We start from the raw sequence: 124,645 nt of genomic DNA on the forward strand, positions 1-124,645 counted from the left end.
AGGTTGCCCTGGGGCACCCCAGGTGCTCAGAAATGTGTCCCGTGCATGGGCTAAAATTCTCAGGGAGACACTGGTTTTACAGCCAGAGAGCTAAGAAGAAAGACCCCTGGGAGCCAGAGAGTCTCAGGGAAATTCCAAGGATGAGAAAATTCGAGAAGGAAACCCCTGAGGTTTGTATATGAACTACTACCAGTTTCAGATTCACCCCTGCATTAGGCATGCGCAGAACAGACCCCAACAAGAATAGAGATGGCTTTGAGGACTAAACAAGGATAGAAATCACTGCCCGTGTAACAGATTAACACCTGAATGGTGCATGGTAGGCGGGCACTCACAGCACAGCAGAAGCTTTGAAAACTGAGCTGACATTGGAAGCACCACTCTCAGAAGGCAAGACCCAACTGGAGGGATGAGCTGAGCCAGGTACGCTGCCTGCTAGAACAAACAATGACTGTACAAATTAATGTTCTCCAGAGGATTTTAAGAGGGCCCAGAGTCTCGCAACATAATATTCAAAATTCCAGGATACAACTCAAAATTACTTCTCTATAGAGAAACAAAAAAACAAAAGGAAAGAGAAAATCTGCTCAATTTTCAAAAGGAAGGCAATCAACAGATGCCAAACCCAAGATGACCCAAGTGTTGGAATTATAAAGATTTTATTTAAAAAAATGTCTACGTTTATTTATTTATTTTGAGGTGGGGGGAGGGGCAGAGAGAGATAAGGAGAGGCAGAATGCCAAGTGGGCTCCACGCCGTCAGCACAGAGCCCAACGCAGCGCTCAATATCACGAACCATGAGATCATGACCTGAGCCAAAATCAAGGTTTGGACACTTAACCAACAGAGCCACCCAAGCGCCCCAGAATTGTAAAGATTTTAAAGTGACTATTACAACACATGCTTTGTGAAGTAAAGGTAGACACTCTTCAAAGGAATGGAAATACAGATGTTCTCCACCAAAAACTAAAAACTATAAAAAATAATAAGGTGGAGGGGCGCCTGGGTGGCTCAGTCGGTTGAGTGTCCGACTTAGGCTCAGGTCATCATCTCACAGCTCGTGAGTTCAAGCCCCGCGTCGGGCTCTGTGCTGACAGCTCGGAGCCTGGAGCCTGCTTTGGATTCTGTGTCTCCCCCTCTCTCTGCTTCTAGCCCACTCATATTCTGTCTCTGTCTCTCTCAAAAATAAATAAACATTTAAAAAAATTTTAAAAAAAGAATAAGGTGGAAACTTCAGATCTTAAAAATACAGTTTTTGAAATAAAGAGAAATTCATTGGCTGGGCTTAATAACACAAACAAAAATTAACATTCTCCAGAGAATGTAATAAGACCCTGAATCAATAGAGAGTCCAGAAATAGACTCATGCAAATATGGTCAATTGTTTTTCTTTGACAAAATGCAAAGGGACGTCAATGGAAAAAGAACAGTCATTTTAGCAAATAGTGCTAATACAGTTAGACATCCATACCCACAAAAAAGTGAACCTCAACATATACCTCACACATTATACAAAAATAAACTCAACAAGGATAGTATGCCTGAATATAAACTGTAAGCCTATCAAACATTTAAAAGAAAACATAGGAGAAAATCTTGTTACTTTGAGTAGCAATCTCGGATACAACTCCAAAAGCATGATCCATGATAGATAAACTAATTAAGTAAGACTCCATCAAGATGAAAAATGTATGTTCATAAAAAGGCTCTAAAACTATTTTTTAAGTGAAAAGACCAGCCACAGGCTGGGCAAAACTATCTGCAAATTATATATCTGCAAATTATATATATACAAAGTACCTGTATGTTCCATATATAAAGAATTCTCAAAACTGAACAATTAAAAAAAATCCAGTTCTGTTTAATTTATTTTTGTTGTTATTTATTTTTTAAAGTAATATCTACACCCAATGTGGGCTTGAACTCATGACCCTGAGATCAAGAGTCGCATGCTATACTGACTGAGCTAGCCAGGCACCCCAGAACATTCTGATTTTTTTTAAGTGGGCAAAAGATTTGAAAAGTCAGTTTACTATAGAAGATACATGTATGCATGGCACACAAAAATATTCTCAACATCATCGTTCATTGAAGAAGTGCAAATTTAAACCATATTAAAATACCACTATTATGAAAAAGAAAACCAAAGCTAAAGGCATCACAATTCTGGACTTCAAACTATATTACAAAGCCATAATCATCAAGGCAGTATGGTTCTGGCACAAAAACAGACACTTAGATCAATGGAACAGAATAGAGAACCCAGAAACGAACCCACAAATGTATGGCCAATTAATCCTTGACAAAGCAGGAAAGAATACCCAACGGGGGAAAAAAAGACAGCCTCTTCAGCAAATAGTGTTGGGAAAACTGGACAGCATCATGCAGAAGAATGAAACCGAACCAGTTTCTTCTTTATATAACTCAAAATGGATGAAAGACCTACATGTAAGACTGGAAACCATCAAAATCCTAGAGAAAACAGGCAGCAACATCTTTGACCTGAGCCATAGCAACTTCTTACTAGACATGTCTCTGGAGGCAAGGGAAACAAAAGCAAAAATGAACTATTGGGACCTCATCAAGATAAAAAGCTTCTGTACAGTGAAGGAAACAACATAACTAAAAGGCAACCGACAAAATGGGAGAAGAGACTTGCAAATGACATATCGGATAAAGGGTTAATATCCAAAATCTATAAAGAACTTCTCAAACTCAACACCCAAAAAACAAATAATCCAGTGAAGAAATGGGCAGAAGACATGAATAGATGCTTTTCCAAAGAAGACATCCAGATGGCTAACAGACACATGAAAAGATGCTCAACATTGTTCATCAGCAGGGAAATACAATTCAAAACCACAATGAGATACCACCTCACACTTGTCAGAATGGCTAAAATTAACTCAAGCAATAACAGATGTTGCGGTAGATGTGGAGAAAGGAGAACACTTTTGCACTGTTGGTGGAAATGCAAACTGGTGCAACTACTCTGGAAAACAGTATGTAGGCTCTTCAAAAAATTAAAACTAGAACTACCCTATGATTCAGCAATTACACTACTAGGTATTTATCCAAAGGATACAAAAATGCTGTATTGAACGGGCACACACACCCCAATGTTTATCACAGCACTATCAACAATAGTCAAATTATGGAAAGAGCCTAAATGTCCACTGACTGATGAATGGATAAAGAAGATGTGATACACACACACATACACGTTCATGTGCGCGCGCATGCACACACACACACACACATACACACACAGTGGAATATTACTCAGTGCTCAAAAAGAATGAAATGTAGATGGACCTAGAGTCTACTATGCTAAGTGAAAAAAACTTCTCAGTTTTGGAAATTTCTCTTGACATATCCTTATGTTCACTGATTCTTTCCCCAGTTGTGTCCAGTCTACTAATGAACCCACCAAAGGCATTCTTTATTTCTATTATAGTATATTTGATTTCTTGTTCATTTTTTCTTAGAATTTCTATCTCTCTGCTTTCATTATCTATCTGTTCTTGCATATTGTTTACTTTTTCCATTAAAGCTGTTAGCATATTTGCCATAATTATTTTAAATTCCTGGACAGATATTCCAATATCCTGGCCATATATGACTCTTTAAAATCTCTCATTTTTTAAATAATTTTTTTAAAGTTTATTTATTTTGAGAGAGAGAGAGAGAGAGAGAGAGAGAGAGAACACAAGCAGGGAAGGGCAGAGAGAGAAGGAGAAAGAGAATCCCAAGCAGGCTTCATGCTCAGCAAAGACCCTATGCAGGGTTTGATCTCACAACTGTGAGATCATGACCTGAGCTGAAATCAAGAGTTGGCTGCCCAACCAACCTGAGCCACCCAGGTGCCCCCAAACTCTCTTTTTTGCCTATTGATGTGTCTTCTAACTTTTTGTTTAAAGCTGAATGTGATATACTGGGCAAAGGAAACCCAGTACTGGTTTACACGGACATTTCTATTCCAGTAAATTGTGATTCTCTGTATCCACTTGACAGTCTCTCCAATTTGGGGGGCAGCAGTTTGTCCTGTGATCTTGATTCCCTAATAGATCTAAGAAAAGATGTTGATTGTCAGTTTGTTCAGCTTTTTACTTGTCATTAGAATGAAGTGATGATTTCCAAACTCCTTACATGCTCTACTAGAAACCAGAAGTCCCTCCAATATTCTTCAGCGCATGAATGGATGGACACTCTGCTAAATCTATACAATGGAATGTTATTCGGCAACAAAAAAGAACAAACCATGGATGAGTCAACAACATGGATGAATCTCAAATACACTCTGCAAAGTGAAGGAAACTTAATTTCAAGAGCTGGATACTTTCTTTAAAAAAAAGCTACATATGGCAATTCCATTTATATGATATACTCAAATAGGCAAAACTATAGGGATAGAGAACAGATGAGTGATTGCCAGCGGTTAGCGATGGAGGTGGGCTTGACTACAAAGGGGAAGTACAAAAGAATTCTGTGTCTTCATTGTGGTAGTGGTTATGTGAGTCTATGCATTTTCCAGAATTCATAAAACTGTATAATAAAAAGTTTATAGATTTTAGAGATTTTTTTTTAATTTGCCATCATAACACCCCATCTGAGTTATTTCCAAACTCTACTTGAAGATTTCCGGCGGTGAGGAATTTACTCTTTTCAGAGACCACTAATGCTATTATGACAAAGCCTCCCATCCACTCTGCTGTGAATGGGTTAGAGATTCAAAGATATTAAATATCTCACCCTTGGGCATCAGTAGTCATCTGACTGCTCTTATCCATAGTGGGGCTGTGAGATTCTTTCATTTTCTATTATTGCCATAAAGTGAAAAAGGACGTACTATGTTATTAGATAGCTCAAAGATTTTCTAATACATTGAAACAATATCAGCCTATCTGCAATGTCTACATTTATTGGTCCTAGTTTTTCCCTTTCTCAGGACAAATTTATTCCTTCTTTATATATATGACTGTTCATCAGATATTTGAAGAGTTGCTATCCATATTCATAGTCCCACCATCACCAACTCTTCCCCGAAAATGTGTCTGGTTCCTTGAGCTGTTCCTCACATGGCATGTTTTTAAGATTTTTTTTTTTTATGAAACATGATCTTTACGTTCAATATTTCTTCCCAATCTCCAGAATAGAACATTATATTTAATTTTCAGCTAGCGCAGGATCTACAAAGAAAACATTTTTATTGAAACGGGTCCCATGATTTCTGCCTTCACATATCCAACAGTGAACACATAATTCAAGCTTTCTTTGAAGACTGAAAATATTACAGGCTCTCATGCTCGTTCGTTTCTGTGGTCTAACTGAACTGCCTCTATACCCTCTGAGAGTTCTTGGAGCACTTTCAAATTCTAGTGTTTGGGGACAACCCACTAGAAGGAATTCATAGACTTAAAATATCACCAAACCAGTCAACAATAACTACAACACAACCACCAACACCATATCTCAGCATCTATAAAAGGATCCACATCTATAAAAAGATCTGCAGTTGTCATACCGTATACTTGGCCCCCTTCAGCACTATGTCATTCTGTGACTCGAGATCCTTATTGCCCTGACCACATTCTTTCGAATGCTCCTGAGGCCACGTCCTCCCATCTTCCAGGAAATAGGAGACCTTTCTTAGGTGCCAGCAGATCTCAGGAAATTGTTCCTCACCCACTACTCCTGCTCACTCACCCACTACTCCAGGGGACATCTCACCCACTACTTCCAGGGGACAGACATTGCTATAACATTTACGTATACTCAGTAAGAAATGAATTTTATCTCCTGTGGGTTTATGGAATAGTCACTGAAATCTTTTGGTCTATGACCCCAGATGTGGCAAAAACTGAGTTAAGAAATCGGGTTAAAGTCTGCCAACCCCAAGACATCCCCTCGATGGATATTTGCAACACATGTTGCAAGTTATAACTCAAATTTGGTCGCGGATGGTTTTTCTAACTTCTATTTCTATTAATTCCTAAGGAAATGCAAGTCAAACAAAGCCTGTTTCTCTAGGTTATAAAGAAATTTCCGCTAAAACAATGTAAAAGTCGAATTTTGTTTGAGTGTGTCTATTCAGAATGAGAATAACAGTTCTGTGAAAGACCCTGAGAGAATGGGAAGAGGAACCACAGACGGGGAGAAAATATTTGCAAAAGGCATCTGATAAAGGACTGTTGTCCAAAATGTACAAAGAACTCGTAAAACAATAAGACAATGAATAATTCAATTAGTAGTGTTAGATGCTAAAACGAAATGAGCTATCAAGCTATGAAAAGAGCTGGAGGAAACTGAACTGCATCTTACTAAGTGAAAGAAGGCAATCATGAAAGGCTACATACCGTACGATTCTAACTGTATGACACTCCGCAAGAGGCAAAACTGTGAGGACAATAAAAAAAAAAAAAATCAGTGGTTTCCAGAGGTTAAGAGACAAGGGGGGATGAACAGACAGAGCGCAGAGAATTTTTAGGCCCCTGAACCTACTCTGTATGATACTTTGACGGTGGATACGGGTCATGATACATCTGTCAAAACTCAGAGGATGTAAGACACCAACGGTGAACCCTAAGGTAAACTATGGAATTTGGTTGATAATGATGTGGCAGTGTAGGTTCATTGATTGTAACACATGTACCCCTCTGGGACAGGACACTGATATTGGGGGAGGCTGTGCATGTGCGGGGGGAGGGGGTACATGGGAACTCTCTGTACCATCCGCTCAGTTTTGCTCAGAACCTAAAGTGGATTTTTAAATTTTTTTTTTCTTTTTTTTCAACGTTTTTATTTTTGGGACAGAGAGAGACAAAGCATGAACGGGGGAGGGGCAGAGCGAGAGGGAGACACAGAATCGGAAACAGGCTCCAGGCTCCGAGCCATCAGCCCAGAGCCCGATGCGGGGCTCAAACTCACGGACCGCGAGATCGTGACCTGGCTGAAGTCGGACGCTTAACCGACTGCGCCACCCAGGCGCCCCCTAAAGTGGATTTTTAAAAAATAAAGCCTCTTTTTGAAAAATGGGTAGAACAGCATTTCAGAATATTTGGGCTCTCAGGTTTCTTGTTGTACAAAAGGAACCTGTCACAGCATCTAGCAGGAGCTATACAGCTGCGCTCACCGTCTTAGGACTTCCAATTCTCTCTGTAACGGTGACATATTATAGACTGCCTTCCCTAAAGGCTTGCGTTTAAAATTCAACATCCAAGTACCTTCTCCTTCGTCTGCAAACCATTTTCATGTATGACTGGACCATTTTATTCTCTCCTCCGTCTTTATAAACCCAAGATTAGATCAACTCATCTTTCCGAGGTCTTTTTCTTCGTCTGATGCACAGTCTTTCAACTCTAAAGGGGTAGAATCCCGACGCTTTGGCAGGAAGGAGTTTTTTTTTATTAGTTGTTTTTGCTTTTAGTTTTGCTTTTTTCCTCCTGTGTCAGGAAATATTTTGAATTAAAATATTTTGAATTATTGGGGTACCTGGGTGGCGCAGTCGGTTAAGCGTCTGACTTCAGCCGGGTCACGATCTCGCGGTCCGTGAGTTCGAGCCTCACGTCGGGCTCTGGGCTGATGGCTCGGAGCCTGGAGCCTGTTTCCGATTCTGTGTCTCCCTCTCTCTCTGCCCCTCGCCCGTTCATGCTCTGTCTCTCTCTGTCCCAAAAATAAATAAACGTTGAAAAAAAAATTAAAAAAAAATATTTTGAATTATTTCTAATATTTTGCATTATTTTGAATTAGTATTTTGAATTCTTTTTAATAATTTAAAAATATTATAAAATATCATAAAATATTTTGAATGATTTCTAACCTCCGAATTTTATGTAAGGGGGCCACCTTAGAACAAAGGTGTTTTGTGACAATATAGAATGTCTCCTCTTATTACTAAGGAATCATCACACTCCAAGGGAAGTAAAGACTTGGTTTTCCTAGCTAGAAAATGAGAATCGTCGAATTTTAGAATTAGAAGATGCTTTGAAAGTCATTTTGAGGGGCGCCTGGGTGGCGCAGTCGGTTAAGCATCCGACCAGCCAGGTCACGATCTCGCGGCCCGTGGGTTCGAGCCCCGCATCAGGCTCTGGGCTGATGGCTCAGAGCCTGGAGCCTGTTTCTGATTCTGTGTCTCCCTCTCTCTCTGCCCCCCCCCCCCCGTTCATGCTCTGTCTCTCTCTGTCCCAAAAATAAATAAAAAACGTTGAGAAAAAAAAAAAATTAAAAAAAAAAAAAAAAGAAAGTCATTTTGTTCAGCATGAACATTTTGTAAATAAAGAAATCAGAAAGGGGAACTGACTTGTCAAAGGGCACACAGCAGTTAATAGCAGAGCTGAGACTGGAAAGAAACCCTTATCTGTCCATTCCAACTCGTCACTATTTCCACTTTAGGCACAGCGTGAACACTTTGGGAAAGTTGATTTAAAAAAAAAAAAAAAAAAAAGCTTCCAACTATTCTAAAAATGCCTCCAATCCTTATTTTTACATTTTAGATGGAGCGGCTATTGCTCAAATAAGCAATTTCTTCTTGCTGAATTTGTGCTTTCTCTTTCGCTGCTTGTTCCAGATCTGATAGAAATTTAGCCTTTGTGAGGCTCTCAAGACCACTCAGTTATATGAATAAATTCAACCCAAAATTTTCAAGTGCCTACTGGGTGCCAACAGCAAGGACACAAAAATGAATAAGATGCTCTCTGCTCCCTGGAAGGAGTCCACCACCTAATGAGTCAAAATGACACGTGAACAGCCAGCCGAGGTTCCTTGTTATGAGAAGTGTGAAGTGTGCGTGGGTCCCAGCACGGAGAGTGGCACATCCCACCTGGAAAAGGCTGGGTGTGGAGGCCTGCACTGAAGAGACAGCATTTGACCTGCTTATGGAAGGATGAGGAAGATCCCACCGGCAGGGGGCAGGTTAAGGAGGTGGAGGACATTCCAGGCAGAGGACAGAACATGAGCAAAGCAGAGAGGCATGAAAGTGCAGGCTATTTTTGGAGAACCGTGATTAGACTGGAGAGGCTGCAAGATAGGATAAAGGAAAATGGGGGTGGTGGGAGAAAGAAGTGGAAAGTTAATTTGGGGCAAGATGAAGAAATTTGGATGCCAGGTCAAAATTGTTTAGCATGATCATGCAGTGACAGGATGCTCAAGGCGGTCTTCAGGCTGAAAGGGGGCATCATCAGATGTGGGCAGTGTGAGAGATGGAAAAGAGGTGGGGAAATCTACATGATTGAGAGGCTTCTGAAAAAAAAGTCTAGGCAGGACATCTGGGCAATAAGTGGAGCAAGGATAAAAAGAAGGGCTGGATCCAAAAGCATTGTTTAAATATCTGTTGTTGATGCAAGTGAACAGTCATAGACTCTACTCAACCCATGGAAATATCTCCTAAGCAGACAATCCCATTGATCCATTGTTGAATCTCCATGAGTTCATTCACATTTGTCAATTTGCTGGCCCTGTGATCGCCACTTCAGGGGCTTGTACTGCGTCGGGCTTTGTACTCGCTGAAGAACAAATGTAGGAATGGCATCTACAGAACCCAAGGGACCGCTGATGTAAAGCCCTGCTCATCTCTCAGTGCAGGATGAAGTTGAACTGGTACTTGGGCTGTGGAGGTGCTCAGACCTGCGGTGATTCTCAGACCCTACGGTGTCCTGTCTTCTAACTACATAAAGCCAACCAAATTAGTTAAAATTCCCCTCAGAGCATTGGCTCTAGAGTGGAGAACCTAGTTCCGGTCCTGACTTTGCCGCATACTATCTGTGGGACCTAACCCCTCGAGCCAGGTTCTTTATCTGGAAAGGGGGATAAGAATACCTCAATCCTTCTGCTGCTTGAGAGAGAGACAGAAACAGAGAGAAAGGGACAGGGAGAGGAGAGAGATCACACCCGAGAGAATTAAACACATGGTAAGGCTGAAAAGTACTAATTGAGCCAGTGCTTTTAAGCTGAAAAGCATTATGTAGGGAACACTGTTGCTACTACAACCAGCAAGTGATGAATGGCCACAAACATGAGAAGACGAATAAAAAAAAAAAAATCTGTGTGATGTAAGTAACTCGTGTATTTGTTTCACCAAGTCTCACTTCACTTCAGTGAAGATGATAACATTTGGGGTTTTTTTCCCTCTCTTGAGAAAAAAGAACCATCCTGATGCACTCAAGTGTTGCTTTGCCCATTTCTTTGCCTTTCCTGGATGGGACATATGGCCAGGAGCAACCTTTGAATGGTAGTTTAAAATTAATTCTCTCTTTGAAATAAGAGCCAACGACAAATGTCAGACCACTGGTGCAGAGAAACAGTGAAAAGCCTTAGTTACTCCAAGAATGTGGCTGACACTGAATACATTATGGCCCAATTGTGTGTCTTTTCAAAGTAGTTTGGGTGGGCAGGTGAAAGCTGAGACTCCCAGGCCTATAATTTCTTCTATAGCATATTCTCTTTTTGTGTGGCATGGTTTAGAGCGGTGGTTCCCAAAATGGAAGACAGGCCAGGGAACATGTGAAATGATACTGGAGTATGAGAACAGGAATCAGAACTTTTATTACATTATCATCTTTTTGAGGGTGTAGTTTTGAATATGTTTCATAAGTTCATATCGTTATGTAAGTACACATTACAAACACGTATACATACACACACAAATTGCGTATGTGTACGTGTGTGCGTGTAATGCTCAAACATGTTTACTGAGGGACCACGATCAAACAAACTTGGGAACCACCTTTGGAGAAGGGTTTTGGAGTTAGATCTGGCTTTAAATTTCCCTGTCACGGGGCGCCTGGGTGGCGCAGTCGGTTAAGCGTCCGACTTCAGCCAGGTCACGATCTCGCGGTCCGTGAGTTCGAGCCCCGCGTCGGGCTCTGGGCTGATAGCTCAGAGCCTGGAGCCTGTTTCCGATTCTGTGTCTCCCTCTCTCTCTGCCCCTCCCCCGTTCATGCTATGTCTCTCTCTGTCCCAAAAATAAATAAACGTTGAAAAAAAAAAAAAATTTAAAAAAAAAAAAAAAAAAAAAAAAATTTCCCTGTCACCTTAGTGATCTGCATTTCCCGATGACTTACCAGCTTTTGGTTATTCTAGAGGAAAGAAGAGCAGAATGCGGTAGATTCTAGTCCCGACGGGGCCATTGACTCACTGGTGGCTTAACGGTGTGGCCTCGGAGGAATTAGCTTTCACGAGCTGCCATTTACTTCATTCCTTATTCAGACAATGGGTATAATAATACCTTCTTTACAACGTTATTGAGAGGATTAAATAGAATAATGTTGATTCTGAATTGGGGTATAAAGGTGGTGTTTTAAAGCGTGTGTTAAAGATTGAACCCATTGTCTCACCTCTCTTGCCTGGTCTTCTTCATGTCCTATGTTTCACAATGGCTTACTCATTTATAGTTATTCTGGGGGAACAACGGGGCAGGAACAGTGGATCCTAGTCCTAATACTACCATTCATTTACTGCTGAGTTAACATTGTGCTACTATTGACTGAGCACCTGCTACGAGTCCAACTCATGCTTAATATTATCTATTCATAGAATCCAAAAGACATGTGCTTCATCTTTCAGATGTAGAAGGTCTAGAGCACTGTTATCCAATAGAACTTCTGCAAGGATGGAAACATGTGATATCTATGCTGTCAATGCACAGGCATCAGCCACATATGGGTATTGAGCCCTTGGAATATATGGATACTGTGATGAGGAACTCAACTTTTAATTTTAGTTAATTTTAAATAATTTCAATTGAATAATTTCATGTGACTATTGGCTACTATATTTTTCAGTACAACTCTAGAGATTGCTGAACCAGCATTCAAGTATAAGGCAAACTAAAGACTGTTATGGGATGAATTCTGTCTCCTCCAAATTCATACATTGGAGTCCCAACCTCCAGTACCTTAGGATGTGACTGTATTTGAAGGCAGAGTCTCTAAAACTAAAATGAGATTATATGAGTGGGCTCGAATCGAATATGTCTGGTGTCCTTATAAGAAGAGGAGATGAAGGGGCGCCTGGGTGGTGCAGTCGGTTGAGCGTCCAACTTCAGCCAGGTCACGATCTCGAGGTCCGTGAGTTCGAGCCCCGCGTCAGGCTCTGGGCTGATGGCTCAGAGCCTGGAGCCTGCTTCCGATTCTGTGACTCCCTCTCTCTCTGCCCCTCCCCCCTTCATGCTCTGTCTCTCTCTGTCCCAAAAATAAATAAACGTTGAAAAAAAAAATTAAAAAAAAAGAAGAGGAGATGAACACCCAGACACGCATGGGGGAAGACCATGTGAACATGTGGAGAGTATGACCATCTACACTCCAAAGAGAGAGACCTCAGAAGAAAGCAACCCTGCTGACTTGATCTTGGACTTCAAGCCTCCAGGACTGTGAAACAACACATTTCTGTTGTTTAAGCCTTCCAGGGTAGGGTATTTGTTAAAGCAGTTCTAGCAATCTATTACAAAGAGCTTTCCAATTATGTGAGAATTTACTTCATTTACAACAGATTTCCTCAATGAATTCATCAAGGATGCATTCTATCACACACACACACACACACACACACACACACACACACAGAATTAAAAAGGGAAAATACAAAAAATAGGCAAGAAAGAGTAGTTGAATGAAGAAAGCAGTAATATTTATAATTAAGTTTGAACAACTACTGATGTATAATGAACAAAACTAATTACAACCTGGAAGTAAAATCCCAAATGATTTACACACGGGATGTGGTGGGCGGACGTGTGAGTACAAGGCCAGTGTGAAGGAAGAGGGCAAGGTGGTGATAGTCAAAGTGTGCTGAGGTTCTTTGAAGTTTCTCACCTCTGGGAAAAAATGGACTCGAGCTACCCATTAGATCTAGGTTTCCCTCTCTCTCTCTCTCTCTCTCTCTCTCTCTCTCTCTCTATATATATATATATATAGTTACAATATTATATATTATTGTGGTATTTGTTTTTTAAATTAGGGGGAGTGTCATTTCTAGATCATCAGAGAAAAACACAGCACAAAGAAAACTATTAAATTCAACAAAAGGCAAGAAAAAAAACATTATAAAAATAAAACTTAAAATAAGATAAAGGGAATAAATCCATATATATCCAAAATCACAATAAATGTGAATGGGCTAAAGTCTCCTTTTAATAGATGACTCAAATTGGGTCAAACTCAAAATATTGTCAGTTATTAACTCTGGAAAAAAGAATATGGCTGTGGGGGGGGGGCACTTTTACATTTTACCCTAAATACATCCATCTTGTTTAGTCTTCACAATAAAAATGGATTCCTGTGTTATTTGTACAGTTAAAAAATATTTTATTTAAGGGTCAGAAGCATTTGACTCAACCACAGATTTTCTGGCTCTGGAAATAATTCGACTATATTCACTGCATTTCCCCTTGAGCAAGTCAGATCCCTTCTTTGGACCTTAATATCTGTATCTAAAAAATGAATATGGCGGACCACACTTGTGACTTGTACATTCTGTCCCAAAGAAGTATTTTAGAAGCCACATTGGGAAATTCAGGGGAAGGTGATGAGCAAGATTCTAAGACCACCTACTTGTTTCAAGCTGTGAAGTTCTTCTTTTATCTGTTTTATGTATTGATGTTTCATTTAAGATTATCTATAGAAGAAGTATTTTTTAAAGTTTATTTATTTTGAGAGAGACAGAGACAATGCAAGCAGGGAAGGGGCAGAGAGAGAGGGAGAGAGAGAATCTCAAGCAGTCTCCACACTGTCAGTGCAGAGCTGGACACAGGGCTCGAACTCATGAAACCATGAGATCATGACCGGAACCAAAACTGCGAGTCCAACATTGAACTGACTGAGCCACCCAGGTGCCCTGAAAAGTGTTATTATTCTAAAAACAAAAGCAAAAACAAAAAAACCCCACAAATGTTTCCAAGCTGCTATCTTAGAAGACTTCTAAAGTCCCTTCTAACTTTAACATTCTAAAGTACTTGCCCCTTCCCCATTTATCCAATGAATACTTTTGCATCGAAATATAGATTGAGGACATCCTATATGAGGTTGTGCCGTGGCCATATTTACGAAATTACCCCAATCTTCTTTACCATGAAATATTTAATCACTCAACCAATTGCTTTGTGGGCATGTAACCAAAGGGCTAAAATGGCTGATTTGAAAGGCTGGATTTCATATGCTTCCTGTTTGGATTTCGTATGCTTCCTTCCTGTTGTCCTCAACCTCCAGGTCAACACTAGGGGAAAGTGCCTTTGTCTGAGAAACGGATGACCTGAATTTCACTCCGGAACCTGCTCACCTGCCTGGAACCTGGCCTGAGCAAGTTAGGTGCCTCAATTTCCTCAGGGACAACGTGAAGAATTAGTCTATTAAATCTCTGAACTTCTTGTCACCTATCAAATTCTACAATTCATATGTGTCCTTGATGCTTGATCAAAGCCAAAAATATGTACATATTAGGCAAAGAGAAACTAGGCCTCCAAAGAAAATGTGGTTTCATAGAGGCTTATCAAGATTTGCCGTAAATAAGACATGCTGCCATATTAAATTCTTAAGTAGAAAAAGATGATGAACACAGTATTTCAAAACTATTGAGAGAAAACTTTTCTTCATAGGATGGCGGGCCATGGAGTGCCAGAACCCTGGTGATTAGCTGACCTTTCCCCCCGCCCCCAAGCTTCTTTGTAGAGATTATCTAAGTATCATTTCATGCACCCATCACTCTTATTTTTAGCTGTGAGTTCTCTTCACGAGTGTCGTGACCTGTATCTCAGAGTTCCAGAGGGCTCCCAGATATGGCTCATGATTCATTTGCAGGTACCTTGCATTGATTTCCAGGAAGGACAGGGGAGTAGGAGCTTGGAAAAATGATTTTAGATATAAAATCCTTCTTTGCTCCTATTCCTGTTCCAACCACTTGATCAGAAATCTACGCTCCGCAGATCGATCCTTTAGTGCCACAGGCAATTGGCAATTAAAACAGAACCTGTGCAATATTGTTCTCTACGGGCCTCACAGCTGGTGTGGGGGGAACAAAACTCGGGGCTTTGGTCACAGGCTATTTTCAGCCTCTGATAGCAGTTGTGTTACTCATGTCTCATTCACCCTCTCCCCTCGGCCTCCCTCCCGCCCTTCCCTCTGCAGGCCAATGCTAGGGACGGCCTCCACGTATTTAAAGAGGACGAGAGCCCCCCTTACTCAGTTGAGCCGACAGAGACCACGCAGCCAGGTACGTGGAGCAAAGCAGACATTTGGGCTGGGGGTGGCCTGGCTTGGTGGCTGGTTGGGACTATGAAGGGTCCATAGAGTATGAGTGCGTTTCACGTCCCAGTGACCAGTGTCCATTCTGCTTCTGTGTAGGAGGCTCAAGCTATGTGCGATTCTGGTGTGGACCCAGCAGTGGTTTAAAAAAATTTCTAAAAGTGGGATTAGTATTTGGGGGTTCAAGGGAGCCTCACAGAGAAATGAGTAAGGGACTATATTTGGCATAAAACTATTTCCATGGTGGAATGCTTCCTATCGTCTTAGTCAAAAGACACCAACCCAGTCCTGGAACTATGACATAAGGACTGGATGTGTGACTGTGGAAAACTTCCTGACCTCAGGGCCCTGGTCTCCTCTGTGAGCCTCAGAGTGGACGTGGTGATATTTTTCTAACTGTAAAGTGCTTCACAGTTACAAAGTGGTTGTTATAGATACAATACAGCAGAAGCCAGCCTTCCAATGCTCAGAACACGAGGAACTGTGCTATTCAGAAGGTGAGGGCAAACGACTGAGATCTCTATAGTTCACCATACCCTGCCCCACACGTGGGAAATGCTCAATGAAGTTTGCTGGTTTAAAATAGATTTCATGTCCCAAGGACGTTCAGCAACAGGTTTGCTTCTAATAATTTAAAATTAATCAAAACAGGACCCCAAAAAAGACATTGCTACACTGAGAAACACATCAAAAGCTCTGTTGAATAGGAGGATGTTCCCCGCGGAGGGTGAGGGGTGACTCCCAGTGTTTCCTCCAGGTTTCAGTTAAGGATTTGAATGACAGGCATGAGTGTGACAGAGAATGAGAAGTGTTGTTTTTTTTTTTTAAGTTTATTCATTTTTGAGAGAGAGAGAGAGAGAGAGAGACAGAGACAGAGACAGAGCGTGAGTGGGGGGAGGGGCAGGGAGAGAGGGAGACACAGAATCTGAAGCAGGCTCCAGGCCCCGAGCTGTCAGCACAGAGCCCGACGCGGGGCTCGAACTCGTGAACCACAAGATCATGACCTGAGCTGAAGTCAGACATTTAACCAACTGTGCCATCCAAGTGCCCCGATAATGGGAAGTGGTTTTAAGCAATGGTCTGAGTGGAGATGCTGTCCAAAGATCAAAGTTGCCACTCTTAATTTCTGTTCCCATCCCTGAGCTGGGGCAGTGACATCTCCGAGAAGGAGGAGATGGGTGACAGGTCTGAGGAACTCTGTCTTTCTGCGGTACAATTCAAAACAATTCAATGAGCTTGTATTGACCGTCTTGTGTGTTGAGGCTGGGGTTGGGGGAAGAGGCAGCACTGATGCAGGGGAGGATGGGGAAATAGGGAGAGCCTGTCTCCTCAGTTTACTTTTGGGACCGAAATGTCAATGCTGGGTACATCCAACTCATCACAAAGTGTGTAAGATGGTTTTATGACCCGGAAAATGTAAGGGAGTCTTCTGGCTTGGCTTTGGTTCCTTTCTGAACAAGTCAGTCATTAAAATGAGCCCGGCTGTTGGCACAGAGTGCAATTTAGCCCCAGGGTCTGGTGCTCTTGCTGGCCAGGCAGACAGGTGCTCCACAGCTCAGGCACACGAGCCATCCATTAGAGATACGGGAGGGAGACCAGGGGGCAGGGGCAGGGGACAGATAGAGAAACAGAGACAGATACAGAGAGAAAGAGAAGGAAAGAGTGAGCAGCGTCACTGGGCAGGCAAATAGTCACCATTCTCTTGAAAGCGGGAGAGACAGAACCCTGGGAGAACACAAACTCAGAAATCCTGGGAATCTGAACAAGGAAATAGGAGAAAACGGCATCTGTCATTGAGACCGTTCAAAAGCCAGCTCTGGACATCACTTTAACTTCTCTGAGTTTCCATTTTCCGAACAATAAAATTAAGCTAAGGCCACCTATCCCAAAGGGATTTGTTAGACTCAAATGATATAAAGCATAGGAAGTACTTTGTAAAGCTGAATAAAACGGTCCAAATATGCGGGGCCTTTGAGAAAAGGCACAGGGCCAAACGCGGCAGGCTGCAGGAGGATTTCCTGCTAAGTACAAGTGTGATGATAAAAGTCCAGAGGTCAGAGTGGATAACAAGGTGCCCAGGAGTTAGATGATGATTAGTTTGCTTTATAGGAGGAAGGACACAGACAGGGAATCTAATACACAGGAAACACAACTCCTGAGGCAGGCGGGCTTCCAATTATAAGCGCACTGCTCAGATGTCTGGGAATACTGTAGCCAGGGTTGGGCTTCACGGCCAAGGAGAAATGTGATGGCTTCAGATGTGAAAAGCCGCAGTTAGCACAGTGAAGACAAGTGGGAGGGGACACAATGATTGTGAGGGCCGCGGGGTATAGACCTCATCGTGGGAAAGGCTCGAGCATGCGTCTGTTGGTTGGTTGCTGCCCGGTGCGGGCGTGGATCAATATTCACTTATTTGACTGTCACAAAAGTCCTGTGAGAAGTCATTCTTCAGAGGAAGAAATGGAAGAAAGTTCAAAGAAGGAAAGTCATGTGGCTCAGGGTCATGTGGCTAGAACGTGGCAGGGCCGGGATATAAACCAGGGTGCAACACGGTCTTTACGAACACGTTGTAAAGGCCAAAATGGAACAGAGTCAGTTTCTAAAAGTAAAATTCGGCCACACTTCAGAGAGAATTTCAGGAAAGGTATAACGTAACCCCGGTGTTCCGGCCGCAGTTTAACGGGCAAGTGTGTCTACCGTAAGTTTTAAAGGGATGAGAGCCAACGCTCGGGGTTATTTCTGTGCTGGGAATAAGCAACCTAGGCTTCCCAGGCTTGGTGAAAGGGCCTCCGGGTAGGGGACTTCATTCCTCTGTTCCGAAGCCTGGGAGGAAGCCACTGACCTTGAGTATCCTACACGGGCGAGTTCAAGGGCATGGTTTCCCTGGGCCCCAGGGACTCCGCTTGGGCTTGCTGCTTCCTTGTCCACATCGCCAGTGAGGTCAGCTGGTGTTAGGCACCAGGGCTGCCAAAGTGAGGAAGCAGCTGTCCTGGGGCACAGGCTTAGGACTCTGCCTGACATGCCATCGCTGGCACCAGGCCCCCTGTTCCCCCCAGGGAGCTCTCTCCTTGGCCTGGCTGCATCTGCTCCTGGGTGCAGCATAGTCCAAAGGCTGAGAAATCGAGCTGGTTCACAGTCTGAGCCAAAGGGGCCACGGGGAAGAAGCAAGGAAAGATCTGCTTGTCTTAAGACAATGGGACTTAGAAGCTAAAGATAAAATAATAACAGTAGCAATAAGGAGAGCAGCTAAACTTATTAGACACCTGCCATGTATTACGCATGTATTACACATACATAAGGTACTGTATACCCAGTACCTTAGCTATCATGGTGATCTTATCTAACCTGGAAACCTTTGAAGACAACCCTTCTCATCTGTCTTTACACGCACGAGAACACCGGGCTCGCGATTTTGAGCATTCTGCCCAAGGTCCAACACAGAGGGTTTTTTGAACCCTGGCTGGTTCTTTCCAAAGCTCGTGGTCTTCCACCATGCTACATCACTTCTCTTCCCTGGATTAGAAGAGTAGAGAAGAGGCAGTGTTTGAGAGCAGATGCCACTGGGCAAGCTTTCTGCAAGGTGAGGCTCCAGTCACTGTTCAGATCCCTCTACCTGTCTCAGGGCTTGAAGGGTCCTTGAAGGGACTTCACAACATCGCAGTCATGTGAACAACCATCCCCAGCTGAGCTAAAGTCAATAGTGAGAGGGAACTCTTGAGCTCCAAAGGAGCTCTTTCTGTGTCTGAATGGCAATGACTCTTAGAGAGGCTTTTACTTACTGAGTTAAATTCAGGCTCCCTGCTATTTCCACCCATGAGTACTCTCTGTCCCATGGGGAGACAATGGGGTCAACGAGGTCCCAGTTCCCATCAACTGGGAAGTTTGGTTAATGGAGATGCTGACCCTTGTCCCCTCTCTAGCATGTTATAGGCAGAGACCTGGGATATAGAACCAGCTTCACTCGGGTTTGAATCACAGCTCTGCCACTTATTAGCTGTGGGATCCCAGACAAGTCACTCGAGTTCTCTGAGTCTCAGTTTCCTCATCTGCAAAGTGGACATAAAACCATTTGCTCTGTGGGGTGGCTGTTCTAAAGATAGTACGTATAAAGCAACTGACACAGAGTAAACAATAAAGAGTAGCTAATGTTAACATAAGAACACAGCTTTGGAGTCAGAGCCCTAAATTCCAATGTAGCCATGTGACCTTGGGTAGTGTAATTTCCCTAAGACTCCATTTCGCCCAAAGTTACAAAAGGTACCTTTTTTAATAGTGCCTACCTTGAAGGGTGGCTATGGGCATGGAATGATACACACCACAGAGCCGGGCCAAAGGGACTCCACACACTTTAGCTTCAATAATAACATTATTATGTTGGTAATGATTATCCCTTACATTCCGGACATACGCTCCTATGATACAAAATCTTGGCCTCAGCCAGTGTAGACAATTTGACTCACCATGGAGAATCAGGCATCTAATAGGATGACCACATGAACCAACACTGAGCTGAAAATGGCATCGTCACTAACAGTCCGCTCAAAGTCGTGGCCTAAGATTCCCTCCCACGTTCTTTAAGGGATGCCTACAAAGAAGAAACTGAGTCACTGAGTGTCCATGTTGCCTCCCCCACCCATTTTTGCCCTAAGGTGTCACCTTTCAGTTCCATAGTTGATAAGCTTGATAAGCACCAAACAGTGGAAGGAGGTGCCCAAATACACAGCATCGTTATTCTTCTGAAGGGTCAGATTGATATGTGACAATCTAGAGTTATTGCAGATCTAATTAGTTTGCACATTTTATAATACTCCACAGTTTACAAAGTGATACGATGTACCTCAACTGCCACAATCCTCCCAGCAATAGTGGAACAGATGAGACATTATGCCCATTTTAGAGAGAGGATACTGAAGTTCAGAGAGCTTCACTGGTTTTCCCAGATCACACAGCTCTGAAGAGGCAAGGCGGAACTAGAACTCTGGCTTCTTGCATCTGATCCAATGCTTTTCCCAGTACCCACTATCGCACGTTCCCAGTATAACTGTTTCCACAGCATTATTCGTGAAGAAATCGACACAGGTAGTCTCTCACTGGGAACTGGGTATCCAAAAGTCTGGAGTTCACCCTCCCCCAACCGATGTAGCAAAGCTCACATTCTCTATCCTCTTCAGAAACCCCAAACTGTCCCCCATTTCAATCATGACCCTCGACTTCATCAGTGACAACACGGCCATCTCCAGGACTGGCCCGGGGGGTAATGCCAGGTGATGTGATGGAGACTGTGACCCAGGTGGCAAATGGGGCTGAGTGACGGGCAAACCTATATTTGGCATCCTACCTTCAATGACCCTTGCCTGTGCCAGGCAACGCTGATAAACAAATGGCCCATCCCTTGGTATCTTGCCAGCATAAACTCACATTCTGGGCCTGGCTAGAGGAGTGTTGAGACACAGGAATTCCAAAGCAATGCTGGAGGCCGAAAAGGTTATGTACTTGAGCCAGGACTTAAATGTGCTTTCAAATCACAGTGACTTAATTAGCAGATGCGTGCTACTCGAATAACCTGAAATAAAGGGGGGAGGGGGGAAGACAAGGACTTGCCTTAGAATAGCTCCTCAATACTGCTTTAAATTCCATCATATTTCACCCAAGTTCAAGGTGACAAGGTCAAGATTAGAACCTGTGTCTTCCAATTCAGGATGCTTTACAACATGCTCTGCCTTTTGGCCTTGGAGCATTGGAAGAAGAAATCAGAGACGTCTTCTGTGTTTAGCCTTCGTAGCTACATTTCCAATTTTAAAAATGGAACTCGGCACCTGTTTAATAAAACGCCTACGGATTTCTATTCTGGGTTTCAAGTCCTAATATACGTACGTCAGATATTTATGATCACTTAAGAAATAACCTGTGCTAGGATCCATTACCTTGTGAAGAAGGTATTATCTGTAATCTTATCCTCACTTTGAGAAGAATCATGTGGAGGCAACTGCCGAGTGCATAGGCACACATCTTCCCAGGGGGCATCTCTGTCTACCATTAACTCGCAAGACACGCCAATTAGATCTCCACCAAAGATCTGAAATAAGAAATGTGACCTAGGGTTGTTTTCATTGAAAATTTCCATCTCATTAATTTCGCAAGTGTCACTGTCTTATTCCTGGATATATGTGACATTTCTCTTCTATTTTATATTATGTTACAACCCAGGATCAAAATGAACATGATCAAAATTATGTGATTCTACTCTTTCCCAGAGAATGTATCATCTTTAGTCAGAGAAGGATGGATCTTAGAAAAAGAAATTGGCTAAGAAAATCTCCCAAACGTTTTCCTTCTTTTGTCTTACCTTGTTTGTAAATGAGGAGGTTGGTCACTCTTAAAAATCTATTCCAACTCTAGAGACCTAAACATTTTAAAAAAGTCAAAAATAAACAATTTTGGGTTCTTTCAGGGGATATTAAGACATGCCCTGTGTATTCTTTACTCTGCCTGAAATGTCCTTCTCCCTTTTTGCTCTCTGGAGAACTCTTATTCACCCATTTGGATGTGACGTCTGTGATCCTCCAGCGACTCACTTGGTTTCATCCCTAGTCTAACTTTGGGTAGCCATACTCTCCCTTGAGTTTGCATGGTACTCTTGTAAGACTTTTCTCTGGTACCCAGTATCTGGTTCCTGCTTCTCTTCCTCACTAGAATGTGGACTTCTCATTACAGGCAACACAAATTACTCGTTCTTATAAGTTTTCCTCCCCTTGATCCCTCACCAAGTACCTAATACAGTGCTTGACACATGACAGGTAGATAGATAGTAAATGCATGAGTGAATGAATGCAGACTTGATCCCAAGCCTTTCATTTCAAAATGCATTATTCCTTCCTCTATACTAAACAACCTGAAATACAGAAATAGAAGCACTAAATGTTTCCTTAAAAAAATTTTTTTTGGGGCGCCTGGGTGGCACAGTCGGTTAAGCGGCCGACTTCAGCCAGGTCACGATCTCACGGTCCGTGAGTTCGAGCCCCGCGTCAGGCTCTGGGCTGATGGCTCGGAGCCTGGAGCCTGTTTCCGATTCTGTGTCTCCCTCTTTCTCTGCCTCTCCCCCGTTCATGCTCTGTCTCTCTCTGTCCCAAAAATAAATTAAAAAAAAAAAGTTGAAAAAAAAAATTAAAAAAATAAAAAAATAAAAAAAAATTTTTTTTTTATATTTAGAGAAAGCACGAGCAGGAGAGAGGGGAAGGGAGAGAGAATCTCAAGCAGTCTTCATGCTCAGCGTCGAGCCCGATGCAGGGCTCAATCCCATGCCCCTGGGATCATGATCCGAGCCAAAATCAAGAGTCGGACCCTCAGACGACTGAGCCATCTAGGTGCCCCTATGTTTCCTTTAAAAAAAATGTTTTAAGTGCATTTTCTAAATTTACTGAATAAAAAGAACAGCCTGCTTCTATGAGAGGAAGGATTGGGTGTTCCTGGCTAACCTCACGCTATTTTTTAAGTGGGAAAGCTGTTTACAGGGACAATTAGGTAGAGATGTTCCCTTTGGTCCTGGTATCAGGTTCAGTGGTCTGTTTGCTATTTACCTTCTGTTTCTTAGCAAAACCTGTCTTTGTTATGAGGCTGGAAGGCACAGTCCAGACCAGTTGACCCAGGAGAACTTAGTGTTAATCGCCAACTATTATAAGAAGGTGACTGGCTTCCCAGAAGGGAAAGAGAAGGTCAGAGGCAGCCACTCAGAATGGGCTGATAGTGCTTGGTGTCAGTGACAAGATGGCATACCAGTCTTCTTAGAAACCAAGGATCTTAGGATCTCAGCAGAAATTTGGCCCCCTGGAGCTGGCCGGATCTCAGAAATTTCACTACTGATGGCTGACATTAGTTCTGCTCTGGGGAAACTGAAAACTGGATTCATACTTACACACAGACACAGAAAGAAAGGGAAAGTTGTCTTTTGATGCCGCTACTTGTCTGGTGTTTCTTACACAAATGCCATAGGAAGGAGACAATGATGGCCCGGGGCTGGGACTCTCAGCCACTGTTTGCGGCAGAACATCCTGGAAGGGTGTGGGAGGACACGCAGCAGCATCATCGCTTGGCTCCTGTGATCACACCTGGCACTGTGAGTTCTGCCATCCACCTTCCTGCACATCGTGTCATTCGGGTCTCCAAACAACACTGCGAGGCAGCGAGGGGAAAGAGTGACTCTCTCCATAGTGTAGGTGGGAAGGCAGATGTAAGAGAAGCTGTGCAATTCGTCTCCCTGCACATGGCCAGGTGTGCTAGCCCTGAAAGCAGAAGGCAGGTTCCCAGACCACTGAGCTAGTATAGAAGGCAGGTTCCCAGACCACTGCTTGGGTCTAAGAGATAAGAGGGATAAATCTGAATGGGACATTTTATAGATCATGGATTTTTATCGGCAAGATTGGCTATGGCTTGGGGCACCTGGGTGGCTCAGTCGGTTAAGCCACTGAATTCAGCTCAGGTCATGATCTCACAGTTCGTGGGTTCAAGCCCCACGTGGGGCTCTGTGCAGACAGCTCAGAGCCTGGAGCCTGCTTCAGACTCTGTGTCTCCCTCTCTCTCTGCCCCTCCCTTGCTTGTGCTCTCTCTCTCTCTCTCTCAAAAATAAATAAACATTAAAGTTGTTTTAAAAACTTAAAAAAAAAAAAAAAAGATTAGCTAAGGCTTTTGCTGCCCAAGGCATGGTCCTTACTGATAGCATCGGCACTGCCTGGAGACTATTAGAAATACAGAACTGCCTGCTTCTCCCACATCTACCAAACCAGCATCCGCACAGTAGCAAAAGCTGACGTGATTCGAGAAGCACTGAGCTAAATAAGAAGATAACACCATTTTCATAGATTATTCCCACGACTGATGGAATCGTATTACAACCTTAGATGAAACAATTATACTTAATATTTGTATATAATCTTATGTACGTAAAATTAGCTCATCTATCCCTTCCAAGAACCCTAGGGGCAGGTGCTACTGAAATTTAACAGAAGAGGAAACTGAGTCTTAAAGCAGTAAAGTGACTTGCTCAGGGCCATCTGAGTGTCTGAGCTTATTCAGTGATGTGCACACAAGTGACTATTTGCTGAATGAATGTGTGGATGGATGAATGAATGGATGAATGAACCACCAAACACACCGGAGCTGGATCCTGGCCTTGAGAACACGGTACTACGGGGCATTTGTTCACTCCTGAGTTTGCCAACATTTAGGGTATTTGTTTTAGATCCTGTTAGACTTGACCTTGGTCAGAAGGTCTTCGAGATGCCGAACTGGGGCGGAGGAGCGAAATGTGGTGCCTGCGAAAAGACGGTCTACCACGCGGAAGAAATCCAGTGCAATGGAAGGAGTTTCCACAAGACCTGCTTCCACTGCAGTGAGTTGGGTGAACACCATGGGGGCCCCTCAGCGTCCGGAGGGCATTTCAAAGCTCACATTTAGCCACAGATGCTGCATAAAGGTGGTCCTCAGGGTCTGGTCCCGGGACCAGCAGCAACAGCATCCCCTGGGAACTTATAGAAGTACCACCCTGGGGCCCCACCTAAAGGGATGGTGTTCTCCTGAGGACCCTCTCGCCAACAACTTGCCCAGTTCTTGCCAAAGTCAGAACAAGCTGGCCTACTGCTGCCATTGTGGCAAGAACCTTGACCCAGTGGCAACATTTGCAAAGTGTGACTTGGCAAAGAAAGGAAGCCATCGCTTATCTGGAGCCCGGATGCATTGGCTCTGTGTTGTTCCCACTGGCCAGTATTACTGAAGCCAGCTGCAACTGGTCTTTCCTAAGAAAGAACCTGTGTCAGGTGAGGGACAACATCTGCCCATTCTGTAATAGTCCAAACAGGAAGAGTTTGGGGCATGGACACCAGTAGTGTCACAAAGGGAACCTTTAGCATCACCTGCTGGACACAGATGCACAGTGTCACAGCTGGGGGAATACAAACCCTGGGGTCCCTCTGGGAGTCTGGCTTTGCCTGACCCGTGACTTTGGACACACCATTTCTCGTCTCTAAGCCTGGGTCACAAGAACCCACAGCGGAACCAGGAGTAGAACCCGTACCTTCAGACCCCCAGTCCGGTCCCTTCAACATGACTTCATTCTAGAGTTTCCAATGGCCAGTCCAGTTCTAGGAGAACAGTCTCTTTTGACCCGCTTACCTTCCTTGCCTCCCTCCAGTAGGTCTGGCTTAAGGGCTAGTTTTGCTAGACATTTGGCAGACTCCCTCCCCACATGTTCCCCCACACCACCCCCATGATTTAGCCCAGTGGCCACAAGGTGTCACACTGCCCCGAACTGTTTCAAATGGAACTGCAAGGATCGGGCTCCATCTGTTAAAGCATGAAGGCACTTCATCCTTAAGCTGCCGAAAATAGTAATGTTTTATCTGCTGCCAGAGTTTCCGTTATCTCTCACCTTCCATGGCAAACAGAAATGTCCTCGAAGAGCAGGGAGAAGCATGGCTCTGAGTGAGTGGGTTGGTGGACTTACTAATAAGCTTTGGGCTCTAGTGATGGGTAATTATTTTTAAGTCATCATACACATCCATCAGATTCATCATCATTATTACAATCATCTAGAAGTCATTGTTCAAGAGTTCCTTCCATAGCCTTCTGGCTTTTGCTCAAAAAAAAAAAGCCAGTGCTTTTAAAAAGAGCAGGCATTGGGAATAATGGAAAGATACTAGAATTAGACTAAAAATGACTAGGGTTTCAGTTTGGGCTCTGCCGTGGACTAACTGCGTGAACTTGGGCAAGTGATTTCACCTTTGCGAGCCTCAATTCCCCCATCCATAAAATGGAGATGACAGTACCCACCACACAGGCTGTCACAAGATGGAAACTGGGGTCCTTGATCAGGCCTCTATTCTCCTCTGATCGACTTCAATGTCTGAGTGAGAACAGGATGTGGTAGGGAAGCTTTCCATGGTTGGGGTGTCTTGCTGTCCTTAGGTAGCAGGCAGATGCCCTGTTCAATGGAGCCACGGTAGAAGGGATTTGAGCATTTGCTGGTGTGTCCCTTTTAACCCTTTGAACTCATGGGTGGGCTGAGGGTCCGAGCAGTACATGTTTCCGTAGGAGTGGACAGTAGGGTCCCGCAGAGGAGCATGCTTTTCTAGATTTCCATCCCCGAACTTGCTTGTCTACAGGCCAACCTGTAGTTGTTGTAAATAGGCTTCAAAAAGACAGAGCCTACCTTAGCTTGTCCCCTGGCCAGTGTTCTCCAAACTCCTAGACAAATCTTAATCCTCCTTATCAGGGCTGTCCAAAAGAAATATAATGTAAGCCACAGATATAAATATAGCTTTTCTAGTACGCATATTTCTAGAAAGGTATAAAGAAGTGAAATTAATTTTAAAACATTTCATTTAACCTAATGTGCCTAAAATTGTATTTCTACATGTAATCAATACATAAATTGTTAATGGGATACTTTACATTCTTTTTTGTGTGTACTAAGTGTTTGAAATCGGTGTGCGTTTTGCACTCAGAACACATAACATACACGGTGGTGAGTGGCCACAGCAGTGGCCAACACAGTTCGACTCTGCCTGTGTGTGAAAGCTGGTCAGAAGCCAGGGAGTGGCGATAGAAAGGGCCCAGGCATGATGGGGAGTAACACAGCCCTGGAGGGATGGGGATAAGAAATGGAGCAGGGGTGAGAGGACCTGAGGCCAGTCATGGCTCTGCAACTCAACTGCTGTCTAATCGTGGACAAGTCACTGACCATCATTGACCCGTGCATGCGTGCCTTCATTCACTTACTCATCCATTCATTCATTCAACAAATGTTTAATGAGGACTCACTTCAGGCTAGGCCCCATACCATGTTCTGAGGCTAGTAAAAATTAAAGTGTTGCCCTCAAGGAACTCAGAGTCTAGAACATCAATGAATATTTGAGACGTTTTTCTGGAGGCTAGAAGCTGATAGCAACAAGAAGGGTGGAGACGCGTGTGTATGTTATATGCCCAAATAGAAGGTATTTTTCTCCAAAAATTATTCCTCACAAAAAGGATTTGCCCTGTGTTCAAAGCCTTATAAAGTATCTTACACTAGAGGACAGGCTCTCAACTTTTTTTTTTTTTTTTTTTTACAGAGAGTTTTTAACACACACAATGTTGACTTGTTTAATGTATTTCCATACGCTTCTTTTCCCACCCACACAACCACCAACCCCTCATCTACAACCTTGTCTTCCCCCACTCTCATATTCAATTATATGATGTTTTTAAGTAAAATACTATTTGAGGAAAGCATATTACCCTGAAACAACTTCATTCGATGGTCGATTGCTTATAAAGGTCACTTGAACAAAAACAAAAACAAGGAGGCAAATAAATTGAATGCACGTGTCTTATTTTTCTTGGGGCTACGACCTCACTGTTATAAGCAGTGAGAACCACCATAAACAACCTTTAAGGATCAACCTTTACAGAGCAACACAGCAAGTTATCAAGTGGGGGAAATCCTACATATTTTTTTAAAGTCGCCCAAATGCTATGCTAATAGGAACTCCTGGTTGAGATACAAATTCCAGGGGACAGCCTCCTACTCAGGTACCACCAGACCTCAAAGATGCACACAGAAGTGGTAAGTCTTGGAGAGCGGAGTCGCTGCCTGAGGAAAACCCTGGTGATAGGGAGGTGCTGACGGTGAAATTTTTTGTCCCTGAGTTTGTGTGAGATGAGAAAAAAGTCACCTCTCCAAATCAATGCATTATTGATCTCTATTATTAAATTAAATATTATAAGTAGGTAGTTAACACTTTCATTTACATCCTTAAAAGTTTTTTTCTTTTTTCAAATTGGCAAAAAAAAAAAAAAAACCCACACTCACTTATTGTAATGTATCTATCTTCTTTTTGGGAAAAATGGGGGCTTGCCTTATATACTTCATGTTCCGGGGGACACTTTATACTAGGTAATATACAGTGACTGGGGATTTCCCCCAGTTAAAGCCTCAGGGTCTGTGAGACAGGTCTACCTCTACACCGCCTCCTGCTTCCAGACCTGGATCAAAAGTAGCCTCAGTGGTAGTTGTCTCCTTGAATATCAGAGTGCTCTTCAAAGGCCACGGTAAGTACAGAAACTGCCCAGTCCCGATTCTGGTATTACCAAGAAAAAAAAATAAATTCATCCCCTGCCTCAGTGCCTTATCCCCTCCTCACCCCACAAGCATACACACGCGCTTCCCTGATGTCACGTGAGGTTAGACACTCGGGAATTCAGGTTGTTCGGATTCGGGAACAATATTCTTAACTAGCCCAAGACCACACACCTGGTTCCGATCCTGGCCTCCCCTTCTTTCTAGCTGGGTTCCACTGAACACATTATGTCCCTTCTCTGTTCCCCAGTTTCCTCACCTGTGAAATCAGGGCTGCTTTGGAATCCATGGCTCAAGGTGCTCCGCTCAGGGATCAAAGTTGTGCTTTCGGCCAGAGGGCCCCTCTTGCTGGGGCTCTTGGCCCTGAGCATGGCATTAGGGCTTCGGGGAAAGGGGGAGGAGCCTCGGCCCCAAGCCCCTGACTGTCCCTTCCTCGGCAGTGGCCTGCAGGAAGGCTCTCGACAGCACCACAGTCGCAGCTCACGAGTCGGAGATCTACTGTAAGATCTGCTACGGGCGCAGGTATGGCCCCAAGGGGATCGGGTACGGACAAGGCGCCGGCTGCCTCAGCACGGACACGGGCGAACATCTGGGCCTCCAGTTCCAACAGTGAGTCACCACCGCTTCTCCCAGCCCAGTAGAGCCCTAGCTATCAGGACAGTTCATTTTGTTCCCATAGCAACGTTTTCTGGAAGTGGGAGAATGGACTCTATTGTTGACTGGCTGACAATAAGAATACTCTGACCAAGTTTTAACAATGTGTCATCTCTCCCAAGACGCTCTTCAAATTATCTGCCTTTCTAAAGGGCAATTACTTTTACACCATGGCTCTTGGTCTGCATGTCAAGAGAAAACCCAGAAAGTACAGATGTTCCATTGTTTGACCTTTGCTAAACTGCACGGAGTCCCTTTTCTTCCCCTTGGAGCGTTTCTGTGTAAATCACATAAATATGGCAGGGAAGCAATGGCCATTCTCTGCGTCCTTGTCACTCAGTTCTTCCCTTAGGGTTGTAAGATGACTAATACCCACATCACAGGGCGGGTCTGCAGGGAGGGCTCTGTGCCTCAGGAGTAAACAATCAATTATGACTGTTCTGTGGGTCTCCCTAGTTGCCTGTTGACAATGCAGCGCTGAGGTTTCCCCCTCAACACTATCAGAGGAAGCTGGGATATCACCCTGCACAACCTCCATCTACCAGGCTGTTCTACTGTCTTGCTGCTCGCGCTGAGTTCCTCCCTGGAACTGAGTGCAGACTGACAGCCACCCGCAGGTAGCTGGGGTCTGGCCAGCTGGTGTCCGGACTCAGCTCTGCAGTGGGACTAGACAGAAAGGCCTAGCCCCACTGAGGCAGTGGCCCATGGAGGGCCTCCCCCAGAGAGCAGCAGTTAGACCATCTGAAGAGTCATCTGGCCCCTTCTATAGCCCGTGGTGGAGCCTGGGAAAACGTAGGAATGTAGGAGTCGTCGCTTACATGTTTCTGATCACTTAATCCCAACTGGACACCATTTAATGAGGCAAGAGGACACCAACCGCATTCTCTGCCACACATTGCCCAAAGCTCACTCTCCTCCGCTAGGGTTTGGTTGTAACACTGCACCGAGAGAAACAAGAATCCGCACACCTGGGTTTCACCCCAGCTCTGATTACGAGTTGCCTAACCTTGGGCAGTTGCCCCTCATGCCCTCGCTCTCTTCCGACTAGCCCTGCCTAACCTAGAGGTTACGGCAAGACACCAGTGATAAACGCACAAGGAAGTGCCAACAGATACAGAACCAAGGGGTGGTTTACTGTGCTTCCATCTTGGACGATGCTCACCCGGGGACAGGTGACCTTTGGGTGCAGGATGGCAACCTGACCTGTGACAGGGACTGCATCAGTTTATTGGACCATGGTTTGTTTGCTATCAATTGTCAAGATCCCATCTTGCTCTAGAATGTTTCCACAACTCACTCCATGAAGCAGACCAGTGGGCTCCAAGACGGTATAGAAAAATGTAAACGTTGGGGCGCCTGGGTGGCGCAGTCGGTTAAGCGTCCGACTTCAGCCAGGTCGCGATCTCGCGGTCCGTGAGTTCGAGCCCCGCGTCGGGCTCTGGGCTGATGGCTCAGAGCCTGGGGAGCCTGTTTCCGATTCTGTGTCTCCCTCTCTCTCTGCCCCTCCCCCGTTCATGCTCTGTCTCTCTCTGTCCCAAAAATAAATAAAACGTTGAAAAAAAAAAATTTAAAAAAGAAAAATGTAAACGCTAGCAGCAATAATAACACAACAACACAAGCGAACACACATGGAACACTAGCTAAGTGTTTTACCACAGAAAGGAAAGATCTAAGCCCATTAGAACTAGGTTTGTTTGGGGCACCTGGGTGGCTCAGTCGATTAAGCATCTGACTTCGGCTCAGGTCATGATCTCGCGGTCCGTGAGTTCGAGCCCCGCATTGGGCTCTGTGCTGACAGCTCAGAGCCTGGAGCCTGTTTCACATTCTGTGTCTCCCTCTCTCTCTGACCCTCCCCCATTCATGCTGTCTCTCCCTGTCTCAAAAATAAATAAACGTTAAAAAAAAATTTTTTTTAAAAAGAACTAGGTTTCTTAGTCCTCGGTAAATGCCAGGAGACACACAGACTTCTAAGCGCTTTACTCAGGTCCCCTCATTAAACCGTCTCGGCAACCCTGAGGAAGGCACCATGATGAGCCCCATTTCCCAGATGAGGAGTCTGAGGCACAGACAAGTTTAGTAACTCGCTTAAAGTACTCTTTTCCAACAAGCTCTATGGGTTTCATCCATTTGTCTATGTCGACCAGGTCCCCAAAGCCGGCACGCTCAGCCACCACCAGCAACCCTTCCAAGTTCACTGCGAAGTTCGGAGAGTCTGAGAAGTGCCCTCGATGCGGCAAGTCAGTCTATGCTGCTGAGAAGGTGATGGGAGGTGGCAAGGTAAGGACGGCCATGTGAGCCAAGTGGGGCTTGCTCATCTGCACCACACGGGTCGGGAGGGCTAAGAGAGGAAAGTAGGAACTGTGAGCGGGTGGGAGCCGGGCCCTTCGTTCTCCTTTGCTCCCAGGAGCCGCGTTAGGAGCCACCCGCCCTCACCCGCTTTCCTGGCTGTGAGTGTCACTGTGCAGAGCCCTGGAAATCTAGAGCTGGTGAAATGCGATGCAACAGGCCTAAGCCCACTAGGTGACAGGCACCCGGCTGGAAGCGCTGGAGATACAAAGTGCACAAGCCCCTTGCCCTGCAGGGTCCACAATGCTTCCAGAAAGCTATGAGCCCTGTGAGCCCATCACCACTGCGTCACTCCATCTGCCACTGGCATCACCACCGGCGGATAGAGCAGACACCTCATAGCAGCAAGGAGCATCCTTGCTCACAAGCGTCTTGGCAATCGGAGGAGTCATCCAATGTCCGAGACCGTTATGCACACTTGCTCTGCAAGTTCCGGTTTCAGGGTATTCACCAAAGGGTTGGGGCCCAACGGAAGGGGAAAAAAAAACCAAAACTGTTTATACTAAAGCGGAACGGGGTGGGTGGAAAGAAGGGCCATGGGGAGGGTCTGACTTCAAATATGAGGGCATTCTCCACCCCCAAGACTGGCCACTTGAAGATGGAGAACGCCTAGGCCATGCCTGGTGGACGTACAGGTGTGCAGAAGAAGGCCGTCTTCCAATGATCCAAGCCACGCAACTCTCTTCTGGCAGAAAGACACAGAGTTCAAGCGAAATTGAATTACCTGGCTAATCGCCTCATTTCTTCTCGTCTTCTTTAACTTTATATTCAATGTAAATGTTACCCACGGCCCCCACTTTATTCCTCGATCTTTTAGAAGGGGGAAGCCCTTTTCTAGTCTGTTCTGAAGGAATACATACGGTAATAGTTCCGGTAAATTTATTTTTAGGGGTTCTGAGACTTGCTGGCCAATTCCATAGCATCTCATTTTCTCCAAATCCCCGGGAAAACTGGTCCGGGGCCTACTACATACGTGAACGGTTTAGACAGTGGCACTCCCTTATACGCTGCTGGTCAGGGGATTTAACATGGACACAGAATATGCTGCCCAGCCCACCCCGCTAATGTAACTCTCCTGCTCTCCTGCGCCCCTCAGCCTTGGCACAAGACCTGTTTTCGCTGCGCCATCTGTGGGAAGAGTCTAGAGTCCACGAACGTCACTGACAAAGATGGGGAACTTTACTGCAAAGGTGAGCGGTTCTGGGGACTCTCTGGAGATGTTTTCCCAAGGAGGGTCCTTGGAGGGTAAGCTGTGTCCAGCCAAGAGGCTCATGTCTGCCACGAGGCATGGCTGCTCAGCCTGAGCAGAGTCTGGGCTCTCAGGATGGGGAGCAAAGCCACCTAAGGGGAAGAAATCCCCCCCCCCCACCGATCCAGCTCTGGTCCTCTCCGTTGGAGCCTGTGGGGGGACCGGATGCTTGAAGATACTCAGTGGTTCAGGGCAGCTGGGCGCCTGGGGGCAGAGAGGACGAGGAGAAAACAGTGTCCTGTCTCAGAAGAGGCCACGAGCCTGGATACACAGTATCACATTCCCTTCTGAAAATCCAAATACCCTCTGTCTACCTGAATGGTGGTTAGGGGCGACTGGGTAAGGATAAACTCTGTTTAGTTTATGAGATTAAATGAATAGTTTATTAGTTCAGAGAGTTTGACCTCTCCTTAGTTTATCGACACATATCTATTTCCTTCCTTCCTTCCTTCCCTCCTCTCTTTCCTCCCTTCTCTCTCCTTCCCTCCTTCCTCCCTCACGTCTTGCCTCTCTCCCTCCTTCCTTCCCAACATTTGTTTCTAACACTGCATTATCACCTAGTGATCGCAGGGACAGAACCGACAACTAATTCTCCTTCTGGTCCTCACAGTTCTGCTCCCAGATGCCTCCACGATCCCTTTGTCTTGTGGAAAGGCAGTAGGGGTTAGCTCTTCTCTGATGCTATGAAAAGGAAGGGATGAATCAGGGCCAAGGCAATGTGTTCTCCACCTCGGAGCCTCCCCTAGGCCTATCGTTTCTCAGTGGGGTCCTCCCACCCTTTCACGTGATGATGGTGTCTCAAGGTCTCCAGGTGTCTGTGTTGGAATGGAGGGGAGCAACGGGAGAAGGCAAGAGGGAGGACATTACTAATCAAGACTGCAAGGTGCCCAAACTTTGCCCCCTCGGTGAGACAGAATGCAAACGAACGCCCTATCCAAGAGGGGGTGCCTCCTCCCGCCAGTGGAGGACACAGAGGGTCCTCCGCATTCACAGGCCCCAAAACGCTAAAATGTTGCCGCGGCCAGCAGAGAGATGAACACGTAGACAAATAATAGCATAATTGCATCACCAAGTGAAAAAAAACTCCGGTAGTAGCACATAAAGAGGCAAGTGACCAGCTTGGGGTGTTCGGGAAGGCTTCTTAGAAGACAAGCCCCCTGTGGGTCTTGAAGGATGAATGTGGGTTTTGGTGGGGGCATTCCAGGGTCCACGAGTGGTTCCGTGTGCCTGCAGTATCGGGAGGGAGGCAAAGGCAGGAGGGGATGAGCCTGGGCAGGCAATCATGGCCCCGATCGTGTTGACTCAGTGAGAAAACGTCTGTGAACACTTAGACCCAAGTGCCCCAAAGTATGAACAATTTCGATCAGATCTAAAATAAATGCAGCTCGATATGCTTAAAAGTGAACTTATGAATACAGTGATCACAAGGACATCTCTCACAGATGAAAGGACTGTGTCTAGGAGCAAAGGAAGTGCAAACACGGTCTAACCAACCCATTCTCTCTCCCCTTTCCTCCCTCTCGTTCAGTTTGCTATGCCAAAAATTTTGGCCCTACGGGTATTGGGTTTGGAGGCCTAACACATCAAGTGGAGAAGAAAGAGTGAAGAGTGTGACATACTTCCGTGGGCCTCCAGCATTTGCCACGTGATCCTGCCAGGCGGCAACCCTCCCCCGAACATCCTCTCGCTGGGGATCGGGCAGTATTTCTCTTCAGAAGCGATCGTAGTCTTTACCCAAAGTTAGAAGACACCTTCGGAAGAAAAGTATTACAAGTTTAGCCTGTAACAAATGCGTTGTTATTTCTGACACCCAGGGCGGGGGGAGGCAATAAATAAATGTTTTAGCGGCACCTGGCGTGTCTCTGGATCTTTTCTTTCGAATGGAGGGAGATTTTCAAAAAATAGAGAGGTGTTTCTAAAAACGCGCTGCAAACGATGTAATGAATCTTGATCCCAACTGGGGAAGGCGTGAGGAGGAGGAACAAGAGGCAAAGGAAAGCAGGCTTCCAGAATCTGTCCACTGAGCTTCTTTCTCATTACTGACAGAGAAGGAAACGGGGTTCCAGAGGAAGCAAGACAACATGAGAGCAAATTCTGGAAGGAAAATCAAAACTAATAAAACTGCTGAAGCGTCGGTCCTTTTGTCCTATCGTGGGCTTTGCAATTTTGCCCATTTTGTGAAAAACCCAGAAATGGCAACAAAATGTGGAGTTTGCTTCCGTGTTACAAACAACAGCAGGATGATTTTCTTTGATTCTGGGACAATTCCCTAGGGCTTAGCAATTTTCTTAAAATCTCTCCTACGTCAAATCGCCAGCCTCACCAATGAAATGCAGCCAATTAAAAATATCCCTGTGCTTCCTCAGCATGTTCTCAGCGGCCTGAGTGTGCGTATTTTCTCGGGCCTCCGCTTCTAACAACCACCGCGTTTCTCCCACCACCGTGCAATTCTGAATTATTTGGAGGAAATGAAAGCAAAGGAAAAGCTAGACTAAACCATGGTTTTTCTACACACCAAGTCCCAAGAAGGCTTCCGTTAAAAAGAGCACGTGTTCAGGGTTGCTTATGCACCGTCATGGACAAAGCCCCGCACTGACTTCATTATTTATTTACTGGTTTTTTGATGCTTCGGATGCAATTACCTCTCATCATTTTCTCTATTTGCTTGGCATTAACAGAAGGGCTCAGAGAGAAAAACAAGGGCTGACAGAGGTTGTGCCCCATCCCACTTTCAAAGAGAAAACGTAGATGTTTTATTTGTCCAGAGACTCTTGCGGGGGGGTGATTCGGCCACCGAGTTCCACCAAAATGACCCGAGGGTGGAACTATTCCACATTTTACATTCTCGGGGGAAGGGAGCACAGGGCGATTTATTTTTCATCTGTCAGCTTCTGGCCAGAGGTGTGTGAGATCCCATCGACGTCAGTCCAACGATTAATAACACCAGGGATAAACTGAATTAACTACATCAAGTCCCCTTTAACCTGCACAGGCTTTAAGAGCAATATAGCACCTTGGCCTTGGCTAGGAAGTCCCCTACGCTAGAGACCTCCAGGCTTACAGAGGGGTAAGACACACAACATGTGAAAATGAGCACCGGACAGGATGATCTGTTCCTCTACCACAACTCACGGTTACTACCCCCACCACCCAGCCAGCCGCCCTGGAGACGGAGCTAGAATCTTGTCTTCCTTGGCTTTGCCCTCCCCCTCCCCCTCCCTTGCCTCACTCCCCAGGCCTCCTGGATTCTGACTTCTCTACGTCTCTAGAGTAACCCCCTCCATTCCTACCCTTTGGTATATGTATTAGTCGGCTAGGGCTTCCGTAACAAAGAACCATGGACCAGTGGCTCAAACAATGGAAATTACATTTTCACACTTCCGGTGGCTGGTAGTCTGAGATTAAGGGGTCAGCAGAGTTAGTTTCGGAGGCCTCTCTCCTGGCTTGTAAGTGGCCGCCTTCTCCGTCATCACATGGCCCTCTCTCTGTGCATGTCTGTGTCCTAATTTCTTCCTCTTATAAGGACACCGGTCATGTTGGATTAGAGACCCCGAAAAGCCTCATTTTAACTGAATTACCTTTGTTAAGACCCCATCTCCAAATACAATTAACGTATTGAGGTTGTGGGGGTTACGACTTCAACATATAAATGTGGGGGCAAGGAGGAGAGCCACGGTTCGGCCCATAACAGTAGGTCAATACAAGGGCTTTCACAAGTTGGCCTTGGACTTACCCTTCAACTTAACTTCAGCCATCTCTTCCAGAGGAGCTCCAGCTACACTCCAAGACTTGAAGCTTGCCAAATATGCCAAGTACCCCACCTCCTCATGTTTTGCTAATGCTGCTCATTTTGCCTAGAACATCTAGAAGATGGAACGCCCTCCGTCTTCACAACCTAACCAACTTCTTAGCCTGGCAAACTCCTATAATCGAGTCACAGGTCAAATGCCGTCTCCTCTGCAAAATCTTTCCTGAACTTCCTGAGCAGAACTAATCCACCTCTGTGTTCCCACAGCCAATACTTGACATAGCACTGCTGTCATTCCCTTGAAATTTTGAATTCCCATCTGCTTCCTTGTTAGAATGTGACACGCTTGTGTTCACAGTGCTCGACAAACAGTAGGCACGCACTAAACATTTGTTGAGTGAGTGAAGTGGGAGAGAGTGTAGGCTGGACTAAATGCAAAATTCTGCTAGACTATAAAAGAAGAGATTATTATATGTGGAGTGAAGTTTAGAAATGAAAAACCCAAGCAAAACAAAGAAAGGGCCTTATTGTGGCTTAGCAGTCTTTGTGTTTCCCCTCTGCTTCCTGGGCACTGTTCTACTACCTTTTCCAGGCTCACCTACCATTGACTGGGACACGGGACTGAGTTTGGCCAATGGAGGCCTGGCCCCCACGACATCCAGGAGAGTCTCCAGTCTCTTTCCACACCTGTGGATGCAGAAGGTCCAGTGGACGCCGAGGCCCTAGGAAACAGTGGAAACACTAGCTGGGAGGGAGCTCGGGTCCCTGCATGGAAGAGCATCTTCGAACAGCTAAATGGACTGTAACAAGAGGGGGAAATAAACCTTATGTGGTGTTAAGCCAGTGAGATATTGGCGGGGGCGGGGGTGGTTATTATCCCATTAACTCCCGTGACTATAATACTCCCAGCTATGATACTGGATGTGCTATAGCCAAGATATTCCACTTCTCCTGTTCAGTGTCCAGCCAGACTGTTAAGTCACAGGGAGCATCATCAGGATTTTGCATAGCAGTTGTGGAAATGATTCAAATGCACGGTCTCCGATGTGAATATACAGATACTTGGAAAGAGGAATGAAGTTAGGGCATCACAGCATAATAGTCATGTCCCCGTGGCCCCGACAAATAAAACAAGCCCAAACCTGCCTTCTCCCTTCTCCTTTCAAAGCCAAACTGTAAGACTCCGTTCCATTTAGTCTTACGGCCTGAGCAGCTGGCTCCCAGGTGCCCTCCTTGCTGCCCACCCCACTGCCGGCTGCCACTACTCCACCGAGCCCACCGATAACCTCCAGACCACAGACCCCGTCTTCCCTCAGTTGTTCTTCTCAACCTCTCCTCAGCTCCCGACAAGTGACTCCTCCCTCTCTGAAATGAATTCTTCTTGAATTCTATGCCACTGTGCTATCGTGATTATCCTCCTATATCCAGCCTCCTCCCCCATGCCCTCCTCCTCTTCTCCAGCTCCCTAAATCCATGGTCTGGAAGACTGTGCTCCTGCCCTTAGCACAGAGGTGATAAATGCAGGAAGCAGCCATGTGTGGGGCTGGGGAGACAAAGAGATGGATCCCCTAATTTAGATGCCTCGAGGACAGGTTTCTCTGTCTCTCTCTGTCTCTCTCTCCCTCACATTTTGTTTGTTCGCACTGGTTGTCATCTTTGGTCTCTTTTTAGAACCAATCTTCCCATTTCAGGAGGGCAACTCCCTTTTCCATTTTCATCTCAATTTTCTACCTCTCTCCTGTGTCAACCTCATCCATCCGTGCTCATGACCCTCATTCATGCCCTGGTCTCTTTACAGCTGCCTTCTAGACTCTTCTGCTGCATAGCCTGCAATACCTTAAACTCAATAGGCCCCACCCACCGAACTCATCACCTAGTCTCCCCACAGTTTTCCTTACTTCTCAGAAGAACACTGTCACCCTCTCAATTCACTGGGTTCAAAGTCATCTTTGACTCTCCCTTCTCTTCCCCTCACATTCAATCAGTAATCTGGGCCTTCATTGCATCTTGCCTGGACCATTATCAAAAGCTTATCTCTAACATTCTATATCCGTCGGAGTCCAGTCAGAAACACAGAAAAATAGTGTGTTCTGTTTTGCTTCAACAGGGAGAAAATAATAGAGGGAATTGATTAAGCACGTGCTAATCTTTTTCAGAAAGTAAAGAGGAGCACCCTGACTTAGCACAGAGGTGATAACTGCAGGAAGCAGCCATGAAGTGTGGGGCTGGGGAAAACAAAGAGAAGAGATTGGGGCGCCCTAATTTAGATCCCTCGAGGACAGGTTTCCCAGGGTTAGGAGTCAGACCTCTGAGCAGAGAGCCCTGCCTGGTTCCTGCTGGGGCTTCTAAGGGAAGACGATGGAGGTGGCTGGGGAACTGCGGGAGAAAAGCTAGACACGGATTCCAACTGTCTTCATCAGGGTTCAAGGCCATTGTAGGGACAACACTGAGAGGAACAGCTGGCAAGAAAAGTGGAGTTAAGTCTCTTCTCCCTTCCTCCTCCCCTATCTGCAGAACTTAATGGAAAATGAGCTGACAAGGAAATTGTAGTTTTTAGAATGCTAGTCCCAGAACACACAACACAGTATAGAAAGGTGAATTTGGCACATTTCCTTACCTCTAACCAATTTCCCAAATATTTCTAAATTATTAGCATTTATTGAGCCAGGTATAATTCTGAGCGCTTTATATGTTATTAAGACATTTAATCCTCTTAACAACATTTGGGAGTATATACTATTGTTATCCACATGATACAAACGAGCAAACAGAAGCATTATATAGGGAAGTCATTTGTTCAGAGGCAAAAGTCACTTACAGTTGGCATACCCAGGATTCAAACCCGGGGTGCCTAGCTATAAAACACTGACTCTCAAACTTTTTATTTTTTTAAACTTTCACACCAATACGTAGCTGAGGAAAAAGTCACAATCAGACGGTAGGGGTAAGAGGCCTTAAGCAAATGATTCTCAAACTGTAGCATGTGCATGTGAGAATCATTTGGGGAACGTGTTACAAATTCAGATTCTAAGACTCACTCCTCAGAGAACTGAGGGTAGGGGGTCTGACTCTGGAGGTAGGGGGTCAGACTCTGGAGGGTCTGAGAAGAGGAATTTGAATTTTAAACAAGTGATCCCTGGACACCACTCCCATCACCACCCCAGGCCCGTTATTCTGATGCAAATGGTCTGTGGACCACAATTTAAGAATACTTACTTGGCAGGGGTTGGTGAGAACAGACAGGAAGACAGAACTTAAAAATATCCTTCTGTCCCCCAGTTGAGATTCAGTCCTCAAACACAACTCCGATCACATCATGTCCTCCTTAAAATCCCTTCAATTCATTCAACAAGCTCATGTAACAGATTAATTCAAGTAGTTACTGAATACATACTATGTAGTAGGCAATATTCTAGGTACCTGGGATACATCAGTGAACAAAACAAAAATCCCTCAGGGACCTGCTATCCTATTGGGTTGGGGAAGGAGACCGTAATGCAACAGACATATTAAATTACATAGTATGTTAAAAGGCAGTAAGTGCTAGGTCAAAAATGCAGAGTAGGGTGAAGAGGACGAATAGTTCAAGGAAAGGCTATTCCAACTTTCTAGATGTTGGTGAGCATGGGCCTCATCGAGAAGTTGACATCTGGAAAAAAGCTCAGAGGAAAGGCATTTCACCCTGTGGATATCTGGGGAAAGAGCATTCTAGGCAGGGCACAGCAAGGAAAGGCTTGAGGTGGAAGCATGCCTAGCAGGTGTACAGGCATCAGCAAGAGGGAAAGCACAAGTGGTCAGATCCTGTCGGGCCTTGCAGGCCACTGTCAGGGCTTTGGCTCTTCCTCTGGTGAGCTCAAGAGTCACTAGAAGGTTCTAGGCAGAGAAACAATAGGATTCAGTCGGTCTTTTATAAGGATCACTCTGGCTGCTTGTGGCAGGGTAAGGGTGGAAGCAGGGAGACCAAATAAGAAGGCTGCAGTAACCCAGGCAAGAGGTGATGGTAACTCAGAACGACAGCAGCAATGGTAGTCAGAAGCACTCAATTCTGGATGTATTTTCAAGATGGAGTCCACAGGATTTCTCAAAGAAATCTCAATCTGGCATATCACGAGAGAAAAAGAATCATCAAGAAAAGATTCTAAAGTTTTGATGTTGAGTAATTGAAAGGATGGAGTTTCCAAACAGCTGATATAGGGAAGACTAAGGGGTAGGGAACAGGGTTGTTTACTTTTTATTTATTTTATCTTCAAAAAAATGTTTTTAATGTTTGTTTCTGAGAGAGAGAGAGAGAGAGAGAGAGAATGAGCTGGGGAGGGGCAGAGAGAGAGAGGGAGACACAGGATCTAAAGCAGGCTCCAGGCTCTGAGCTGTCAGCACAGAGCCTGACATGGGGCTTGAACCCATGAACTGTGAGATCATGACCTGAGCCAAAGTTGGACGCCTAAGCGAATGAGCCATCTGGGCTTCCCTATTTTATCTTTAAATTTACTATGTTTTATTTAATTCTTTATTTTTTATTTGTGAGGGTGAGGATAGAGTGGAGATTAGAAGTTCAATTTCAATTTTGGACATGTTAGGATGTCTAGTAAACATTTATTTAAGTGGATAGAGTTGGAGAAGAAGTCTGAACCAGAGTTTAAAGTCTGGGGCATTTTGGTACACAGACCGTATACACAATCACACAACTGGACGAGATTGTCAAGGAAGGAGAAGTAAGTTTAGATGAAGGACAAGAAGTTCAAGAACTAGCCACTGAGACATTCCAACATTCAATGGTAGGGGAAGGAAAACAGCAAAGGAGACTGGGGGATCTCGAGAGCAACCAGTGGGGTTAAAAGGAAACTCAGGGGCGCTGTCTCGTGGAGGCCGCGTGAGGAAAGTGTATTTGGGAAGACGGACTGGCCACCGTCAAATGCTGCTAAGCAGTTCCCATGGAGGGCAGGGGTGAAAGCCTGACTGCTTACGTGGGTTAAGAGGAGGAAGGGGAGACAGGAATTGAAGATACCAGCCAGCCACAACATTTTCAAGGACTTTTTATTGACGAGGTAAGGAAACAGCTCCTGTTGCTCACTTAAACCTTACAGCTCCTTGGCTTAACATTCAAGGCCCCTGGTGACCTCGTCCCAATCAACCACTTCGATTTACTAACCGAGTGCCCCATTTGAAACACCCTATAGACCCAGCTGCCATGGTTCTAACTATACTTCAGACTCTCCCATTATCTGCATTCGGAGGGTTCTCTACATGAGAATGCCTTTCACTTCCAACTCCGGATTTCCAAACTAAGTACCATTGAAAGGCCCTTTGCAATGCCTTATCGTCCATAGACACTTCCCTTATCACATCTACTGAGGCTCTCTCCAACCTCTAAACTCTATTTTATTTGTACCTTTCTTACGGCTTTTAATATCTTCTACGTTATCTTATAGTTTCATTCATCTTAGCTTTCCCTCTAGATTGCAAGCTCTGTGATTAGTATGCCCAATTAAATGTTTTATGGCCTGAAAGACCTATCATGGTGCTCAATCAATACCTGTGGAATAATTTAAAAATTAATGAAATGTGCTTTCCATGCCATGTATCACTTGGAAGCACTGGCATATAGTGGTTTGGAAGGTGTGAGGCGAGGAATTTGAATTTTAAACAAGTAAGCCCCTGCTCCATCCCTAGAATTCTGGTTAAATGGTGTGTGGGCCACAATTTGAGAATATATACTTGGTAGGGTTAGAAGAGAAAGGGAAAGGCTATAGCTTGAGAAAGTCCTTCTGTCCCCCAACTGAGAATCAGATCAAACAATTATGATCACATCATACCCTGCTTAAAAACCCTTCATTCAATAAATTGAAACATTTATTGAACACACACAACGTGTCTGAGAATATTCAAGGTGACTCTAGGCTCTAGAGTGGCTACCCCACTTGGTATCTAAGTGACCTTGGAGAAGATACAAACTTCTTTAGGCTTTAGTTTCCTTATCTGCAAAGGCTCGGTGCTCTGTAGAAGAAAGGAGAAAGGATCCTTGAAAAATTGAAAGGTCAATGTGGCTAGAGTACAAAGCGTGGTCCAGAGTGAGACTGGGAAACAAAATAAGGTTATATTATTCAAGGCCTTGTAGGTCATGATGAGAAGTTTAGCCTTTACCCCAAGAGCGAGGGGAGCCTTAAGGAAGGGTTTTCAGTAGGAAGGTGCCATGTCCAGGGGCATTTATATACAATACCAAGAGTTAAAGTGGAATTAGTTTTTCCTCCAGAACAAGGGAAATTAGCACTTACAATCACATCAGTCCAATATTTTGAGGGTACTAAGTAAAAACAGTAATTAATCTTGAAAACCTCATCTGTTCCATTTTCTAAGTAAGATGGAAAATTAAATCTTGCTTACTGGTGTTAACAGGGAGCTCAACTCGGTCCTGGAATTGTGAATCAGTTTCTTTATGCCCTACATACACCTTTTCTCAATTTAAGATTCTGAAAGTTAAGTGTCAGAAATGAAGTCTCAACTACAAAAAAAAAAAAAATTTATTAAGTGTGAAAGCAAAACAGGTACTTCTATTTAGATATTTTTTACATATTTATAGATAAAACAAACAAATAATTTATCAAAAATTACAAGCTTAAAGAATAGTACTATTTTGAAACAACCAATAAAGTATTCGAAAATACGACATTTTATCCATAATTGGTGAATATTATCTCAAAAAAAAAAAAAGTAAGTTGTATTTTCTTGTGAAACATATAAAAGCGTTTTTAGATGTCTGCCAAGATTGTTCAGGAACAGTCCATCTTGCTAAATCTAAAAGCGTAGTGCCTTTCTGGAGAACTTGTGTTTTTACTAAATAGCTTTACAGACCACCTGTGTTTTCCTTTGGGCTTCGGTGAACTCCTAATCTTCACTTCACTTGCAGACCACAGGGCATCAACATGAACACAGATCAGAGTGAGAGTCTGGGGTCGCTTTTCTTCATACTGAGCGAAGGACTTTCTCCTTAGCTGGGTGGAAGACCATGCTGTATTGGGACGTCCAATCTACGGCACAGGGCTTCACCAAGCCAAAGCAGCCACACTGAAAGAAATCTGCAAGGTTCTGCGTGAACCCAAGGCTGCCAAGGAAGGAAGAGAACACATCTTACTACTTTTCCTGTTTACCTTTGACAAACATTCATCCAGACCATAAATATTCACTGAGAATTTACAATATACGACATCCTTTGAAGATCCTGCAGGAATCCAGAGGTGAATCAGACCGTTCCCTGGCTTACGGGACATTAAAATTGATGCCCAGTTCCATCTCTGGACCTGAATCCCTATTGTGAGATTCTCTGACTCCTGCCCAGGAACTTAATTTCCTTCTGAGCGCCCCACTCACTGGAATGATGGCTGCCATCAAGAAGTTTCCTTCTTTCCATTCCCACTGCCCTGATTCAGATTTTGATTATTTCAGAGGCCAGGCAGGCCAGCAACAGTACAGTCAACAGATGTTTGTGTTTTTTTTTTCCTTAAACTTTCTAAGTTAAATATGGCCCTGACCCTGTCTCAGTTCTTTCCAATTAATCTTTTTTTTTTTTTTTTTTAATAGTCCAGAAGTCTTTTGTCCTTTTTTATACCTATCATCCCATGAACTCTGAGGAGCTCGGGCTCCTTTCCACTGGTTCTCACTAAGTGTGCTTCTCTGGGTGGGGCAGGCTGGCGTTTCCACTGAATTCAAGAACCTTTCTCCTTGGCTTCCTTCTTCTGATCATTTTCCTGCACATGCTTCACACGAGCTGCCTCGGCTCTTAGAGTGCTTGATATGCTCACTACATACGTTAGTTCTCTTGGCAAGAATCTTCCCTCAACTTCTGGGTTTATGACACTGCCAACAGCACACCGGGTGACACCGTAGACTCCTGCGGTTGTGCCATGGGAACCTTTGCAGCCCGTTCCCTTGATGTCCACAATATCACCTTTCTGACAGATTCACAAGCATGTGGCCAGAACAGCAACTCCGTGTTGTCTAAAAGGCCTAGAGAGAATGCAGCGGGGGCCTCCCCTCCTTCCCTTGTTGCTGGTCATTTTGGCGAATTACTCGAAGATGGCAGTTCCAACCAAAGGGAGGGAGCTCCTTCCAATTAATCTTACCTATCGGACACGGTGTGGTCTTCCAAAAACCTTGCCAAAACCCAAACCCTATACACTAAAATACATCTGTGCCTGAGGATGGCTGTGCATCTGCCGCTGCTATGACAGTGATCAGGACAGGACCATCTCCACTCCTAGAAGACCAGCTCCAGAGCTAGTTGGTGAGGGAAAGCAACTCAGGGTAAGACAGACAAGACAAATCTTCAATCTGGGCAGGTTTTTGGAAGCTAGATTCACAGTGGCTCTAAGGCTTTGCCGTTAGGTCCTCCGGCCCACATTGCCATCACTCAGCAGTTCCAAACACGCCCCAGCTCTCTCATCTCAGGCCCTTCTTCCAGACTCTTCTCTGGGGCTTGAAATGCCCTTCTGTCCTTCTCCATCATGCCCCACCACACATCTTTCAAGGCTCAGCTGAAAATTCCACCTCTGTCACAAAGGCTTCCATTCTTCAGTGGAGTAAATATTTATCTCTCTGGTTAAACTCCTGAGAAAGGACTTTACGATCATTGCCAGTCTGAGACAATCGTCACAAGCCTAACACTACTGTCCACCTTCCACCACCGAAGCCGTCTCTTCTCAATTTAGTCAACTGCTCTCCTCTCTAAACACAGATCATAGTCATATCCCAGGCTCTGATTTCCTTGTCTAACAGCCTAACAGTTTCATCTCGTACCACAAGTGTGCTTTAAAATAGACTGCTCATGAGATATGCGGTGGGCGTTAAATCCCCAGAGGGCTCAGGGTCACCTCTGCAGCACTCCCAGCTTCCAAGACCCCGATATATATGACAGGGAGATAAGCTTCAAAGCCTGACTGTTCATATCGTAAGATGACAGGCTTCCTACAAACACTCTCATTTTCTACTGAGGACAGGTTTTATACAACCGATGCTCTTGGGAAAACATACCCCAAACCTGAAACACTAGTTTCTCCCTGACGCGGATGGGCACATTAAACACAGGGCTAAAAGAATCACTGGTGATAGAAAGGTAGGTTGAAAATCTTGGCAAAGTTCACAATCTAATGCTTTCTGCAGACAGCCTGGTGGCTGGAATTCTCAGCCACGTGCTCGGTTATCTCACACTGACTTCACGCCAGCAACATGCAATCCTGTGACCATGTGGCTTGACTAAAGAGATTCCCCACGTTGGCAAAACTTCAAAGTCACTTAGCTATTTGTGCCAAGTCCAGCAGACTAAGTCCCAAATTCTTACCACCCTGGGGCTCATGACCTCACCACTCACCTCCTGTCAGTCACTAAGGCTTCCAAGAAATAAGAGGTTCAACTCCATCAGATAGCAAGTTAGAGTGCAGCATGGCCTGAGTGGTGGCAGCAGACTGGGAAACCAATGGTTAGGCTAGCATCCTCCACAGGACTCAGTGGTCAAAACAGATGGGACTTACTTGTATGGGGTCCTCCTGAGGGACAATGTCTGTTTCATATGCCTGCTCTGCTTCAACAGGCTGGTTTTCTCGTGGGAAGTCAGGCCCAGGAAAGCAATCTGCAAAAGAAGTTTGGAAGGTACATGAAAAATACCGCTACATCAAGGTTCCGTTTCTCTCCGTGCATCACAGGACAGAGGTAAACATTCAGTACTCCCCCAAATACAGTGTCACCTCGCCCTCTAAGCAAGGATCATGGTGAGGATAACAACAGCTCAGCAGCTCTAAATGAGACTCTCCTATGTAAATCTACGAGCTGAGTTGTTTATTTATTTATTTTTAAGTAATCTCTACACCCAATGCGGGGCTCAAACTCATGACCCCGAAATTATGAGTCACACACTCTGCTGACTGAGCCAGCCAGGCACCCCTGAGCATTTATCCTTTTGACTGATTTTTATTAACCTTCAAAAAAGCAGAGTCATGAAATAATTGTTTTAGTGATTTAAGCCAGGGCTTACCACCTTGTTTAGGTTCTCAACACGTTCAGCATGCAACTTTTAGATGAATAAAACAATATGTGATCAGCATTACTGCAATTCTCACTTTGTGTATGCTTCTTAGTAGTTCTTTAGAAAGGGCCAAATGAAAAAGTTAAAGAACATTTAAATGTACTGAAGTGAAGAACATTTAAATCCACAATTTGGGGAAAGGTAAGAATTCAGGTAACTTAAATACTCCCAAATATGGAGCACCTGGGTGGCTCAGTCGGTTGTGTCTGATTCCTGATTTCAGCTCAGGTCATAATCCCATGGTTTCGTGAATTTGAGCCCCACATGAGCTCTGCAGTGACAGAGTGAAGTCTGCTTGAGATTCTCCCTCTCCCTGTCTTCTGCCCCTACTCTGCTCACACTCTCTGCCTCAAAATAAATGAATAAACTAAAAAAAAAAAAAAAAAAAAAAAAACCTCCCAAATCATCCGGGTGCCTGGGTGGCTCAGCTGGTTAAGTGGCCTTCAGCTCAGGTCATGATCTCATGGTTTGTGGGATCGAGCCCCACATTGGGTTCTGCTTGAGAGCAGATTCTACCCCTCCCCCACTCACATACTCTGTCTCAAAATAAACATTAAAAAAAAAAAGACCCTCCCAAATCATTAAAACAACTATTACTGAGTTACCCCCACTTAATCCTGAAAATACCTCAAACATCAAGCTCCTTATCTGTAAAACAGAGATTATCACACCATCCTCCCTCATCAGATTGCTTAAGGACTTGACATCATATATTTAAAATACCCAGTGCAGAGGCTCCTGGAGGTAAAGTAACTGGTCCAAAGTCACACAGCTTAGAGAGTGGCAGAACTGAGACAGATACCTCAGTCAGCGTGAGAATAAAGTTCATGGTCCTTACCACAGACTACATGCTCAGTTTGACTTGCTATAGTCAAAGCCATGACTCACCAGAGCAGTCATCAAATGAAAGGCTTCGAACAACAGAATTGGTTTATTAAGAAAACAACATTACAAGGGGGCGCCTGGGTGACTCAGTTGGTTAAGTCCGACTTCAGCTCAGGTCATGATCTCGTGGTTTGTGAGTTCGAGTCTCATGTCGGGCTCTGGGCTGACAGCTCGGAGCCTGGAACCTGCTTCGGATTCTATGTCTCCCTCTCCCTCTGTCCCTCCCCTGCTCACACTCTGTCTCTCTCTCCTTCAAAAATAAATAAACATTAAAAAAAAAATTTTTTTTTAAGAAAACAACATTAAATTGCTGTATTTGAAAACTACCCAAAACTTTGAGTTCATTTTCCTTGCCTTAGAAAGTATTAACAAAATTAAGGTTTCTTTAAAAAATTGATATTATAGTCTTACATATACTGTCCTTGTCCTAAGCCTCCAGAAAAGAAGAAAGAGAATTAGAATCCATGTCTCAAACCTTAGGTTCTACATCTGCTTCCACCTCTCACCACCCTTATGGACAAAACTGGGCACTCGACATCTCATAGGCTTAGTTTTCTCACCTTTAGAATGGAGACACTACTTTGGCACAATCTATACCTCAAACGTCTGTCGGGGAATAGATAGGAAAGTGCTCTGGAATATGTAAGATACAGATAAATACTAGGGATCATACGAGATAGTAGTTAATATTAATAATCACTGATGCTAATACTCATTCTTACTGCCTGAGTCTATCGATGCCAGAGGGGCAGAAGATTAAGATGAATGTTCAGAAGCCTCCGTTCAGTGGGTGTTACCAGCTTAATTCCTTTCCTTGGCACTTTTTTCCTTTGTCTGTCTTTATCACTTTGTACTATTATTGTAGAACTGGTTACTACCCTGTTAAAGTGGAATGCACTTTTTTTTTAATTTTTTTTTTTTTAACATTTATTTATTTTTGAGACAGAGAGAGACAGAGCATGAACGGGCGAGGGGCAGAGACAGAGGGAGACACAGAATCCGAAGCAGGCTCCAGGCTCCGAGCCATCAGCCCAGAGCCCGACGCGGGGCTCGAACTCACGGACTGCGAGATCGTGACCTGAGCTGAAGTCAGACGCTCAACCGACTGAGCCACCCAGGAGCCCCGTGGAATGCACTTTTAAGGAGTAATGCTCTAATTATGTGAGGTCTCACAGTAATTGGCTCAGACTGACCACGGCCATCCATTCCACAAGCACGGGCCACAGCAACAATGAGAATTAGGTTATGCTCATAGGGGAAGGAAGGCAGCAGGGAAGGGACAGTAGCTTCTTCGGAAGCTCAATGTGGCTACTACTGCCCTGGAGAGTGAACTTTCTAATGGCCATGACCTTCCCTAGAAGTGTAATTACCATGGTTACACTGGTTAGTGTGGGATCTTGCATTTCCTCCCCACTTCTACCCATTTAAGTGCTGCATAATAATCAGGACAACAAACAGGGTTGGAAAAAGTGAGAGAAGACAATCATCTCACACCTGCACAATGCTTTTATATTTTATATCATGTTTTCACATACTGTATGATTTAACTGTATGATGAAAAAAGCCTTTGAACAGGACGGTCAGTGGACCTAAGTTTCCGGTTCTGATTTTGCCACTTACTGGGTGACCCTGAGCAAGTCAGCTCTCTGTAAATCTATCCGTAAAGTAAAAAGATCAGATTAGATCATCCCTACGGACAAGTTAACAACTCATTATTCTAACCTTTAAACGATCCTGTGAGAGTAGCATTATCAACCCCATTTTACAGACAAGGAACTGGAAATCCAAGAGTCAAATGACATGCCTAGACCCAGAGAGTAAGCGACAGAGGTGGAACTAGGACCCAAAAGCCTTCTGAGTTAAAATTCAAGTCTTTCTACCTTATTACAGTGTACTGGAAATTTTACTCAAAGGCTTTACAGAAGAGAAATTAATACCTGAAAGAGCTGATTTAATAATAAAAATGTTGACCACGAGAAGTGGAAAGTTGCTAGCATGAAGATATATAAAACCCAAGGGGAACAGGCCACAATCTGATTGAGGTAGGTCCACAGTCCATCTTCTCTGAATGTCGTGGCACAATGATTTGACCAATCTGTGGATTCACAAAAAAGAAACTCATTATTTAAAAAGGCAACAAACCAGTGATTATTGTACAAGAAGATAAAATCGCTGCACTTCTTTTCAGGGAGAAGAGACGTAAGACATGAGAGCACAGAATAGAACCCAGCTTTAAGGATTTATCTTCTGGGGGTACTTGGATGGCTCCGTCGGTTAAGCGTCCGACTCTTGATTTTGGCTCAGTCCATAATCTCACGGTTCGTGGGTTGGGCCCTGCGTCGAGCTCCATGCTGACACTGCAGAGCCTGCTTGGGATTCTCTCTCCCTCTCTCTCTGCCCCACCCCTGCTCATGCTCTCTCTGAAAATAAACAAATAAACTTTAAAAAAAATTTAAAAATAATTTAAAAATCTAAAACATGGTGAAAAAAAGAATTTTTCTTCCAAGTGCCAACTTAACTAGCCAAGGTGAAAAACTGGCACCTCATTACTCATTAAAGCTATATGGTAACACTGCATTGGTAGCTGGCAGCAAAGCAATAAAAGCAAAAAAGGTCCATAAGACCACCACTAAAACCACCATTTTCGGCATAAAATGAACCGGCCCAAAGTTAATTGTTTAAGGACTTGATGACAGAGAATGACTGGATTTGATAAATGTCTGTCTTAGAAAATTCTTTATTTTGTCCATGATACACAGGAGTCTATTATAGCACTGAATAAACTCTTATTAAGGGTTCAGATCACTTGGCTGTTGTTGTAGGCGCAAGAAATCCTGTAAGCACCCAGATAACCATGGGAACACAACCTAACAGCATGCAGTTATTGGGTGTACTTCTGCACCAGCACCATAATTTATCCTGTAGAGAGGGAGAAAGTCCAGGTAAGGGAATTCATGAGACAGACACCCCTAGGAAAAGAGTAAAGGGAAAAAGATTCATATAGGAGGGAAAAAGATTCACATAGGCACGGCTCAATTTCTCTCCAGGAACACCTATTTATATGCCAATTAAAAGACAGGACTTCACTATGGCCTTTGTGACCTCCCTAAGCTATGCAGCTAAGAGCAGCACTAAGGAGAATGAAGGTAGGAAGCAGCAGAAACAAGGGAACAAATCCTCAAGGTCTTGCGAAGCCAATGGCTTCTGTAGGCCTCACGACAGTTTATAAAGGGCAAATTATTTTTGAAATAAGAATTCTGTAAATTTTCACCTTGAGGTTTCATAAATGCCTCTGACAATTTGATAAGTAGTTTCAGACAGTTTCCCAAAGCAGCACTGAAGAGCTCCTGGGACAGAAAGAAAATGAGTCCCTGACTTTACTATCACCTGTCTGTCCATTTTAGTCTTAAAAGAAAAAAGTCTTTTTTTCCCCCATTTTGAGCCTTATTTGATTCCCAACCATCTTTCATGACTATACGTCAGAAGCAATCTAAGAGTAATCACCACAGAGTAACCATCAAGGCAACAAGTTAAGGCAAATTACACTCTCTTGAGAGCTTCTCATTAGGACGGCAGACAAAGATGCCTCTCGTGCACCTGATATGACAAAAAAGACTATAATTCCCAACGGCAGGTACAGGAAACAGCTGCTGAGTGGGAAAGAATACCTACTTTCTTCCAGCTTACAGATTTCTACTCTCTTCTGGGAAATTTTTTGATCACACGGCATGACCCCCAACTAGAATTTTCATAGGATTGATTGCAGATTTAATGTCAAAGATAATGGCCACAAATGGCCACGTACATTATCTTCTGTGATATACAACTTTAATATGCGCTAATAATACATTCTTATCAGGTGGTCACTGGCTAATGATAGGGGACTCATACTGTACCAAGCTGATCATTTTCATTTTTAGATAGCTCTGCCAGCTACAGTGTTCTTTCTAACCATGATCTAAAATCTTTCTCCCTGTAACTTGCAGGATGCTGACCCTTTCTGAGTGTCCATCCTGAAAACAGACCTCACAAAGGACAGAACGGATGGAGGCTACACGGAGCCAGAAGTAGCTGTAACTGGCTCACGCGAGGCTCGTGTGCATCAGGGCCGTCGCATCAGGAGTGTTAATGCCAAACAAAGAAGGTGGGATGGCGGGGAGGCCTTGTTAGAAAAATGAGGCACAAGTTCATTTTTCCTGTCTGTGAAGTAATGATAAATGACATGATGTCCTCATTCGGTGCCAGAATATAAATGGGATAAAACTAACAAAATACGTTGACTAGTCTACATGGTCGGAGGTGAATATAAAGTGGGACCATTTCTAACAGACAAAATATAATACAAAAATTGGTTCAGAGCCAGAGAATAGAAACAAAGAGGGAAGAGCCAATGCACAGAATACGAAAGCAAAGTGGAGAGAAGGAAAGTGATGGAAAATTACTTCTGTCCTTATCAATACAGTCTTATGCTGGACACAGACACCAAACAAAGGGGACTATTTTTAGTGAAGAGAGAAGCAGGAGAGACAGAGTGGTGTAAAACCTGGCTTCTCTCCCAATAGGATCACGTCCAAGGGACAAGTTGGTCCACGGGCCAGCCTAAAAAGGTCTTCCAGGAACATGCTTTATTGTTAGGCATTAAAAGGGCAGTTCTTTCAGTAGAAAGATGCACTGCCAAGAAATCTTTTACTTCTTTTTTTTTCCAACGTTTATTTATTTTTGGGACAGAGAGAGACAGAGCATGAACGGGGGAGGGGCAGAGAGAGAGGCAGACACAGAATCGGAAACAGGCTCCAGGCTCTGAGCCATCAGCCCAGAGCCCGACGCGGGGCTCGAACTCACGGACCGCGAGATCATGACCTGGCTGAAGTCGGACGCTTAACCAACTGCGCCACCCAGGCGCCCCGAAATCTTTTACTTCTTACACCACAGGACATAACCTAAGAGGTTTTTTAAATTTCAATGCTCAGGATTACTTATGGCCTTTGATAAGAAATGGTACCAGGGATCACAACCTTCCGACTATTAGGTCCATTTGAGAAGGTGGCACTTACACTGAACTACAGAAGCTTTCCCTACTGATCACAGACACCCAAGGTGTCAGACGAGAAAGGGGCTGACAAGGTATCTAACTGAAGCCCTCTCCATGCCTAGGGCAGGGCAAAAAACCCCAAAACACAACATGTCACACAGACATTAATTAATAATCTCTAAAAATGAAATGCCAAACAACCCAAAACTTGATGTTTCTGGGGAGGGTAACTGGGAGGCTAGAGGGCAGAGTAGAAGGAATTCTTTTTCAAAGACTAAGCAAAATTTAAACTAAAAAAAGCTGGAGCAGAGGCCGGGGGAAGGCAGGGAGAGGCGGTGCTTAGGATGCCAAGGGAAAAAGAAACTAAAGTGGAAAAAAATGTTGCTAACATCTTCCTGGATCATTCTGCATTTTAGCACAAGCAGCAAACTAGTATTCCACTGTTGGAATCTAAGACCTGAGCATGAACGTAACAGGAAGGTGGGAGGAAATGGATTTATAGTGAAGCCACATTCTCCCAAAGTCTTCAAAATAAACAATAAACAGCGAAACAAGGAAAGCCAAAATAAATAAACCACAAGCACTATACGCTTTCCCAGTTAGGTAAACCACTCCCAGGTTTGAGAAGCACAGCCGTGCAACTGTTAAGAGCTAACCCAAATCCTTCCTGCTTCAATGTTAACCCCGTTCTTCTTAGTCCATCAGCTTGGAACAGCTGGGTGTCACTCCGTCCTCAAGTCCCCCACACGCCTGTTCACACAGCTACTGAGAAGTTATTTTTCTGTCTCAGGCATGCAGAATAAGTGGCCTAATGTTCCCTTCCAGGTCATTATTCCCAAACTTTCAATGACTATTCGCTCTCCCATTAGCTCTAAGCTGTGACTTGACATTTATCAAGAGTTGTGTTCCTTCACTATGGTGACCACCTCCGCCTTCCTTCAACCTGTCCAGCACCAACCTTTTCTTTTTCCTATTTTATCTACTTATCACTTCCCTCGCTTTGTGCCTGAGCCGCTGATTTTTCCTCACTTCACTGGGTGATAAATCTGCACCTGCCTTACATGACTTTATATTCTGACCACTTCTCAAATTTATCAAGGTCGCTTTAGAATACAATCTCTTCCCAGGTGCTGACAACTAACCTCTTCAAGTCTTCCTTGCAGCTTTCCCAATGCTGAGAGTCTTAGAGGCAGCCGTTTCGTTTTTAGTAGGGGTGTGGTTCATAGTCACCCAGCCAGAATGTGCCATTCAAGAATTTACCAAGAAAAGTATGTGTGAGTATGGGTGCATGAGCTTGCTGTAAGAAAAATTTATACTTACAGATGAAAGATTCATATATAATCCAATCACAAACAATGGAAAGGAAAAATAAGAAGAATATGTAATAATGATGGTTGCCGAAACCTACAGCAAAAAGAAAAAACACATGTAATACTTTTGCTTACAATGATTTTCCAGATCAAGACCTTACTAACCACTTTCCTGTCAAAAGCTTCCACCAAAGTAAAAAAGTAAATAAGCTAGTACTTTGCATTTAAATACCAGTAAACCAAAACCAAACGGCTCTGATATGTCATGGTCAACTGTCCATGTTAAATGAACTAATATTTATCTGCTGCTTACCTAAGAGAAGATACCTTTTTTGAACAGAGCAAGATTTACTAAGCATATGCAGCTCTAGGGTGGCCTATACTGCACTGGAGGAAGGGGAACAGGTAGGACTTTAGGCAAATCATACCCTATGCTCCTTGCACGTAACAAATTTAAGAAGTACAATTTCTGAACATCAGGGATTCACTTGATCAGGGGAACAGAGAAAATGAATCTGAAGAGCAGCACTAAATAGATGTGCTGCAGGCACCCACACACAGAAAAAGAGGGGCAGCCTGCAGCCTCTCTCGCCTATGCTGCTTGTTTCTGCTGCTCTCTTGACACTGGAGTTGTGAGCACTCTGATGCTAATGGCACCAAAGTACCACCACGTCCCCACTTTCTCCGAAGACAGCAAAGCCCAGCAGCAGGAGCAATGCCCAGTGCAATGAGGAGACCTAGGTCCACGGGTGACTAGTTGTGTGACCACAGGGAAGTCATTTAACCTCTCTGATCAGTGTTCTTGCTTTTAACATGGGGACAATCTCTCTTCTGTCTGCTTCATAGGCCTGGCAGCCAAACAAGATGATCCACTACGTTAAATGCAGCATAATAAAAATATAGGGGCTCACTACTGTTGCTTTCCCACTTCCATTCACAGCTGCCTGCCTTAATGCTAATCATCCCATCTTTACGGTGGGATGGGGTCCATGAAGCTTGGGACCCTAGGAATTGTCTCTTCGCTGTTCTCTAGGAACAGTAGAGAACATCAAAATGCACTAAAGAAACCTGACTCACTGAGGCAGCCTTTTGTTCAAGATTATAAAAGCATATCCTCTCCTGGAGACAAATGACCATAGTTCCTCTGAAGTTCCTCATAATAATCCCCTGGCTTTTACAGTGACCACTCAGAGGAAACTCAGGGCTACCGGCCAGGACAAGGAATACTCCACACCATCTCTGGTTCAAGCTCCTACCTGAGCTTTGAAGGAGCCAAGTGGAGAAGTACATGAGAGAGAGAAGCCACAAAATGTGGTAAGAACCTGGTTATTTGGTGTAGAAGACCAATACTACTAAAGTAATCTCAAGCAAATAATTTGCCTTTCATATTTTTTCACCTCTAAAATGGAGACAGTAATGCCAACCTCATAGGTGTGCCCTGATGATCAGACAGGAAACTATATTCAAAACTGCTTTATAAACTCTAAAATACTATACAAATGACATTAATTATTATCAACATCAAGTTTTCCAAACGTGTGAACACCGTAGAGAGGATTCTCTGACAAAGAAGAACTACAAAACGAACCCCTGAGATGCCCTTCTATTTTTTCTATTAATCACACATATAGCCAAATATATACTTAACTTCATAGTGTTAACTAAGAAATTCAATCTCTCACCTATGCACCGTCCAGTCCACAGACAATGCTGATCGTATCGAGCGACACAGGAGTTACACACGTGGCAATGAAGTGACCTTAATGGCTTCCTTATCTAAGTGGGCAATGAAGACAGGTCTAAGCAAAACTCAGTGTCTTAAAGTAGTAACAAACCACAAGCAAACTCTTACTCCTAAATCATAAAGGCATGGGTACAAATAATCCTAAATAGATCATCAATTGACAGAGAGGCTCTGGAATGCCTTATTAATATTTACTTCCACATATACATTTTGAGTAGGCCAACACTAAAGGGGTTTTGAATTCCAGAGCCTATTCACACTGATGAAAGGGAAATAAGGCAGCACCATTAAGAAAAAGGGAAAAGGAAACCCGAGTTACATTTCTGGCTCTGCCAATAATTTGAGGGAAGTTACTTCTTCCCTCTAGGCTTTGATTCCTCAATTGCAATGAGAGGTTTCACTAAGTGGTTTCTAGGGTCATCATGAGCCTCTGACTTGAAGTTAGTTCCAATATATCCTTCATGGCAGGAAAAAGCAATCAAAACACACTATGGATCATTCACAGAGAGATCTAACCACAGACATCTTGGAGAAACTGTAAACATCATTCCTTCATATGCTCAAGGCAGAAAACTATTCTGATAGTAATACAAAATTCAAAACTGGTAAAAACGAAGGTGTGCAAATATACCAGGGAGATTTAACAAATGCTTACGTGAGAAATGTTACCAAGAATATGCTTTCTCACTATGGGATAAAATTATTTGAAAAAAAAAAAAAAAAAGACTCACAAGGCATGAGGTACAAAATGTTCTGAAGTCCAGACAGCCAGTCTCTGCAAGGGTGATGATATTCTGAAAGGCACGAAATTTGACCTTACAATTATGTTTTATTGGGGAACGGACAAATGCACGGTTATACACCATTGTCACAGCTCTCGCTCCAAACTGAGGTGGCCAGGAAAGCAATCTGGAATACCTGCCACCACATCATTCTGTGCCTGAAAATAATGTGACTTTTCAAGGCTGCATTTCCAACCACAGCCAATAAATTAGAAGGCACACATATTACACCTCCCCATTCTCTCCATGAATGGCAATCATCTAGTTATAATCTGCTAGAGAAAACTAAACATACACGGATACATTCATAAAAAGCAAACAAAACCCATCAGTATACGTTGTAACCGATGGCGATAAGCACCACAGGCTCAGTCTTCCAGGAATTGCCTATAGGTAACACCGACAACGACAATTCTAAATATTCAAAGTGAAAGAAGACACGCATGTCCTCTGACACCTTCACATCTTAGGAAGAGAAGGAGCATCTCTTGGCAATAAGGAGGGCTCCCCCTGGTCCCTGCCTGGTTACTCGCCATGTATCAAATGGGGGAATTTAAGCTAAATGATCATTATCTAAGTGTTCCTATAAAGAAATCCAGATCGTGTTCGCTAACAGAAATTACATTTGAAAAGTCTTGGGTCTGACTTTAAGAGGAAATACAAAATACTTTTTAAAACTTTTCCATAAATAAATGAAAAGGAATGACAGTGGAGAAATCTCAACTTTGTTGATTTATGCTGCATCTATTACGTGCCAAGGTCCCGGAGATGCAGCCATGAGAAACATGAACATTGCTACAACCTTCCTATTAAAAAAAAAAAAAAAAAAAGTAACATTACAAAGAAAGCTCACCGTTTTCCTTTCTTCTTCAGAAGCTTTAGTGAAGCCTGGATCAGTTGCCCAAGTCTTGTAGAAAAAGTAGAGGAAGGCTATTAGGCTGAGAATGAAAGCAAAATAGAAAGGGGTGCCTGCTAGATGTAAAGACCACGTTAAGGAATGTATCAACTTCCACTAAGAATAACATAATTATGACATAAGCAAATCTCATCATCGGTGCCTAAGAATCTCTCTGCATTCTAACCTCACGTTCCATTATGTATACACATCCCTGCCCCCAAACCTGACCCCATCCTATGTTCTAATCCCACAGGGATTTGCTCATAATTGGCTAATAATTAATCCCTTCTAATTAGCTGAAACTCATACAAAAATTATTGACAGGAATGGTTGCAATATATAAGGAACATCCTGAGAACTGAAAAACATTCAAGATCCAAATAAGTTCGTCTCTAATGGTGTTACCATGGCTCTCCTGTAAGCATCTAAAAGAATACTTATCAGTCATTTTAACAAAATCATTCAAAGAAACAAACCATTTGATTCAGAGATTCCAATGAAAAATATTTCCTTATACATTAGATAAATGCTTGCAAAAATTTACTAATGGCAAGTTTAATTAATGCCTGTCACTGTATTAGGCTGTAGCGATTTAGAAATTAAAAAAACTGCTCTTTGCAAATTAATTACAAATCGAGTACTATTTTGGGAAAGGAAGGTACTATAGACACATTAAGATAAAAAGTATTTCAAGGATAAATATTGCCCACTTGGAAATGTTTTTGAAGCAGTACAAATTCTTTGTATAAAAAGTAAAACTTTGCTCCAGGGAAAGACAAATGAAGGTGCAGTACGTAATAAGCCAGTATACCAGTAGTAAACCAATTCTCCTTGCCCAGTTTAAGTCATTACCAACACAGTAACCACATCTGCCTTCCAAGGTATTATCAGGCTGTCTTGTGCCAAACTTTGGACTGGAAAAGGCAGCCATAAAATAGACTCTAAACCCTTGCTATTCAAAGTGTGGTCCATAGACTCACAGCAGTGGCTTTACCTGGGAGTTTGCGAGAAAGGCGTCACTTCAGACTTCACCCCAGACCTGCAGAACCAGACTCTGGATTTTAACAAGATCCTCAGGGGATCCACATGCACAACAGAGTTTAAGAAGCACTGCTGTGACCCACAAAAACTAGCACAACCACATCCGGTTCAGGTAGGCAGGAACAAATCTTGTTGGTTTATTAGTTTATCAGTTTGGGAGCACCTGGGCGGCTCAGTGAGTTGAGTGCCCAACTCTTGATTTTGGCTCAGGCCATGACTTCACGGTTCATGAGTTCAAGCCCCACATCAGGCTTGGCACTGACAACAAGGAGCCTGATTGAAATTCTCTCTCCCCTCTCTCTCTGCCCCTCCCCTGCTTGTTCTTTCTCTGTCTCTCAAAATAAATAAATAAACATTTAGAGGAAAAAAAAAAGTTAGGTTATCACTTTGTCTGCAGAAGGGCCTGGCTTTAAGAAATACATAGGATCTAGAAGTGTTGTGTGAAATGAAATTCTAACAAATGAAGCTTACTTAGATTGGATTAACAACACTGAAAAAGAGCACATAGGTCAAGGCCTTTAAAGAATCACATCCTGTTTTCTTTCCACAAAATCTTGATCAAAACACAACACATTCTCAAAAATACATTCAGTTGAATCACATGATTCTGCATATTGAAGTGACTGAACTTTGGCCTCCTGTTCTGAATAACTTTCAAAACAAATCCCAGGAGAATCACTGGATCCTCTTTAAGTAAAATGAATGCATCGAACCCCTCATAGGAAAGCCAAATGTTCCTTGCTTCCATGCCCTTGCTTTGTGTGGTTCATTAACCTCAAATGCTCCCCACTGCCCCCATATACTTCCAGAAACACACTTTTAGGACATCCAAGCCTAACTTTATTCTCCCTCCCCTTGCAGGTCTTTCCCGATTCCCTACAGCGAAAGGATTCTTTCCCTTCCCTGAGTCTAAAATGCCTGTTCTGTGGCACTTAGACCTTATAGTTATTTATAGACCGCTCAGCCTCTCCAGTTAGCTTGTGACTCTTTGCAGTTCAAGTCTCTCAATATGGAGCCCAGCTCTTCAAGTGAAATCTGCCTTCCTGGAACTTGGACTAACCGGTTTTCCTTCTTTAGATCCTTTAGCTCTATGCTAAAGATCTACACTATAGCTGTCCTTAGATCTACCCTATAGAAGCTTATTCCTCATTTGTTCGATAAATTTTTATCCAACGTCCATTCCATACAATACGCTGGCTTACAAATGATGGACTTCCAAACACTGGACATTGGAAGGCAGTGCTCACACCTCCAGGATAAGCAGCAACATTGTTCCTTGTACAGCACAGTTTCCTGGTCATGCTCCTCCACTTGTGCTCCCGTCTGTCAATGTTTCTCTTAAAACAACAGAATTCAAAACAGAACAAGCACACTGCGGGGTTGTACTGACCAGTGCCGGGGACAGTGAGATGGCTGTTGTCCTTTGTGTGGACTCAAATCCTTGTACTACTGGGGAACACAGTGGCTCCCTTGACACCTGTGTCACTCCCCACACCAGGCTTTCAGTCAAAGCTCTTGCTCTTTTGCACCTGATCTGGAACATGCCAGAATCACAGACATAGCATTCCGTGCTTCACCATTTCTTTCCTGAGTCTTCATCTCATCTCCAAACTCATCAGTAAGGTCCTATCTCTTCCACCTGATCCTGCCTCATAAAAGCCAAATACATTACTTGCTGAACATATAAAAAAGCACCAAAAGGAAGGGATCATCTGAGGAACCAGTCCAGAGTCTCCCTTAAAATTAATTTCAACATGCAGCCTTCTACACAGAGTTTATTCAGGAGAGTGAATAATAACAGAATAGGTATTATTTACAAAATGCCCATTATGCAATGAGGACCGTGGTCAGCATTTTACAGACATCATAGCATTCCTTGCAGCCATCCCACAAATTTGGTACTGTTATCCCTCGGGTTTTTTTTTTCTTGTTGTTTTTAACAGAAAAACTGAGACTCGGTGAAATTCAATAATGTGCCCAGTGGTACCTAAGAAAGAGAGCCAAAGTCAAACTCACTCTGATGGCAAAGATAGTACTCTTTCCACAGTGCCCCAGACACTTTTCCCATAAAGGACCGTGAGAGGGGAAGCCCAGACTTGGCAAAAGCTGGGACAAGATTCGTCTACTCAGAACTGAGCGCAGCACCTCCAGTCACACCCAGGGCCATCCACACGACATTTACCGTTCAGCTCGGAAGACACTGATCTGATGGCAAAGTCTGCCACCTACTGACTGACATGCACTCACCCGTAGCAGGTGCATATGGCTGCCTAGATCAAAGGGCTTTCTGCTGTACACGCAAGTAAAAGATCCCATCTCATCAACTCCGACACAAGAGTCTGTCTAGCTTTGGAAATCAGTTCTTCTGAGGTAATGGCATCTTCGCAAATGGTGAGCCGCTTGCAATTAAACTCAACTGAATATGAGGTTCTGTGATCGAGGCTTGCAAAACTACAGTGGAGTTACTTTTTTGTTGATATAGATTCTGCAAAAAAATCATCAGGGAACACAAATCTAAAACTGTGTTTACTCCCCTGCCACATGGGTTGGTCAACAAAAATATTAGCCATCCCTTCTCAGAATCATGTCACTTATCCTAGAATTTATCAGGCTTGAGATTTCCGCAAATAATTTGGGGTGTATATTGTCCTGTTGTTTTATACACTTGTGGTTACTTATAAAGTATTTTTATAACACATAATATCATGCAAGCCTTCAATAACTAGTGGCAGTAAGACTAGTGCTTTAAAAGCTGCCCCAAATCACTAATCATGAGACAAAGGCTTTGTGTAATAACATCTTTTGATAAAAGTCAAATGAACTCCATGGTATGCTACCCCATTCATTTACATTAAAGGAATTTGAAAAATATTAGAGAAAATGCTCAGAAACAAGTATCATTAAAGTATAAACATGCTATAATGAAAGGAGATATATGCCCTCTGAGAACTCATATGCTTCTTCACTTCACATTGATTTCTACGAAAAGAATATTCCTGAATTGATTGTATGCATTTCTCCCACAAACACCATCTTTCTTTTTAAAAATGCCATTACCAGAAGGACACATAACACAGAAGTTAAAGGAATATGTTTACAGGTACATTTCTATCCACTACATTCTTTCTTCTCCTACCCTGTAAAGAAAACAAGGTTATAATGGCTTCCTAGAGTCTCTGGAAGGGGAAAAGGGAACTTGGAAAGAGGTGGGAAGATAAAAAATTAGAGAAAATGCCTCCCTCCTAATGGCAGCTTTAGCTATAAACCAAGAACTCTCCTCGAAGAGCACAACACACGCTTAAGCTGGCCGTGGCCTGAGCCCAGCTCTTCGAGTGATAAACCTATCTCTTGGATGAGTTTTTTTTATTTGAAACCATGTGCTGCCATCCATTAGCAGTTCATGGAAGAATTAAGTGGGCTGTGTGTGACCAGCATTTTTAAAAAAAGAAATAGCATAGGATAAAATTACAGAATTTCACAGTAAAGCACACGTTAGGAGTATCGTTTTCACATTCAGTCTGGGTGGCAATGTAGATGTATTTTTACTGTAGACGAGAATCCATTGCTCTGGACAGGAACACTGCACTGGCCACTGCTGAGGAGGACACATTTCTCCGAACATCCCTCCCCTATAGACCATCTTGGCACCCAGAAGATTTATTAATCAACTGTAACTGCCGACCAAGTTAAAAGAACCTGCTGACCTTGGGGCGCCTGGGTGGCGCAGTCGGTTAAGTGTCCGACTTCAGCCAGGTCACGATCTCGCGGTCCGTGAGTTCGAGCCCCGCGTCGGGCTCTGGGCTGATGGCTCAGAGCCTGGAGCCTGTTTCCGATTCTGTGTCTCCCTCTCTCTCTGCCCCTCCCCTGTTCATGCTCTGTCTCTCTCTGTCCCAAAAATAAATAAACGTTGAAAAAAAAAATTTTTTTTTAAAAATAAAAAAAAAAAAAAAAAAAAAAAAAAAAGAACCTGCTGACCTTGAGGAGAGTATCTCAAGGCAATACGACAAATTTTCACGGGTCCAAGTAAAACAATAATTCACTCTATTGTTTCTATCCTCTGAGTAATAAATACTAGACACTACTGCTTCCATGGTGTGTTTGGAGATTATTTCCAGAATTGAGCAGATTTTCAACATGCAACGTCTTCAACCAAAATAATTAAAATGCATACAAATATGAGTTATAGTCCCTGGATCTCTTCTAATATCTACATTTCTAACTATGGCATTACTATTGTTTAAAGGAAAAATGGGATGTGTATTTAAATTTCAGCTGGAAGGATATGAGGAAAGAATAAGATGAACCACGTTACAAATATCCAAAAAATGGAACTTAGCAGGAAGACTGTTGGTAAGTAGATGAGACTCTTGTACCCGACCAAGAACCTAAAAGAAAAAAGGATAAACATACGGTATTAGTAAAAACAGGTATGGTTCATATTAATTTTAGCTCTAAATCCCCTTAAATAATAACAGTAATAATAACGATTCCCTTAAGTAACAACAATAACAGCTTTCAGTACCGAGTGCTTCCAATGTGCCACTTTCCACATAGTAATTAAGAGTTTGTGGGGCGCCTGAGTGGCTCAAATGGTGAAGCTCAAATGGATAAGCATGGTTAATGCTACCACGACCTGCTACCGACTCTTGATTTCAGCTCAGGCCATGTCAAGGTTCGTGAGATCGAGCCCCACATTGGGCTTTGCACTGGCAGCACAGAGCCTGCTTGGGATTCTCTCTCTCTCTCTCTCTCTCTCTCTCTATCTCTCTCTCTCTCTCTAGCTTGCCCTCCCCCACTCAAGCTCTTTCTCTCTCAAAATAAATAAACATTAAAAAAAGTATTAAAAAAACAAGAGTTCGCCACCATCTCAACCCCACTGTACCCATGAGAAAAGTAAAGCACCCAAGAAATGCATGTTCCAGTCCTTAAAACGAACTTCTACATTATTTCATTGCCAATAACTTTCTATTTGCAGTGAATCTTTATTTCTATTGAAAAATATCACATTTGTAGTTCTCTTTTTGGCATATCATATTTTCAAATATTCCAAAATGCAAAAATTTTAAATACTTCAGAGATTCACCTTCACATTTAACAAGCTTTCTTCTGGAGGCTAGCAGTATATTTTTAAACCATAACAGATGCACACGACCTTAAGCAGCTTTATCCCACAACCAGCTTGAGAAGCGGACACTGAACATAAAAAGAAGAAATAAAGGCTGAAAGTGGCCTTAGTCATCAAACACTAACCCTCTCGCTTGGGTAACGAGCAACGTGAAAGTGTGCACAGAACTTACTCAAATGTTAATACTGTAGCTTCAAAAAAAAAAAAAAAAATCTGTCTTTCATGTTAAATACTCAATAGAGTAAATCCATGCAGGAATATGGTTTACCTGGATCTATTTTAAAATTTATACCAGGAAAAAATAATGGTTGATGATGGGTAAGAAAGGGATTCTTTAAAAGCTATCAAGATCAGAAGTGTAATTATGATAAAATATTTGAGAAAAACTGAAGGTTCCAAGCCTCGGGCACATAATACGCGACCAGAACAGGCCAAATAGAGCCCACATAACGTCCACAGCATGACCTGCCTGAGATTAGGCAGCGCAGATGTGTCTGAATGAATTAAGCAGTGCAGTGAACTACCTAATTTGTAAGCGTCTGCTACCACGACCTGTGTGCTTCGAACAGGCAGCATGTAGCAGCCTGGATCAATAGGCAACTGCGCCTGGAGCTTAAAGAAGAGTAGAAGTTTGCAGCTGCCTACCTCCATGAGACGCGGTCTCTACAGAAGGGTATGAAATAAAAGCAGTATGGATAAAGCTGCCATATGCATTTGTGTCCCATTTGAATCGTGTCCATATGCCAAGTCTAGCATACAAAGCCCTCCACTCACTGTCAGCAAAAATAAAAGTTTCCTATAAACTTTTGTACAATGTTGGTTTCTAGTGAAACAAAATCTCAAATGCTCCTATCCTAGGTGAGTAGATACTGTCAGCTCTTGCTTTCTCTCTGAAAGAGAAAACACAAAAACCCCAAAGTGATCATTGCGATTTCTGGTGATTTGGCTTAAAATTTCTTTGGCAACCAACTCACAATCTACTTAGTGGAAAATGTATAAATATCTCTCAGTTATAAGTTTTCTGTACAGCAGACAATTTTAGGCATTTTGTTATTTTTCAGAAATATAAGTTTTTACTTTACACTTATATTCTAATTCATTTCCAACCGTCTTGCTCTTGAGTGACCAAGAGGTAAGATTCCTCTAATATTTTGTTTTTCCTTATTATTCAAGCAGCTCATGCTTATTCCAGAAAATGCTGGCAAGCAAAAAAAGGCATAGGAATACTCAACATCACACCCTGAAGAGAGATCCTTTTAGATCCTTTTCTACGGATCATCATCATACTTTACATTTTTCTTTCATTCAGTAAATGAAAGTTTACATTTACTGAAAATTGAAAAGAGAAACATTTCCTGCTTGCATGGGCCTTAACACTCCAGGTAACAGTGAGTAAGTGCCATGAAGAAAATCAAACAGGGTGATGCAGAGTTATTCAGGGATGGCCTAAGGAGGTGACACTGGTCCTGAGGCCTGAATGGCTGTGTCTCCTGCTCTAAAACGATACGGTATCAGAACACTTCGGACAAAGACCTAAGCAAGAGTCAAGGCCCAGGAGCGACATGAGCTCAATGTGCTTTAGAAACAGAAAGAGGGCAGAAGAGCAGAGAAGGGAAGAGAGGAAAGAGATGAAGTCCAAAGGGAGAGATCGAATCACATGACACCTCACAGGCAAGGAGTTTGGATTTTATTTTGAAGACGCAGAAAAGTCAGTGGAAGCCATTAAGCAGAGAGAAAAAAAGGAAACTGTTTGCCTTTTAAAAAGACCACCCTGATTGCTAAGTGGGGATGAACTATAAATCAGGGATAAGAGCTGACCAACTGGAGAAAGAACAGGAAGGACGTGGTGATGAGCTGGATGTGGGAAGGGAAGAATGGAACACAACAGTAATCCAAGGATGACAGTCGTTATTCACACGGGGAACTGGATGCCATTTTACTGAAAGCAGGAAGAGACCGGGGTGTGGTATGACTGCTGGGTACTGTGTGTCAGCCATGGTTCCAGCCATTGTACATGTCTTAACGATAAAGCAGGCATTGTCACAACTATTATCCTCATTTTTATAGATGAAAAAAGTGAGGCACAGAGAGGTAAAGCAACTTGCTAAAGGTCAGACTGCTGTGTGGTAAAGCCTGACTTGAATCCAGGCAACGTGACCCTTAACCATGACTAAATACAATCATGTATATTTTCCTAAAAATAGAGCCATCCCACAGTTACCATTTTATAATTTCCTACATTTCAGTTAGGTCGTTTCAACTAAAAAACCTTAAAAGCAAAAATAACGAGCTTAAAATGAATTCAGATCAAGGAAAAAACACAATTTCTGAAAAGTGGGCAAAAGTGCTTCAAGATGCAAAACACTTACAAAAATCTCATTATTTACCAAAATCAACCATTCAAAAAGTGAGCTAGGGTCTTTATTTCCTACCAGTTGCCAATTCAATCAAACTACTGGGTTGACCAATCTGCTTTTAGCCAAATCATATGCTACCAAAGCCCTTCCCTCCCACCACCCCTGAAGACGTTTCTATGTGGTAAATAACATTCAGAGCTCAGTAAAAACTGCGATTTCAGCTAATTAACAGAAATAAACAATCACACGGAAATGCAATAACCAGCCTTGCAAAGACTAATATACACACCTTGGAAGCAAAGATGTCAGAAAAAACAATGTTATTAGAAGACATCCTTTTAAAAGCCAAGAATCTGAATTGAAGTCCAGTATGTATCCAACAGCCCACATGGTAATCACAGAAAGCATCAGCAGCAGGAAGAGCTATTAAGAGATTCAGAATTTTAGAACCTTATGGATTTCACCTCCTAAGTATCTAATAATGATTAGTACCACAGAAGAACTTCTTCTGAAATATATAACTATTAATACAACAGCAGAACACAGTTGTTCTTCAAAATTGCTGATTAGTAAATGTGAAGTCTGAGAAAATTACCAATCTTGGAAACAATCCTTTAAAAACCTTAGATTTTATAATATATTGCCTAAACATGTTTTCTTGTGCTTTCTTCCCCTCCAAGAAACAGGGGTCTTTCAGAGGAGTGCTAATGAGAGCTGACATTTTTAAAAATAATTTCTTTCAAACAGTATTGTAGGTCAGAAAGCACAAAGCAAAACAAAGGGACCACACAAAAATCAGGACACCCAAGGCTCAAGGTGGAGAGTGCAGCAGTTCCAGCCTGGACACTAGATGGTGCCATCCCTTAATAAAGGTCAGAGGGAACAAGTCTGCAGAAAAGACAACAGTTGGAGGCATGTGGAATTTCAGATGCCTATGGGGAGATGGCCAGGACGCAGTCAGAAAAGCGGTCGACCACCCAGGAGAAAACTTTGTATTCATCAGTATATAATCTGGAAAGCCATGAACCAATAACATCCCAAGGACTGTGTGCAAGGTAGAAAGGGGCAGAATCTTCGCCAACACAAACGCTGAAGGGGAAAAAAGCTAAGTTGTCAAAGGTAATGAAGAGTGACTGGTGTGACCAGAAAGGCAGGACGTGAACACAGGAGAAAGGTCCCAGCAAAGCCAAGGAAGATTCAAGTTTCAAGAAAGGAGTAATTCTCAGTTGTCAAATGTCACACGGAGGCCAAAGACTGAAACATGTCCTTGGGATGCTAATCATTTAGGTTTATGCCGGCAAAGTGAAAAGAACGAAATGTCTATGAACCAACAGTGTGACTGTCTGTACTGAAGCCAGGCACCACATTTCTGCAATGCAGTCCCTTAACTGCGATATACATGACCTTGGAAGCCAGTAAGGCTTTTGCAACGGCAAAGGGAAAAAATATATTCTGCCCTATTTTCTTCCACTTTTATTTCTCTAAGTGTTCTGAGGATGAATACTTTCAAATGCTATCAAATCTTTTAAAGTCCTATATCAGTTAAATGTCTGACTCTTGGTTTCAGCTCAGGTCATGATCTCACAGTTCGTGAGTTTGAGCCCCGTGTCGGGCTCTGGGCAGACGGTGCGGAGCCTGTTTGGGATTCTCTCTACCCCTCTCTCTATGACCCCTCTCACCCCGGCTCATGCTGTCTCTGTCTCCCTCAAAATAAATAAACTTTAAAAAAATATATAAAAATTAAAAAAAATAAAATCCTAAATCTAATTTGCAAGGTAATCAAGTTTAGATTTTTTTTAAAGGTAGTAAACTTAGAATCTATGAGCAACATAATCTCAGAACAGAAATAAGAATTAAATATGGATTTCAAATTTTTTCTTTCTTTTTAATTTGAGAAAGAGAGAAAGAGAGAGAGCACACAAGTGGGGAAGAAGGGCAAAGGGAGAGAGAGAATCCCAAGCAGGATCCATGCCCACTGCAGAGCCCAACACAGGGCTTGATCCCATGACCCTGGGATCATGACCTGAGCTGAAATGAAGAGTCAGACGCTCAACCAACTGAGCCACCCAGGAGCCCCTGGATCTCAAAGTTCAATCCCAGATATAACACTCATAAATGAGCCACACTATTTACTCACTCAATAAATATTCCATTGTACACTATATGCTGCAGCACTGTTCTAAGCACTTGGGACACATCATGAATTTAAGGTTTTTCTCTCATGGAGCTTAAATTCTAGCAGAAGATGACAGCCAAATGTATTAGGTGGTTTAATAGCATATAAACAGCTGGATCACACAAGGCCTCGTAAGTCACTGAAAGGACTTGGGCTTTTATTCTAGGAGAAAGGGGGAGACATCACAGGATTCTGAGCAGATGAATGACAGGATCTGACCTACATTTTAAAAGATTCATCAGTGGATGCCTGGGTGGCTCAGTCAGTTGAGCATCCAACTTCAGTTCAGGCCATGATCTCACAGTTTACACTGCATCGGGGCCTCTGCTGTCAGCACAGAGCCCACTTCAGATCTTCTCTCTCCCTCTCTCTCTGCCCCTTCCCCTGCCTCAAAAATAAGTTAAAAAAAAAAAAAAAAGATTCACCTGGCTGCTCAGCTGGGAATGGACTAGAGGTGAGTGGGAGCAGGGGGATGACAGACAACTGCAGTAAGCCGCAGGAAAGACACTGGAGGCTGGACCAAAATGCCATTGGTGGAACAGTGAGAAGAGGTCAGATTCTGGATATATACTGAGGGCAGAATTAGCCAATGTGTTTTCCTAGTGGACTGGATACATGGCATGACAGAGAAAAGACAAAAATGACTGAAGACTGGAGTTGCCACCTACTGAGAAGGAACAGGCTGTAGATGGAGTAGTTGGGGTGGGGTGGGAAAAAGATCAGGAGTTCAGTTTTGGATATGTATATTGGAGATATCTATAAGACACTGAACTGGATAAATCAAGTAGGTAATTCGATATAGGAGTCTGGAAAGATCTGGACTGAAGATAACTTTGGGAGCTGTCAATACACACACGGCATTTAACGCCATGGAGGTGCATGAAATCACCAAAAGAGGTCCAAGAACAAAATCTTGGGTCACCCTACCAATAAGGGTAGGGGAGAAGCAGAGGAGCTGGCAAAGGATACTGAGGAGTAGCAGTTACTTCTTCCTCTCTCCCTCTACACGCCTGAATGCAAAATAGATGCAGTATTCATAATGAACCGCTGCAGAGAAATCTGGGCTCTGTGAATTTAGAATCATTCTGAGAGTATAATTACTAATCATCATTAGAAAAGATGATGCCGTCTTTCATATCTGAAAACATTAAAAACAGAATCAGTTCAACACCCCATTTTAACAATTTGAATTATGACTAATACGACACTACTAGGGCTAGATTTTTATGAGAATAAGCTGAACTTCTTAACTTTCCCCATCGGTTTAACTGTTAAGTTCAGGAGGACATCACTCAGAAGAACTGCCAAGTTGAACAAAGCATAAAACTGGGGGTCATCTCTTGAAATTCTAGATGTTTTCATTTTGTGAAGTCTGCTAACTCCTCATGATTCTAACAAAACATTGAATGCTACTGTTTGCCCCTTGAAAAAGATTTTCAGTAAAAACAAATTTTCCTCTTGCTACTCTAAGAATTTAAACCATCTGTTTCAATTCATTCATTAAGTAAATGTGGAAGTCTGCTATGATATTCACAAGATAACATGTAGCTTTAGAGCCATCTAGCTGAGGACCAATAGTAAATTGCCAGTGAAAGTGCCACACTTCCAACTCTGGGCTATGGGACACATGGGGCAGATGTGACCAGTGGATATAATGCAGCCCTAAGCCAACTCCCTGGTTTCATCCTGGTTTCCTCCCTGATTTGCCTTAAAAACAGAAACACAAATGAATAAAACGGTTCTTATGGCCCACAGAACAAGACCCATATGAAAATACCTCGCATTTCTGCAGCCACCTCCAGAGTCTGAACTTTTTGTTAGCTCTCATTTTGGCTTCTGTTTTTAGCATGTGAATAATGAGCCTATTTTTGTTTTGTAGAGCCATATCAAGAGGTGTTTCGCCCTTAAAAAAAAAAAGAGAGAGAGAGAGAGAAAGTTCAATTATATTTTTGATAGAGTATGGGTGTTAAACATTGTACAAGAAATCAGCAGAATCATAGACTCAGTGTATTCATTCTGGAAGTAGTCAGTTACTGTCATTGGTTATTTATCTTGTGGTAATTGAAAAATATATGTATAGCTTATGTTTATGTTGATGTACTAATTTTCTAACTGAATATATAATAAACTAAAGGAGATAAATACCTGGTCATACCTTAACATTTCGGATGTCCAGGCTAGAACCGGCTTCCAAAAGTTTATCTACAGCATTAACATTTCCCGCTGCAACTGCCCAGTGGAGTGGAGTGTTTTGGTGTATTTTATCAACCACACTGAGAGAAGGATTAAACTTTAAAAGAAATCCAGTTGGTTCTGGCCTGTCTCAAAACAATAAAATACCAAGGAGTATTAGAGAGATGAATGATTTGAAAGGTAAATGCAAATAATGAATCTTAAGCTAACATATAAATTAACCACTCAGTTAAGTATTCTGAAGATCGAGAAACTTCTTTGTGCAGAGTTCTATTCCAGGGGCTAATAGGAGAGATGCACCTCCAAAAAAAGACATCTATTATGTGATAGTCAGCAATACAAATACGATAATTTCAACATCAATATGCTGGAATAACTGCTTTTGTTTTTCAAACTTTTACTTTCATGTAGTTATTGTATCGCTTACCTTTTTTTTTTTATTGTGAATTTAACTTGGGCCAATGCTATGTTATTTATCTAATTAAAAACTAAATGTACACAACACTATATTTGAGGAGATAAATCAAAAGCTGACTTCCATGCTTCCTTTAACCAATTATTAAATAAAGCAGGCATAAATAATGTCCTAAAACATTCATTTATCTTAGAAACCTATGGACTAAAAGGCAGAGTTCAATAAAATATTTTTACTTTACCATAAATACCTTCTCTTCCTTCATGACTACTCAAGAGATTCTTTTAATAAAGCAGTATTCTATTTTACTTATTCTATCAACATCTTTAAACACTATTATCTGACCTCAGAGTTGTCAGCGAAAAAGACAAAATGCTTTTTAACAAAATTCAACCCTCAGCCCCAGCACTCCATGATCAAAAGGAAATGGCATCACAACTACCTTGGATCCTAGGAGAGAAATCCTAAGTAAAAGTAGAATCAGAAATTAAGCACAACACAAATTCATAAAGGCAAAACTGTAGCAAGTATTTGAACAGAATACCAGAAGTTAGACTACATGGTGGCCATTAATCACATGTGTTTATAAACAAACAGAAAAACTTAAACATGTAAGTACCTGATAGAAACATATAAACAGACCATACTCATATTCATAGATATTCAAAATCTGCTATTTTCAGAGCAGTCAACAATGTCAGAGAACCTTAAAACATACTGTTGTCTGGAAAGAAGATTTTATCATCTCGATTTCAAACTTGGAGAACATTTAAACCTGTAGTCATTTTTTTAAAAAATGCAAACTGAGAAATATAAGCCATGTTCACAGCATATACTATAAAATCTCTACCTGTTCTAAAAGGAAAATTTTTTCTTATTAGCAGTTTTCAAATTGTTCCCCAAAGCTATCAGAAGAGAAATTTTATTTCAGTGGTGCTTTTCTAGCCGTAACTACATTAAACGTTCATACCATAGTCACAGGGTAGAAAATCTTCAGAATGTAGTATCATCTCAACATAGACTAGGCTACTTAAAATTATACACACAGAAAAGAAATTGTTAGAACCAAGAATCAGAAAAAGGCAAGTCAGTTAGACTTACTTACCCAAGTACTTTGTGAGCTGATAACATGAGAGGTGTCTGCCCATTTAAATCTGTCATATTCACACTCTGTTCGAAAAGAAGAGTCAATCAGCCTAACTGTAAACACAGTCAAAATTCTCTCTTTAATAGAATTATCTCTTTAATAGAAGTATCTCTTTAATACATTCAACATCACCATTGCTTTTACAAGAAGCGTTCTGTATCATTTGAACAAAACAGTGTTCTGCTCCTCACCCAAAGGGTGAAAATCCATTGATTTCTACAAAATACTCATAAAGGAAAAATCTGAATACACGCTTCAAAGTGTTGCATGATGTGAATGGAAGAAAGCGAAGGGAAAGAGGAAAATGCTGACAACCACCATCAGATATAAGAGACCTTAGGAGTCATCTAGTTTAGACCTTACCTGACACAGTAATTCAAATTATCATGTCTTACACAAAGCCACCCAGTCTCCATGTAAACACTTCCAGTGACAATGAAACCTCTATCTTTTCTGAGGCAACTCATTGTAATTTTGGACTTATGTTTCAAAGACTAAAACATGAAAAGTTCTTTTCGATTTTTTATAATATGGGGGGTGGGGAAGGAAACCATATCTCCATAAGGATATGCTCCTTTTAATAAAATGGGCCCGTGTTTGAGGTGCACAATAATGGTTCTAACCAAGTCAAGGAAAGAGTTTCAGTTACCGAAGTGTCTCTTGGGCCTTGGAGGAATACGACTTGGGAAAGAGCCCAAGGAGAAGCAAACAGGGCTCCTCCTCATACGTCTTCCCAAAATGAGACCCAGGAGGTTATAATTATTCTACTTCAGTGGGCTAAGTCTGAGAGAAAGTGCTTATTTAAAAGGAACACAATCATTCCAACAGCATTTGTGCAAACATGTTTCCACGCCTGTTATAGGCGAGTCTGCTGATACAGAAACCACTCTGCTACCAGAAAGCATATCCCAGGCAAGTATGGCTGACAGGGAGACTCCCACTGCCAATACCCTATAATTTAACCTGTGCCATAAATGGATGCCTCTTAAGGCAAGTCATTTTTCATGGAATTACTTTAGAGAACAATAAGAAGCACACATTCAAATTGGTCTCCTATTTGCACTCAAATAATGAAAGCAAATGATGGGTTCATTTAGTGATCTGACTACCATTTCTACATTCAACCAGAAGAAAAATACAGGCTTTTGAAGTCATGTTTTTGAAAAACTCTGCAAATTACTGGGATCATAAGAAAATCTATTATAGGCTTACAAGTTTCAAAAACATCTATTACATGTTACTGAGCTAAATGACCTGTCCTTTTTGCTCCAATGAAGCTGGAAAAGCAGCATTCAATACCTAGACTTACTGGGGCTAATATTTGAATATTTGATACCCATAACATACACTCTAAAACTGAGGGCAGACCTACTACTAATCATCCTCCCAATCTCTTCAGATTCACAGCAGCTGGAGTATAAGATATGTTTCTAAACATACCTGTCCTTTTGAGATGAGATATGCTATAATAGGCATGTGTTGAAATAATACTGCCAGGTGGATGCTGCTGAATCCCTCCCCATCGATGAGAGTGGGGTCGGCTCCATACTGGAGTAATAATATGACCATAGGCAAATGTCCTTGTCTGCAAATAGAGAGTAAAAATTACACCATTTTCTACAGCATGCAGTAAAAGAAAAAAATTCAGGAAGAAACTGGTATCCCTAAGACATGAGAGATTTGGGGGGCACCTGGGTGGCTCAGTCGGTTAAGTGCCCGACCTCAGTTCAGGTCACGAGCTCATGGTTCATGGGTTCGAGCCCCACATCGGGCTCTGTGCTGACAGCTCGGAGCCTGGAGCCTGCTTCAGATTCTGTGTCTCCCTGTCTGTCTGCCCCTCCCCTGCTTATTCATATTCTCTCTCTCGCTCTCTCTCTTTCAAAAATAAATAAATATTAAAAAAAAAAAACAAAAAACTTTACAACATGAGAGATTTTGGTTCGATACAAAGAGTATTTCTGAACAGACTTTCAAAACACTGGAGACTGTCCAAATGTATTTCACTTTGACACTCCAAACTTAGGGCTATCTGGACAGTCCTTCTTGAATGCAGGTAATACACTTAATAACCTTCCAATCTATTATCAAACCTTGTGTTGCTATAACGTATAAATAATACATGTATAATAATAATTATTATACATGACTAATGCTAAAAATAAAAACTTAAAAAAAATTTTTTTAACGTTTATTTATTTTTGAGAGAGACAGAGTGCGAGCAGGGGAGGGACAGAGAGAGAGGGAAACACAGAATCCGAAGCAGGCTGCAGGCTCCGAGCTGTCAGCACAGAGCCCAACTCAGGGCTCCAACTCACAAACCATGAGATCAGGACCTGAGCCAAAGTCAGACGCTTAACTGACTGAACCACCCAGGTGCCCCTGAAAATGAAAACTTCAAAACCATGTACACTTCACTGTTGTTATTTTAAAACCAAGAAATAATCATGAGAATTGAGGTATAACATTCAGATTGCAGGTACATACTATGATAATATTATTCTTAGGAACTACAGACTTCTACATTTGAATATGGCTCATTTTCCATGTAAAGCATTGCACCCCACTTGCTCAAAAGGGATGAGTTGGTCAACCTTAGATTCTTCAAAATTCTGGGCAGTGGGAAAAAGATTCTACTCCTGTCTTAAATAAACAAGCACTCATTTTAGTTCTAGGTTCACGTCAACCCCACCAACCAGAGACTGGAATTAAAATGACAGATGAAGAAGAGCGTCTGGTTGGCTCGGCTGGTTAAGCACTAGACTCGCGACTTCAGACTTCAGTTCAGGTAATGATCTTGTGTTTTTTGAGTTCGGGCCCGGCATGGGGCTTGGAACTGTAAGCGCCAATTCCATCTCTCCCTCTGCCCCTCCCCCAATCTCTCTCTCACAAAATAAATAAAACTTTAAAAAGAAATGACAGATGAAGAAACTGTTAAGTATCAAGACAGGCACATATTAATTTCAGCTTCAAATGGCCAATATATTCCAGAGAAAAACACTAAGTAAGTTTACAGTTCACTGACTTATCACTTTATCCATATGATCAGCTATAAAAGATACTTATTTTGATTATAAGAAAGTATAATACACATATTTCAGTTTTAGCATCATAGTGGGACCCTAAATTAAACAAAAAAAATATACTGTCCCAAAACTATAATTTTCTTTTTTTAATGAAAGGGAAAAAAGGGAAAGAAAGCCTTTCTTATGGCCCACAACAGCAGTTTCCCGATATGATAGTTACTAGGCACACTGGCTATTTAAATTCAAATTAGTTAAAATTAAATAAAATTAAAAATTCATTTCCTTAGTTGCATTAGCCACATTTCACATTTCCTATGTGGCTAGTAGCCACAATACTCGATGGCACAAAATAGAACATTTCCATCGTCACAGAAAGTTCTGCCAGAAAGTGCTAGTCTACAAGATTCAGAAAATGAACTTAAGTCACCGTGACTCTGAACAGCAATTTCAGTGTTCCAAGAAATCTTTACCTGATGGCCCAGTGAAGAGGTGTCGAATTTAAATCTCCACCCAACTGATCTACTACAGCACCTTTTGAAATATAAAACCTATTAAAAGCAGACATAAATGAAAATAAGATTTAAAACTTAAAATACATACTGAGAAAGAAAACATCAATTTTTCTTAGTGATAAATATACGACAACAGAAATTATAATAATGACCCTCCCCTGAAACACTCAGACCTACAGAAGTCTGAGATTCACACAAAGGCATCAAACAGATCCCTGGTGAAATAGTCTTAGCATATCAGTAATTACTCCTGCTGTCATAAGCTTTCCATCATAACTTACATACCAAACGCATGATAACTACTCTCACCATATATTCTAATTACCCAGCACTCTTAAAATGGTTTATATTCAAAACACTTAGGATCACACAGATATTCTACTTAACCCACAAGGAGAAAGGTGGAATAATGTCACTTGTAGAATTACTATGTGGAATTGAATTCTAAAAGTAAGTAGTAAAAACTTAATTCAAAATCCTTTCAGAAAAGTTAGATATTCTGAGTATTTGGCTTCCTATTTTGGGGTCGCAGAGCTGATACACTGTATCAAGTGAACCTATAAGATGAAGAGACTTATATTCTTCTGTGGTTTACAGGAAGTGGTCTCATTATGCTCAAGTTGTACTTCATACATCATATTATCTAAATAATATACTAGTTTATTTCCACAGAAAAGGTGTTTGCCTGTGACTGTAAAGTGTGGTTTTTTAAGTGTATTTTAAACTTTAGTACATTTTTATTTTCTTAAATCCCAAGGATTTTAAATATATATAATACAAAATACATACACATTCACATACACACATTTAATTTACATGCTAAGGTATAAAATAAAGAAACAAACAAAAACCACACAATGGGGAAGTAATGCTCTATGAAGGGGAAATATTTCATACAATCCAAACATGTCTACCTAAAAATGTATTCTATATTTAATCTAAAAAATGGTTAAATCATTCTCCTACCCATCCATACCTCCTGGGATTTTAACAAAGTAAAATATTTCCATGTTTTTTCTAAACTAGACGAAACTTTCTGTTCTATCCTGAGACAGTTTATGTTACGTTTTTCCTTTTCAAAAAATGTTCAGGGCACCTGGCTGGCTCAGTCAGTAAAGCATGCAACTCTTGATCTTGGGGTTGTGAGTTCAAGCCCCACGTGGGGCCTAGAGGCTACTTAGAAAAGAAAAAAACAAAAACAACAGTATTCCATTTCATTGCCTGAACTTTATCTTTACAATGGGTCCCATGGCTTTATCTTTAATTTTCCTTTTTGGGCCAGTGAGAGTCCTGAACTAGATGGGTCAATAAAGCCCTTTTCAACACAATAATAACCGATGCATGCAGCACAAAATTTCAGGTATTCATTCACAATAAAAGATTATAGATGGTACAGCATTCATACTTGTACTGAAAGAAAAAGACAACTGAAAAGAGGTCTAGAATAAAAAATACATACTTAATAACACACACACAGCCCATCTTACTTTACAAGATCCAGCCTGTTGTTAATAGCAGCCCAATGAAGAAGCGACACATTTTCTTTGTCTGGTTGCCTGACATCATATCCTGCTTCTACCAACTCTTTACAACGTTCAAAAATCCCGTACCTGAAATAAGAGGGGGGAAAAAAAGGCAGAATGATACCATTAAAATAATTTCAAATACCAAAATTTATTCCGTTTACCATGTCTTTAATCTCTCAGCCAACACAGATACAATAATTAACAAGGATAAAAATAAAGAGGATGTATTCTTAAGCCAAACAATAAAAAAGTAAACTTTATTTACTAACTCATCAGACAGATACACGTGGAGTTGAACTTGATTTTCTTAACTAAACTTCAACATTCACATTTGCCCTCCCCTCAATAAATTTCATTTTATCATTTCCTATATGCCAGGAATGTATGATGCTCGTCCCTAACTACAATCCTATCCCTGAATAAGAGAGACAGACTAACAGCAAACTTGGAATGGGATAAATTCAACAATACGATGTGGGCGTGGTGTAATTATAGCAAAGAAAGGAATGATTAGCCCTTCCTGAAGGAGATAAAGCATGATGTATAAGCTGTTTTACAGGCTGAAGGAAGGGCATTTCAGGCAGAGAAAAGAGCATGTATAAAAACCAGAGACGTGAAACTGCATGGATGTTCAGAGAAATATAAGCAATTTAGCACAGCAGAAACATAAAAGCATAACAAAAGGGAGTGGCAAGAGATCAGGCTAAAAGAGGCAAGCAAAGGCTGCATGGGCCTCTATGCCATGCTATGCAGCTTAAGACTTGATAGTTCGAAGGGAAGCTTCTGAAGATTTTAAAAAGGAAAGCATACCCACTCTGAGTTCTAAGAAAGATCCCATTTGTGGTGATATGGAGGCTAATCAGAAGAGCATGACTCTTGGGGCGCCTGGGTGGCGCAGTCGGTTAAGCGTCCGACTTCAGCCAGGTCACGATCTCGCGGTCCGTGAGTTCGAGCCCCGCGTCGGGCTCTGGGCTGATGGCTCAGAGCCTGGAGCCTGTTTCCGATTCTGTGTCTCCCTCTCTCTCTGCCCCTCCCCCGTTCATGCTCTGTCTCTCTCTATCCCAAAAATAAATAAACGTTGAAAAAAAAAAATTTAAAAAAAAAAAAAAAGAAGAGCATGACTCTTGTACATAAAAATAGGTGGGAGGTAATGAGAACCTGAACTAAGAGAGGCAGTAAGAATGGAAAAGGAGGAATGGACTTGAGGGATATTTAAGATGGTTATTTAAGTGACTATCAGAATAAAAAATATCTTTTGAATACTACAAAAATTTTTTAAATCATTCATTAGCTTTATTTCTTTCTAATAGAAACTATTAAGTCCCCAACAGACCATTTAGCACTTTGAGACTTATTTTTTATGTTTGTTTTTTTTTTTTTTTTAAGTTTATTTGAGAGAAAGAGCACACGTGCGTGCGTGCGAGTTGGGAAGGAGCAGAAAGAGAAGGAGAAGGAGAGAATCCCAAGCAGGCTCCATACTGTCAGCACAGAGCCCGACGTGGGGCTCGAACCTACGAACTGTGAGATCACGACTTGAGCCGAAATCAAGGCGGATGCTTAACTGACTGAGCCACCCAGGCGCCCCGATACTTATTTCTATTTAGAGGGAGCCAAATGTTTCAATAGGCCCTTAAGGGTGAAAATCACAATGTTAAATTAAATAACGTATACCTCACCAAAATGTGTGTGCTGATCAGGCTGTCTTTACGGTACTTTTTAAAAGGTAGAGATACTTATTGACAATGTTAAGTGAAAATAGTAATAAGAGAGTGAACTGTGAATAAAGATACGTATATTTATATTCTCCATGTTTTAAAGGTCAACTTTAACATTTTACTGAAAAAGAAATACTCCCTTTATGTGAGAAATACAGTAAGAGTACACATTAATTAGGATTTCGGTGATTTAGAGAACATACATATCCTAGCTCTCTTTGCCTTTTCCAAACACCACCTAATGATATTCCCACAACCACTTAAGGAGGTCTAAGACCTAATGTAAATTTTAGGAAAGATATAAAACGTGAGTTTTTACTGGAATTCTCTGTGAACATAGCCTAATTTCTTTTATTTATCATAACAGAGCTCTACTGGCAGCAGAGAAACATTTAAATGCTTCTATGCTAATTAAAGCAAATAATTACCTTAAGAACACTCTTACCTTCACATAAACATAATAATACAAGTAATATCAAAAAAGACTCACCTAAAGTAGCAGTTCCAAGGGCTTTTCGAGTTCATATGAATTAGTAATTAGAATACTCAAATAATTATTGATTTCTTTTTTTAACATTTATTTATTTTTGAGAGACAGAGCACAAGCAGGGGAGGGGCAGAGAGAGGGAGAAGACACAGAATCCGAAGCAGGTTCCAGGCTCTGAGCTGTCAGCGCAGAACCCGACGTGGGGCTCAAACTTACGAACTGCAAGATCATGACCTGAGCTGAAGTCAGACGCTTAACCAGCTGAGCTACCCAGGCACCACAAGTTGATTATTTTTTAACATAAATAATAGATTAGTTTTTGTTAAGGCCTAACAGACTAATCAGTCACCAAACATCTTTGCTTTTGAGAGAAATTATATCAAGTTAGTGTGGTAACATTAGTTCCTTACATGCTGATTAGAAGCTCTGATGGGCAGATTTACATTTGATCACTAAGAAAATGATTCCTAATTAATGTAATCTAAAAGACAAAATATTTTGAAACATGTTCAACGGTAAGAGGTGGGGTGGATGTTAATAACCAGTGAGATCCATGAGGGGGAAAATGTTAGAAATGATTTAATACAAATACCCACATATGGAGATCTCAAGGGGAAACTTTCAAAACACACTTTCATTTACAGTGCAAGCAAATAACCCACTATATGTTTCAAGTGGCCAGAATACCTATTTCTATTTTACTGACATTTTTCCAGGGCACCCAGTACAATGGGTACATAGAAAGTATTTGAGGGGCGCCTGGGCGGTTCAGTTGATTAAGCATCCAACTCTCGGTTTCGGCTCAGGTCATGATCTCCAGCTTCGTGAGATCAAGTCCCACATCAGGGTCTGCGCTGACGGTGCGGAGACTGCTTGGGACTCTCTTTCCCCCGCTCCTCCTGCTGCGCTCGCTCTCTCTCTCAACATAAATAAACATTTTAAAAAAAAGAAAGAAAGTACTTGATAAATAATCGTTTAAAATATCCATAAGTGTCCGAGCTGATATTTTTCTATCCCGTTGACTTATTTAGGTTGTAGCACATTTTTGAAAACTCTAATTTGTTTCAAACTCAAGAGTCTAGTTTTACTGTCATTTATAATCATTAATTCACTCAACGAACATTTATTTGGCAGCAAACACAAGAAGTATGCAAAAGCACTGGGGTGACAAGGATGAAAATGACGTGCTTTCGCTCCTAAGCTGCTCATGATCTAATGGCAGAGACCGGTAGTAAACTGCTAAGGTGCACTGTATTAAGTGCTCTGATGCCCATAGGACAAATACTAGCCGCTAGAGTATGAGGTAAGGAAGGTGCCACAAACTGCACAAACATTAATACGATTCCACAGAATGCAGAAATGATCAGATGAAGTACTGGGGAGACTTACTGAGTAGCTTTTACAATGTCACAGTTACTAGAGTCCTCTATAAGAGGAAGAGCTTCTCTCGCCTTGGCAAGTTCTTTGCTTTCATATGCACAGACTCCATGTCGACCAAATCCTGGAGGGTGGGGGCCGTGGCTGTGATTCCTGCACTGAAGCATAAGAGAAATGTGACAAAGCATAGGAGGAGAATTAATGTCACATTCAATTACATAACGAACCAGCTGCTACTATCAACAGTGTATCTATATTATCAAATTAGAATTATTTTGAGTCTTCCAGGTATATCCTAGGGAAGATTTTCATCTTAATCCTATTCACTGAGTGAGATGATCATCAGAAAATTCCCCATTATAGATTTTGTCATTAAACAAAAGTCATCTACAAAGGCACCAATGGACCTTCTGACCTGTAGTAGCTGGAGGGTTACGGCTACTGACATAGTAGGAAGGTCACCAGCTCTCTGCTTTGGGGAGTTGTAGCAAACACCCTAAGGATACACCCGAACCTCCCAATAAAACAAGTTCTTGAATAGGTATAACTGGAGTCTCAGGAGAGGAGGAGAAAATATTTTTAAATATTTGACTAAATACCCCAAAGCCTTCCAAATTTGGTGAAATTATAAACTCACAACTCTAAAAGCTCAACAAACCCAAGAAGGATAAACCTCAAAACTGTACACAAAGCAGGGATCCTGGGTGGCTCAGTCGGTTAAGTGGCCGACTTCGGCTCAGGTCAAGATCTCATGGCCCGTGAGTTCGAGCCCCGCATCGGGCTCTGTGCTGTCAGTGCAGAGCCTGGAGCCTGCATGGGATTCTGTGTCTCCCTCTATCTCTGTCCCTCCCCCACTCATGCTCTATCTCTCAAAAAATGAATAACCACTAAAAAAAAAAAAAACCATACACAAAGGTATATCATAATCAAATCACCAAAAACCAATGTTAAAGAGATAATCTCAAGGGCAGCCTAAGGATAAAAGATACACTGTGTTAAAATCAAAGATCCGAATAAATTCAGACCTCTTATCAGTAAGTGCAAGCCAGAATGCAAACACAACAGTTTTCAAGAGCTGAATGAAAGAATTACAAACCTGAAGCAACAGCAAAAATATTCTTCAAAAATGGGGGTGAAATACATACTTTTTCAGACAAACAAAAGATGAGAAAATTGCCAACAAACTTATATTCCAAGAAATGATAAAGGAAGTTCTTCAGGCTTAAATGAAAATAATACCAGATGGCAATCTGAATCAATACAAAAGAACAGAATGCCAGACCACATGGGTAAATATGGATAATTATGTGGGTAAACATAACAGATTTTTTTCTCATTTTTTAATTTCTTGATGATAGTAGAGAAACAGAAGTATCCTTATAAGTATACTTCTAAAAGATGTTATAATAGTTATAAGAGATACTATAGTAGTATTTGCAGGTAGGTAGTGATAACTTAAAGCATATAATGCTAACCCAAGAGCAACCTTTAAATGAAGAGGTCTAAGTAACAAGCCAAGAGCAGAGATAAAATAAAATATATAAAAGACACCAAATTAATATTTTTAAAAAGGCAAGAAAAGTAGAAAAAAATGAATACAGAACCAGAGAGGAAAAACATACAAGATGATATTTTCATACCTAACCACCATATTGATAATCATGTTAAGTGCAAATGGTCATAAATAAATAAATAAATAAATAAATAAATAAATAAATAAATGACAGAGATTGTTAGATTGGATTTTAAGACAAACAAAAATACTACAACTATAAGCTGTCTACAAGAAATCCACTTTCAGTATAAAAATATACACAGGTTAAAAGCAAAACAACAGAAAAAGATATGCTATGCAGAAACATTAAGCGTAAGGAAGGTAGCTGCTACATTTATATAAGACAAAGTAGACATTAGCACAAGAAATATTACCAGAGATAAGGAGGACATTTCATAATATTAAAGAAAGAAGTCAATTCATCAAGAAGACATAACAATCCTAAATGTGTGTGCACCTATAAAAAACTTTAAAGTTCATGAAGCAAAAACTGATGGAACTGGAAAAAATAGAAATTTTCACAATTACATTTGGATATTTCAACACTTCTTTCGATAACTATGAAGGAGTATACAGAAAATCCTGTTGGATAGAGAAAAGGATAGAGAAGACTTAACACTATCCACCGACTTGATCCAATACATTTTCATAAAGCTCAAACCAACAACAGTAGAACAGATTTTTTTTTCAAGTGCACACAGAATACCAAGACAGACAATATAAAACATGTCTCAACAAAGTCAAAAGGACTGAACGCATACAGAGTATGTTCTCTCACTACAACAGAATTAAAGTAGAAATCAATAACCAAAGGGTATGTGGAAAATTCTCAAATATTTGGAAACTGAACAACACATTTCTAAATAACCTATAGGTCACAGAAGAAAACAAAGAATAAGTGGAAAATATTTTGAACTGAATGGAAAAGAAACCATAGCAAAATACGTGGCATGCAGCCTAAGCAGTGTTCAGAGTGAATTTTTAGCTTTAAAGGCCAAACAGGCAAAAAGAGTCTAAAATAAATCATCTAAGTTTCACCTTAAGAATCTAGAGACAGAAAATTAAACTCAAAGTAGACAGAATGAAGAAAACAGTAAAGGCAGAAGAAACCCATACAATATGGAAAACAATGCAGAAAATCACTGAAAAAAACTCATTCTTTGAAAGGAATAAATTAATAAAAATTAATAAACCTCTAGTCAAATGGATCAAGAAAAAAGAAGATGTCAATGACAAACAGGCTTAAAAAGGAGACATCAATACAAGATTCTATGAACGTTAAAAAGGTAGGGGCGCCTGGGTGGGGCAGTCGGTTGGGCGTCCGGCTTCAGCCAGGTCACGATCTCGCGGTCCGGGAGTTCGAGCCCCGCGTCAGGCTCTGGGCTGATGGCTCGGAGCCTGGAACCTGTTTCCGATTCTGTGTCTCCCTCTCTCTCTGCCCCTCCCCCGTTCATGCTCTGTCTCTGTCTGTCCCAAAAATAAATAAAAAAAACGTTGGAAAAAAAAAAAAAAAGGTAATAAGGCAGGGCTCAGTTGGTTAAGCGCTCAACTTCGGCTCAGGTCACGATCTCAGTTTGTGAGTTCGAGCCCCGTGTCCAGCTCTGTGCTGACAACGTGGAGCTTGGAGCCTGCTTCGAATTCTGTGCCTCTCTCTGCCCCTTCCCCCATTCACATTCTGTCTCTCTCTCTCTCTCTCTCTCTCAAAAATAAGTACACATTAAAAAAAATTAAAAAGGGAGTAAGGCAATAATGAGAACATCTTTACGTCAATAAATTCAACAACTTAGATGGAATGCAAATACCTCAAAAGACACAAGTTATCAAAATGGGCTTAAAAAGAAATGAGTAGCACTCTAGCTATTAAAGAAATTGAATTCATAATTTTAAAACTTCCCATTAGGGGTGCCTGGGTAGCTCAGTTGGTTGAGCATCCAACTCTTGATTTCGACTCAGGTCATGACCCGGAGTCACGGGATCGAGTCCCCTATCGGACTCGACCCTGAGCATAGACCCTGCTTAAGATTCTCTCTCTCCCTCTCTCTCTCTCTCCTTCTGCCTGTCTTCCTCACTTGTGTGCACAGACACACATGCTCTCTCTCGCTCCCTAAAAAATCAATCAATCAATCTTCCCATTTAAAAAAAAAAAAAAAATTACCAACCCCAGATCTATATAACTTTTAACTGATGAACTCTATCAAAATACTTACGGAAGAAATGATATCAACTCCTTCAGAAATGATAGGGAATGCTTCCCAGCTCATTTTAGGAAGCAACATTACCCTGATACTAAAATCAAGAGATGTTATTAAGTAAAAACCAAAATAAAATAAAAAACAAAGCAAAAAATAACTACAGATCCAATATCCTTTAAAAGCACAGATACAAAGATCTTTAAACAAGACATTAAGCAAAGCGTACCCAGTAATATGTAAAAAGAATAATATAGATTATAGCCAAGCTTAAACATTTTAAAACAAATCAATGTGACTCACCATATTAAAAGAATAAAGGAAAAAAATACATTCATTTCAGTAGGAAAAAAGCAGTTGACAAAATTCAACACCCATGCATGATAAAAACTCTTGAATAAAAATTCCTGGCACAGCAGGGGAAGAACGGAACTTCCTTAACCCGATAAAGAGGTACAGGATGAGAAATCAACAGCTAACACACACTTTGTGGCAAAAGACTGCATACTTTAACTCTGAAGGCTGAAAGAGCAAGGATGTCTGCTATCACCACTTCTTCTTTTTTTTTTTTTTTTTTAACTAGGCTCTACGCCCAACATGGGGCTTGAACTCACAACCCCAAGATCAAGAGTCGCTTGCTCCACCAACGGAGCCAGCCAGGCACCCCAATTTTAATCAACATTGTACTGAAGTCCTAGACAGAATAATAGAGTAAGGAAAAGAAATAAAATGCATACAGATTAGAAAAGAAACAAGTCTATCTTTATCTGCAGACAACAGGATCATATACGTAGGAGATCTAAGCAATCTTTATAAAATTCAAATAGCATCAAAAATATAAAATACTTAAGATCATTTTCTATCATATCCAGCATTTTTAATTACATTCAAGGGGGAGGTTCACATCAAGTATCTAGCAAACCATTCCTAGAAATTGAAACTGGCTAATTATTTCATCATTCCTTCTTGTGCTTTACCATAAGGTTATCCAGCCTTCACCCACCTTATTCATCAGACCTATCTCTCTGAACTTTTCACTGTTTACAAACAGCCCCCCACCAAAAACAAAAACAAAAACAAAAAACCCACTATTCTCAAGGGATAAATACACATTAGGAATAGAAAAACTGAAGATATTTAAAATAATATGCCTAAGTCAATTCTCCAACAGTTCCAAAAAAGGTTTAAGAAATGATAGTTTTACTAAGTCTATAACCCCTCAATGGGTTTACTAAAAGAGGAAACAGCCTTGTCTTTTTTTAAGTTAACTTACAATAAAATTGACTTTTTGGTATGTAGTTCTATGAATTTTAACACATTATGTATATAGAGTTGTGTAACCCACCACCAAAATCAAGATACAACACAGTTCCAACACCTCAAAAAACTCCACTGGGATATTCCTTTGTTGTCATACCCTCCCCTCCAATCTCAACTCCTGGCAATTACTGATATGTTCTTCATCACTAGTTTCATATTTCCCAGAATGTCATATGGAATTATATAGTACATAATCTTCTGAGACTGGCTTCTTTCAGTTAACATAATAGTTTTAACATTCATCCAAGTGGTTTTATGTTATTAACAGTTCTTTCCTTGCTGTATAGTATTCCATTATATGAATATATCAGTTTATCCTTTCAGACAACCCATGTGAGCTGTTTCCAGCTTTTGGCAATTATAAATAGAGCAGCTATAACCATTCATCCAACAAAGCTTTTGTATGAACATATGTTTTTGCTTCTAAGAGTGAGACTGCTTGGCCATCTGGTAAGTATACATTAAATTTATAAGAAATCATCAAATTATTTTTCAGAGTGGCTATACCACTTTGCATTGCCACTAACAATGTATGAGAGTGCCCACTGCTCTACATGCCCACGGGCGCCAGGTATGGTCAGTGTAATAGATCTGTAGCAATACATAGTCATGGTCTTAATTTGCATATCCCTTAATGGCTGAAGTTGAGTATCTTTTCATGTGGTTATTGTCATCTGTTTACTTACTTTGGTGAATTGTCTTTTACCCATTTATTAACTGGGCTGTTTGTCTTCTTACTGTTAAGTTTTGAGAGTTCTTCACATTATACATTCTAGACACAAGTTCTTTGCTAGACACGAGATTTGCAAATATTTTCTCCCAGTCTGTAGTTTATTTTCCCACTTGTTAAAAATCTTTTATATAGCAAAAACTTTTAATTTTGATGAAGTCCCATTTATCAATTTTTTTCTTTCATGTATCATGCTTTTGGTGTCACTTCTAAGAAGAGCTATCTTGGGACCACAACTCCTCTGTTCAAAGAGGAAGTTTTCCTCCCACAGAGTTTCAGGTGCTTGTGCTGCCAAGAGACCTTCTTCTTGCTCCTTGAACCTGAACTAGAAGGCTTCTCACAGAGCATTCTGTCTGCACTGATGCTCATCTCCATGGTTCGAGTTCAAGCATGAGGGGGGAACAGGGGAGGGAACCCCCAATGGGAAAAAAAAAATGTAAATTCGCTCCTGGTTCAGTGATTTTTTTGAATTCTGACCCTTCCCTGCAATCTACCTGTTACAATTTACTTTTCCGAATCCTTAAACGGCTGCTACTTACATTGTGCCCGGTGCGTTCAGTGGGATCGGCAGGGCGGAGCACACGTATTCCACCTTACCCAGAACCACAGCCACAAATGCTCTTTCAATAGGTAACTTCTGCTTTAGCTGGTGGATTCAGCCTCACTACCTGACACTCTACACACAAGCATACTCATACACAGCTAAAAATAAACATATAGGTAGTGAGATCAAAACATAAATAAGAATATCACTTTAGGATTCTTTTCATCATATCACAACAATTGTAACGATATCCAATTGGAAGACAAGCTGTTGAGGAAAGAGTTGAACTATGCTCAGAATTATTAGTGTGTCAGTAAATAGCAGATGTAGTTAAAGTTGACAGAGTAGTCAGTCTACTTTTTACATCAACATTAATTTTTTAAATTACAAAATGATTCATATTCATCTAAAAAATCTAGCAATATAAAAGTGAACAAAGGGTAAACAATCTGGACTATTTTCCCTCTAATCTTGCAGCCCCCTAAAAAATATTATTAGCAGTTTGGTGTATCCTTCCTCATTATGTATATAGCTGACCCTTGAATAATTCGGGTTTGAACTACACAGGCCCAATTACACACGGATTTTTTTTTTTTTTATAAACACAGTATACTACTGAAATGTATTCTCTCTTCCTTATGACTTATTAACATTTTTTCTCTATCTTACTTTATTGTAAGAATACAGCATATAATACATATAACATACAAAATATGTGTTAATCAACTATTCATCTTATCAGTAAGGCTTCAAAAGCAAGCTATTAGTACTTGAGTTTTTAGGGAGTCAGAAGTTACACGTGGATTTTTTTTTACTGTGTGGGGGTTGGCGCCCCCAAACTCGGTGCTATTCACAGATGCAGACTAACTTCAGCCTTCACTTCTATAAAGAACCCTACAGAAAACACCCTATACATTTTACAGCATTGATTTCCCAAAGTAGGACTGCTGGGCCAGAAAATATATGCTGAAACATAAATAGATACTGAGCAACTACTCTCCCCATTTTGCACTCTGCAGCAAGTATGTGAGTATTCTTTTTTCCCTACAAACCTCCCCATAACTGAACATTATCAATCATTTTACTATCTTTCCAATCCAATAGCTAAAAACAGCATCTTGTTTTTCATTTGTATGCCCCTGGTTGCTAATGAATCTGTGTTATGTTTATTGGCTTTCATATTTTTTTCTTTTGTGGACTCCCTTTTCACAGTCTACTGTTTTTCTAGTGGATTGTGTATCTTTCCCCATTTGTATGTTAGGAAGATTAACCTTTTGTTTAGACACAGATTTTTCAATGCAGAAATTTACTCATTCCACAGATACAAATTTTTTTGCTGCTCTTAATGCCTTAACATCAGCTTCATTTTTCATGTAGAAAGTTGAGGAGGATTACACATTTCAATGTAAAGAATATCCACAATTAAGAGCATTTATTTTTTTCAACAATTAATTACTGTGTATTTATGGTATACAAAGCATTATGCTAGGGGCACAGAAGACATGGGTATCTATCCTCCAGGAGTTTAGTCTAATAGAGTCTAATAGAGACAAACAGAGTAAAGTGATAATGCAAGGCAACATGTGATTAAGTGGCAAAAATGGGTGGTAAAGCCTAAAGAACAGAAGCTACCATCTGTTCACATCATCATTTTTTGCCAAAATCGAGGTCAGAGTAAACCTAAAAAATGATCATATAAATTCAAAGCCTGTTTTCAAAGTCAGTGATCTCCAAAGTCAGGCAAGGCCAATCAAGGCCACATATGCAGTGACCCACTGGGTAATGAGAGAACATGTTAAAGCTTCTATTATAATGATTTTTATCTTTTTTTTTTTTAAAAAGGGAAAACCACAAAAATTTACAAATCCGGTTCTTTAAGCTTTACTAATTTTAGCACTGCCAGCCTCTTTTGATTCAAATGTCAAGCCAGTCACTCTTTTACAGCCTATTTACAAAGTACGGGGGGGGGGGGGGGGGGGGGGGGGGGGAGGGGAGGGGGGGCAGGGCGGGGCAGAGTAGAAGTTCCACCACCCGGAGGGGCTGACAGTGGGACCTTCAGCATACTGCAGTATCTATCAGGTTAAGTTCATTTTCAAGTTACATTATCTCATTTTAACTTACTCCTCCGGAAATAAGCAAGTGGCTTAAATTGATTCCTACAAAGAAGCCGTGAAGTAGGGTAATAATAAGCATAAGTACAAGCAAACAAGAAAATAGCAGAGCTGATACTTTTATTCATAGTACCTTCAGTATAACCTAAAGTAAAAGCAAAGACAATCTAATCTGATCTAACAAAAAGCCAGTCTCCCTACCAAAAAAAAAAAAAAAAAAAAATCAAAATTAATCAAAAGGACTACTTTGAAACAGGTTTATATTTATTATTTTTAGCTCGAAACCTTACCATAGGTATATAACAGAGCTGTCAGTCAACGAATATAATTTAGAAACATACTGTCAGATCTTATAATAGCATGCCCTGTGACGATACGAATTCAGCAAAGGGTTCCTGTCCCCAGCCCCCATGTACATCAAACAGAGGGAAGCTGAACTTTTTAAGTCCCAGCTGACCGACCACATAACACAGAACTGTGCCATCAATGTGTAAGTTAGAGTGATCAATTCCCAACAAGTGACTAACAAACTGCAGCCAGTACCTGGATGATGTGGACCGTGCAGCGTGCAGTGCAGGCTTCATTTATCATTCCATTAATTTCACAGCACATGATGTTTTACAAAAATGAAAATGTGGGATTCCGCTTTTCACATTATGGTAGGGTTTTACTCTGGGGGTACAAGCTCAAAACTGTTTTACTGATAGGAATGCATGATCAAAGCAGCTTAAAGATCTCCTTTGCTTTGGACATCACACACCCCCAAAATTTTACAAGAGCTTCCATTGAGAAAGGGAATGATCTGTTTTGGGGGAGGTCAACTTTGGGGGCAGTCACATAAAACTGTTTACGGAAAGCAACCATACATTCCTATCACCAAGACTAAAGCAAGATAATAAATCCTTCTTAGAAATTACCCTCTAGTTATCAAAAAAAAAAAAAAAAATGTGTAAGTATTCTCTGATTTCATTTTTACCTTGTTGAAATGTAAACCCCTTGAGAACAAGGCCAAAGTCTCAGATTTCATGTTGGTGAATGTTGGCGAATGCTGGTTATTTTTGGCTTCAGTGTTAACATTTGTAAAAGGCAAAGAACTGATCAGCATCGCTATAAAGTTTCTTCCACATCCATGCCGTATGGATCTAAGAGGAGCTGTTACAACAGTCATTACTGAAATGTGCACTGACAAAGACTTTTCACATAAACAAACATCCTTTACAGCAGTGAAAGCTCCACTGCTATCTGGCTACCTACAATGTTAAGGTAACAGAAGAGACTAGGCAAATTCTCATGATGGCAGCAAACTCATAAGAGTTCTCATTAACCATTCATTCAGAGAAATGTAAAGAACACCTGCTAGGTACCAATCCCAATACAGATGGTCCCCAACCTACAACTGTTCAACTTAGGTTTTTCAGCTTCATGATGATGTGAAAATAATATGCATTCAGCAGGAACTGTCCTTTGAATTTTAATCTTTCCCAGGGCTAGTGATACATGGTAGGATGCTTGTGATGCTGGGCACGGCTCCCACTCAGCCATGCGATCACAAGTGTGAATAACCAATACGCTTTCAACCGTAGTGTACCCAATATAACCATTCTGTTTTTAACTTTCAATACTGCATTCAATAAATTACATGACATATTCAACACTTTATTATAAAATAGGCTTTGTGTTAGATGATTTTGCCTGACTGCAGGCTAATGGAAGTGTTCTGAACACATTTAGGTGGGTCAAGCGAAGTTATGATGTTCAGTAGGTTAGATGTAATAAATGCACTTTCAACTTATGATGGGTTTATTGGATGTAAACCCTTTGTAACTGGAGGAAGATCTGTATTGGGTAATTAGGGAATAAGACAATTCCAGCTGCAATCCATTCATTTACTCATCAGATGTTTACTGAACGCCCTATATGTGCCAGGCATTGTTCTAGACACACGGATATGGCAGTGAACACAACAGGCAAGATTCAAAAAAAGTAAAAAGGATGGGGCACCTGGGTGGCTCAGTCAGTTAAGCATCCCACTCTTGATTTTGGCTGAGGTCATGATCAACATGGTTTCACGCGTTCAAGCCCCACATAGGGCTCTATACTGGCAGCAAAGAGCCTACCTGGGATTCTCTCTCTCTCTCTCTCTCTCTCTCTCTCTCCCCCCCCCCCCCTTCTCCCATTTGGGCTATCTCTGTTTCTCTAAAATTAAATAAATACACTTAATTTTTTAAAAAAGTACAAAGGATACCAAGAAACAGGTAGCTGGCTCAATAATCTCCCTCACAGGGAAGAACAAGACATTATGAAAATTATGTAACAGAGATATGGATACATCTGTGGTGATTTTTACAACAAAGTCCCTAAATTCTTTGATACCTCTCCATCAAGAGGAGAGGGTCTGTGTCCCTTCCTCTCAAATCTCAGCTCTGTGACTGCCTCACTAATCAAATACCACAAAAGTTGATGCTTCACCAGTTTGCAGGCCCAGGTCTTAGAAACTGTCAGCTTCCTCTCTCTGTCTCTTGAGATGCTCACTCTTAGAACCCAGCCACCATGCTGTGCAGAAGCCCAGGCCACATGTAGGTGTTCCTGCTGAAAGTCAACATAAACTGCCAGATATGTGAGTAAAGACACCACCAGATGATACTAACCCCAGCTACTAAGTATTCCAGATTATGAGTCTTTCTAGCAAAAGCTTTCTAGCAGTAGAGCAGAAACAAACCATCTCTGCTATGCCGTCCAAATTCCTGACACACAGTCCATGAGCATGACAAGGGTTGTTTTACACCACTATGTTTTAGGGTGGTTTATTACACAGCAATAGAAAACTAGAACAATTTTAAGATATAACAATATAAGATATAAGATATAAGGGATCATATATTTTTCACATGGAGATATCATGAATCATATTATTTTTTTTCTAAATAGTAAATAAGTACTATTAAAGTTACACTGGGCATTAATTGAAAAGAAACCCAAGATCTAAAAAATCATATTCAAACTCTGATGAGGATCACTATTCCTGCCAGATTATCAAATAAAACAAAGAGAAACCTAATAGATAACCATTAAAACTTCTCATGGCATTGACAGAAGTACAGAGTTGCTTCTAAGTTCATTCACTGGACATTTGTTTACAGAGTACCCATCAATACTAGGCACTGTTCTAGATGCTAGGCACACAGCAGCGAACATAACAGATAAAAATCACTGCCCTCATAGAACTTACATTCAATGGAAGGAAAGAGACAACAAACAAGACAAAATATGCATCGGGCTCTGCTGTGCTCTCTCTCTCAAAATAAATAAATAAACTTTCAAAAAATGCAACACTCTTTATTAAAAAAAAAAAAAAGACAAAAACCTTAAAGTGGTGGGGGAATAAGCCATGTGGGCATAGGAAGAAAGAGTACGCCAGCCAGAGTGAAGAGAAAGTACAAAGGTCTTGAGGCCAGTGTGGCTAGGGTTGATTAAGCAAGCAAGAAAGTAGTAAAAAAGAAAAAGAGGTCAGAGAGGAAACTGGGGGCCAAATGGCATAAGCAAATTCTGGCAAAAACAAAAACAAAAAACCCAACAACACTGAAATTGGAATCAGCAGAACCAAATCCAACAAGAACAGGAATGTTTCTGCCTGTTTTGTTCACTGATTTATCTCCAGCACCTATACCAGTGCCTGGCACGTAGCAGAAAGAATGAAGTCTTCACTCTGTCACTTGGCAGCTATTTGACTTTTAACAAATGCCTCTGATATTTTGAGCGTCAGTTCTAATCTTTAAAACCAGAATAACAATCCCTCCCCACCTCACAGGGTCAGAGTGATCAAGCATGGGGAAATATTTTGCAAACTGTAGAGCACCATATACAGGTGAAATCTTTATTACTGAAAAACAATTATTATTATTATTATGGTATTACTAACAACAACAATTATTATTAACAATGACCACTCTACCATGCCCCATTAATTTCAACCTCTGAATCATTGTCTTCCTCCACCTGTCATGAAACTGGGGAAGGGCTATCTTTCCCTTCAGCACGAGGGAGTGGACTTTAAGCACTTGAAGGCTTTTGTCAATGAGTGGCAGTAATTAACATAAGACAGGTAATTCTCTCAACTTTTCCTTGAGATTCTCTGAGAAATAAAATAAGACATAGCTTCCAGGTGAAACTATACCCCCTCTTGCCCCCTTTTGTAAAATCCAGCAGGCTTGCTAACCTTTTTTTCCCCACTGTCAAAATGCAAGAACACCTAATACGATAAGAACAACTTAACAAATTCTCTTGTTTTATCCTTTCTCTTAAACATGTTTTATTCTTTCTCTTAAACCCACATCAGGCTGCTTAAAGAAGGACAGGAATGAGGAAGCATGAGAAACACTGTAAGGATTGTAAACACTTCTTTTTTCAGAGGCCGACTAATCCAGTCATCTCAAACTGCTTGGGTCCCATTAAGGGCCGAAAATCTGCGATGTAGCTCACTCCAACTGGAGGCAGCTTCAGTTTTCTCCTCAGTAAAAAAGGAGACAATATCATGTTCTTCACGATGCTTCAATTCCAGAATAAAATAATGCATATAAAAGCTTCTGGTATATGCTAAGCACTCACTAAATGTTGGCAGAATCTGGATATTCTTCATTGATCCAACATTAAGTGAACAGCTACAACATGTCAGTCGGCACTTTAGGCACTGGGAAAGGGCCATAAGCAAAAAGGACAAAAAATCTTGTTCTCTCGGAACGCCCTCCTGTTATCTCCTGTAACGTCCCCCACTGGCCCGTTCTGTTCTCTGGAATTACATCTGGCTTCTGGTAGGGTCTCCTCCACAGAATAGCATCCTCTTTTTTTTGGGGGGGGGGGGGGACGGGAGGGGTCTGCAAATCGCTATCAGGTACCCACCTCTCTTTCCACCCACCTTCCCCCCAGCAGAAGCCAACAGCCTCAGTTCTTTGAAAGAGTCAGCAAGGATGTGGGAACAAAAGCTAGAACAGGGCTGGGTGGGGCGAAGGCAGGTGCCCAGGCAACTCCACGGAAAAAAGAGATCAAGAGAACCGCACGGATTCCAGGCCAAGGTCAAGACAGGCTGGCCCAACTCAGGTGTGTCACCCGACACCTCTCCCAGGAACGGCCACACTCCACTCCCAGGCCCCTGAGGTCCCTGCCGGGCACGGGGGTACCGGTCCCGGGGGGCATCCTGGCCCACCGTGCAGGCTGGAGGGCCGGGAGGACACTCACCCGTGTGTCCTCGCCTTTTCTTTCCGGTCGCCTCCGAGAGAATTCCCGGCCATCATTCTCGGCGTCTCCATGCTTCCTCCTCCCCGGCCCAGGCCCCTCCGCCCCCGGAGGCCCCTGTTAGGAGCCGCCTCACACCTACGCCCTTCCCTCTCCCCGTGGCCGCCGCCGCTCTCCCGGCCCCAAGACCGCCAGCGTCCGGTCGCACTCACCTGCGAGCCCAGCCCCGGGCCCTCCATCTCGCCCCTGGCGGCCGCGACCAGGCGAAGTAGTGGTAGCAGCTCGCGGGCCACCCGCTCGAGCCACCTTCACTCCCACTTCCTGCTTGCGGCCCCGCCTCCGCCGCGGCCCCCTTCGTGCTTTGTGCTGCCAATCTCCCTCGGAAGAGCCAATCCCTGCCCTTTCTTAAGTGCGGGGCGGGACTTTTCCTCTGCCGGGGAAGCTAGTGGGGAACCGCGATTCGGAGGCCCCACCCCTAACCCGCCCCCTCCTTGTGCTTCCAGCCCCAGGCCAAGATTGTGCAGTGCACGCCCAGGTAGGCGTCCACCTGTCCCTCGCGCTTCATCCTGCCCCCCTAACACACGTCCAGGATCAGACTGTTATTCCAAAGTCAACCCACCACCTATTGAGAGCAAATGCAGACTTGGCTACTTAATAGCTAGATAACCTTGTGAAAATGTCTTATTTTACCTCATTTCCTCATCTGTGAAATGGGGAAAAATAAGGGTAACTACCTGACAGCTTGTCAGAGGATTAAATGAGAGAAAACTGCAAAGCCCCTTAGCCAATGTTTGACATTATAATAAAGAATCAGTAAGTGTTAACTATTAAAACATTTGCCACTCTCCACTTTTTGATCTTGAGTAAGTCACTTCCACCATCTGGGCCTCTGGTTTTTTTTTGGTTTTTTTTTTGTTGTTTTTTTTTTTATACAAAACAGAAAATATGTGAGTTTCACTGCCCAGACTAGGGGAAGATTGGGTAAGAGCCCTCCACCCCCCACCCCGCGTTCTCCATGCCCTTTTGTGGACTGCATTGAAGAAGCTGGCATCTAAACTCTGTTCAGCTTGAAGGACAGTTATGAAGCTAGGATAAGGCTTGGTTCCCACCCTTTGGTAGCTCCACTGGGGCAGTGGGGTTCTCTTACCTCAGACCCCAGAAAACACTGGAGTCTTCTAGCCCAGCACTTAACACAGCCTTTGTAATTATTATTTAATATATCTGTTGCCAAACTGAACCAGATTGAGACCTTTATAAATTAAACTGGAAAGGAACTGAAAACGTTATTCTGTAAAAATAGTTTTAATGATAAAATAAGTGTCTAGAAACCCAGCAAAGTGATGGGGGTTCCCATAACAAATACTATAATACAATGTAATCGTATGTTAAAAAAACCCTTTAATCTTTGTTGTTGTCATTATTATTATTACGACCCTGCCTATTGAGCACAGGGTCTCAATAGCCCCGAGTTGCCCCAAAGCCCAAACTCTTTGAGCTATAAGCAAAATTGACAAGAATCTTTTTCTCTTGGAATGCCCTCCTGTTATCTCCTGAGATGTCCCCCACCGGCCCATTCTGTTCTCTGGAACTACATCTGTCTTCTGGTAATATCTCCTCCGCAGAGTGATGTCCTTTGGGATTTTGCAGATAGCTAGCACATATCTCTCTTTCCATCCACCTTTCCCCAGCCTAAACTAACAGCCTCAGTTTTTTGAAGGAGTCTGCAAGGATGTGGTAACAAGAGCTAAAACAGGGCTGGATAGGGGCAAAAGCGAGTGCCCAGGCACCCATCTCTGAACTCCCAGTGCCCAGCACAGCACTGGGATGCGGAAAATGATTAGTATAATTTTACTGAGTGGATGGACAGAATGATTGGCGTGTCATCAACTTCTATGATACAATGAAGGACAATAGAAGTGTAAGCAACTTCCTGGGAGAGCCAGAGCTGTGAGCAATTAATTTGGACAGGCTAGGATGAGACATCGGGAAAGGCTTCATGGAGGAGAAAGCCTTTGGGTGTGGTCATTTTGCTTAGCTAATAAGAGCAGTGTTTATTGATCACTTACTATGTACTGGCACCCGTGGCAGTGTTTTTGTATATATTATGTCTAATCCACGAAAGGAGTGTTAGTTCCCCCATCTCCCAAAAGAGAAAACTGAAGCTCCAACTAAGCATATAAACCCAAGTCACACAGCTGGTTAGTGGTCAAGAGAGGACTTAAACCCAGGTCTCTTACTGCAAAGCGACTTTGACTGGAGTCGTTTGGTTGTTTCACTTTCAAGAACTGAATTAGAAGATGTTTTTGAACTTGCAGGATGCTTGAAATCCGTTCCTTCAGTGCTTCTGATTGATATCCTAACACATGGGAAGATTCTGGAACAAACAAATCCTAACACTCTACTCTTTAGCAAGACTCCAGTTCCCCTCCGCTCATTTGTTTTATGCCTCCTTTGAACCGCTTCAGATCGGGGTAAGTATGGCCACAACGGATGGCTATATAAAAGCAAACCCAGTGAGGCCCGAAGTGCCACCATTACCTCGCATGTTTAAAAACTACTTTGGTGGGGCGCCTGGGTGGCGCAGTCGGTTAAGCGTCCGACTTCAGCCAGGTCACGATCTCGCGGTCCGTGAGTTCGAGCCCCGCGTCGGGCTCTGGGCTGACGGCTCAGAGCCTGGAGCCTGTTTCCAATTCTGTGTCTCCCTTTCTCTCTGCCCCTCCCCCATTCATGCTCTGTCTCTCTCTGTCCCAAAAATAAGTAAATGTTGAAAAAAAAAATTAAAAAAATAAATAAATAAAAACTACTTTGGTATGTAGACAAACCACGGTAGAACAGCAGGAGGGTAGGAGCAGGCCCTGGAGTGGCTCTCAGCCCCTGGAGCACTGAGTAGCTGGCTGCTTTGGGGCGTTTTGGGCGAGTTGCTCAATCTGTTTGCTCAATTTGGTCTTCGGTTTCGTCATTTGTAAAAATGGAACAATCATAGTACTTACTTCCCAAGCATGTTGAGAGAATTAGATGAACCAATGTATGTAAAGTACGTAGAAGGGTGACTGGTACATGATAAGCACTATATATGGGTTAGCTGTTAGCATCATCATTCTCGCCCTCACCAGGAGCAGGTGTTGGGGAGCATTGACTGGACCAGCCGGGTGGGGCCGTGTAGAGAGCTTAAGAGAGAGATTCAGCAGACCTGACTTCTCATCCTAACTCTGCCATCACTTATTGAGCATATTAGTTCACTTAGGGCTGCCATACCCAAGTACCACACACTGAGGGGCTTAAACAACAGAAGTTTATTTTCTCACAGTTCTAGAGGACAGCAGATCATGGTGTTATACTAACAGGGTTGATTCTTCTGAGGCCTCTCTCCTTGGCCTATGGATAACCATCTTCTCCCTGTGTCTTCGCAAGGTTCTTCCCTTCATAGGTGTCTGTGTCCTAATCCCCTCTTCTTTAAGGGCACTAGTCATATAGATTAAGACCCACCCCTATGACTGCATTTTTAAATTATTTGCCTCTTTAAAGACGCTCCTTCCAGATACTGTCACATTCTGAGGTACTAGGTGATAAGACTTCAACATATGAATGGGAGGAGGACAAAATTCAGCCCATAACACAGTGTGACCCCAGACAAATCATTTTCTCTCTCTGTGGCAGTTTCCCCATTGTCAAATAGGGCTGAGAACAGCTGCAGGAAGCACTAAGCACTAAGCACTCAGTTTTGATCATATAATTTCCCTAGCTGAGACTAAGCTCTACCTTCCAATCCCCATAGCACTTTTTGGATCTCTTTTAGATGATACTGTTTCCCTCATTCTGCAACTATATATTGAGTTCCTACTGTGTACCAAGTACTGTTCAATATTGAGCAAGACAAAAAAAAAAAAAAAATAGTCCCTGTTTCCCTGAGGCTTACTGTTTAGTAGCAAGAGACTTTTAAAAAAAATTTTTTTTAATGTTTATTTATTTTTTTAGAGAAGAGACAGAGACAGATCATGAGCAGGGGAGGGGCAGACAGAGAGGGGAGACACAGAATCCAAAGCAGGCTCCAGGCTCTGAGCTGTCAGCACAGAGCCCAACGCAGGGCTTGAACTCACAAACTATGAGATCATGATCTGAGCTGAAATTGGATGCTTAACCCACTGAGCCACCCAGGCACCCCAGCAAGAGACAGACCTTAGTCAAATGGGTTCCCAGATACTAACATCTTAGATGAGCCTTGCAGTTCTTGGGTAGATGCACTTCCCTCCATGGGCTCTTGGCACACATCTCACCATGTTCTGCTCAAAGTCGGCACACAGTAAAGCCTAAAAAGAAGTGCTATCCGAACAAATGAACAAATGAATGAATACAGTCAAAGTAAGGGTTGACACAAGGAAATCAAATGTGGTTCACCTCCATAAGTCACTCTAAGCAGTACTGATTTCACAACGTTTAACAATTCTTGGCTTTGGAGACAAATTCCATAATAGGGTTTGCTAATCCCTACTGTCACACTATGGGTGGCAACTGACTTCATTCTGACTGAACTTGTGATTCTGGCTTCATTTCTTCCACAGCCTTGGAAAGGAAAGGAGTGTTTGTTGTAACAGGGCTTTGGGTTTGTAATTATGTCAAAGGCCCTGGAATGACCCTTTGCAATGTCAAAAAGCTCTACACATCTGTCAGCCCAATGCTTTTTGGTATCAAGCCAGCAGGGCTGGGGTAGGGATGAGTGCTCGTCGGGAACATTGGGGCCACAAATATTTATTGAGCTCCTACTATGTGCCAGGTACAGGCTAAAACATATGAGTACAGTCGCAAACAGCAGAGTCTCTGTTCTTCTGAAGGTCAGGTCTTCAGGAGAGGGCAAATACTTATAGAAATAGATAAACAGATGTTTTCTTTTTTTAAGAAAAAGAAGTACAGACAATGATAAGTGCTAACAAGGGACCCACATTAGCCTGGGGAGATAGGGCAAAAAGTCCTTTTCATAAACGCATAAAACTAGCTCAAAAGGACTTTCCCAACTTCTGCTATGTGCAGGTGGGAAAACTGAGGCTTGAGGAGGGAGGGACCTGTCTAAGACCATTTCTACAAGTTAGCGGAGAAGATAAGATTAGGACAACTCTTCTGGCTGCGCTCCAAGGCTACCTCGCCAACTGTCAAGTAGCCTCAGTTTCTAACTGTAAACAACCTCCCGGATTCTCAGGGCTGGGGGTTGCGGGATGGGACAGGGATTGCTTACAAGTCTTTCTCGGTCTCTTGTGTTCTATGTATGAAAAGCTTCATGGTTAAAAAGTGAAAGTGACTCTTTCCCTTCATTTTATATACAAGTCGTCAAGATCTGGCAATGAGATACTCTAAGTTAATATGGTCTGAATTAGGAGACTATGGTGTACAGCTTATATTTTACTTGCCAGATTAACCAGATTAGTGTGTGTGTGTGTGTGTGTGTGTGTGTATATGATTAATACAGGTGTGGCAAGACTTGCCTCTCTACCTTCTATGTCCATGTATCATAGCTCTGTATTTATTGGTTTATATACCCAGTCCCCGCTTAGTCTCTGTGCTCCCGGAGGACACTTAAATATCACTTCCTCGGGGAGGCCTGGACTCCTAGATCAAGTTAGGACTCCCTGCTAGATGCCCCCATAGCACCCGGAGTTCTTCTAACAGCACCCATGGAACATTGTTGAACGTTTTGAACATCTCCTCTGCACATCATGAGCAGTTCTGGGAGCCTAGAACCCGGCCCTGATTCAGACATAGATGCATTCCCGATGCTTAGCACAGTACCTGGTCCATGGGAACTCAGCTCCATACCCAGTTGTTGAGTGAACAAACAATCCTATATTATTAATTTTTTTCAATGTTTTTAATGTTTTTATTGATTTTTGAGACAGAGAGAGAGCATGAGGAGGGGAGGGGCAGAGAGAGGGGGAGACACAGAATCTGAAGCGGGCTCCAGGCTCTGAGCTGTCAGCACAGAGCCCGACACAGGGCTTGAACTCACAGAGTGTGAGATCATGACCTGGGCCGAAGTCGGACGCCCAACCGACTGAGCCACGCAGGCGCCCCGCGCATAAAAATTATTAATTTTTATTTATAACCTGGCACCTAGCACACTTCCCAACCCGGGCTAAGTGCTCAAAAAATGTTGGCTTGAGTTGAAGAATCCCATCTATGGTTTTATACAGTTTGCAAAACACTTTCGCTTTTACTTAGATTGAGGCATAACATCCCTGTGATGTAAGCAGAGTGGGGATTAGCACTCCACTTTATAGACTGTAATTCAGTAAGCTTAAGCAATTTCCCCAGGGTGTCAGGCTAGAGACTTTAGAAGAGCCCAGGCCCAGAACTTCCGGTAACAGGGGCAGGGCTGTCTCCTGTGGGACAAGGCTGTGGCCTTGCCAATACAGTCACTGACAAGAATTAAGTTTGGGGCCTAGGACCTTTAAAAACCTCCCACAGGTATTTTTTCAAAAGTATTTTCAAACTTCCCACCTACTTGGAAGAATCAAGTTGGGACATGAGTTTTAGAGGCTCACTTTTTGCGTGCTCTTAGCAAGAGACCTTACCACTTTGAGCCTACATGCTCTCGTCTATAAAATGGGAATAGTGAGAGAACTTTCTTCATAGACTAGTTGTCTGGATTAAATGGAAGAATGTATGTAATGTACATACAGTAAGTGCTCTGTAAATGTTGGCCGTTACTAGATACCAAGACAACAGAGAAAAGCTGAGATCTTAGGGAAAACTCAGCCCTAACATTGATTATGATCCCACTCCGAAATATTCATGACTACAGGAAATATAATGGCCACAGTTCTACTGGTCAAAATTTATTCCTTGTTTCAGCAAGGACATTGGTTTGTGACATTTTATAGGAGTAATTGTTCTTCTCTTTCCACCACCACCCTACCCTACACACTAAACTCTTTGTGTTGATGAGGAGAGCTGCATTCCCATTGGCTCTGCCTTCACTAGAAGACAAGAAACTGGTAAAATCTGCTGTTAGCTGCTGCCCAGCAGGCTCCAATTATAGCAACAGTGGTGTCCATGGTAACCAGCCAAGCTGGCCTGCTGTGGTGCAAGTTGTTCAAGAATATAGAAGGGACCAGGGAAGGCCTAATTGGTTAACTGTCATCTCAGTTTCTGAATGAAAGAATTCCACACTGTGCTTTGGATAGATGGTGAGTCCAGACGAAATCTGGATTTCCCAAGCTGAAGGCACTGAGTTCATTCCCAAACCCACTGACTTCCTGATGAATCTGACCACTGGAGGTATGGGTTATCAGCAAGGGCAATGGGTGAGATGGTAGGAGAGGCAGAACATTGAATAAAATGATTACATGAAATTCTACCATTCCCTTGAAACTTCTGTGGCTCCCTATTGCCTGAGGCAAAATCCTTTGTGGAACTGGAGTTGAGCACTGAGGTGCCCTCAAGAACCGAGGTAGCCATGGTGACTAGTTTCTCTCTCTTGTCTCTGCGGCTCTGGACATCTGTCCTGCTCTCACTGTAGCGTGGGGCCCTCTCCGTACTCACAATTTCTGCTTTCCCACAACTTCTACTTATATGTGACATTGACTCCAGCCCTGACTCTACAAGATCTTACAGGCCCAGCACCTGCTACCTGCTTGTCACTGACCAGGAAGAGCTCTCGAGGCTGGAATATACTCCGGGAGGGGAGAGGGTGGACAAATCAGAAAGGAGAATCAAGACTGGTGACTTGAATACAGGGCACCAGAGGCCAGCCCTCCAGCTGTGATCAGAGCTGGGTCACAGAGGCACAGAAATCCTGAAGCAAGAGCCCTGCCTTTCCCTAGCTCAGCTTCCTCCTCCGTCAACCATGCCACTAAGCAGCCTGTGAAGGAGATGTATGGGGTAGTGCAAGGAGCCAGGCTAGGAGTCGGGAGGGTCAGCTTTCGAGTCCTCACATGGCCAGTTATTGGCGAGACATTGAACTCTATAGGTCTTAGTTTCCTCACCTGCGAATGGAACTTTGGCCACAGCATACCTGCATAGCACTTAAAAGTATCCGCCATGGAAATATCTGCATAGTTTGCCATATGCTGCAGACAAGAAAGAAGGGGGTCTTGAGTTCCAAGGCCAAGTTAGTTTGATCCCAGTCCCAAACATGGGAGCATGGACACTTACAGGTGTCTCCTCGTGGTGAAGGACAAGATGGACTCCTGCCACAGGAGAAATAGTACCACATCACTACTTCAGCGCACATGTGGGGTCATGGACCCAGGGGCAGAGGGCAGAGGGCAGAGGGAGACAGAAGGAAGCTCATGAGATGCCTCCCAGACAGGACACAAACTAGACACTCCCACCCCGCCCTCTTGTCACCTTCACCCCACCTCCTCTGCCCATCTCAGCCCCATCTGGGTCCTTCTCTTTGGCAATTCACGTAGAGTATGAGGCAGAATATTGAAATCAGTACATTTTTTTTCAAACAAGCAGTATAGTCTTAACTGGGTAGGCATGGAGTACTTCTTAAATGATAAAATGAAATTTAAAAGTCTAGAGAAGTCTGAGGCAGCCTAAAATGCTCAGAGTTGCATGCAAGTTTGCAAAACGTCCCTGTGGTGTGTCTATATTATCAATACACGGTCTCATTTTTGTGGGTTTTTGGGGTTTTTTTTTGTTTTTTTTTTTTTTTTTTAACAACCAATGTGTTCTCTTTACTTATTTGGTTTTTTAAATCGATTTACCATCTGGAGTTGACCCAGAGTCTTGGGTACCCCTTGCAAGAATTGTAACTTCAGGAAATGGGGTGAGCAGAAAGCAAGGAGTGGTTTCACAGGTGTAGGGTCTTCAATTGCTCTGAATCAGGATTTTCTCATTCTCCCACATCCCTCAAAAGGCGCACCCCATCACCATCTCCTTGAACACCCACTCTCCCTTCTACCATTTTGATTATATTGAGCAGAACTTAACCTTACTGTAACTTACGTAGTTGGCACTGTTTCTGGCTCTCGGAGCCACAAAAAATCAGTGAGTTCTCTCTTCTACCTCGTAGCCCATTGGATATTTGAATGAATAATGACACCCCCATGTGTGTTGACCTCTTGGTTAAACATCCCCAGTTCTCTCGACCGTTCCTCCATTGACGTGAAGACAAAGTAGGAGAAATGCTGCTGTTTGGGGGGCCAGACTGAGGTAGCTTTATGTCCTGACTCTTTTAAAGTTGCTACAGACCTGGGCCAAGTCACCCAATATTTCTGGGACACCACTGGTAGTTGGTAAGGTTTGAAGAAGACTAAATGAGGGAATGTGTGTTGACTATCTGGGGTGGTGTCTCCCGTGGTGGGTGTTTTGTACAATGGTCCGTGCCATGGCTGTCATGGGACCAGGGAAAACTTGCTTGCAATCGCTTCTCCTTCAGGACGATTTTACTTAAAAAAAGAATGGAACTGAGATGTTTAGAAGTAGAAAGAAAGCAAAGGCTGATGTGGCCTGGCCAAGGGAGCTGGGCAGACAAGGCTTTGGATCAAAAAGGAGACAACAGACCAGTCACAGAGGCCAAAGAAGATTCTGTAACATGAAGATGAAAGTACCTTCTTCTCGGTGGCTGGCCTCTTAAGGAACGACTTATGTTGTGTATGTGGACATGTTTTGTAGAGTAAATGCTCCTCTGTGCTCCTAGAATACTTGTGCTTCACTTCATCATATGATAATAATTTGCCAACATGTCTATTTCCCCCCGGATGATTGTAAAGTTACCATAGTGGTAAAATGTTGGGGTTGTTTTCTGTCCAGTTCCCTGTTTCACTGGGGAAGTGCCTCTCCCTCACTGCAAGTGGTTCAGATGGGACAGTCAATGTCAGTACGCCTGCTGTGAGCTACAGGCCCGAGTTCGTGAGCCAGGCCTAACCAATCAGGGAGCTCCAGCCCTTCTCCCAGAGAGATTGGTCCAAGGCACGGAGGAGCATGTGGCCCAGCCAGAGTCCTTCCATGCAATTTGATTTTGGATGCCGGAAAAGATGTTTCTTTCTTTTGAATTACAAGCAATCAGAACATTAGTATGGCAATACAATTTATTCTCTCAACAAGTATTTATTGATGATCAAAGTATCAGTCAGGGTTGAGAGGATCCAGTCATGGGACACATACCTGTCTGGATATTTTATTGTATTGTATTATTTTTTTCCTCTGGATATTTTAAACAGAAGGAATTGAATATAGGAAAGTGACTATATAGCGTTGGAAGGGCTGAGGAGGCAAAAGACGAACTTTGAGTGAATCCAGAGCTTAGTGATGCAGGAAGAAGCTGCCATCCCTAAGAATGGGAGAAGAGCAGGGTAGAGGTGGTGCTACCAGAGTCCAGAACGTGGGAGGGGCGAGGTGAGCTGGTGCTTTGAGCCCTAGAGGTTTCCCAAAGGTGGCCGGAACTAAGACCCCAATGGGGATACACTGCAGGCTGGTGCCAGGACCATGTTGGAGAGCTACTCAGACTCTGAGAAAGAAGCTTCACATGCAAATTCCAGAAGTGCCAAAAATTACCTATTGCTCTCCATGCCTGCTGGGGAGATGTTAATGCAAATCCAAAGCAGGAAAAGAGCCTCCTCCAGTCTGCCAATCTCCCACCATTGCCTAATTGATAGAGCCTATCTGAAAGCCTCTTGGCGGGAAAGTCTGGAAAATGCAGTTACAGGGTCCAAGCCTCCCTAAGGTCCAGAGCAGAACAAAGCAGAGTAGAAATGGAGGCTGAGAGCAAGCAGGCAAAAGACCAGCCAATCAGTTGTGTGCTAAGTCTTGTTCTAGGGACCGGGGCTATAGCAGTAAGCAAGACAGAAAAAAACCCGCTCTCTAGGAACTTACGTCTAGAGGGGAAGGGTGGACAATACAAAAGCAAGCCTAAAACAAACCAGGTAGTGCAGCAGGACACAAAGCATCAGTTGCTCTTAGTGCAGGTTCCCTGGAAGCTGAGTATAAGATGAGGATTAACGTGAAAGTGATTTATTAAGGGCGTGCTCTCAGGAACTCCTGTTAAGGTGAGGGGACACGATGCCTAATTTCATGTGTCACCTTGGCTAGACTGGCGACCAGTTGTTTGGTCAAACAGCAGCTTAGATGTTGCTATAAAGATATATGTTTAAAATTTTTTTTTTTCAACGTTTACTTATTTTTGGGACAGAGAGAGACAGAGCATGAACGGGGGAAGGGCAGAGAGAGAGGGAGACACAGAATCGGAAACAGGCTCCAGGCTCCGAGCCATCAGCCCAGAGCCTGACGCGGGGCTCGAACTCACGGACCGCGAGATCGTGACCTGGCTGAAGTCGGACGCTTAACCGACTGCGCCACCCAGGCGCCCCTAAAGATATATGTTTAGATGTGATTAACGTTTGTCATCAATTGAGTTTAAGTGAAGCAGATCGTTCTATATAGCATGGGTGGGCCTCATCTAATCAGTTGAAGGTCTCAGGAGGAAAGACTGAGTTTCCTGAAGAGGATATTCTGCCTCTAGACTGCGACAGAGAAATTCTAGCCCTCAGACACAAGCCTGCAACCTCGACTCCTACCTGAATCTCCATCCTGCTCACTTGCCCTACAGATTTCAGAGTGAGAGCTCTGACAATCACATACAAGCCAATTCTTAAAATCTCTGCTCCTCTCTTTCTGGGTTTTGTTTCTCTGAAGAACTCTGATTAATTAAGCACAGGAGAGGAAGAGGAGCAGAGCAAGGATATGATTTTGGCAAAGTCCGGTCTCCTCCTGATGTCATGGGGAGCTCCAGAATATAAATCGCAACACAGAGGTTGCCCTGCCTCAAGATAAAGGAGTTGGGCTTTGGGCATCTGCATCAGTCAGTCCCCAGGTGACCCTTCAGAGACGGTTGTGGTTGCAAGTTACACACATACTTCAACTCTTGGGAATTTCTTTTCTCTACTTGTTAAGGTCATGGTATTTTAATTCCAGAGGGTAACAGAGACTCCTGGGAGGAATGATGTGCTATTCCTCCACCATCCATTGGCAAACTAAAAGGGATTTCTTTAATTAGAAAGCTACCTGTGGGACATGTGGGACATAGGGCTTGACTTAAGAACTTAGAAGGTCTGGGGGGCGCCTGGGTGGCTCAGTCGGTTGGGCGTCCGGCTTGCGCTCGGGTCATGATCTCACAGTCTGTGAGTTCGAGCCCCGCGTCGGGCTCTGTGCTGACAGCTCAGAGCCTGGAGCCTGCTTCGGATTCTGTGTCTCCCTCTCTCTCTGACCCTCCCCCATTCATGCTCTGTTTCTGTCTCAAAAATAAATAAATGTTAAAAAAAAAAATTAAAAAAAAAAAAAAAGAACTTAGATGGTCTAATTTCAGGTTCCAGCTTGGCTAACTCACCGTGTGATCTTAAAAACAAAACAAAACAAAAAAGTGCTTGCTGTCTTTGAACTTTACCTCCTGGATATAGCAGAGATCTAGCCAGGACAGTAAAAAGTTCTGCTCAGCCCTGTTTCCCTACTTACACCGTCCACATCTCTACTCTTAGCCACTACCAGGTAAATAGCACTTCTGGAAGCTTCCCTGATTTTCCCAGGAGGGCAGCTGAAATGAGGTGCCTTTAGGGTTTCTGTATACACAGGCAGCACTGATCTGAGGCTATGTTAGGCCGGAGAAGATCTGGCTTAACTAAAGGCCTACTGAAGTCCTGCTCATTCCCATCTGTGCTGGTGCCCCAACACAATTTGAACCTTGTTTCCCAAGAGTAACCGGTAGAGGCCCTTAATGAACCAGATCAGCACACTCTAAGTGGTATTTTTTTCTTACCCAGCCAGTTTCTTCATCGTACCCAACAAATTCCTGTTAGAGATTAACCTGATTCTGTAGGTGTATGAGGAAGGCTGGAGATGAGGCCCACGTTGACATTGACAAGGCAAGCAGCCTTGGGAGGCAGTGTGGACACTAGGAAGGGGCACAGGCCTAGGAGTAAGGTTTCTACCACACACTCGCTCACTGTAGACCACCAAACTTAGGTTCTCTAAGCCTCAGGCTTCTTATCAGTGAAATGGGGTGGAGGGGCTAGATTAAGTACATTCAGCCCCGGAGAGCACCCAGAACTAGTAGCCAGCTATCAGGATGCCCAGCCTGGTAAAAATCTTCCCTGAAGCTCTTTTGACGATGATTTTCCTGATGGCTCTTCTGTGTCTTCTGGAGGCAGGTGTTTTCTCCCGAGTGTGGTGTGTGTAGAATATTTAAAAAAAAAAAAGAAAAAAAAGCATCATGGTGATTCACATTTTAATGTTTGCATTGCAATTATCTATGGCAGTCATCTTCTGAGTCCTCAGATATTAACATTCCAAACCCCTCCCAAGTCATCTTTCATAACCTCCCCGACACACATCCATCCCTGAATGAGATTTAATTGATGACATGATTTATTGCTTCCAGTTAGCTGGCCTTGGATACTAATTCCGCCTGTGTACTAATTTTATGGCAGGCTGAACTTCTGCTTCCTTACCAGCTTCTTCCCAAAGGAGTAAGAACTGAATCCCCTAATACCTCCAGAACAAATACACGAAAACACCCCCAGAAGGTAGAGGCACAACTTGCCCTTGGAGCCAAGGCTTACGTTTGTTCAGAATGCTATTCTCCCATCCGTGGGCCTTTGAAGATGGATGGAAAAAAACCTCAGACAAATAACTGTTCTGGCAGGAAATGGAGCAGAATTAAGATTACTTCTTAAGTGGTATTCATGTAGAGTAAACATCCTTGGGCAGGAGACATCTAAGCAGGGTCCTAATAGGCATTAGATTCTGCCTTGAACATATTTACTCATAATGGAGGTCTTTCTTCCTGGCAATGGAATCTGTATGGGAATCCATCTTATTTATTATGAAATAACACGTGCAAATGTATTTTCCAGAGCTCAGGAAGTCTTTGAAGAGAAGTAAAATTAATACTTACTGAGTATATTAGTATCCTGTGGCTGCCGTAACAAGTTATCCCAAACTTGGTGGCTTAAAACAATGGGAGTGTTTTCTCTGACAGTTCTGGAGCCCAGAGATTCAAAATCAGTATCGCTGAGCCCAAGCCAAGGTGCTGGCAGAGCTCCGTGCCCAGCCCCACTACCCCCCAAGCCTCTAGGGAAGAATCCATTTCTTGTTGCCTCCAACTCCTGGCGGCTGTCAGCATTCCTGGGCTAGTGGACACATCTCCAAATCCATCTAAGCTCTATTTCACATCACCTTCTTCTCTGTGTGCAAAACTTGTCTTTCCTCCCTCTTTTAAGTGTACACATTATTGCATCCAGGGCCTGCTTGGATAATGCAGAATCATCTTCCTCACCTCAAGATCCTTAACTTAATCACATCTACAAAGACCATCCCCCACTGTCATCTTGTCATATGAGGTCACATTCACAGGTTCTAGGGACTAGGACATGGATATCTTTTGGAGGGCCATTTACTCTGTACCATCCCCTACCTGTATCTGAATACCTGCATCTCCTTCCACAAGCCCTCTATAAGGAACACGCAACAGGGGGAAGTCCTGGGGCTGGGAATCGGGAAACCTGAGTTCTTTAACTCACCGGCACGGGTGACTTGATTCCATTTTGGTGCCCGGGGCAGACATTGCTAATTGACCACAGCACTAGTTTTTGCTAACCACCTGGACTTGACCTCAGAACCCTCAACACAATGTTGTAGAGAGTCGAAGTGAATTGACACGTATCTGCTACCCCTACCTTGAACCCTCGGTTTTCTCATGTGGAAAATGGGAATACTCTCTGCACCTCTACTTTCTAAGGACAGTGTCAGGATAAAATGACGTAATGGATGGGAAAGCAGTTATAAGTGCTTAAAGTAGGTGACCAAAGAAGATACGTCCTCAACAGGAACTCGTAGGGAGACCGTCGAGGACAGCCTTGCCTAGAAAGGTAGAGGGGTCTCAGTGCAAGGAGATTATGAAGGTCAGGTTCAGAGGTAGTGAGGATGGGCCTACGACATAGGTGATCATTCTGCTTTTTCATTCAATAAAATAACACAAGCAAACACAGCCTATGCATTCAGTAAGGATGGTTTTAAAATAACATCACCAAGCATGTAAATGTTACCCTAGGGTTTGCTTGGCTTACAGTAGCCATGTACACTTACTAGGCATCCAGGTGTCACCAGCTCTGTTCGAATTGTATCAACCCTTCAGGGACTATTGAAAATGCACCCCTCCAGGAAGTCTTCCCTGATATGACAGAAGGTGCTATCCGGCAACTCCATACACATTGTTTGTCACTCTGCGTATGCAATTCAAGGTTGCCTTAGATCAAGAAAGGGACTAATCAGGCTTGTCTGCACAGGTGTTTCACAGCTTTTCCCAAAAAGCCTTTAAGTGAAGACCGCCAAATCCCCATCCAAGACATCAAAGTGTCTCTTCTTCCTTCCCACATTTGGAGTCAGAAAACTACCTCTAAACATTTTGGTGACCCCTTTAGGTCCAGCTAGCTCAAGCTGACCTGCTTTCCCCGGGATCTGGTTGTAGGCTTCTTTCTGCTACAGACCAGCTGTGTGTGCTCTTGACAAGCTCTGAGGCTCAGCTTGCTGCTCTGTAAAACGAGAAGGGTGTTGGACGCTCCCCCCCACCCCACCCCCACCCCCCACCGCTTCCCAGGGTTGTTGGCAAAGACTAAGAGCCCAGGCTTTGTTGCATACAGACTGGTTCACATCCCAGCTCATTTGCATTCCAGCTGTGTGACCTTGGGAAAGTTGCTAAACCTCGTCGAGCCAGTTTTTTCACCTATAAAATGGGAATGCCTACTTCTAGGACCATAGTGAGAACAATACATGTATAGTGCTTGGCACGGGAATCTTCAGTCTGAAGTTCAAGGTCAGGTAGGTTGTGTTGAAGTAATCCTAATGGTAACCAAAGACACACCTGATGGAATTGTCCTAGACACTCACAACTTTTCCTGTTCCCCTTACCCTCCACTCAGGTCTCCAGCTGTATCTGGACCCAGCTTGATAGGAATGGGGAGTATGTGCAGCATGGTTATCAAATACAAGGTGAAGACCCTAATTGGGTAGTAAGCAAAGACTTGTTCTTGGGAGCTAAATACGACCCCGGTTATACACACAGAAGTCCAAGGTCAACCCCTTCCCTGCACTAATGCAGCCATTCCCTGGTGAAAGTCAGGCTGCAACATGTCTACCTGTATGTTTCCGAGAGACAGATGCTCCCACAGAAGATAATGTTATTTTACAGATGAAGAAACGGAGACTCGGAGAGGTTAAATGACCTGCCTAAAGGTCACACAACCTTTAAGTAACAGAGCTAGCCATCATATCCAGGTCTTTGGGGGTCCCATTATTGGCTCCCTCTGCCACGTGATGCTATCCTGAAGTCCCACGAAAGAAAGGGACCCACCCCACTTTCTCCCTTCCCCAAACATTTTCTGTCTCTAGTGAACTTACCGCTTTTGTATCACTGTTCAGTGACACTTCTGTGGGGGAGCCTCACCTCACCCTTTAAACCTTTTCCTCCTGAGAGTCCTTACTGCTCACCAGGAGGCTGAATGAGGAGGGGAGCAGTCATGGGGCCAATAGGAAAATTAGGGGGTTACATTGCTGGAGGTGTGTAAATTGGTATGTGTTTTCTAGAGAGTTGGTAGCAATATGTACCAAAAGTCTTAATGCTATGAATATGCTTTGATGCAGCAATTCTGCTACTAGAAATTTATCCTGAGGAAATAATCAAATAAATATATAAAAATACAAACAAGTGCCAAAAAAAAAAAAGAAAAACGAAACAAAATCGAAAGGCCATAGTAAGGGATAAGGTGAAGGTAGTATATCCATACAGTGAAATACTATGCAATCATTCAAAGGGATGATGTTGGACTGTATTTATTGTTATGTAAATAAACAACATGATAAACCAAAACATAGGCCATACGTGTAATATGATCTCATCTTTTGTAAATAAATTATATGTTGTGCGTGTATATGGCGTGATCTCTCCTGATTGGCATCCAACCACATGGCTGACTCCTCAGTTGAGTCAACCCTCCCCTTCCACCTGAAAACCCCTAGGGCTGACACTCAGATTCACCGAAGGTTCTGGAAGGAAGAGGAAAGCTGTACCTTTTTAGTCCCTACTTTTGCACCCACCAGATAGCTCACGTGGTTAGCAGTTACCAATTTTACAGTTCTCTCGCCTTTTTATTCCAATGTCTTTGTAATTATAATTTCATAGTTAAATATTTTGTAAATTGAAAAAAATGAGTGAAAACAGAAAAAAAAAAGCTACTTTTAAAAACGAAGTTGAGGAGCGCCTGGGTGGCGCAGTCGGTTAAGCGTCCGACTTCAGCCAGGTCACGATCTCGCGGTCCGTGAGTTCGAGCCCCGCGTCGGGCTCTGGGCTGACGGCTCAGAGCCTGGAGCCTGTTTCCGATTCTGTGTCTCCCTCTCTCTCTGCCCCTCCCCCGTTCATGCTCTGTCTCTCTCTGTCCCAAAAATAAATAAACGTTGAAAAAAAATTTTTTTTAAAAATATAAATAAATAAATAAATAAATAAATAAATAAATAAATAAAACGAAGTTGAATGCTTTGAAATGGTAACGTAGTAGTAACATAGTTACAATAGTTGAGTGGGGGGAGCGTGTTTCGTAAAAATTCAAGATTCTGCTCTTGGAATGCTTTCTTCCTCAAAGAAGCCAAACCGGGGCGCCTGGGTGGCGCAGTCGGTTAAGCGTCCGGCTTCAGCCAGGTCACGATCTCGCGGTCCGTGAGTTCGAGCCCCGCGTCGGGCTCTGGGCTGATGGCTCAGAGCCTGGAGCCTGTTTCCGATTCTGTGTCTCCCTCTCTCTCTGCCCCTCCCCCGTTCATGCTCTGTCTCTCTCTGTCCCAAAAATAAATTAAAAAAACGTTGAAAAAAAAAATTTAAAAAAAAAAAAAAAAAAAAGAAGCCAAACCAAGAACTTTGGGACAAACTATGATGGTGTCTATATAAGAAAGACAAAGGTAAACTCCCTTCAGCAGAGTGATAGTAACATAAAAGACTATATTAAAATACTGCTACATTTTGGGGCACCTGGGTAGCTCAGCCGGTTGAGCATTGGACTCTTGATTTCGGCTCAGGTCATGATCTCAGGGTCATGGGATCAAGTCCGAGTCAACCTCCACGCTGAGCATGGAGCCTGCTTAAGATTCTCTCCCTCTCTTCCTCCGCCCCTCTCCTCCCCAGCCCTGCTCTCTCTCTCTCTCTCTCTCTCTCTCTCTCTCTCTCTCTTCAAAAACAATTGATACATTTTAAGTTAAAAGAGTTGAAGTATGTGTATATTTTATGGCCATTATCATTCGTTATTTCAACTAACTTTTTTTCTTAACCCACTAAGTACAGTCCCAATAATATCAGATAAATAGGCTTGTGCTACATAAGTCTAGAAAAAGGAAGGATATAATGATATATCTGGAAGATTATAGTGAGATTAAGGTTATGTTTACTCCCTGTGCCTTTCTACGCTTTTAGAGATAAAGTGTCTATTGTTTTAAAAACAGAAAATACCATAAAGCTGTTACTTCTTTGGAGAAAGGAAAACAGAAAGAGAAACTTCAGGATAAGGGAACAATGCTGATGCTTGTAGGGTGCCCTGGAGAGACCTTGTCTGTTCCTCTAATGACTGGAGCGGGTAGAATCATTTTGTTACAAAGCATAATGGTGATCACGAGTTTGACTTCCTGGTTTCACCCTATCCTGAGGGTCAGGTCGACATTAACACCCAGACATCTCAATACACTTAACTGACATGGCAAGAGGGCACAGGGACTCAGGCAGAGCAGGTCTGGGGAGGAGGGATGGACACTCCCAGATGACACAAGCTGAGGGGCCCTGAATAAGCCAGATCAGAATCAGGGTGCAAAACAGAGGGCAACAGTTCTGAGCACCTCGCGTTACTGTCACTCACAGAGGTTACTGTAAGTTGCTAAAGGTCATCCACTAACAGATACAGCCTTGCACGAAGATGGGCTCGACTTCCTTATGTAAGAAAGAAAAACCCACAATCTTCATTGTTTTATAAATATGATGTTCTTTCCATAGACACTTTTAAATAATTCTTCATTCTTGACTTACAGAAATAATTGTTGAAAACCAACTTCTGACTATAATAATGTTAAAAAGAAAATCATAGGCCCAAAACGGTGTTTCTTAGGCCAAGTCACCAAACCGAGGCTTCATACCTAAATTAATCGCACTTGTAACCTTCCCCAGAAATGTAGTCTTAACTGGTCAGTCAGGAATTTTCTGTCCAGTACCAACAAGGTAATCTTGTTGTCATGTGAGACCTCTCTATCCCTGAAAGGAAGGCCTACGAAGACCCTTATGTCCCCAGATGAAGGTGACCCCACCTGAAATACTCTTTTTTCTGTTTATGACTTCCTTGTCCTACTTTTAAAAACCTTTCCCTTTCTGCAGACCTTTGGAGCTCCCCTCTACTTGCTGGATGGGAGGCTTCCCAATTCATGAATTGTTTAATAAAGCCAATTAACTCTTTAAGTTTACTAGGCTGAATTCTGTTTTTTAGCAATAACTTATCTTAAAATTAGAGTAAAGTTGTTCAACGTCTTGTGTGTAAAAAACAACAACAACGACCAGATGGAAACAAAAATTTGTTCTCATTTCAACACGTTTGCATGATACACTCTACTCCAGTGCTGGAGAGGCTGGGACCAGGGGACAGACAAGAAAACCTGACAGGTTTGCTGTCCTGCCCTTGGCAATAGGATTCTTCATTGTGCGAGGACATTCTGGGGAGATGGAAGTTAGATGAGCCACAAAGAGAAAACATTCAGGCTCTTTTGGAATGGACGGTCAAGGCGGGGTCATGGACGAAAGCAAATCAGAGTTGTCATCTCATTCAGTCCAGCTGTGGCTGACACAGGGACATGCAGAGGAGCAGAGGTGAGGCTGGGTAACACCTATGCTTCCGGTCTGCTGTCAGGAGAAGCGGCAGGCATCTCTCCATGTGGGTTTAGAGCCCCAATGACAATCCCATTCCAGGCACTATTTGCTGAGTTAACTTTATCTAAGGCGGAAGAAAGGGCTTTGAAATCGGCTAGACCCGAATTCACATCCTGGCTCCACCACATGAGGGTTCTTGAACACGGATGTTTAAACCAATTCAACTTAAAGGGCACTTGTGCTAAAATTCAGTCAATACATCGGTCGATCTGTCATTTTATGTAATTGATACATCCCAGCAGAGCAAGTGCTGACTTAAATGCGTGACACACACCCCCCTTTCTCTCCTAATCACACACACACACAATCAGTGTAACCCGTAAGACCCAAACAGGAGAAGCATCACCTTTTAAATTTTTCTAAGTCAACTCAAATCTTGCTCAGGTCCCACCTGCCTGGTTGGCAGAGTCAGGAGATAGGACCTTGGGCATTTGGAAGGTTGTGCCCTGTCTCTTGTGACTGTGTGTGAATTTTGACCTTGCACAGTCCAGGAAAGCTGAGGAAGTACCTAGATTCTCACGGGGCCATGCGGACGCTGATGGCCAAGCCAGCATGTGAACAATTCGTTTCAAGGTGGTGGCTCCACTGGTGGCACCCATGCCATCTCAGGCACACTTGGCCACCGGGCCATCACGTGGCTCCAAGGGCATAGGGCTTTGTGTTTAGTACACAGGCAGCCCCATAGTCCTCCTCACCTCTCAGAAATCCTGCTACCCCCGGGGAGGTGGGAAGAGGGGTTCAGGGGCTTCTAGTGCTCCTTCTCACCCCAATCCTGTCATCCAGCTCCTCCAGGCTGGGCCACACTCCTTACTTTTGCTCCCTCAAAGCCTCTAGCCACTCTCTTATGGACCCATCTACCTTCCCCCTACATCTTGGAGCTGAAATAGAAAAGCCATCGCCTCCCCACAGCCATCCAAGTTAGAGGAGCCCAGAATTGAGAACAGAACACCTGAGGGAAATTCCTGGGAGAAGAAAGGGAAATTTACCTTTCTTTTCTTTTTTTAACTCCCCTTCTTTCTCTGTGTTTGCTATTGAGTCCTTAACAACAAAAAAAGATGAAACAGATTAATTTCTCCATGACTCAATGTCTTTTGTAACAAACCCTCTAACAGAGTAAAAACAGCCTCTAGAGTTTTGATTAATAATCACTTCCCAATATAAATGCTTTGCAGACATTTTTTTTTGTTTTGTTTTGTTTTATTTTGTTTTGTTTTGTTTTTTTGTCATTGGTAAATGACAAAACCAGTAAACACATGATGGCCACATGGTACTTAAAAAATTTTGGAGGCAGCCCTGGCTTTGAGGTCAAGGGCCATAGATTCAACCCCAATTCCATCACTTACCAGTATGTGATCTTGGGCAAGTCACTTAATCTTCCTGAGCTAGACTATAAATATCAAAAAGGCAATAACCATTTGTTTACTTTTGTATTGGTGTACAGAATGCATCAAATAAATGAACAAGCTGAAGTCACTCAGCACAAGCTAGATGTTTAATAAGCATGAGGTTCCTTTGCCTCTTCCTTCCCAGCCTGTTTTTCATCCTTTTTATTTTGAAATAGGTATAGACTCACAGGAAGTTGCAAAAATAGTATAGAGAGATCTCATGTGCCCATCACCCAGCTACCTGCCATGGCGACTTTTTACATGCCTGTAATGTATTATCAATCAATTGGCATAATAACATCACCAGTTTCTGTGCGCACCTTTTTCTGGTACATCTTTGCATTGTGTAATTTGTATAACAATCTATAACAGCTGCCACAGGCAAGGCACAGAACTGCCCATCACCACAGCGCAGGGGTGCTTTCCCCTTTACAGTCAAGCTGCTTCTCCCCTGCCCCCTCCCAAGCCCCTGCAATCACTTATCTCTTCTTCATCCCTGTAATTTTGTCAGTTGGAGAAATGTTTTATAAATGAAATGATATAATATCTAACCTTTTAGGATCAGCTTTTTTCACTCGGTATAATACCCTTAAGAGACACCGAGGTGGCTGCATGTGTTGAGAATTGTTCCCTTTTTCTGCCCTGGGAGTGTTCCATGGTGTAGACATACCACAGATTGTTCAACCTTCACCCATCAAAGGACATCCGGATTATTTCCAGTTTGGGGCTACTACAGATAAAGCTGTACGATAAAGCTGCTACGAACATTTGTGGATAAGACACTGTGTGTGAACGTGTTCTGCAAATATTCTATGTGAAATGAGTTTGTGTGGGGAAAAGGGCACTATGAACGTTTTGTGTGAACATAAGTTTTTAATTTCTCTGAAATAAATGTCCAGGATTGAGATTCGTGGGGCCTATAGCAAGTATATGTTAAACTTTCAACGAAATTGCCAGGTTTCCCGAATGGCCGTACCATTTTCCGTGCCCACCAAGAACATTTGCAAGATCCACTTTCTATGCATCCTTGTCACTATTTGTTTTATGAGTTTTTTTAATTTTATTTTAGCCATTCTAATGAGTATCTAGTGGTATCTCATTGTGTATGGGGGGGGGGAGTTCTTAATTAGACTTTACACTCTGCGTGGAGCCCAATGGGTGCCTAATGACCCTGAGACCAAGAGTAGGACGCTTAACAGACTGAGCCATCCAGGCGCCCCTCCCTGTGGTTTTAACTTTATGCATTTCCCAAATAATCTGTGATGTTGAAATCTTTTCATGTGTTTATGAGCCATCTGTAGGTCTTCTTTAGTGAAGTGTCCAAATCCTTTGGCTCATTTTCTAAATGAATTGTTTAGAATGATCTTTAAGCTGAAAACTAGTCTGTTGTCAGATGCGTGATTTGCAAATATTTTCTCCGAGTTCATGCTTATTATCTCATCTGTTAACTGAGTCTTTCACAGAGCATAAGTTTTTCATTTTAACCAAGTCCAGTTAGTTTCTTTTCTTTCATGGATTTTGTTTTTGGTACCACATCTCAGCTCTTCTCTTATTAGCTGATGAAGGTTTGTTCCCTGTGGTCTCTTCTAAGAGTGTTATGGTTTCACATTTTACATTTAGATCTATGATCCATTCTGAGTTTATTTTTGTATGACCTGTGAGGTGTAGGCCCAGGTTCATTTTATTGGCTATTGATGTTCTATTTGTTTCTGCCAAGTGAAATAGCACCAGGTTTGACAGGAGTCACAAAAGTAAGATGATACCCATAGAGGCGGGATGTCGGAACACAATCCCTGGCAGGAAATTAATCACCTCCCGCATGTGGCCAGGGAGCTTGATCCTATGGAAACCAAACATTCCACCATCGAGTCTTCTGAAACTGTGTTGTGCAACCAAATACCGTTCATACTGGATCCCTGAGGAGAGTCCTGCTACACTTGGCCTCACAGCCTAGAACATACTTTTGTTTGGAGGAGGAAATAAACATTGGAAATTCCTGTTGTACATGATAGCATATTATGTGTAAGAGCAGGAAAAGTGTGTCTTCTAGAAGCATGGTCCCAGAGGTGGAAAGGCCTCAGAGTAGGAAATTCCTCCTATGGCCTCTCGGAAAAGACAATCATTCATTCAACAAATGTAGATGGAGTAGCTACTATGTGTTGGGAACTAGGCAATAAAGATGCAGAGTGAACAAAACAGATGGGTCCCTGCCCTTTGCAGGGGGAGGGGAGTGGAGTGTAGGTAATTATATATACATGCACAATACTGTATGCTAAAAGCTAGTGAAATGATGCAGAGGTAATATGTGGCAGGGACATCTAACCTAGACTTGGGGAGCCCGACAGTGCTTCCTGGAAGAAGTGACGCTGAATTTGAGACCTAAAAAATGAACAGCAGGTAGAATGGAATTGGTGGGATGGGCGTGGTAGTAAGAAAGAAGAGTCTTCCAGGCGAGGGGGGACAGCATGTGCAAAGGCCCAGGGGTGGGAGTGAGTGTGGTAGGGCACGGATCTAATGCATCCGTGTTGCCGGTGTGTAAGGCACAAGGGAAGAAGCTGCCCTGGTCAGACCATGCAGAGCCTTGAAAGTCCCAGTAAGGGATCCACCCATTTCATGAGGATACCAGAAATCCACAAGAAAGAGTATAACAGGAGTGTAATGGATGCACATTTGTCTTTTAGAAGTCTCAGTCGGCAACATGGAAGCAGGTGGCTGGCTGGGGCAATTTTTAGGCAACTGTTGCAAGAGATGCTAAGACCAGAATAGGGGCGGTGCATTTACATCAAAGTGGGATCTGAGGCTTAAGGACTGAAGATGAGGTTTGAAAGATCACTTCGAAAGATGAGGGAAAAGAGTTGTACGGAGAAGCACAAGAAGTAAGTGGCTGAGTTGAGGACGGGTTGAGGAGGAAACTTTGGGTGGACACTCCCAGCCAGGAAAGCCAACTCAGTATTCCCTCCCCCTTGAGACCCTCCCATGTTTGATAGTCCTGCTTGGGCAGACCTCTGCTTCCCTGTAACTTTTCTGTCCTGGTCCAACTTCAGCCCTGAGGGGCCACACAGAACAAGTCCATCTCTGAGAGTCTATGGCAGCCCTTTGACCATTTTATGTATGTATGTATGTATGTATGTATGTATGTATGTATGTATATATTTAGAGTGCAGGGGAGGGGCAGAGAGAGAGAGAGAGAGAGATCCCAAGCAGGCTCCACCCTGTCAGCGCAGAGCCCAACTGGGGCCCAACTCACAGTCTGTGAGGTCATAACCTGAGGAGAAATGAAGAGTCATATGCTTAACTGACTGAGCCACCCAGGCACCCCCTCTTTGACCGTTTTAAAGACGTGGGTCACATTCTCTCAAGCTTTCTTTTGTTTTGTTTGTTTGTTTGTTTGTTTTAAAGTTTATTTCTGAGAGACAGAGACGGGGGGAGAGAGAGAGAAAGCATGCCATTTGGCGGGGGGGGGGGGGGGGGGAGGTGGGGGGGAGGTGGAAAGAGAGAGGAAAGAGAGAGAGAATCCCACACAGTGTGGAGCCTGATGAGGGGGCTCCCATCTCACAAACCATGAGGTCATGACCTGACCCGAAATCAAGAGTGAGACTCTTAACGGAAGGAGCCATCCAGACGCCCCCTCTCAAACTCTCTTTTCTCCCACTTCCTCATGCCTAGTTCCTACAACCACTTCCCATTTGGCAAGGGTTCTCGACCCCTCTTCTTTCTGGTAGTCCTTCCACCTCCCGCCTTTTATTTAATCATGAGGGGCCCAAACTCTGGATACAGAGTCTGGTCAGCCAGAAGACAGTCAGCATCACCTTCTGGAGTGTGGTCATTCTACCCTGACATCGCCACACACTTCTGCCCTTGTTGAGAACGTTGCCTCCCTTCCTTGAACATATGAGCCTCTATCACCCAGTGAGGTCTGTGGTAAACCTGGGCACTGGGTCAGGCCTGGGCCCAGAGCCTCAGTCAGGGAAACAGCTTAATGAGGGCTTGGCTGGCTCACCTCCAATAGCAGGCAAACTGAGTCTGAGAGCACATGACCCAGCCTCACCTGGAAACGGATTTCCTTCCTTTTCTCCTCTCTTGAGAATCAAGGCACCAGCAACAATTCACTGACCACTGTTGGGTGTGTGGCTTAGTGAAGAAAACAGATGTGGGACACTGGCTCTGTCTTCAGAAACCATGTAGCTTTGTTGGGAGAGAGGATATAGAATGGGCAGCCAGAGAAGACCTTTGACAGAGGAGATGGGGCCACAGCTGGGCCTTGAAGAATGGGAGAAAAAAAATCAGCTGATGAGAATAAGGCAGTGCACTAGAATGGAAAAGGAGAAATAAGGTAGAGGCCAAAGGGTCTCAGGTGGACCTGGGGGAAGAAAAGTAGATACTGTGGGCTAAGCCGAGACTCTATATATGTGAGCACTGAGAGAAAATGCTGCAAAGGTAAGTTGGAGCCATATTGGGATGGCAGCTATAGAGAACTGGGGTCTCCTCTACGCTGGGAGCTGCCAAGGGCTCTCGAACCAGAGAAGGAAATGATTGTAGTGGTTGTTACTTTGCTTTCTGACCTGCCAAAGCTAGACAGATGAATCCACACTCTGCTGCGACCCAGGAAGACAGAGCTTCATGATGTCTAGAAGGATAAAACCCTTTCCAGGAGTGGTCCATGGAATGCAGAGAAACACCTAGCTGGCATAGTTTTAGCTGACCTTCAGGCAGTCTTTCCAATGGTCCCTCCTAGGGGGATAAGGACAGAGAGAACAGTGAGCTATTTGTATGAGTGAGACCCACATGTGGGACTCCATTGCTTACAAATTGTTAAGAAATTCAAGTGGCAACATTAAATCAAACATGGGGCCCTTCTAAGCACAGGTTGGATGCCCACGATCTCTGTCTGAAGACAATGATGGGGGCAGGTTCTTACCCAAACGCATGCAGTGGGCTTGCAAGGGGTTCCCACATTCAGAATGCCCACAGCCATTCATTTCCCTCTCTGTCCTGGGCAGGTGCTAACCTAACATTCTAGCTGTGGCAGTCAGCTTATGGCTGTTAGCTTCATGAAAAGAACAATAGACGAGGGACAGGAAATCTGAGTTGCAGTCCTGGTTTTACTTCACAATTGATCTGAGTCAGTTCTGGACCTTAGTTTTGTGGCTCATATTAAGTGTTCAGTAAGTATCATTTTTCTTCCTTTCCATAAAGAAACTCCAATTCTGGGATCCCTACCATACGGCCTCTTGCTGGAGTATTTGAAAGAAGATGTAGGTTCCAATGATGGGTCTTCAGTTGCAGAAAAATCTCAGTGAAACGCATTCATATCTCAGAGCAAACTCCAAATACCTTTCTGTATCCTAATACCTTCCCACCTCACCAGAAAAGTCACCTTTGGCCATTCTCTGACAAGGATACATTTTAAAGGACTTCACGTCTATTCTTAGCTATTCTGCCAGCTCTCTGTAGAACCTAAGGCAACTGATTTCCTCTCCCAATGTCTCCTCTTCTGAAACCTGTTTCCTCTTCTGTAAAATGCAAGAATTGACAAGGTGATCTCCAAGGTCCTTTTCTGCTCTTGGTGCTCCATTTCCTTGAATCTGTGAAGTAACTGGTCCAGCATTTGTCATCACCTGGTGTGAAGATGAATTTACCTGTTTCTGTCAATAGAAAGTAAGCTCACTGAGATCAAGAAGGATTGTGATCCATCTCTGAATCTCCATTTCCAGCACCTTGCACTCAATTATTTGTTGAAAGGACAGAGCTACCAATGGATGGACAAGGTTGCTGGGGGAGAAACATAAAACAAATGAGCCAAGGAAGTGAAACCAGAGATATAATCAGAAGAATGTGCAAAGGGAAGAAAGAGAATCAGGACAATATTGTATCAAGGGAGACTGAATACTGGGTGACCAACATCTCCAATAATACAAAGGATATTTAAAAATTTAAGGTTAAAAAAACACACCAGATTTCATAATTAAGACATCATTGGTAACCTCTGAAAGAAGTCAGGCTGCCAAAAGTTAAGAAGTGGGGGCACCTGGGTGGCTCAGTCAGTTGAGCGTCCGACTTCGGCTCAGGTCTTGATCTCGCCGTCCATGAGTTTGGGCCCCGCTTTGGGCTCTGTGCTGACAGCTCGGAGCCTGTTTTGGATTCTGTGTCTCCCTCTCTCTCTGCCCCTCCCCTGTTCATGCTGTGTCTCTCTGTCTCTGAAAAATGAATAAACCTTTAAAAAAAATTTAAAGAAGTGGGTGGATCATGAAGTACAGACAGCAAACATAAATGAGTCAAGAAATTTGGTGGAAGAACAGAGAAAAACAAGAAGATCTCAAGACATCTGGCAACACTGAAAGATGAATAATTGCTTGTTTATTAGTTTTGTTACTGTAAGAGAAGGAGATCCAAAATATTTGTTAACCAAGGGGAAGGAGTGGAAGAGAAAGAGACTGAAGGTTTTAGAGAGGGGTAGAGGAGGCCATCAATGGATTGATGTCCTGGAGGAGTCGGTAGAGGGGACTGAGAGCACAGCTCTTTCTCCCCAACTCTGACACCTGCCAATCTGACAGGTGGATCACCAGGTACTATAGAGGGAATCCAAACATCTGAAGGGGGCTGGGCAACTGGTCTTTTAAGATCCTTTCCTAATTCTGTGATCACCATTTCCATCCATCCTTCTTCTGCCACATGGCCCACAAGCAGATGATAGCAGACGGTGTGAAAAAGTCTTTGAAATGTGGTCTAGTGTTTGCAGTATTTCCTGACCTACTGATACCAGTAACTGATCAAAGAGGAAGTGAGCCTTTTGAGACGAATTCCACCTGCTTTGGAATGTAGACCAAGGAGGGAGAGTGGCATAGTAGGAAAAGCACCAGATTGGGAGTCATGAGTTTGGATCTAGTCTCTCCTTGTAATTTCTTATGTGCCCTTGTTCTTTGAGCACATTTCCTCTTCTCTGAGTTGCAGTTTTCCTTGGAAAACAGGAGTTCAAGATAGAAATTGATTTACTTCTATGTGTCCCAACTCTTGAGTGTTACAGAGGCATCCTTAAAGAGCTGGCACTTGTCTTCATGGTTCTTGGGCAGCTCTGCACTCAACGTGGCCACTGTGGTACAAGGAACAAAAGTGAGGCTAGAGCAGGTAATTCACACTGACATCACAGAGCTCAAAATATTGCCATCAGCTCCAACAGGAAAACCCACATGCTTGTCAGTGACGTTCTGGACTTTCTTGTTTGGTCTGTGGCACCGGCATGACTGAATCACGTTTAGCTGAAGGAGGGTCACATCTGGCGGTGTGTTGATGACACTGATGAAACTCAGCATTGCCTTGGGGGACTGAGTCCCTGACTGAATTCCAAGTTCTCAATTCAGAACTTGGTTTGCACTTTGTTGACCAATCTCCACTAGGATTAAAGGGAGGTGGATGTATCTTTGTCATCAAATACATCGTGACAAATTAGCCATGTGTTAATTCATAAAAATGCATTGTGCAACTGCCTTATTCATTAAATATATGTGTATCGAATTGATGGATGGATGGATGGATGGATGCACTGGCGGATGATGATGGATGGATAGATGAGTAGATGGGTAGAGGATGGATGGGTGACAGATTGAGGGATGATGGATGGATGTGAACCTAGGATATGGTTCACAATATCACTCACCAAATGGGCATATGAGCCAGGAGTTTTTCAGTGACAAGTGACAGAAACCTTAATCCAAGTGGCTTAAGAGGAAATTCAAAAAGAAATGTGGTGATTTATATATCCGAGAAATTATCAAGAGTACCAAAGTCCCATGTGTCTTGCAGCTCTGGTTTCTTCTGTTCTAGCTTCCTCTGCAAATGGTCTTGCCTCCACCTGGTAGCCAGTTTCACAACCAGGAGCTCCGTGCTTACGTTCTTCTAGCTTTGCAACACCAAAGGAAAGAGTGCCTTGCCCCTACGAGTTCTACAAAAAGTCCTCAAGAGGGTCCTCACTGGCCCAGGTTGCATCATGGGGTCATCTCTGGGCAAATTCTATGGCCAGGAGGGTGCAGCACTGACTGTCTGGGTCTGCGTCTAGAGGTGAAGGCAGCCCCAGTGAAACACACGGACTGAGAGCGACAGCAAGGTGGTATTCCCCATTCCCAGGAGATAAGGGAATGGACACTGGACTGGGCAGGCAAAACCCAGCGAGATGTCCTCTCACCGGGTAACTATATTCCCCTGATTGTCCTCACAGCACAGGCTTTATGTGATGGGAAAGCCCTTTGACAAGGTGGGTGATTATTCTTCTCACTTATCATTTCTTAGTAACCACCATGGCTGCTCCTCCTCTTAAAGCCTTCCCCAGCATCTAGGCCTCCAGGCTCCTCCTTTTTCTCATCTAGGCCATTTAACCTTTCATGCCATCTGACTAAACGTCAAGTGTATCCGGAGAGGTCAAAAGTACCTACAACTTCGTCAGGCCCAGCAAAGAAATGTGGCAAGAATAAGACTCTCTCTCTCTCTCTACATGGGAAACTCCCAATCGAGTCAGTGATAAATCTCCTTGAATTGTTCTCTAATAGCTCTGTATGTAAATCTAACCTAATCTCCAAAACAAAACTGCCGGTTCCTTGTGGGCCAGGCCAATCCTCTCCCTTCTCCTAGGTCACGCCTATCCCTCCAGGCTGTATCACCTGAGAGTACCTGTCATGGGCCCTTGGAGCTCCTGTCAGTGAATGATTGGAAGCCTTACCCCATAAGTCCCAACTTTCTTGCTAAAAGATCCCCATGCTCCTAGCAGCCAAGTCAGTCCTCCTCTTTGCTGCCTCACATCATGTGCCTTGCTTCCCCCATCTCACCCTGAGGCCCTGGGTCACCACATCACTGGCACCCTCACCCACAGCTTAACGATGTCTTCCGTTCTTGGCTTCTAAAATCATTGGGGTTGCGTGGCCCTGGCTGTCCCTTGGATCTAGCCATCTGCAAGCCAGGGAGAGAAAGGATCCTTCTCTGGCCTCCATTAGACCATCTTGCAAGGCCAGAAACAGGGTGGCAGCTTCATGGTCTGCTCTGTGTTGGTCAACAAATATGTGCTGATCATCTATGACTCTGCACCCGGAACGCGTGCTAAGGAAATTGGTGAGTAGGCAGGCAGGGCTCTGTCCTCCAGCAGCTCACAGACCGGAAGGAAGACTATAGAGCCCTCACCCGACCCTGGGAGAGTGAAGCTTCTCATGCGGCACAGTGATCTCTTCCATCTACTCACTGGAATGGAGATGAAAGGGACTCAGTACAAGTACCCCAGGTGGCTTGGTTATGGTTCAGGGGAGTAGGGAGGGAAGGAGAGGAGTGGCCCCCATGATGAGCTATTCAAACTGGTCCTTCTGTGTCATTTGTCAGTCAGATCCCAGGACTTAGCATAGGGACCCAGACTCACGTTCCCTCCACCGACTGCCAGGGAGGTAGTGGGGAGGCAGCTGGCCACATGCTGAGACCTTTGGCCTCAGCCATTCATTTAAGGCAGCCAACCAGGACTCTCC

At 42.9% G+C, this 124,645-nt stretch overlaps 2 protein-coding genes across 5 annotated transcripts; one reads left to right on the top strand and one right to left on the bottom strand.

Annotated features, from left to right (window-relative positions):
- Positions 1-15,105: 15,105 nt before the first annotated feature.
- Positions 15,106-34,437, top strand: CSRP3 (cysteine and glycine rich protein 3). Its single transcript, XM_025928566.2, has 6 exons — positions 15,106-15,198; positions 24,466-24,615; positions 28,779-28,947; positions 31,137-31,269; positions 32,435-32,528; positions 34,116-34,437. Exons 2-6 carry the CDS (start codon positions 24,504-24,506, stop codon positions 34,190-34,192), a joined length of 585 nt encoding a protein of 194 aa, XP_025784351.1. The 5' UTR covers positions 15,106-15,198; positions 24,466-24,503; the 3' UTR covers positions 34,193-34,437.
- Positions 34,438-42,167: 7,730 nt separating this feature from the next.
- ZDHHC13 (zDHHC palmitoyltransferase 13) lies at positions 42,168-94,176 on the bottom strand. Of its 4 annotated transcripts, none has more exons than XM_086677822.1 (17): positions 94,043-94,176; positions 80,165-80,310; positions 76,535-76,657; positions 75,006-75,083; positions 72,953-73,097; positions 71,471-71,535; positions 69,913-70,075; positions 69,535-69,660; positions 65,871-66,004; positions 62,382-62,484; positions 57,014-57,136; positions 56,110-56,172; positions 55,317-55,410; positions 53,645-53,728; positions 49,230-49,387; positions 45,857-45,954; positions 42,168-43,434 (listed from the first exon to the last, which is right to left on the bottom strand). In XM_086677822.1, the coding sequence occupies exons 1-17, from the start codon at positions 94,067-94,069 to the stop codon at positions 43,296-43,298; spliced, it is 1,869 nt and encodes a 622-aa protein (XP_086533948.1). In that variant the 5' UTR covers positions 94,070-94,176; the 3' UTR covers positions 42,168-43,295. The 4 variants fall into 4 exon arrangements, with proteins under 4 accessions (XP_086533948.1, XP_086533949.1, XP_086533946.1 ...); XM_086677823.1 differs by having other exon boundaries at positions 80,165-80,305; positions 94,043-94,162; XM_086677820.1 differs by lacking the exon at positions 94,043-94,176 and adding an exon at positions 89,578-89,753.
- Positions 94,177-124,645: the final 30,469 nt, after the last annotated feature.

The sequence above is a fragment of the Puma concolor genome, chromosome D1, assembly GCF_028749965.1.
Source record: "Puma concolor isolate L17-30 chromosome D1, mPumCon1.1.hap2, whole genome shotgun sequence".
Classification (NCBI taxonomy): domain Eukaryota; kingdom Metazoa; phylum Chordata; class Mammalia; order Carnivora; family Felidae; genus Puma; species Puma concolor.

Bases quoted from the DNA above. Each gene is read 5' to 3' on its own strand.
- CSRP3 (XM_025928566.2), top strand. From the start codon at position 24,504: ATGCCGAACTGGGGCGGAGGAGCGAAATGTGGTGCCTGCGAAAAGACG. The intron at 28,948-31,136 runs GTGAGTCACCAC...TATGTCGACCAG, and splicing joins CTGGGCCTCCAGTTCCAACA to GTCCCCAAAGCCGGCACGCT. The intron at 31,270-32,434 runs GTAAGGACGGCC...TGCGCCCCTCAG, and splicing joins AGGTGATGGGAGGTGGCAAG to CCTTGGCACAAGACCTGTTT.
- ZDHHC13 (XM_086677820.1), bottom strand. From the start codon at position 89,706: ATGCTGATCAGTTCTTTGCCTTTTACAAATGTTAACACTGAAGCCAAA. The intron at 69,661-69,912 runs GTATGACCAGGT...TTTTTTTTTAAG, and splicing joins TGGACATCCGAAATGTTAAG to GGCGAAACACCTCTTGATAT. The intron at 56,173-57,013 runs GTGAGCTTTCTT...CGTGCCTTTCAG, and splicing joins CTGAAGAAGAAAGGAAAACG to AATATCATCACCCTTGCAGA.